Below are 144,179 nucleotides of genomic sequence, written 5' to 3'. Positions count from 1 at the left end.
AGATGGGTATCCTTGCCTTAGGGTGGCTATGGGTAAGGCCCGAACCCTAGGGCCTTAGGGTTCCCACGGGAAGGCCACTTGCACGGAGGCTTACGTTTCCTGTGGTCGAGGAAACACTAGGATCGGGATTCCTACCCGTATGAACCCTAACCCTAGCGCTGAGAACACTAACCGCGGGCTGGGAGCTCTGCCCTTCCCTAACTCTAACTGCATGTGGCCTGCACACAGGAACCACACTTGGTCAGGAATAACCCTGAGGACGTGGCGTCCTACCCACAGCTTAACTCCAACTGTCTTGTGCCACTAGAAGACGTGGGCTCGTAAAAAGTACAAAGAAAGGAAAACTCAGCCCTAATCAAGGCTGGGCACAAAATTCTCATGGAATCTTAATTTTCAAGCTGTTCGGATCCTGTCCTGAGCTTTTGGGCTTGATCGGTTGGAGAAAATTAGAAACAAAGGGAAGGGAATTATTACTGAATGCTTATGACAAATTTCTCATGGAATCGTCACCTTACAGCCCTTGAGAGTCTGTCCTCATCGTTAAGAAGAGATCGGCTGGTGAGAATGACAGAGAAAGCAAAACTCTTTTCTCATCCTCAAATGTTTCATGCAGCCTTCATCTTAAAGCCATCATACTACTATCCTGATTCTTCGGCATAGAAAGCTGCAAAGAAAGAGAACCTGATTACTTATCCTTGCTGGAGGAAAAGTTATCTGTGACTCTTCATTTAAAAGGCGTTACGAGAGGGTCCTGAAGAGATGGGCTTTATCGGTCAGTGAAAGTGATAAACCAAGAGAAAGTCAGTAGTGACCAGTGCTTTGTGAAATTTCTCACGGAATCCAAGTCTTCAAGCCATTATGAGTCTATCCAGATCATCTGGAAGGGAGCGCATGGTGACATTGAAAAGAAAGCGAAGCTCTTTACTGATCGGTGCTTGTGACACATTTCTTATGGACTCTTCAACTTAAGACAGTTTGGAGTCTGGAGCCTCATTTGGAAGGCTCGCTCCGTGCAGATGAATAACAAAGCAAAACGCTTCGCTCACCATAGCGGGGGATAAATTTGTCGCGGAATCTTCACATTACAGCTTTTAGGATCCTGTCCTAAAGAAAGGTTAAACTCATTCTTGACCACGAGGGGTTTGGCAAATACTTCTGAAAGCCTCCTTTTTTGAAGCATTTAGGAGTCTGTCCTTACTGTCATTTGCAGTAGAGCGGTTAGGGAAAATTAGAACTAGAGAGAAAGTCATTATTGACCAGCACTTGAGACAAACTTTGTCACGGACTCGTCATCTAAAAGCCACTAGGTTTCCCTTGGTCATTTGGAAGAGAGGGCATCATGAACGTTACAAACAAAACAAAACTCGTTAGTGATCCCCGCGGGTGACTCGTTTCTCGGAGCATTTTCATTTTAAAACAGTTAGGATACGGTCCTGAGCATTAGGGAAAGATCGGTTCCGTGGAACTTACAAAGAAAGAGAAAATCGTTAGTGACCCGTGCTTGTGACAAATTGTCATGGACTCTTCATATGAGCGCCATTGGGCTACTATCCTGATTATTTAGAAGTGGTCGGTCCTCGAACTAGATTAAGCAAGCGAAACTCTTTACTGCTCTGCCAAATGGCAAGCAGTGCATCCGAACGGCATTTGGAGACTGATTCCGGGAGAAATTGGTGGCTAGCAGTGATGTGAAGTGAATGTCTCATGTTTAGCAATTTTCAGGAAGGGTCTCTGCCAAATACCAGCAATGCCTCCGATTTGCACTTGGAGGTCGATTCTAGGACAAAGTCGTCCCTAGCAGGGACATGGAATGCTTTTCTACATGAATAATATTTTTCAGGAATGGATAGCTGCCAGATGCCCAGCAGCGTATCCGACTGGCTCTTGGAGGACGATGCCAGGGCATATTCGTGTCTAGCTGTGACCTGGACTGAATATTTCATTTTTAGGAATTGTCCTGGCTGGATCTCTGGAAACGGTACGCAGTGCATCGTAACGACATTTGGAGGACGGTTCCATGAGAAATTCCTGCCAAGCAGTGATCTGGACGGAATAGCTCATGTTTAGCAACGTTCAAGAAGGGTTCGCTGCCAACTTCCCAGCACTGCATCCGAACGGCATTTGGAGGACGATTCCAGGAGAAATTAGTCCTAGCTGAGCTCCAGAATGATTGTCTCATGTTTAGCTATTTTCACGAACGGATCTCTGCCAAATGGCCCGTGGTGCACCCGAAAGCCATTTGGAGTACGATTCCAGAAGAAATATGTGCCAAGTAGGGATCTGGAGTTAGTGGCTCATGTTTAGCAATTGTCATGAATGGATCTCTCCCAAATGCGCAGCAAGGCGTCCGAGTTGCCTTGGGCAAAGTCATCCCGAGCAGGGACATGGAATGCTTTTCGACATGATATTTTCACGAACGGATCGCTGCCAAATGACCTGCAGGGCTTCCGAATGACATTTGGGGGACGATTCCTGGAGACATTGGTGCCAAGCTTTGCTCTGGAATGTTTCATCTTGAGCTATTTTCACGAACGGATCTCTGCCAAATGACCAGCAGAGCCGCCGAATGACATTTGGAGGATGATTGCAGGAGAAATTTGCACCTAGCTGTGATCTGGAATGCATTTTTCATTTGTAGCAATTTTCTTAAAGGGCTCTCTGCCAGGTAGCCGGCAGTGCATCCCTACGACTTCTTGAGGAAGATTCCCGAGAATTTCGTCCCTAGCAGTAACCTGGAAGGAATGTCAAATGAACAGCATTTTTCATTAACGGTAATGCCAGGCTTTCATCCGAATGCATTTTGAAAGATGATTTGAGGAGCAATGAGTAGCTAGCTGTGATCTGGAGTGAATGTCTCAAGCCTAGGACTTGTCAGGAACGGATCTCTGCCAAATCACCAGCGGTGCATCGTGATAGCATTTAGAGAACGATCCCTGGAGACATTCGTGCCTTGCTGTTATCTGGAACTAATGTCTCATGGAGAGCATTTTTCAAGAAGGGATCTCTCCCAAATGGCCAGCAGTGCATCGGAATTACATTTGGAGGATGATTGCAGGAGAAATTTGCTAATTTTGGGGAGCGTTAGGCTTGCAAAAGGTAGGGCTCCCCGCCAATTGGGTTAAAGTTCCTCTGAGTAGGTCAGTTGGAGTTAGGGATAGGCGTTAGGGCTCCTTAGCCCACTTGGCGTCAGCGTTAGTTGGGTTTCCCTAGCTAGGCCCTTTGGACTAAGGGGTAGGGTTCCCATTGCTAGACCAAGGGGAGTTGGGTTATGGGTCCTATGGGTTAGCCACGCTGAAATAGGCTTGCTCTGGGAAGGGATTCCCACCCTAGCATTAGGATTCTTACGGGTAGGCCACTTGGCGTTAGGGTTAGGGTTCTATGCATAGGCCGGTTGAAGTAAGGGTTCCAATGGTTAGGCCAGCTCAGTTTAGGCATAGAGGTCCTGCAGATGGGTATCCTTGCCTTAGGGTGGCTATGGGTAAGGCCCGAACCCTAGGGCCTTAGGGTTCCCACGGGAAGGCCACTTGCACGGAGGCTTACGTTTCCTGTGGTCGAGGAAACACTAGGATCGGGATTCCTACCCGTATGAACCCTAACCCTAGCGCTGAGAACACTAACCGCGGGCTGGGAGCTCTGCCCTTCCCTAACTCTAACTGCATGTGGCCTGCACACAGGAACCACACTTGGTCAGGAATAACCCTGAGGACGTGGCGTCCTACCCACAGCTTAACTCCAACTGTCTTGTGCCACTAGAAGACGTGGGCTCGTAAAAAGTACAAAGAAAGGAAAACTCAGCCCTAATCAAGGCTGGGCACAAAATTCTCATGGAATCTTAATTTTCAAGCTGTTCGGATCCTGTCCTGAGCTTTTGGGCTTGATCGGTTGGAGAAAATTAGAAACAAAGGGAAGGGAATTATTACTGAATGCTTATGACAAATTTCTCATGGAATCGTCACCTTACAGCCCTTGAGAGTCTGTCCTCATCGTTAAGAAGAGATCGGCTGGTGAGAATGACAGAGAAAGCAAAACTCTTTTCTCATCCTCAAATGTTTCATGCAGCCTTCATCTTAAAGCCATCATACTACTATCCTGATTCTTCGGCATAGAAAGCTGCAAAGAAAGAGAACCTGATTACTTATCCTTGCTGGAGGAAAAGTTATCTGTGACTCTTCATTTAAAAGGCGTTACGAGAGGGTCCTGAAGAGATGGGCTTTATCGGTCAGTGAAAGTGATAAACCAAGAGAAAGTCAGTAGTGACCAGTGCTTTGTGAAATTTCTCACGGAATCCAAGTCTTCAAGCCATTATGAGTCTATCCAGATCATCTGGAAGGGAGCGCATGGTGACATTGAAAAGAAAGCGAAGCTCTTTACTGATCGGTGCTTGTGACACATTTCTTATGGACTCTTCAACTTAAGACAGTTTGGAGTCTGGAGCCTCATTTGGAAGGCTCGCTCCGTGCAGATGAATAACAAAGCAAAACGCTTCGCTCACCATAGCGGGGGATAAATTTGTCGCGGAATCTTCACATTACAGCTTTTAGGATCCTGTCCTAAAGAAAGGTTAAACTCATTCTTGACCACGAGGGGTTTGGCAAATACTTCTGAAAGCCTCCTTTTTTGAAGCATTTAGGAGTCTGTCCTTACTGTCATTTGCAGTAGAGCGGTTAGGGAAAATTAGAACTAGAGAGAAAGTCATTATTGACCAGCACTTGAGACAAACTTTGTCACGGACTCGTCATCTAAAAGCCACTAGGTTTCCCTTGGTCATTTGGAAGAGAGGGCATCATGAACGTTACAAACAAAACAAAACTCGTTAGTGATCCCCGCGGGTGACTCGTTTCTCGGAGCATTTTCATTTTAAAACAGTTAGGATACGGTCCTGAGCATTAGGGAAAGATCGGTTCCGTGGAACTTACAAAGAAAGAGAAAATCGTTAGTGACCCGTGCTTGTGACAAATTGTCATGGACTCTTCATATGAGCGCCATTGGGCTACTATCCTGATTATTTAGAAGTGGTCGGTCCTCGAACTAGATTAAGCAAGCGAAACTCTTTACTGCTCTGCCAAATGGCAAGCAGTGCATCCGAACGGCATTTGGAGAATGATTCCAGGAGAAATTGGTGGCTAGCAGTGATGTGAAGTGAATGTCTCATGTTTAGCAATTTTCAGGAAGGGTCTCTGCCAAATACCAGCAATGCCTCCGATTTGCACTTGGAGGTCGATTCTAGGACAAAGTCGTCCCTAGCAGGGACATGGAATGCTTTTCTACATGAATAATATTTTTCAGGAATGGATAGCTGCCAGATGCCCAGCAGCGTATCCGACTGGCTCTTGGAGGACGATGCCAGGGCATATTCGTGTCTAGCTGTGACCTGGACTGAATATTTCATTTTTAGGAATTGTCCTGGCTGGATCTCTGGAAAGGGTACGCAGTGCATCGTAACGACATTTGGAGGACGGTTCCATGAGAAATTCCTGCCAAGCAGTGATCTGGACGGAATAGCTCATGTTTAGCAATGTTCAAGAAGGGTTCGCTGCCAACTTCCCAGCACTGCATCCGAACGGCATTTGGAGGACGATTCCAGGAGAAATTAGTCCTAGCTGAGCTCCAGAATGATTGTCTCATGTTTAGCTATTTTCACGAACGGATCTCTGCCAAATGGCCCGTGGTGCACCCGAAAGCCATTTGGAGTACGATTCCAGAAGAAATATGTGCCAAGTAGGGATCTGGAGTTAGTGGCTCATGTTTAGCAATTGTCATGAATGGATCTCTCCCAAATGCGCAGCAAGGCGTCCGAGTTGCCTTGGGCAAAGTCATCCCTAGCAGGGACATGGAATGCTTTTCGACATGATATTTTCACGAACGGATCGCTGCCAAATGACCTGCAGGGCTTCCGAATGACATTTGGGGGACGATTCCTGGAGACATTGGTGCCAAGCTTTGCTCTGGAATGTTTCATCTTGAGCTATTTTCACGAACGGATCTCTGCCAAATGACCAGCAGAGCCGCCGAATGACATTTGGAGGATGATTGCAGGAGAAATTTGCACCTAGCTGTGATCTGGAATGCATTTTTCATTTGTAGCAATTTTCTTAAAGGGCTCTCTGCCAGGTAGCCGGCAGTGCATCCCTACGACTTCTTGAGGAAGATTCCCGAGAATTTCGTCCCTAGCAGTAACCTGGAAGGAATGTCAAATGAACAGCATTTTTCATTAACGGTAATGCCAGGCTTTCATCCGAATGCATTTTGAAAGATGATTTGAGGAGCAATGAGTAGCTAGCTGTGATCTGGAGTGAATGTCTCAAGCCTAGGACTTGTCAGGAACGGATCTCTGCCAAATCACCAGCGGTGCATCGTGATAGCATTTAGAGAACGATCCCTGGAGACATTCGTGCCTTGCTGTTATCTGGAACTAATGTCTCATGGAGAGCATTTTTCAAGAAGGGATCTCTTCCAAATGGCCAGCAGCGCATCGGAATTACATTTGGAGGATGATTGCAGGAGAAATTTGCTAATTTTGGGGAGCGTTAGGCTTGCAAAAGGTAGGGCTCCCCGCCAATTGGGTTAAAGTTCCTCTGAGTAGGTCAGTTGGAGTTAGGGATAGGCGTTAGGGCTCCTTAGCCCACTTGGCGTCAGCGTTAGTTGGGTTTCCCTAGCTAGGCCCTTTGGACTAAGGGGTAGGGTTCCCATTGCTAGACCAAGGGGAGTTGGGTTATGGGTCCTATGGGTTAGCCACACTGAAATAGGCTTGCTCTGGGAAGGGATTCCCACCCTAGCATTAGGATTCTTACGGGTAGGCCACTTGGCGTTAGGGTTAGGGTTCTATGCATAGGCCGGTTGAAGTAAGGGTTCCAATGGTTAGGCCAGCTCAGTTTAGGCATAGAGGTCCTGCAGATGGGTATCCTTGCCTTAGGGTGGCTATGGGTAAGGCCCGAACCCTAGGGCCTTAGGGTTCCCACGGGAAGGCCACTTGCACGGAGGCTTACGTTTCCTGTGGTCGAGGAAACACTAGGATCGGGATTCCTACCCGTATGAACCCTAACCCTAGCGCTGAGAACACTAACCGCGGGCTGGGAGCTCTGCCCTTCCCTAACTCTAACTGCATGTGGCCTGCACACAGGAACCACACTTGGTCAGGAATAACCCTGAGGACGTGGCGTCCTACCCACAGCTTAACTCCAACTGTCTTGTGCCACTAGAAGACGTGGGCTCGTAAAAAGTACAAAGAAAGGAAAACTCAGCCCTAATCAAGGCTGGGCACAAAATTCTCATGGAATCTTAATTTTCAAGCTGTTCGGATCCTGTCCTGAGCTTTTGGGCTTGATCGGTTGGAGAAAATTAGAAACAAAGGGAAGGGAATTATTACTGAATGCTTATGACAAATTTCTCATGGAATCGTCACCTTACAGCCCTTGAGAGTCTGTCCTCATCGTTAAGAAGAGATCGGCTGGTGAGAATGACAGAGAAAGTAAAACTCTTTTCTCATCCTCAAATGTTTCATGCAGCCTTCATCTTAAAGCCATCATACTACTATCCTGATTCTTCGGCATAGAAAGCTGCAAAGAAAGAGAACCTGATTACTTATCCTTGCTGGAGGAAAAGTTATCTGTGACTCTTCATTTAAAAGGCGTTACGAGAGGGTCCTGAAGAGATGGGCTTTATCGGTCAGTGAAAGTGATAAACCAAGAGAAAGTCAGTAGTGACCAGTGCTTTGTGAAATTTCTCACGGAATCCAAGTCTTCAAGCCATTATGAGTCTATCCAGATCATCTGGAAGGGAGCGCATGGTGACATTGAAAAGAAAGCGAAGCTCTTTACTGATCGGTGCTTGTGACACATTTCTTATGGACTCTTCAACTTAAGACAGTTTGGAGTCTGGAGCCTCATTTGGAAGGCTCGCTCCGTGCAGATGAATAACAAAGCAAAACGCTTCGCTCACCATAGCGGGGGATAAATTTGTCGCGGAATCTTCACATTACAGCTTTTAGGATCCTGTCCTAAAGAAAGGTTAAACTCATTCTTGACCACGAGGGGTTTGGCAAATACTTCTGAAAGCCTCCTTTTTTGAAGCATTTAGGAGTCTGTCCTTACTGTCATTTGCAGTAGAGCGGTTAGGGAAAATTAGAACTAGAGAGAAAGTCATTATTGACCAGCACTTGAGACAAACTTTGTCACGGACTCGTCATCTAAAAGCCACTAGGTTTCCCTTGGTCATTTGGAAGAGAGGGCATCATGAACGTTACAAACAAAACAAAACTCGTTAGTGATCCCCGCGGGTGACTCGTTTCTCGGAGCATTTTCATTTTAAAACAGTTAGGATACGGTCCTGAGCATTAGGGAAAGATCGGTTCCGTGGAACTTACAAAGAAAGAGAAAATCGTTAGTGACCCGTGCTTGTGACAAATTGTCATGGACTCTTCATATGAGCGCCATTGGGCTACTATCCTGATTATTTAGAAGTGGTCGGTCCTCGAACTAGATTAAGCAAGCGAAACTCTTTACTGCTCTGCCAAATGGCAAGCAGTGCATCCGAACGGCATTTGGAGAATGATTCCAGGAGAAATTGGTGGCTAGCAGTGATGTGAAGTGAATGTCTCATGTTTAGCAATTTTCAGGAAGGGTCTCTGCCAAATACCAGCAATGCCTCCGATTTGCACTTGGAGGTCGATTCTAGGACAAAGTCGTCCCTAGCAGGGACATGGAATGCTTTTCTACATGAATAATATTTTTCAGGAATGGATAGCTGCCAGATGCCCAGCAGCGTATCCGACTGGCTCTTGGAGGACGATGCCAGGGCATATTCGTGTCTAGCTGTGACCTGGACTGAATATTTCATTTTTAGGAATTGTCCTGGCTGGATCTCTGGAAACGGTACGCAGTGCATCGTAACGACATTTGGAGGACGGTTCCATGAGAAATTCCTGCCAAGCAGTGATCTGGACGGAATAGCTCATGTTTAGCAACGTTCAAGAAGGGTTCGCTGCCAACTTCCCAGCACTGCATCCGAACGGCATTTGGAGGACGATTCCAGGAGAAATTAGTCCTAGCTGAGCTCCAGAATGATTGTCTCATGTTTAGCTATTTTCACGAACGGATCTCTGCCAAATGGCCCGTGGTGCACCCGAAAGCCATTTGGAGTACGATTCCAGAAGAAATATGTGCCAAGTAGGGATCTGGAGTTAGTGGCTCATGTTTAGCAATTGTCATGAATGGATCTCTCCCAAATGCGCAGCAAGGCGTCCGAGTTGCCTTGGGCAAAGTCATCCCTAGCAGGGACATGGAATGCTTTTCGACATGATATTTTCACGAACGGATCGCTGCCAAATGACCTGCAGGGCTTCCGAATGACATTTGGGGGACGATTCCTGGAGACATTGGTGCCAAGCTTTGCTCTGGAATGTTTCATCTTGAGCTATTTTCACGAACGGATCTCTGCCAAATGACCAGCAGAGCCGCCGAATGACATTTGGAGGATGATTGCAGGAGAAATTTGCACCTAGCTGTGATCTGGAATGCATTTTTCATTTGTAGCAATTTTCTTAAAGGGCTCTCTGCCAGGTAGCCGGCAGTGCATCCCTACGACTTCTTGAGGAAGATTCCCGAGAATTTCGTCCCTAGCAGTAACCTGGAAGGAATGTCAAATGAACAGCATTTTTCATTAACGGTAATGCCAGGCTTTCATCCGAATGCATTTTGAAAGATGATTTGAGGAGCAATGAGTAGCTAGCTGTGATCTGGAGTGAATGTCTCAAGCCTAGGACTTGTCAGGAACGGATCTCTGCCAAATCACCAGCGGTGCATCGTGATAGCATTTAGAGAACGATCCCTGGAGACATTCGTGCCTTGCTGTTATCTGGAACTAATGTCTCATGGAGAGCATTTTTCAAGAAGGGATCTCTCCCAAATGGCCAGCAGTGCATCGGAATTACATTTGGAGGATGATTGCAGGAGAAATTTGCTAATTTTGGGGAGCGTTAGGCTTGCAAAAGGTAGGGCTCCCCGCCAATTGGGTTAAAGTTCCTCTGAGTAGGTCAGTTGGAGTTAGGGATAGGCGTTAGGGCTCCTTAGCCCACTTGGCGTCAGCGTTAGTTGGGTTTCCCTAGCTAGGCCCTTTGGACTAAGGGGTAGGGTTCCCATTGCTAGACCAAGGGGAGTTGGGTTATGGGTCCTATGGGTTAGCCACGCTGAAATAGGCTTGCTCTGGGAAGGGATTCCCACCCTAGCATTAGGATTCTTACGGGTAGGCCACTTGGCGTTAGGGTTAGGGTTCTATGCATAGGCCGGTTGAAGTAAGGGTTCCAATGGTTAGGCCAGCTCAGTTTAGGCATAGAGGTCCTGCAGATGGGTATCCTTGCCTTAGGGTGGCTATGGGTAAGGCCCGAACCCTAGGGCCTTAGGGTTCCCACGGGAAGGCCACTTGCACGGAGGCTTACGTTTCCTGTGGTCGAGGAAACACTAGGATCGGGATTCCTACCCGTATGAACCCTAACCCTAGCGCTGAGAACACTAACCGCGGGCTGGGAGCTCTGCCCTTCCCTAACTCTAACTGCATGTGGCCTGCACACAGGAACCACACTTGGTCAGGAATAACCCTGAGGACGTGGCGTCCTACCCACAGCTTAACTCCAACTGTCTTGTGCCACTAGAAGACGTGGGCTCGTAAAAAGTACAAAGAAAGGAAAACTCAGCCCTAATCAAGGCTGGGCACAAAATTCTCATGGAATCTTAATTTTCAAGCTGTTCGGATCCTGTCCTGAGCTTTTGGGCTTGATCGGTTGGAGAAAATTAGAAACAAAGGGAAGGGAATTATTACTGAATGCTTATGACAAATTTCTCATGGAATCGTCACCTTACAGCCCTTGAGAGTCTGTCCTCATCGTTAAGAAGAGATCGGCTGGTGAGAATGACAGAGAAAGCAAAACTCTTTTCTCATCCTCAAATGTTTCATGCAGCCTTCATCTTAAAGCCATCATACTACTATCCTGATTCTTCGGCATAGAAAGCTGCAAAGAAAGGGAACCTGATTACTTATCCTTGCTGGAGGAAAAGTTATCTGTGACTCTTCCTTTAAAAGGCGTTACGAGAGGGTCCTGAAGAGATGGGCTTTATCGGTCAGTGAAAGTGATAAACCAAGAGAAAGTCAGTAGTGACCAGTGCTTTGTGAAATTTCTCACGGAATCCAAGTCTTCAAGCCATTATGAGTCTATCCAGATCATCTGGAAGGGAGCGCATGGTGACATTGAAAAGAAAGCGAAGCTCTTTACTGATCGGTGCTTGTGACACATTTCTTATGGACTCTTCAACTTAAGACAGTTTGGAGTCTGGAGCCTCATTTGGAAGGCTCGCTCCGTGCAGATGAATAACAAAGCAAAACGCTTCGCTCACCATAGCGGGGGATAAATTTGTCGCGGAATCTTCACATTACAGCTTTTAGGATCCTGTCCTAAAGAAAGGTTAAACTCATTCTTGACCACGAGGGGTTTGGCAAATACTTCTGAAAGCCTCCTTTTTTGAAGCATTTAGGAGTCTGTCCTTACTGTCATTTGCAGTAGAGCGGTTAGGGAAAATTAGAACTAGAGAGAAAGTCATTATTGACCAGCACTTGAGACAAACTTTGTCACGGACTCGTCATCTAAAAGCCACTAGGTTTCCCTTGGTCATTTGGAAGAGAGGGCATCATGAACGTTACAAACAAAACAAAACTCGTTAGTGATCCCCGCGGGTGACTCGTTTCTCGGAGCATTTTCATTTTAAAACAGTTAGGATACGGTCCTGAGCATTAGGGAAAGATCGGTTCCGTGGAACTTACAAAGAAAGAGAAAATCGTTAGTGACCCGTGCTTGTGACAAATTGTCATGGACTCTTCATATGAGCGCCATTGGGCTACTATCCTGATTATTTAGAAGTGGTCGGTCCTCGAACTAGATTAAGCAAGCGAAACTCTTTACTGCTCTGCCAAATGGCAAGCAGTGCATCCGAACGGCATTTGGAGAATGATTCCAGGAGAAATTGGTGGCTAGCAGTGATGTGAAGTGAATGTCTCATGTTTAGCAATTTTCAGGAAGGGTCTCTGCCAAATACCAGCAATGCCTCCGATTTGCACTTGGAGGTCGATTCTAGGACAAAGTCGTCCCTAGCAGGGACATGGAATGCTTTTCTACATGAATAATATTTTTCAGGAATGGATAGCTGCCAGATGCCCAGCAGCGTATCCGACTGGCTCTTGGAGGACGATGCCAGGGCATATTCGTGTCTAGCTGTGACCTGGACTGAATATTTCATTTTTAGGAATTGTCCTGGCTGGATCTCTGGAAACGGTACGCAGTGCATCGTAACGACATTTGGAGGACGGTTCCATGAGAAATTCCTGCCAAGCAGTGATCTGGACGGAATAGCTCATGTTTAGCAACGTTCAAGAAGGGTTCGCTGCCAACTTCCCAGCACTGCATCCGAACGGCATTTGGAGGACGATTCCAGGAGAAATTAGTCCTAGCTGAGCTCCAGAATGATTGTCTCATGTTTAGCTATTTTCACGAACGGATCTCTGCCAAATGGCCCGTGGTGCACCCGAAAGCCATTTGGAGTACGATTCCAGAAGAAATATGTGCCAAGTAGGGATCTGGAGTTAGTGGCTCATGTTTAGCAATTGTCATGAATGGATCTCTCCCAAATGCGCAGCAAGGCGTCCGAGTTGCCTTGGGCAAAGTCATCCCTAGCAGGGACATGGAATGCTTTTCGACATGATATTTTCACGAACGGATCGCTGCCAAATGACCTGCAGGGCTTCCGAATGACATTTGGGGGACGATTCCTGGAGACATTGGTGCCAAGCTTTGCTCTGGAATGTTTCATCTTGAGCTATTTTCACGAACGGATCTCTGCCAAATGACCAGCAGAGCCGCCGAATGACATTTGGAGGATGATTGCAGGAGAAATTTGCACCTAGCTGTGATCTGGAATGCATTTTTCATTTGTAGCAATTTTCTTAAAGGGCTCTCTGCCAGGTAGCCGGCAGTGCATCCCTACGACTTCTTGAGGAAGATTCCCGAGAATTTCGTCCCTAGCAGTAACCTGGAAGGAATGTCAAATGAACAGCATTTTTCATTAACGGTAATGCCAGGCTTTCATCCGAATGCATTTTGAAAGATGATTTGAGGAGCAATGAGTAGCTAGCTGTGATCTGGAGTGAATGTCTCAAGCCTAGGACTTGTCAGGAACGGATCTCTGCCAAATCACCAGCGGTGCATCGTGATAGCATTTAGAGAACGATCCCTGGAGACATTCGTGCCTTGCTGTTATCTGGAACTAATGTCTCATGGAGAGCATTTTTCAAGAAGGGATCTCTTCCAAATGGCCAGCAGCGCATCGGAATTACATTTGGAGGATGATTGCAGGAGAAATTTGCTAATTTTGGGGAGCGTTAGGCTTGCAAAAGGTAGGGCTCCCCGCCAATTGGGTTAAAGTTCCTCTGAGTAGGTCAGTTGGAGTTAGGGATAGGCGTTAGGGCTCCTTAGCCCACTTGGCGTCAGCGTTAGTTGGGTTTCCCTAGCTAGGCCCTTTGGACTAAGGGGTAGGGTTCCCATTGCTAGACCAAGGGGAGTTGGGTTATGGGTCCTATGGGTTAGCCACGCTGAAATAGGCTTGCTCTGGGAAGGGATTCCCACCCTAGCATTAGGATTCTTACGGGTAGGCCACTTGGCGTTAGGGTTAGGGTTCTATGCATAGGCCGGTTGAAGTAAGGGTTCCAATGGTTAGGCCAGCTCAGTTTAGGCATAGAGGTCCTGCAGATGGGTATCCTTGCCTTAGGGTGGCTATGGGTAAGGCCCGAACCCTAGGGCCTTAGGGTTCCCACGGGAAGGCCACTTGCACGGAGGCTTACGTTTCCTGTGGTCGAGGAAACACTAGGATCGGGATTCCTACCCGTATGAACCCTAACCCTAGCGCTGAGAACACTAACCGCGGGCTGGGAGCTCTGCCCTTCCCTAACTCTAACTGCATGTGGCCTGCACACAGGAACCACACTTGGTCAGGAATAACCCTGAGGACGTGGCGTCCTACCCACAGCTTAACTCCAACTGTCTTGTGCCACTAGAAGACGTGGGCTCGTAAAAAGTACAAAGAAAGGAAAACTCAGCCCTAATCAAGGCTGGGCACAAAATTCTCATGGAATCTTAATTTTCAAGCTGTTCGGATCCTGTCCTGAGCTTTTGGGCTTGATCGGTTGGAGAAAATTAGAAACAAAGGGAAGGGAATTATTACTGAATGCTTATGACAAATTTCTCATGGAATCGTCACCTTACAGCCCTTGAGAGTCTGTCCTCATCGTTAAGAAGAGATCGGCTGGTGAGAATGACAGAGAAAGCAAAACTCTTTTCTCATCCTCAAATGTTTCATGCAGCCTTCATCTTAAAGCCATCATACTACTATCCTGATTCTTCGGCATAGAAAGCTGCAAAGAAAGGGAACCTGATTACTTATCCTTGCTGGAGGAAAAGTTATCTGTGACTCTTCCTTTAAAAGGCGTTACGAGAGGGTCCTGAAGAGATGGGCTTTATCGGTCAGTGAAAGTGATAAACCAAGAGAAAGTCAGTAGTGACCAGTGCTTTGTGAAATTTCTCACGGAATCCAAGTCTTCAAGCCATTATGAGTCTATCCAGATCATCTGGAAGGGAGCGCATGGTGACATTGAAAAGAAAGCGAAGCTCTTTACTGATCGGTGCTTGTGACACATTTCTTATGGACTCTTCAACTTAAGACAGTTTGGAGTCTGGAGCCTCATTTGGAAGGCTCGCTCCGTGCAGATGAATAACAAAGCAAAACGCTTCGCTCACCATAGCGGGGGATAAATTTGTCGCGGAATCTTCACATTACAGCTTTTAGGATCCTGTCCTAAAGAAAGGTTAAACTCATTCTTGACCACGAGGGGTTTGGCAAATACTTCTGAAAGCCTCCTTTTTTGAAGCATTTAGGAGTCTGTCCTTACTGTCATTTGCAGTAGAGCGGTTAGGGAAAATTAGAACTAGAGAGAAAGTCATTATTGACCAGCACTTGAGACAAACTTTGTCACGGACTCGTCCTCTAAAAGCCACTAGGTTTCCCTTGGTCATTTGGAAGAGAGGGCATCATGAACGTTACAAACAAAACAAAACTCGTTAGTGATCCCCGCGGGTGACTCGTTTCTCGGAGCATTTTCATTTTAAAACAGTTAGGATACGGTCCTGAGCATTAGGGAAAGATCGGTTCCGTGGAACTTACAAAGAAAGAGAAAATCGTTAGTGACCCGTGCTTGTGACAAATTGTCATGGACTCTTCATATGAGCGCCATTGGGCTACTATCCTGATTATTTAGAAGTGGTCGGTCCTCGAACTAGATTAAGCAAGCGAAACTCTTTACTGCTCTGCCAAATGGCAAGCAGTGCATCCGAACGGCATTTGGAGAATGATTCCAGGAGAAATTGGTGGCTAGCAGTGATGTGAAGTGAATGTCTCATGTTTAGCAATTTTCAGGAAGGGTCTCTGCCAAATACCAGCAATGCCTCCGATTTGCACTTGGAGGTCGATTCTAGGACAAAGTCGTCCCTAGCAGGGACATGGAATGCTTTTCTACATGAATAATATTTTTCAGGAATGGATAGCTGCCAGATGCCCAGCAGCGTATCCGACTGGCTCTTGGAGGACGATGCCAGGGCATATTCGTGTCTAGCTGTGACCTGGACTGAATATTTCATTTTTAGGAATTGTCCTGGCTGGATCTCTGGAAACGGTACGCAGTGCATCGTAACGACATTTGGAGGACGGTTCCATGAGAAATTCCTGCCAAGCAGTGATCTGGACGGAATAGCTCATGTTTAGCAACGTTCAAGAAGGGTTCGCTGCCAACTTCCCAGCACTGCATCCGAACGGCATTTGGAGGACGATTCCAGGAGAAATTAGTCCTAGCTGAGCTCCAGAATGATTGTCTCATGTTTAGCTATTTTCACGAACGGATCTCTGCCAAATGGCCCGTGGTGCACCCGAAAGCCATTTGGAGTACGATTCCAGAAGAAATATGTGCCAAGTAGGGATCTGGAGTTAGTGGCTCATGTTTAGCAATTGTCATGAATGGATCTCTCCCAAATGCGCAGCAAGGCGTCCGAGTTGCCTTGGGCAAAGTCATCCCTAGCAGGGACATGGAATGCTTTTCGACATGATATTTTCACGAACGGATCGCTGCCAAATGACCTGCAGGGCTTCCGAATGACATTTGGGGGACGATTCCTGGAGACATTGGTGCCAAGCTTTGCTCTGGAATGTTTCATCTTGAGCTATTTTCACGAACGGATCTCTGCCAAATGACCAGCAGAGCCGCCGAATGACATTTGGAGGATGATTGCAGGAGAAATTTGCACCTAGCTGTGATCTGGAATGCATTTTTCATTTGTAGCAATTTTCTTAAAGGGCTCTCTGCCAGGTAGCCGGCAGTGCATCCCTACGACTTCTTGAGGAAGATTCCCGAGAATTTCGTCCCTAGCAGTAACCTGGAAGGAATGTCAAATGAACAGCATTTTTCATTAACGGTAATGCCAGGCTTTCATCCGAATGCATTTTGAAAGATGATTTGAGGAGCAATGAGTAGCTAGCTGTGATCTGGAGTGAATGTCTCAAGCCTAGGACTTGTCAGGAACGGATCTCTGCCAAATCACCAGCGGTGCATCGTGATAGCATTTAGAGAACGATCCCTGGAGACATTCGTGCCTTGCTGTTATCTGGAACTAATGTCTCATGGAGAGCATTTTTCAAGAAGGGATCTCTCCCAAATGGCCAGCAGTGCATCGGAATTACATTTGGAGGATGATTGCAGGAGAAATTTGCTAATTTTGGGGAGCGTTAGGCTTGCAAAAGGTAGGGCTCCCCGCCAATTGGGTTAAAGTTCCTCTGAGTAGGTCAGTTGGAGTTAGGGATAGGCGTTAGGGCTCCTTAGCCCACTTGGCGTCAGCGTTAGTTGGGTTTCCCTAGCTAGGCCCTTTGGACTAAGGGGTAGGGTTCCCATTGCTAGACCAAGGGGAGTTGGGTTATGGGTCCTATGGGTTAGCCACGCTGAAATAGGCTTGCTCTGGGAAGGGATTCCCACCCTAGCATTAGGATTCTTACGGGTAGGCCACTTGGCGTTAGGGTTAGGGTTCTATGCATAGGCCGGTTGAAGTAAGGGTTCCAATGGTTAGGCCAGCTCAGTTTAGGCATAGAGGTCCTGCAGATGGGTATCCTTGCCTTAGGGTGGCTATGGGTAAGGCCCGAACCCTAGGGCCTTAGGGTTCCCACGGGAAGGCCACTTGCACGGAGGCTTACGTTTCCTGTGGTCGAGGAAACACTAGGATCGGGATTCCTACCCGTATGAACCCTAACCCTAGCGCTGAGAACACTAACCGCGGGCTGGGAGCTCTGCCCTTCCCTAACTCTAACTGCATGTGGCCTGCACACAGGAACCACACTTGGTCAGGAATAACCCTGAGGACGTGGCGTCCTACCCACAGCTTAACTCCAACTGTCTTGTGCCACTAGAAGACGTGGGCTCGTAAAAAGTACAAAGAAAGGAAAACTCAGCCCTAATCAAGGCTGGGCACAAAATTCTCATGGAATCTTAATTTTCAAGCTGTTCGGATCCTGTCCTGAGCTTTTGGGCTTGATCGGTTGGAGAAAATTAGAAACAAAGGGAAGGGAATTATTACTGAATGCTTATGACAAATTTCTCATGGAATCGTCACCTTACAGCCCTTGAGAGTCTGTCCTCATCGTTAAGAAGAGATCGGCTGGTGAGAATGACAGAGAAAGCAAAACTCTTTTCTCATCCTCAAATGTTTCATGCAGCCTTCATCTTAAAGCCATCATACTACTATCCTGATTCTTCGGCATAGAAAGCTGCAAAGAAAGAGAACCTGATTACTTATCCTTGCTGGAGGAAAAGTTATCTGTGACTCTTCATTTAAAAGGCGTTACGAGAGGGTCCTGAAGAGATGGGCTTTATCGGTCAGTGAAAGTGATAAACCAAGAGAAAGTCAGTAGTGACCAGTGCTTTGTGAAATTTCTCACGGAATCCAAGTCTTCAAGCCATTATGAGTCTATCCAGATCATCTGGAAGGGAGCGCATGGTGACATTGAAAAGAAAGCGAAGCTCTTTACTGATCGGTGCTTGTGACACATTTCTTATGGACTCTTCAACTTAAGACAGTTTGGAGTCTGGAGCCTCATTTGGAAGGCTCGCTCCGTGCAGATGAATAACAAAGCAAAACGCTTCGCTCACCATAGCGGGGGATAAATTTGTCGCGGAATCTTCACATTACAGCTTTTAGGATCCTGTCCTAAAGAAAGGTTAAACTCATTCTTGACCACGAGGGGTTTGGCAAATACTTCTGAAAGCCTCCTTTTTTGAAGCATTTAGGAGTCTGTCCTTACTGTCATTTGCAGTAGAGCGGTTAGGGAAAATTAGAACTAGAGAGAAAGTCATTATTGACCAGCACTTGAGACAAACTTTGTCACGGACTCGTCATCTAAAAGCCACTAGGTTTCCCTTGGTCATTTGGAAGAGAGGGCATCATGAACGTTACAAACAAAACAAAACTCGTTAGTGATCCCCGCGGGTGACTCGTTTCTCGGAGCATTTTCATTTTAAAACAGTTAGGATACGGTCCTGAGCATTAGGGAAAGATCGGTTCCGTGGAACTTACAAAGAAAGAGAAAATCGTTAGTGACCCGTGCTTGTGACAAATTGTCATGGACTCTTCATATGAGCGCCATTGGGCTACTATCCTGATTATTTAGAAGTGGTCGGTCCTCGAACTAGATTAAGCAAGCGAAACTCTTTACTGCTCTGCCAAATGGCAAGCAGTGCATCCGAACGGCATTTGGAGAATGATTCCAGGAGAAATTGGTGGCTAGCAGTGATGTGAAGTGAATGTCTCATGTTTAGCAATTTTCAGGAAGGGTCTCTGCCAAATACCAGCAATGCCTCCGATTTGCACTTGGAGGTCGATTCTAGGACAAAGTCGTCCCTAGCAGGGACATGGAATGCTTTTCTACATGAATAATATTTTTCAGGAATGGATAGCTGCCAGATGCCCAGCAGCGTATCCGACTGGCTCTTGGAGGACGATGCCAGGGCATATTCGTGTCTAGCTGTGACCTGGACTGAATATTTCATTTTTAGGAATTGTCCTGGCTGGATCTCTGGAAAGGGTACGCAGTGCATCGTAACGACATTTGGAGGACGGTTCCATGAGAAATTCCTGCCAAGCAGTGATCTGGACGGAATAGCTCATGTTTAGCAACGTTCAAGAAGGGTTCGCTGCCAACTTCCCAGCACTGCATCCGAACGGCATTTGGAGGACGATTCCAGGAGAAATTAGTCCTAGCTGAGCTCCAGAATGATTGTCTCATGTTTAGCTATTTTCACGAACGGATCTCTGCCAAATGGCCCGTGGTGCACCCGAAAGCCATTTGGAGTACGATTCCAGAAGAAATATGTGCCAAGTAGGGATCTGGAGTTAGTGGCTCATGTTTAGCAATTGTCATGAATGGATCTCTCCCAAATGCGCAGCAAGGCGTCCGAGTTGCCTTGGGCAAAGTCATCCCGAGCAGGGACATGGAATGCTTTTCGACATGATATTTTCACGAACGGATCGCTGCCAAATGACCTGCAGGGCTTCCGAATGACATTTGGGGGACGATTCCTGGAGACATTGGTGCCAAGCTTTGCTCTGGAATGTTTCATCTTGAGCTATTTTCACGAACGGATCTCTGCCAAATGACCAGCAGAGCCGCCGAATGACATTTGGAGGATGATTGCAGGAGAAATTTGCACCTAGCTGTGATCTGGAATGCATTTTTCATTTGTAGCAATTTTCTTAAAGGGCTCTCTGCCAGGTAGCCGGCAGTGCATCCCTACGACTTCTTGAGGAAGATTCCCGAGAATTTCGTCCCTAGCAGTAACCTGGAAGGAATGTCAAATGAACAGCATTTTTCATTAACGGTAATGCCAGGCTTTCATCCGAATGCATTTTGAAAGATGATTTGAGGAGCAATGAGTAGCTAGCTGTGATCTGGAGTGAATGTCTCAAGCCTAGGACTTGTCAGGAACGGATCTCTGCCAAATCACCAGCGGTGCATCGTGATAGCATTTAGAGAACGATCCCTGGAGACATTCGTGCCTTGCTGTTATCTGGAACTAATGTCTCATGGAGAGCATTTTTCAAGAAGGGATCTCTCCCAAATGGCCAGCAGTGCATCGGAATTACATTTGGAGGATGATTGCAGGAGAAATTTGCTAATTTTGGGGAGCGTTAGGCTTGCAAAAGGTAGGGCTCCCCGCCAATTGGGTTAAAGTTCCTCTGAGTAGGTCAGTTGGAGTTAGGGATAGGCGTTAGGGCTCCTTAGCCCACTTGGCGTCAGCGTTAGTTGGGTTTCCCTAGCTAGGCCCTTTGGACTAAGGGGTAGGGTTCCCATTGCTAGACCAAGGGGAGTTGGGTTATGGGTCCTATGGGTTAGCCACGCTGAAATAGGCTTGCTCTGGGAAGGGATTCCCACCCTAGCATTAGGATTCTTACGGGTAGGCCACTTGGCGTTAGGGTTAGGGTTCTATGCATAGGCCGGTTGAAGTAAGGGTTCCAATGGTTAGGCCAGCTCAGTTTAGGCATAGAGGTCCTGCAGATGGGTATCCTTGCCTTAGGGTGGCTATGGGTAAGGCCCGAACCCTAGGGCCTTAGGGTTCCCACGGGAAGGCCACTTGCACGGAGGCTTACGTTTCCTGTGGTCAAGGAAACACTAGGATCGGGATTCCTACCCGTATGAACCCTAACCCTAGCGCTGAGAACACTAACCGCGGGCTGGGAGCTCTGCCCTTCCCTAACTCTAACTGCATGTGGCCTGCACACAGGAACCACACTTGGTCAGGAATAACCCTGAGGACGTGGCGTCCTACCCACAGCTTAACTCCAACTGTCTTGTGCCACTAGAAGACGTGGGCTCGTAAAAAGTACAAAGAAAGGAAAACTCAGCCCTAATCAAGGCTGGGCACAAAATTCTCATGGAATCTTAATTTTCAAGCTGTTCGGATCCTGTCCTGAGCTTTTGGGCTTGATCGGTTGGAGAAAATTAGAAACAAAGGGAAGGGAATTATTACTGAATGCTTATGACAAATTTCTCATGGAATCGTCACCTTACAGCCCTTGAGAGTCTGTCCTCATCGTTAAGAAGAGATCGGCTGGTGAGAATGACAGAGAAAGCAAAACTCTTTTCTCATCCTCAAATGTTTCATGCAGCCTTCATCTTAAAGCCATCATACTACTATCCTGATTCTTCGGCATAGAAAGCTGCAAAGAAAGAGAACCTGATTACTTATCCTTGCTGGAGGAAAAGTTATCTGTGACTCTTCATTTAAAAGGCGTTACGAGAGGGTCCTGAAGAGATGGGCTTTATCGGTCAGTGAAAGTGATAAACCAAGAGAAAGTCAGTAGTGACCAGTGCTTTGTGAAATTTCTCACGGAATCCAAGTCTTCAAGCCATTATGAGTCTATCCAGATCATCTGGAAGGGAGCGCATGGTGACATTGAAAAGAAAGCGAAGCTCTTTACTGATCGGTGCTTGTGACACATTTCTTATGGACTCTTCAACTTAAGACAGTTTGGAGTCTGGAGCCTCATTTGGAAGGCTCGCTCCGTGCAGATGAATAACAAAGCAAAACGCTTCGCTCACCATAGCGGGGGATAAATTTGTCGCGGAATCTTCACATTACAGCTTTTAGGATCCTGTCCTAAAGAAAGGTTAAACTCATTCTTGACCACGAGGGGTTTGGCAAATACTTCTGAAAGCCTCCTTTTTTGAAGCATTTAGGAGTCTGTCCTTACTGTCATTTGCAGTAGAGCGGTTAGGGAAAATTAGAACTAGAGAGAAAGTCATTATTGACCAGCACTTGAGACAAACTTTGTCACGGACTCGTCATCTAAAAGCCACTAGGTTTCCCTTGGTCATTTGGAAGAGAGGGCATCATGAACGTTACAAACAAAACAAAACTCGTTAGTGATCCCCGCGGGTGACTCGTTTCTCGGAGCATTTTCATTTTAAAACAGTTAGGATACGGTCCTGAGCATTAGGGAAAGATCGGTTCCGTGGAACTTACAAAGAAAGAGAAAATCGTTAGTGACCCGTGCTTGTGACAAATTGTCATGGACTCTTCATATGAGCGCCATTGGGCTACTATCCTGATTATTTAGAAGTGGTCGGTCCTCGAACTAGATTAAGCAAGCGAAACTCTTTACTGCTCTGCCAAATGGCAAGCAGTGCATCCGAACGGCATTTGGAGAATGATTCCAGGAGAAATTGGTGGCTAGCAGTGATGTGAAGTGAATGTCTCATGTTTAGCAATTTTCAGGAAGGGTCTCTGCCAAATACCAGCAATGCCTCCGATTTGCACTTGGAGGTCGATTCTAGGACAAAGTCGTCCCTAGCAGGGACATGGAATGCTTTTCTACATGAATAATATTTTTCAGGAATGGATAGCTGCCAGATGCCCAGCAGCGTATCCGACTGGCTCTTGGAGGACGATGCCAGGGCATATTCGTGTCTAGCTGTGACCTGGACTGAATATTTCATTTTTAGGAATTGTCCTGGCTGGATCTCTGGAAACGGTACGCAGTGCATCGTAACGACATTTGGAGGACGGTTCCATGAGAAATTCCTGCCAAGCAGTGATCTGGACGGAATAGCTCATGTTTAGCAACGTTCAAGAAGGGTTCGCTGCCAACTTCCCAGCACTGCATCCGAACGGCATTTGGAGGACGATTCCAGGAGAAATTAGTCCTAGCTGAGCTCCAGAATGATTGTCTCATGTTTAGCTATTTTCACGAACGGATCTCTGCCAAATGGCCCGTGGTGCACCCGAAAGCCATTTGGAGTACGATTCCAGAAGAAATATGTGCCAAGTAGGGATCTGGAGTTAGTGGCTCATGTTTAGCAATTGTCATGAATGGATCTCTCCCAAATGCGCAGCAAGGCGTCCGAGTTGCCTTGGGCAAAGTCATCCCGAGCAGGGACATGGAATGCTTTTCGACATGATATTTTCACGAACGGATCGCTGCCAAATGACCTGCAGGGCTTCCGAATGACATTTGGGGGACGATTCCTGGAGACATTGGTGCCAAGCTTTGCTCTGGAATGTTTCATCTTGAGCTATTTTCACGAACGGATCTCTGCCAAATGACCAGCAGAGCCGCCGAATGACATTTGGAGGATGATTGCAGGAGAAATTTGCACCTAGCTGTGATCTGGAATGCATTTTTCATTTGTAGCAATTTTCTTAAAGGGCTCTCTGCCAGGTAGCCGGCAGTGCATCCCTACGACTTCTTGAGGAAGATTCCCGAGAATTTCGTCCCTAGCAGTAACCTGGAAGGAATGTCAAATGAACAGCATTTTTCATTAACGGTAATGCCAGGCTTTCATCCGAATGCATTTTGAAAGATGATTTGAGGAGCAATGAGTAGCTAGCTGTGATCTGGAGTGAATGTCTCAAGCCTAGGACTTGTCAGGAACGGATCTCTGCCAAATCACCAGCGGTGCATCGTGATAGCATTTAGAGAACGATCCCTGGAGACATTCGTGCCTTGCTGTTATCTGGAACTAATGTCTCATGGAGAGCATTTTTCAAGAAGGGATCTCTCCCAAATGGCCAGCAGTGCATCGGAATTACATTTGGAGGATGATTGCAGGAGAAATTTGCTAATTTTGGGGAGCGTTAGGCTTGCAAAAGGTAGGGCTCCCCGCCAATTGGGTTAAAGTTCCTCTGAGTAGGTCAGTTGGAGTTAGGGATAGGCGTTAGGGCTCCTTAGCCCACTTGGCGTCAGCGTTAGTTGGGTTTCCCTAGCTAGGCCCTTTGGACTAAGGGGTAGGGTTCCCATTGCTAGACCAAGGGGAGTTGGGTTATGGGTCCTATGGGTTAGCCACGCTGAAATAGGCTTGCTCTGGGAAGGGATTCCCACCCTAGCATTAGGATTCTTACGGGTAGGCCACTTGGCATTAGGGTTAGGGTTCTATGCATAGGCCGGTTGAAGTAAGGGTTCCAATGGTTAGGCCAGCTCAGTTTAGGCATAGAGGTCCTGCAGATGGGTATCCTTGCCTTAGGGTGGCTATGGGTAAGGCCCGAACCCTAGGGCCTTAGGGTTCCCACGGGAAGGCCACTTGCACGGAGGCTTACGTTTCCTGTGGTCAAGGAAACACTAGGATCGGGATTCCTACCCGTATGAACCCTAACCCTAGCGCTGAGAACACTAACCGCGGGCTGGGAGCTCTGCCCTTCCCTAACTCTAACTGCATGTGGCCTGCACACAGGAACCACACTTGGTCAGGAATAACCCTGAGGACGTGGCGTCCTACCCACAGCTTAACTCCAACTGTCTTGTGCCACTAGAAGACGTGGGCTCGTAAAAAGTACAAAGAAAGGAAAACTCAGCCCTAATCAAGGCTGGGCACAAAATTCTCATGGAATCTTAATTTTCAAGCTGTTCGGATCCTGTCCTGAGCTTTTGGGCTTGATCGGTTGGAGAAAATTAGAAACAAAGGGAAGGGAATTATTACTGAATGCTTATGACAAATTTCTCATGGAATCGTCACCTTACAGCCCTTGAGAGTCTGTCCTCATCGTTAAGAAGAGATCGGCTGGTGAGAATGACAGAGAAAGCAAAACTCTTTTCTCATCCTCAAATGTTTCATGCAGCCTTCATCTTAAAGCCATCATACTACTATCCTGATTCTTCGGCATAGAAAGCTGCAAAGAAAGAGAACCTGATTACTTATCATTGCTGGAGGAAAAGTTATCTGTGACTCTTCATTTAAAAGGCGTTACGAGAGGGTCCTGAAGAGATGGGCTTTATCGGTCAGTGAAAGTGATAAACCAAGAGAAAGTCAGTAGTGACCAGTGCTTTGTGAAATTTCTCACGGAATCCAAGTCTTCAAGCCATTATGAGTCTATCCAGATCATCTGGAAGGGAGCGCATGGTGACATTGAAAAGAAAGCGAAGCTCTTTACTGATCGGTGCTTTGACACATCTCTTATGGACTCTTCAACTTAAGACAGTTTGGAGTCTGGAGCCTCATTTGGAAGGCTCGCTCCGTGCAGATGAATAACAAAGCAAAACGCTTCGCTCACCATAGCGGGGGATAAATTTGTCGCGGAATCTTCACATTACAGCTTTTAGGATCCTGTCCTAAAGAAAGGTTAAACTCATTCTTGACCACGAGGGGTTTGGCAAATACTTCTGAAAGCCTCCTTTTTTGAAGCATTTAGGAGTCTGTCCTTACTGTCATTTGCAGTAGAGCGGTTAGGGAAAATTAGAACTAGAGAGAAAGTCATTATTGACCAGCACTTGAGACAAACTTTGTCACGGACTCGTCATCTAAAAGCCACTAGGTTTCCCTTGGTCATTTGGAAGAGAGGGCATCATGAACGTTACAAACAAAACAAAACTCGTTAGTGATCCCCGCGGGTGACTCGTTTCTCGGAGCATTTTCATTTTAAAACAGTTAGGATACGGTCCTGAGCATTAGGGAAAGATCGGTTCCGTGGAACTTACAAAGAAAGAGAAAATCGTTAGTGACCCGTGCTTGTGACAAATTGTCATGGACTCTTCATATGAGCTCCATTGGGCTACTATCCTGATTATTTAGAAGTGGTCGGTCCTCGAACTAGATTAAGCAAGCGAAACTCTTTACTGCTCTGCCAAATGGCAAGCAGTGCATCCGAACGGCATTTGGAGACTGATTCCGGGAGAAATTGGTGGCTAGCAGTGATGTGAAGTGAATGTCTCATGTTTAGCAATTTTCAGGAAGGGTCTCTGCCAAATACCAGCAATGCCTCCGATTTGCACTTGGAGGTCGATTCTAGGACAAAGTCGTCCCTAGCAGGGACATGGAATGCTTTTCTACATGAATAATATTTTTCAGGAATGGATAGCTGCCAGATGCCCAGCAGCGTATCCGACTGGCTCTTGGAGGACGATGCCAGGGCATATTCGTGTCTAGCTGTGACCTGGACTGAATATTTCATTTTTAGGAATTGTCCTGGCTGGATCTCTGGAAAGGGTACGCAGTGCATCGTAACGACATTTGGAGGACGGTTCCATGAGAAATTCCTGCCAAGCAGTGATCTGGACGGAATAGCTCATGTTTAGCAACGTTCAAGAAGGGTTCGCTGCCAACTTCCCAGCACTGCATCCGAACGGCATTTGGAGGACGATTCCAGGAGAAATTAGTCCTAGCTGAGCTCCAGAATGATTGTCTCATGTTTAGCTATTTTCACGAACGGATCTCTGCCAAATGGCCCGTGGTGCACCCGAAAGCCATTTGGAGTACGATTCCAGAAGAAATATGTGCCAAGTAGGGATCTGGAGTTAGTGGCTCATGTTTAGCAATTGTCATGAATGGATCTCTCCCAAATGCGCAGCAAGGCGTCCGAGTTGCCTTGGGCAAAGTCATCCCTAGCAGGGACATGGAATGCTTTTCGACATGATATTTTCACGAACGGATCGCTGCCAAATGACCTGCAGGGCTTCCGAATGACATTTGGGGGACGATTCCTGGAGACATTGGTGCCAAGCTTTGCTCTGGAATGTTTCATCTTGAGCTATTTTCACGAACGGATCTCTGCCAAATGACCAGCAGAGCCGCCGAATGACATTTGGAGGATGATTGCAGGAGAAATTTGCACCTAGCTGTGATCTGGAATGCATTTTTCATTTGTAGCAATTTTCTTAAAGGGCTCTCTGCCAGGTAGCCGGCAGTGCATCCCTACGACTTCTTGAGGAAGATTCCCGAGAATTTCGTCCCTAGCAGTAACCTGGAAGGAATGTCAAATGAACAGCATTTTTCATTAACGGTAATGCCAGGCTTTCATCCGAATGCATTTTGAAAGATGATTTGAGGAGCAATGAGTAGCTAGCTGTGATCTGGAGTGAATGTCTCAAGCCTAGGACTTGTCAGGAACGGATCTCTGCCAAATCACCAGCGGTGCATCGTGATAGCATTTAGAGAACGATCCCTGGAGACATTCGTGCCTTGCTGTTATCTGGAACTAATGTCTCATGGAGAGCATTTTTCAAGAAGGGATCTCTCCCAAATGGCCAGCAGTGCATCGGAATTACATTTGGAGGATGATTGCAGGAGAAATTTGCTAATTTTGGGGAGCGTTAGGCTTGCAAAAGGTAGGGCTCCCCGCCAATTGGGTTAAAGTTCCTCTGAGTAGGTCAGTTGGAGTTAGGGATAGGCGTTAGGGCTCCTTAGCCCACTTGGCGTCAGCGTTAGTTGGGTTTCCCTAGCTAGGCCCTTTGGACTAAGGGGTAGGGTTCCCATTGCTAGACCAAGGGGAGTTGGGTTATGGGTCCTATGGGTTAGCCACGCTGAAATAGGCTTGCTCTGGGAAGGGATTCCCACCCTAGCATTAGGATTCTTACGGGTAGGCCACTTGGCGTTAGGGTTAGGGTTCTATGCATAGGCCGGTTGAAGTAAGGGTTCCAATGGTTAGGCCAGCTCAGTTTAGGCATAGAGGTCCTGCAGATGGGTATCCTTGCCTTAGGGTGGCTATGGGTAAGGCCCGAACCCTAGGGCCTTAGGGTTCCCACGGGAAGGCCACTTGCACGGAGGCTTACGTTTCCTGTGGTCGAGGAAACACTAGGATCGGGATTCCTACCCGTATGAACCCTAACCCTAGCGCTGAGAACACTAACCGCGGGCTGGGAGCTCTGCCCTTCCCTAACTCTAACTGCATGTGGCCTGCACACAGGAACCACACTTGGTCAGGAATAACCCTGAGGACGTGGCGTCCTACCCACAGCTTAACTCCAACTGTCTTGTGCCACTAGAAGACGTGGGCTCGTAAAAAGTACAAAGAAAGGAAAACTCAGCCCTAATCAAGGCTGGGCACAAAATTCTCATGGAATCTTAATTTTCAAGCTGTTCGGATCCTGTCCTGAGCTTTTGGGCTTGATCGGTTGGAGAAAATTAGAAACAAAGGGAAGGGAATTATTACTGAATGCTTATGACAAATTTCTCATGGAATCGTCACCTTACAGCCCTTGAGAGTCTGTCCTCATCGTTAAGAAGAGATCGGCTGGTGAGAATGACAGAGAAAGCAAAACTCTTTTCTCATCCTCAAATGTTTCATGCAGCCTTCATCTTAAAGCCATCATACTACTATCCTGATTCTTCGGCATAGAAAGCTGCAAAGAAAGAGAACCTGATTACTTATCATTGCTGGAGGAAAAGTTATCTGTGACTCTTCATTTAAAAGGCGTTACGAGAGGGTCCTGAAGAGATGGGCTTTATCGGTCAGTGAAAGTGATAAACCAAGAGAAAGTCAGTAGTGACCAGTGCTTTGTGAAATTTCTCACGGAATCCAAGTCTTCAAGCCATTATGAGTCTATCCAGATCATCTGGAAGGGAGCGCATGGTGACATTGAAAAGAAAGCGAAGCTCTTTACTGATCGGTGCTTGTGACACATTTCTTATGGACTCTTCAACTTAAGACAGTTTGGAGTCTGGAGCCTCATTTGGAAGGCTCGCTCCGTGCAGATGAATAACAAAGCAAAACGCTTCGCTCACCATAGCGGGGGATAAATTTGTCGCGGAATCTTCACATTACAGCTTTTAGGATCCTGTCCTAAAGAAAGGTTAAACTCATTCTTGACCACGAGGGGTTTGGCAAATACTTCTGAAAGCCTCCTTTTTTGAAGCATTTAGGAGTCTGTCCTTACTGTCATTTGCAGTAGAGCGGTTAGGGAAAATTAGAACTAGAGAGAAAGTCATTATTGACCAGCACTTGAGACAAACTTTGTCACGGACTCGTCATCTAAAAGCCACTAGGTTTCCCTTGGTCATTTGGAAGAGAGGGCATCATGAACGTTACAAACAAAACAAAACTCGTTAGTGATCCCCGCGGGTGACTCGTTTCTCGGAGCATTTTCATTTTAAAACAGTTAGGATACGGTCCTGAGCATTAGGGAAAGATCGGTTCCGTGGAACTTACAAAGAAAGAGAAAATCGTTAGTGACCCGTGCTTGTGACAAATTGTCATGGACTCTTCATATGAGCGCCATTGGGCTACTATCCTGATTATTTAGAAGTGGTCGGTCCTCGAACTAGATTAAGCAAGCGAAACTCTTTACTGCTCTGCCAAATGGCAAGCAGTGCATCCGAACGGCATTTGGAGAATGATTCCAGGAGAAATTGGTGGCTAGCAGTGATGTGAAGTGAATGTCTCATGTTTAGCAATTTTCAGGAAGGGTCTCTGCCAAATACCAGCAATGCCTCCGATTTGCACTTGGAGGTCGATTCTAGGACAAAGTCGTCCCTAGCAGGGACATGGAATGCTTTTCTACATGAATAATATTTTTCAGGAATGGATAGCTGCCAGATGCCCAGCAGCGTATCCGACTGGCTCTTGGAGGACGATGCCAGGGCATATTCGTGTCTAGCTGTGACCTGGACTGAATATTTCATTTTTAGGAATTGTCCTGGCTGGATCTCTGGAAAGGGTACGCAGTGCATCGTAACGACATTTGGAGGACGGTTCCATGAGAAATTCCTGCCAAGCAGTGATCTGGACGGAATAGCTCATGTTTAGCAACGTTCAAGAAGGGTTCGCTGCCAACTTCCCAGCACTGCATCCGAACGGCATTTGGAGGACGATTCCAGGAGAAATTAGTCCTAGCTGAGCTCCAGAATGATTGTCTCATGTTTAGCTATTTTCACGAACGGATCTCTGCCAAATGGCCCGTGGTGCACCCGAAAGCCATTTGGAGTACGATTCCAGAAGAAATATGTGCCAAGTAGGGATCTGGAGTTAGTGGCTCATGTTTAGCAATTGTCATGAATGGATCTCTCCCAAATGCGCAGCAAGGCGTCCGAGTTGCCTTGGGCAAAGTCATCCCTAGCAGGGACATGGAATGCTTTTCGACATGATATTTTCACGAACGGATCGCTGCCAAATGACCTGCAGGGCTTCCGAATGACATTTGGGGGACGATTCCTGGAGACATTGGTGCCAAGCTTTGCTCTGGAATGTTTCATCTTGAGCTATTTTCACGAACGGATCTCTGCCAAATGACCAGCAGAGCCGCCGAATGACATTTGGAGGATGATTGCAGGAGAAATTTGCACCTAGCTGTGATCTGGAATGCATTTTTCATTTGTAGCAATTTTCTTAAAGGGCTCTCTGCCAGGTAGCCGGCAGTGCATCCCTACGACTTCTTGAGGAAGATTCCCGAGAATTTCGTCCCTAGCAGTAACCTGGAAGGAATGTCAAATGAACAGCATTTTTCATTAACGGTAATGCCAGGCTTTCATCCGAATGCATTTTGAAAGATGATTTGAGGAGCAATGAGTAGCTAGCTGTGATCTGGAGTGAATGTCTCAAGCCTAGGACTTGTCAGGAACGGATCTCTGCCAAATCACCAGCGGTGCATCGTGATAGCATTTAGAGAACGATCCCTGGAGACATTCGTGCCTTGCTGTTATCTGGAACTAATGTCTCATGGAGAGCATTTTTCAAGAAGGGATCTCTCCCAAATGGCCAGCAGTGCATCGGAATTACATTTGGAGGATGATTGCAGGAGAAATTTGCTAATTTTGGGGAGCGTTAGGCTTGCAAAAGGTAGGGCTCCCCGCCAATTGGGTTAAAGTTCCTCTGAGTAGGTCAGTTGGAGTTAGGGATAGGCGTTAGGGCTCCTTAGCCCACTTGGCGTCAGCGTTAGTTGGGTTTCCCTAGCTAGGCCCTTTGGACTAAGGGGTAGGGTTCCCATTGCTAGACCAAGGGGAGTTGGGTTATGGGTCCTATGGGTTAGCCACGCTGAAATAGGCTTGCTCTGAGAAGGGATTCCCACCCTAGCATTAGGATTCTTACGGGTAGGCCACTTGGCGTTAGGGTTAGGGTTCTATGCATAGGCCGGTTGAAGTAAGGGTTCCAATGGTTAGGCCAGCTCAGTTTAGGCATAGAGGTCCTGCAGATGGGTATCCTTGCCTTAGGGTGGCTATGGGTAAGGCCCGAACCCTAGGGCCTTAGGGTTCCCACGGGAAGGCCACTTGCACGGAGGCTTACGTTTCCTGTGGTCGAGGAAACACTAGGATCGGGATTCCTACCCGTATGAACCCTAACCCTAGCGCTGAGAACACTAACCGCGGGCTGGGAGCTCTGCCCTTCCCTAACTCTAACTGCATGTGGCCTGCACACAGGAACCACACTTGGTCAGGAATAACCCTGAGGACGTGGCGTCCTACCCACAGCTTAACTCCAACTGTCTTGTGCCACTAGAAGACGTGGGCTCGTAAAAAGTACAAAGAAAGGAAAACTCAGCCCTAATCAAGGCTGGGCACAAAATTCTCATGGAATCTTAATTTTCAAGCTGTTCGGATCCTGTCCTGAGCTTTTGGGCTTGATCGGTTGGAGAAAATTAGAAACAAAGGGAAGGGAATTATTACTGAATGCTTATGACAAATTTCTCATGGAATCGTCACCTTACAGCCCTTGAGAGTCTGTCCTCATCGTTAAGAAGAGATCGGCTGGTGAGAATGACAGAGAAAGCAAAACTCTTTTCTCATCCTCAAATGTTTCATGCAGCCTTCATCTTAAAGCCATCATACTACTATCCTGATTCTTCGGCATAGAAAGCTGCAAAGAAAGAGAACCTGATTACTTATCCTTGCTGGAGGAAAAGTTATCTGTGACTCTTCATTTAAAAGGCGTTACGAGAGGGTCCTGAAGAGATGGGCTTTATCGGTCAGTGAAAGTGATAAACCAAGAGAAAGTCAGTAGTGACCAGTGCTTTGTGAAATTTCTCACGGAATCCAAGTCTTCAAGCCATTATGAGTCTATCCAGATCATCTGGAAGGGAGCGCATGGTGACATTGAAAAGAAAGCGAAGCTCTTTACTGATCGGTGCTTGTGACACATTTCTTATGGACTCTTCAACTTAAGACAGTTTGGAGTCTGGAGCCTCATTTGGAAGGCTCGCTCCGTGCAGATGAATAACAAAGCAAAACGCTTCGCTCACCATAGCGGGGGATAAATTTGTCGCGGAATCTTCACATTACAGCTTTTAGGATCCTGTCCTAAAGAAAGGTTAAACTCATTCTTGACCACGAGGGGTTTGGCAAATACTTCTGAAAGCCTCCTTTTTTGAAGCATTTAGGAGTCTGTCCTTACTGTCATTTGCAGTAGAGCGGTTAGGGAAAATTAGAACTAGAGAGAAAGTCATTATTGACCAGCACTTGAGACAAACTTTGTCACGGACTCGTCATCTAAAAGCCACTAGGTTTCCCTTGGTCATTTGGAAGAGAGGGCATCATGAACGTTACAAACAAAACAAAACTCGTTAGTGATCCCCGCGGGTGACTCGTTTCTCGGAGCATTTTCATTTTAAAACAGTTAGGATACGGTCCTGAGCATTAGGGAAAGATCGGTTCCGTGGAACTTACAAAGAAAGAGAAAATCGTTAGTGACCCGTGCTTGTGACAAATTGTCATGGACTCTTCATATGAGCGCCATTGGGCTACTATCCTGATTATTTAGAAGTGGTCGGTCCTCGAACTAGATTAAGCAAGCGAAACTCTTTACTGCTCTGCCAAATGGCAAGCAGTGCATCCGAACGGCATTTGGAGACTGATTCCGGGAGAAATTGGTGGCTAGCAGTGATGTGAAGTGAATGTCTCATGTTTAGCAATTTTCAGGAAGGGTCTCTGCCAAATACCAGCAATGCCTCCGATTTGCACTTGGAGGTCGATTCTAGGACAAAGTCGTCCCTAGCAGGGACATGGAATGCTTTTCTACATGAATAATATTTTTCAGGAATGGATAGCTGCCAGATGCCCAGCAGCGTATCCGACTGGCTCTTGGAGGACGATGCCAGGGCATATTCGTGTCTAGCTGTGACCTGGACTGAATATTTCATTTTTAGGAATTGTCCTGGCTGGATCTCTGGAAAGGGTACGCAGTGCATCGTAACGACATTTGGAGGACGGTTCCATGAGAAATTCCTGCCAAGCAGTGATCTGGACGGAATAGCTCATGTTTAGCAACGTTCAAGAAGGGTTCGCTGCCAACTTCCCAGCACTGCATCCGAACGGCATTTGGAGGACGATTCCAGGAGAAATTAGTCCTAGCTGAGCTCCAGAATGATTGTCTCATGTTTAGCTATTTTCACGAACGGATCTCTGCCAAATGGCCCGTGGTGCACCCGAAAGCCATTTGGAGTACGATTCCAGAAGAAATATGTGCCAAGTAGGGATCTGGAGTTAGTGGCTCATGTTTAGCAATTGTCATGAATGGATCTCTCCCAAATGCGCAGCAAGGCGTCCGAGTTGCCTTGGGCAAAGTCATCCCGAGCAGGGACATGGAATGCTTTTCGACATGATATTTTCACGAACGGATCGCTGCCAAATGACCTGCAGGGCTTCCGAATGACATTTGGGGGACGATTCCTGGAGACATTGGTGCCAAGCTTTGCTCTGGAATGTTTCATCTTGAGCTATTTTCACGAACGGATCTCTGCCAAATGACCAGCAGAGCCGCCGAATGACATTTGGAGGATGATTGCAGGAGAAATTTGCACCTAGCTGTGATCTGGAATGCATTTTTCATTTGTAGCAATTTTCTTAAAGGGCTCTCTGCCAGGTAGCCGGCAGTGCATCCCTACGACTTCTTGAGGAAGATTCCCGAGAATTTCGTCCCTAGCAGTAACCTGGAAGGAATGTCAAATGAACAGCATTTTTCATTAACGGTAATGCCAGGCTTTCATCCGAATGCATTTTGAAAGATGATTTGAGGAGCAATGAGTAGCTAGCTGTGATCTGGAGTGAATGTCTCAAGCCTAGGACTTGTCAGGAACGGATCTCTGCCAAATCACCAGCGGTGCATCGTGATAGCATTTAGAGAACGATCCCTGGAGACATTCGTGCCTTGCTGTTATCTGGAACTAATGTCTCATGGAGAGCATTTTTCAAGAAGGGATCTCTCCCAAATGGCCAGCAGTGCATCGGAATTACATTTGGAGGATGATTGCAGGAGAAATTTGCTAATTTTGGGGAGCGTTAGGCTTGCAAAAGGTAGGGCTCCCCGCCAATTGGGTTAAAGTTCCTCTGAGTAGGTCAGTTGGAGTTAGGGATAGGCGTTAGGGCTCCTTAGCCCACTTGGCGTCAGCGTTAGTTGGGTTTCCCTAGCTAGGCCCTTTGGACTAAGGGGTAGGGTTCCCATTGCTAGACCAAGGGGAGTTGGGTTATGGGTCCTATGGGTTAGCCACGCTGAAATAGGCTTGCTCTGGGAAGGGATTCCCACCCTAGCATTAGGATTCTTACGGGTAGGCCACTTGGCGTTAGGGTTAGGGTTCTATGCATAGGCCGGTTGAAGTAAGGGTTCCAATGGTTAGGCCAGCTCAGTTTAGGCATAGAGGTCCTGCAGATGGGTATCCTTGCCTTAGGGTGGCTATGGGTAAGGCCCGAACCCTAGGGCCTTAGGGTTCCCACGGGAAGGCCACTTGCACGGAGGCTTACGTTTCCTGTGGTCGAGGAAACACTAGGATCGGGATTCCTACCCGTATGAACCCTAACCCTAGCGCTGAGAACACTAACCGCGGGCTGGGAGCTCTGCCCTTCCCTAACTCTAACTGCATGTGGCCTGCACACAGGAACCACACTTGGTCAGGAATAACCCTGAGGACGTGGCGTCCTACCCACAGCTTAACTCCAACTGTCTTGTGCCACTAGAAGACGTGGGCTCGTAAAAAGTACAAAGAAAGGAAAACTCAGCCCTAATCAAGGCTGGGCACAAAATTCTCATGGAATCTTAATTTTCAAGCTGTTCGGATCCTGTCCTGAGCTTTTGGGCTTGATCGGTTGGAGAAAATTAGAAACAAAGGGAAGGGAATTATTACTGAATGCTTATGACAAATTTCTCATGGAATCGTCACCTTACAGCCCTTGAGAGTCTGTCCTCATCGTTAAGAAGAGATCGGCTGGTGAGAATGACAGAGAAAGCAAAACTCTTTTCTCATCCTCAAATGTTTCATGCAGCCTTCATCTTAAAGCCATCATACTACTATCCTGATTCTTCGGCATAGAAAGCTGCAAAGAAAGAGAACCTGATTACTTATCCTTGCTGGAGGAAAAGTTATCTGTGACTCTTCATTTAAAAGGCGTTACGAGAGGGTCCTGAAGAGATGGGCTTTATCGGTCAGTGAAAGTGATAAACCAAGAGAAAGTCAGTAGTGACCAGTGCTTTGTGAAATTTCTCACGGAATCCAAGTCTTCAAGCCATTATGAGTCTATCCAGATCATCTGGAAGGGAGCGCATGGTGACATTGAAAAGAAAGCGAAGCTCTTTACTGATCGGTGCTTGTGACACATTTCTTATGGACTCTTCAACTTAAGACAGTTTGGAGTCTGGAGCCTCATTTGGAAGGCTCGCTCCGTGCAGATGAATAACAAAGCAAAACGCTTCGCTCACCATAGCGGGGGATAAATTTGTCGCGGAATCTTCACATTACAGCTTTTAGGATCCTGTCCTAAAGAAAGGTTAAACTCATTCTTGACCACGAGGGGTTTGGCAAATACTTCTGAAAGCCTCCTTTTTTGAAGCATTTAGGAGTCTGTCCTTACTGTCATTTGCAGTAGAGCGGTTAGGGAAAATTAGAACTAGAGAGAAAGTCATTATTGACCAGCACTTGAGACAAACTTTGTCACGGACTCGTCATCTAAAAGCCACTAGGTTTCCCTTGGTCATTTGGAAGAGAGGGCATCATGAACGTTACAAACAAAACAAAACTCGATAGTGATCCCCGCGGGTGACTCGTTTCTCGGAGCATTTTCATTTTAAAACAGTTAGGATACGGTCCTGAGCATTAGGGAAAGATCGGTTCCGTGGAACTTACAAAGAAAGAGAAAATCGTTAGTGACCCGTGCTTGTGACAAATTGTCATGGACTCTTCATATGAGCTCCATTGGGCTACTATCCTGATTATTTAGAAGTGGTCGGTCCTCGAACTAGATTAAGCAAGCGAAACTCTTTACTGCTCTGCCAAATGGCAAGCAGTGCATCCGAACGGCATTTGGAGACTGATTCCGGGAGAAATTGGTGGCTAGCAGTGATGTGAAGTGAATGTCTCATGTTTAGCAATTTTCAGGAAGGGTCTCTGCCAAATACCAGCAATGCCTCCGATTTGCACTTGGAGGTCGATTCTAGGACAAAGTCGTCCCTAGCAGGGACATGGAATGCTTTTCTACATGAATAATATTTTTCAGGAATGGATAGCTGCCAGATGCCCAGCAGCGTATCCGACTGGCTCTTGGAGGACGATGCCAGGGCATATTCGTGTCTAGCTGTGACCTGGACTGAATATTTCATTTTTAGGAATTGTCCTGGCTGGATCTCTGGAAACGGTACGCAGTGCATCGTAACGACATTTGGAGGACGGTTCCATGAGAAATTCCTGCCAAGCAGTGATCTGGACGGAATAGCTCATGTTTAGCAACGTTCAAGAAGGGTTCGCTGCCAACTTCCCAGCACTGCATCCGAACGGCATTTGGAGGACGATTCCAGGAGAAATTAGTCCTAGCTGAGCTCCAGAATGATTGTCTCATGTTTAGCTATTTTCACGAACGGATCTCTGCCAAATGGCCCGTGGTGCACCCGAAAGCCATTTGGAGTACGATTCCAGAAGAAATATGTGCCAAGTAGGGATCTGGAGTTAGTGGCTCATGTTTAGCAATTGTCATGAATGGATCTCTCCCAAATGCGCAGCAAGGCGTCCGAGTTGCCTTGGGCAAAGTCATCCCGAGCAGGGACATGGAATGCTTTTCGACATGATATTTTCACGAACGGATCGCTGCCAAATGACCTGCAGGGCTTCCGAATGACATTTGGGGGACGATTCCTGGAGACATTGGTGCCAAGCTTTGCTCTGGAATGTTTCATCTTGAGCTATTTTCACGAACGGATCTCTGCCAAATGACCAGCAGAGCCGCCGAATGACATTTGGAGGATGATTGCAGGAGAAATTTGCACCTAGCTGTGATCTGGAATGCATTTTTCATTTGTAGCAATTTTCTTAAAGGGCTCTCTGCCAGGTAGCCGGCAGTGCATCCCTACGACTTCTTGAGGAAGATTCCCGAGAATTTCGTCCCTAGCAGTAACCTGGAAGGAATGTCAAATGAACAGCATTTTTCATTAACGGTAATGCCAGGCTTTCATCCGAATGCATTTTGAAAGATGATTTGAGGAGCAATGAGTAGCTAGCTGTGATCTGGAGTGAATGTCTCAAGCCTAGGACTTGTCAGGAACGGATCTCTGCCAAATCACCAGCGGTGCATCGTGATAGCATTTAGAGAACGATCCCTGGAGACATTCGTGCCTTGCTGTTATCTGGAACTAATGTCTCATGGAGAGCATTTTTCAAGAAGGGATCTCTCCCAAATGGCCAGCAGTGCATCGGAATTACATTTGGAGGATGATTGCAGGAGAAATTTGCTAATTTTGGGGAGCGTTAGGCTTGCAAAAGGTAGGGCTCCCCGCCAATTGGGTTAAAGTTCCTCTGAGTAGGTCAGTTGGAGTTAGGGATAGGCGTTAGGGCTCCTTAGCCCACTTGGCGTCAGCGTTAGTTGGGTTTCCCTAGCTAGGCCCTTTGGACTAAGGGGTAGGGTTCCCATTGCTAGACCAAGGGGAGTTGGGTTATGGGTCCTATGGGTTAGCCACGCTGAAATAGGCTTGCTCTGGGAAGGGATTCCCACCCTAGCATTAGGATTCTTACGGGTAGGCCACTTGGCGTTAGGGTTAGGGTTCTATGCATAGGCCGGTTGAAGTAAGGGTTCCAATGGTTAGGCCAGCTCAGTTTAGGCATAGAGGTCCTGCAGATGGGTATCCTTGCCTTAGGGTGGCTATGGGTAAGGCCCGAACCCTAGGGCCTTAGGGTTCCCACGGGAAGGCCACTTGCACGGAGGCTTACGTTTCCTGTGGTCGAGGAAACACTAGGATCGGGATTCCTACCCGTATGAACCCTAACCCTAGCGCTGAGAACACTAACCGCGGGCTGGGAGCTCTGCCCTTCCCTAACTCTAACTGCATGTGGCCTGCACACAGGAACCACACTTGGTCAGGAATAACCCTGAGGACGTGGCGTCCTACCCACAGCTTAACTCCAACTGTCTTGTGCCACTAGAAGACGTGGGCTCGTAAAAAGTACAAAGAAAGGAAAACTCAGCCCTAATCAAGGCTGGGCACAAAATTCTCATGGAATCTTAATTTTCAAGCTGTTCGGATCCTGTCCTGAGCTTTTGGGCTTGATCGGTTGGAGAAAATTAGAAACAAAGGGAAGGGAATTATTACTGAATGCTTATGACAAATTTCTCATGGAATCGTCACCTTACAGCCCTTGAGAGTCTGTCCTCATCGTTAAGAAGAGATCGGCTGGTGAGAATGACAGAGAAAGCAAAACTCTTTTCTCATCCTCAAATGTTTCATGCAGCCTTCATCTTAAAGCCATCATACTACTATCCTGATTCTTCGGCATAGAAAGCTGCAAAGAAAGAGAACCTGATTACTTATCCTTGCTGGAGGAAAAGTTATCTGTGACTCTTCATTTAAAAGGCGTTACGAGAGGGTCCTGAAGAGATGGGCTTTATCGGTCAGTGAAAGTGATAAACCAAGAGAAAGTCAGTAGTGACCAGTGCTTTGTGAAATTTCTCACGGAATCCAAGTCTTCAAGCCATTATGAGTCTATCCAGATCATCTGGAAGGGAGCGCATGGTGACATTGAAAAGAAAGCGAAGCTCTTTACTGATCGGTGCTTGTGACACATTTCTTATGGACTCTTCAACTTAAGACAGTTTGGAGTCTGGAGCCTCATTTGGAAGGCTCGCTCCGTGCAGATGAATAACAAAGCAAAACGCTTCGCTCACCATAGCGGGGGATAAATTTGTCGCGGAATCTTCACATTACAGCTTTTAGGATCCTGTCCTAAAGAAAGGTTAAACTCATTCTTGACCACGAGGGGTTTGGCAAATACTTCTGAAAGCCTCCTTTTTTGAAGCATTTAGGAGTCTGTCCTTACTGTCATTTGCAGTAGAGCGGTTAGGGAAAATTAGAACTAGAGAGAAAGTCATTATTGACCAGCACTTGAGACAAACTTTGTCACGGACTCGTCATCTAAAAGCCACTAGGTTTCCCTTGGTCATTTGGAAGAGAGGGCATCATGAACGTTACAAACAAAACAAAACTCGATAGTGATCCCCGCGGGTGACTCGTTTCTCGGAGCATTTTCATTTTAAAACAGTTAGGATACGGTCCTGAGCATTAGGGAAAGATCGGTTCCGTGGAACTTACAAAGAAAGAGAAAATCGTTAGTGACCCGTGCTTGTGACAAATTGTCATGGACTCTTCATATGAGCTCCATTGGGCTACTATCCTGATTATTTAGAAGTGGTCGGTCCTCGAACTAGATTAAGCAAGCGAAACTCTTTACTGCTCTGCCAAATGGCAAGCAGTGCATCCGAACGGCATTTGGAGACTGATTCCGGGAGAAATTGGTGGCTAGCAGTGATGTGAAGTGAATGTCTCATGTTTAGCAATTTTCAGGAAGGGTCTCTGCCAAATACCAGCAATGCCTCCGATTTGCACTTGGAGGTCGATTCTAGGACAAAGTCGTCCCTAGCAGGGACATGGAATGCTTTTCTACATGAATAATATTTTTCAGGAATGGATAGCTGCCAGATGCCCAGCAGCGTATCCGACTGGCTCTTGGAGGACGATGCCAGGGCATATTCGTGTCTAGCTGTGACCTGGACTGAATATTTCATTTTTAGGAATTGTCCTGGCTGGATCTCTGGAAAGGGTACGCAGTGCATCGTAACGACATTTGGAGGACGGTTCCATGAGAAATTCCTGCCAAGCAGTGATCTGGACGGAATAGCTCATGTTTAGCAACGTTCAAGAAGGGTTCGCTGCCAACTTCCCAGCACTGCATCCGAACGGCATTTGGAGGACGATTCCAGGAGAAATTAGTCCTAGCTGAGCTCCAGAATGATTGTCTCATGTTTAGCTATTTTCACGAACGGATCTCTGCCAAATGGCCCGTGGTGCACCCGAAAGCCATTTGGAGTACGATTCCAGAAGAAATATGTGCCAAGTAGGGATCTGGAGTTAGTGGCTCATGTTTAGCAATTGTCATGAATGGATCTCTCCCAAATGCGCAGCAAGGCGTCCGAGTTGCCTTGGGCAAAGTCATCCCGAGCAGGGACATGGAATGCTTTTCGACATGATATTTTCACGAACGGATCGCTGCCAAATGACCTGCAGGGCTTCCGAATGACATTTGGGGGACGATTCCTGGAGACATTGGTGCCAAGCTTTGCTCTGGAATGTTTCATCTTGAGCTATTTTCACGAACGGATCTCTGCCAAATGACCAGCAGAGCCGCCGAATGACATTTGGAGGATGATTGCAGGAGAAATTTGCACCTAGCTGTGATCTGGAATGCATTTTTCATTTGTAGCAATTTTCTTAAAGGGCTCTCTGCCAGGTAGCCGGCAGTGCATCCCTACGACTTCTTGAGGAAGATTCCCGAGAATTTCGTCCCTAGCAGTAACCTGGAAGGAATGTCAAATGAACAGCATTTTTCATTAACGGTAATGCCAGGCTTTCATCCGAATGCATTTTGAAAGATGATTTGAGGAGCAATGAGTAGCTAGCTGTGATCTGGAGTGAATGTCTCAAGCCTAGGACTTGTCAGGAACGGATCTCTGCCAAATCACCAGCGGTGCATCGTGATAGCATTTAGAGAACGATCCCTGGAGACATTCGTGCCTTGCTGTTATCTGGAACTAATGTCTCATGGAGAGCATTTTTCAAGAAGGGATCTCTCCCAAATGGCCAGCAGTGCATCGGAATTACATTTGGAGGATGATTGCAGGAGAAATTTGCTAATTTTGGGGAGCGTTAGGCTTGCAAAAGGTAGGGCTCCCCGCCAATTGGGTTAAAGTTCCTCTGAGTAGGTCAGTTGGAGTTAGGGATAGGCGTTAGGGCTCCTTAGCCCACTTGGCGTCAGCGTTAGTTGGGTTTCCCTAGCTAGGCCCTTTGGACTAAGGGGTAGGGTTCCCATTGCTAGACCAAGGGGAGTTGGGTTATGGGTCCTATGGGTTAGCCACGCTGAAATAGGCTTGCTCTGGGAAGGGATTCCCACCCTAGCATTAGGATTCTTACGGGTAGGCCACTTGGCGTTAGGGTTAGGGTTCTATGCATAGGCCGGTTGAAGTAAGGGTTCCAATGGTTAGGCCAGCTCAGTTTAGGCATAGAGGTCCTGCAGATGGGTATCCTTGCCTTAGGGTGGCTATGGGTAAGGCCCGAACCCTAGGGCCTTAGGGTTCCCACGGGAAGGCCACTTGCACGGAGGCTTACGTTTCCTGTGGTCGAGGAAACACTAGGATCGGGATTCCTACCCGTATGAACCCTAACCCTAGCGCTGAGAACACTAACCGCGGGCTGGGAGCTCTGCCCTTCCCTAACTCTAACTGCATGTGGCCTGCACACAGGAACCACACTTGGTCAGGAATAACCCTGAGGACGTGGCGTCCTACCCACAGCTTAACTCCAACTGTCTTGTGCCACTAGAAGACGTGGGCTCGTAAAAAGTACAAAGAAAGGAAAACTCAGCCCTAATCAAGGCTGGGCACAAAATTCTCATGGAATCTTAATTTTCAAGCTGTTCGGATCCTGTCCTGAGCTTTTGGGCTTGATCGGTTGGAGAAAATTAGAAACAAAGGGAAGGGAATTATTACTGAATGCTTATGACAAATTTCTCATGGAATCGTCACCTTACAGCCCTTGAGAGTCTGTCCTCATCGTTAAGAAGAGATCGGCTGGTGAGAATGACAGAGAAAGCAAAACTCTTTTCTCATCCTCAAATGTTTCATGCAGCCTTCATCTTAAAGCCATCATACTACTATCCTGATTCTTCGGCATAGAAAGCTGCAAAGAAAGAGAACCTGATTACTTATCATTGCTGGAGGAAAAGTTATCTGTGACTCTTCATTTAAAAGGCGTTACGAGAGGGTCCTGAAGAGATGGGCTTTATCGGTCAGTGAAAGTGATAAACCAAGAGAAAGTCAGTAGTGACCAGTGCTTTGTGAAATTTCTCACGGAATCCAAGTCTTCAAGCCATTATGAGTCTATCCAGATCATCTGGAAGGGAGCGCATGGTGACATTGAAAAGAAAGCGAAGCTCTTTACTGATCGGTGCTTGTGACACATCTCTTATGGACTCTTCAACTTAAGACAGTTTGGAGTCTGGAGCCTCATTTGGAAGGCTCGCTCCGTGCAGATGAATAACAAAGCAAAACGCTTCGCTCACCATAGCGGGGGATAAATTTGTCGCGGAATCTTCACATTACAGCTTTTAGGATCCTGTCCTAAAGAAAGGTTAAACTCATTCTTGACCACGAGGGGTTTGGCAAATACTTCTGAAAGCCTCCTTTTTTGAAGCATTTAGGAGTCTGTCCTTACTGTCATTTGCAGTAGAGCGGTTAGGGAAAATTAGAACTAGAGAGAAAGTCATTATTGACCAGCACTTGAGACAAACTTTGTCACGGACTCGTCATCTAAAAGCCACTAGGTTTCCCTTGGTCATTTGGAAGAGAGGGCATCATGAACGTTACAAACAAAACAAAACTCGTTAGTGATCCCCGCGGGTGACTCGTTTCTCGGAGCATTTTCATTTTAAAACAGTTAGGATACGGTCCTGAGCATTAGGGAAAGATCGGTTCCGTGGAACTTACAAAGAAAGAGAAAATCGTTAGTGACCCGTGCTTGTGACAAATTGTCATGGACTCTTCATATGAGCGCCATTGGGCTACTATCCTGATTATTTAGAAGTGGTCGGTCCTCGAACTAGATTAAGCAAGCGAAACTCTTTACTGCTCTGCCAAATGGCAAGCAGTGCATCCGAACGGCATTTGGAGAATGATTCCGGGAGAAATTGGTGGCTAGCAGTGATGTGAAGTGAATGTCTCATGTTTAGCAATTTTCAGGAAGGGTCTCTGCCAAATACCAGCAATGCCTCCGATTTGCACTTGGAGGTCAATTCTAGGACAAAGTCGTCCCTAGCAGGGACATGGAATGCTTTTCTACATGAATAATATTTTTCAGGAATGGATAGCTGCCAGATGCCCAGCAGCGTATCCGACTGGCTCTTGGAGGACGATGCCAGGGCATATTCGTGTCTAGCTGTGACCTGGACTGAATATTTCATTTTTAGGAATTGTCCTGGCTGGATCTCTGGAAACGGTACGCAGTGCATCGTAACGACATTTGGAGGACGGTTCCATGAGAAATTCCTGCCAAGCAGTGATCTGGACGGAATAGCTCATGTTTAGCAACGTTCAAGAAGGGTTCGCTGCCAACTTCCCAGCACTGCATCCGAACGGCATTTGGAGGACGATTCCAGGAGAAATTAGTCCTAGCTGAGCTGCAGAATGTTTAGCTATTTTCACGAACGGATCTCTGCCAAATGGCCCGTGGTGCACCCGAAAGCCATTTGGAGTACGATTCCAGAAGAAATATGTGCCAAGTAGGGATCTGGAGTTAGTGGCTCATGTTTAGCAATTGTCATGAATGGATCTCTCCCAAATGCGCAGCAAGGCGTCCGAGTTGCCTTGGGCAAAGTCATCCCGAGCAGGGACATGGAATGCTTTTCGACATGATATTTTCACGAACGGATCGCTGCCAAATGACCTGCAGGGCTTCCGAATGACATTTGGGGGACGATTCCTGGAGACATTGGTGCCAAGCTTTGCTCTGGAATGTTTCATCTTGAGCTATTTTCACGAACGGATCTCTGCCAAATGACCAGCAGAGCCGCCGAATGACATTTGGAGGATGATTGCAGGAGAAATTTGCACCTAGCTGTGATCTGGAATGCATTTTTCATTTGTAGCAATTTTCTTAAAGGGCTCTCTGCCAGGTAGCCGGCAGTGCATCCCTACGACTTCTTGAGGAAGATTCCCGAGAATTTCGTCCCTAGCAGTAACCTGGAAGGAATGTCAAATGAACAGCATTTTTCATTAACGGTAATGCCAGGCTTTCATCCGAATGCATTTTGAAAGATGATTTGAGGAGCAATGAGTAGCTAGCTGTGATCTGGAGTGAATGTCTCAAGCCTAGGACTTGTCAGGAACGGATCTCTGCCAAATCACCAGCGGTGCATCGTGATAGCATTTAGAGAACGATCCCTGGAGACATTCGTGCCTTGCTGTTATCTGGAACTAATGTCTCATGGAGAGCATTTTTCAAGAAGGGATCTCTCCCAAATGGCCAGCAGTGCATCGGAATTACATTTGGAGGATGATTGCAGGAGAAATTTGCTAATTTTGGGGAGCGTTAGGCTTGCAAAAGGTAGGGCTCCCCGCCAATTGGGTTAAAGTTCCTCTGAGTAGGTCAGTTGGAGTTAGGGATAGGCGTTAGGGCTCCTTAGCCCACTTGGCGTCAGCGTTAGTTGGGTTTCCCTAGCTAGGCCCTTTGGACTAAGGGGTAGGGTTCCCATTGCTAGACCAAGGGGAGTTGGGTTATGGGTCCTATGGGTTAGCCACGCTGAAATAGGCTTGCTCTGGGAAGGGATTCCCACCCTAGCATTAGGATTCTTACGGGTAGGCCACTTGGCGTTAGGGTTAGGGTTCTATGCATAGGCCGGTTGAAGTAAGGGTTCCAATGGTTAGGCCAGCTCAGTTTAGGCATAGAGGTCCTGCAGATGGGTATCCTTGCCTTAGGGTGGCTATGGGTAAGGCCCGAACCCTAGGCTTAGGGTTCCCACGGGGAGGCCACTTGCACGGAGGCTTACGTTTCCTGTGGTCGAGGAAACACTAGGATCGGGATTCCTACCCGTATGAACCCTAACCCTAGCGCTGAGAACACTAACCGCGGGCTGGGAGCTCTGCCCTTCCCTAACTCTAACTGCATGTGGCCTGCACACAGGAACCACACTTGGTCAGGAATAACCCTGAGGACGTGGCGTCCTACCCACAGCTTAACTCCAACTGTCTTGTGCCACTAGAAGACGTGGGCTCGTAAAAAGTACAAAGAAAGGAAAACTCAGCCCTAATCAAGGCTGGGCACAAAATTCTCATGGAATCTTAATTTTCAAGCTGTTCGGATCCTGTCCTGAGCTTTTGGGCTTGATCGGTTGGAGAAAATTAGAAACAAAGGGAAGGGAATTATTACTGAATGCTTATGACAAATTTCTCATGGAATCGTCACCTTACAGCCCTTGAGAGTCTGTCCTCATCGTTAAGAAGAGATCGGCTGGTGAGAATGACAGAGAAAGCAAAACTCTTTTCTCATCCTCAAATGTTTCATGCAGCCTTCATCTTAAAGCCATCATACTACTATCCTGATTCTTCGGCATAGAAAGCTGCAAAGAAAGAGAACCTGATTACTTATCATTGCTGGAGGAAAAGTTATCTGTGACTCTTCATTTAAAAGGCGTTACAAGAGGGTCCTGAAGAGATGGGCTTTATCGGTCAGTGAAAGTGATAAACCAAGAGAAAGTCAGTAGTGACCAGTGCTTTGTGAAATTTCTCACGGAATCCAAGTCTTCAAGCCATTATGAGTCTATCCAGATCATCTGGAAGGGAGCGCATGGTGACATTGAAAAGAAAGCGAAGCTCTTTACTGATCGGTGCTTGTGACACATTTCTTATGGACTCTTCAACTTAAGACAGTTTGGAGTCTGGAGCCTCATTTGGAAGGCTCGCTCCGTGCAGATGAATAACAAAGCAAAACGCTTCGCTCACCATAGCGGGGGATAAATTTGTCGCGGAATCTTCACATTACAGCTTTTAGGATCCTGTCCTAAAGAAAGGTTAAACTCATTCTTGACCACGAGGGGTTTGGCAAATACTTCTGAAAGCCTCCTTTTTTGAAGCATTTAGGAGTCTGTCCTTACTGTCATTTGCAGTAGAGCGGTTAGGGAAAATTAGAACTAGAGAGAAAGTCATTATTGACCAGCACTTGAGACAAACTTTGTCACGGACTCGTCATCTAAAAGCCACTAGGTTTCCCTTGGTCATTTGGAAGAGAGGGCATCATGAACGTTACAAACAAAACAAAACTCGTTAGTGATCCCCGCGGGTGACTCGTTTCTCGGAGCATTTTCATTTTAAAACAGTTAGGATACGGTCCTGAGCATTAGGGAAAGATCGGTTCCGTGGAACTTACAAAGAAAGAGAAAATCGTTAGTGACCCGTGCTTGTGACAAATTGTCATGGACTCTTCATATGAGCGCCATTGGGCTACTATCCTGATTATTTAGAAGTGGTCGGTCCTCGAACTAGATTAAGCAAGCGAAACTCTTTACTGCTCTGCCAAATGGCAAGCAGTGCATCCGAACGGCATTTGGAGAATGATTCCAGGAGAAATTGGTGGCTAGCAGTGATGTGAAGTGAATGTCTCATGTTTAGCAATTTTCAGGAAGGGTCTCTGCCAAATACCAGCAATGCCTCCGATTTGCACTTGGAGGTCGATTCTAGGACAAAGTCGTCCCTAGCAGGGACATGGAATGCTTTTCTACATGAATAATATTTTTCAGGAATGGATAGCTGCCAGATGCCCAGCAGCGTATCCGACTGGCTCTTGGAGGACGATGCCAGGGCATATTCGTGTCTAGCTGTGACCTGGACTGAATATTTCATTTTTAGGAATTGTCCTGGCTGGATCTCTGGAAAGGGTACGCAGTGCATCGTAACGACATTTGGAGGACGGTTCCATGAGAAATTCCTGCCAAGCAGTGATCTGGACGGAATAGCTCATGTTTAGCAACGTTCAAGAAGGGTTCGCTGCCAACTTCCCAGCACTGCATCCGAACGGCATTTGGAGGACGATTCCAGGAGAAATTAGTCCTAGCTGAGCTCCAGAATGATTGTCTCATGTTTAGCTATTTTCACGAACGGATCTCTGCCAAATGGCCCGTGGTGCACCCGAAAGCCATTTGGAGTACGATTCCAGAAGAAATATGTGCCAAGTAGGGATCTGGAGTTAGTGGCTCATGTTTAGCAATTGTCATGAATGGATCTCTCCCAAATGCGCAGCAAGGCGTCCGAGTTGCCTTGGGCAAAGTCATCCCTAGCAGGGACATGGAATGCTTTTCGACATGATATTTTCACGAACGGATCGCTGCCAAATGACCTGCAGGGCTTCCGAATGACATTTGGGGGACGATTCCTGGAGACATTGGTGCCAAGCTTTGCTCTGGAATGTTTCATCTTGAGCTATTTTCACGAACGGATCTCTGCCAAATGACCAGCAGAGCCGCCGAATGACATTTGGAGGATGATTGCAGGAGAAATTTGCACCTAGCTGTGATCTGGAATGCATTTTTCATTTGTAGCAATTTTCTTAAAGGGCTCTCTGCCAGGTAGCCGGCAGTGCATCCCTACGACTTCTTGAGGAAGATTCCCGAGAATTTCGTCCCTAGCAGTAACCTGGAAGGAATGTCAAATGAACAGCATTTTTCATTAACGGTAATGCCAGGCTTTCATCCGAATGCATTTTGAAAGATGATTTGAGGAGCAATGAGTAGCTAGCTGGGATCTGGAGTGAATGTCTCAAGCCTAGGACTTGTCAGGAACGGATCTCTGCCAAATCACCAGCGGTGCATCGTGATAGCATTTAGAGAACGATCCCTGGAGACATTCGTGCCTTGCTGTTATCTGGAACTAATGTCTCATGGAGAGCATTTTTCAAGAAGGGATCTCTCCCAAATGGCCAGCAGTGCATCGGAATTACATTTGGAGGATGATTGCAGGAGAAATTTGCTAATTTTGGGGAGCGTTAGGCTTGCAAAAGGTAGGGCTCCCCGCCAATTGGGTTAAAGTTCCTCTGAGTAGGTCAGTTGGAGTTAGGGATAGGCGTTAGGGCTCCTTAGCCCACTTGGCGTCAGCGTTAGTTGGGTTTCCCTAGCTAGGCCCTTTGGACTAAGGGGTAGGGTTCCCATTGCTAGACCAAGGGGAGTTGGGTTATGGGTCCTATGGGTTAGCCACGCTGAAATAGGCTTGCTCTGGGAAGGGATTCCCACCCTAGCATTAGGATTCTTACGGGTAGGCCACTTGGCGTTAGGGTTAGGGTTCTATGCATAGGCCGGTTGAAGTAAGGGTTCCAATGGTTAGGCCAGCTCAGTTTAGGCATAGAGGTCCTGCAGATGGGTATCCTTGCCTTAGGGTGGCTATGGGTAAGGCCCGAACCCTAGGGCCTTAGGGTTCCCACGGGAAGGCCACTTGCACGGAGGCTTACGTTTCCTGTGGTCGAGGAAACACTAGGATCGGGATTCCTACCCGTATGAACCCTAACCCTAGCGCTGAGAACACTAACCGCGGGCTGGGAGCTCTGCCCTTCCCTAACTCTAACTGCATGTGGCCTGCACACAGGAACCACACTTGGTCAGGAATAACCCTGAGGACGTGGCGTCCTACCCACAGCTTAACTCCAACTGTCTTGTGCCACTAGAAGACGTGGGCTCGTAAAAAGTACAAAGAAAGGAAAACTCAGCCCTAATCAAGGCTGGGCACAAAATTCTCATGGAATCTTAATTTTCAAGCTGTTCGGATCCTGTCCTGAGCTTTTGGGCTTGATCGGTTGGAGAAAATTAGAAACAAAGGGAAGGGAATTATTACTGAATGCTTATGACAAATTTCTCATGGAATCGTCACCTTACAGCCCTTGAGAGTCTGTCCTCATCGTTAAGAAGAGATCGGCTGGTGAGAATGACAGAGAAAGCAAAACTCTTTTCTCATCCTCAAATGTTTCATGCAGCCTTCATCTTAAAGCCATCATACTACTATCCTGATTCTTCGGCATAGAAAGCTGCAAAGAAAGAGAACCTGATTACTTATCCTTGCTGGAGGAAAAGTTATCTGTGACTCTTCATTTAAAAGGCGTTACGAGAGGGTCCTGAAGAGATGGGCTTTATCGGTCAGTGAAAGTGATAAACCAAGAGAAAGTCAGTAGTGACCAGTGCTTTGTGAAATTTCTCACGGAATCCAAGTCTTCAAGCCATTATGAGTCTATCCAGATCATCTGGAAGGGAGCGCATGGTGACATTGAAAAGAAAGCGAAGCTCTTTACTGATCGGTGCTTGTGACACATTTCTTATGGACTCTTCAACTTAAGACAGTTTGGAGTCTGGAGCCTCATTTGGAAGGCTCGCTCCGTGCAGATGAATAACAAAGCAAAACGCTTCGCTCACCATAGCGGGGGATAAATTTGTCGCGGAATCTTCACATTACAGCTTTTAGGATCCTGTCCTAAAGAAAGGTTAAACTCATTCTTGACCACGAGGGGTTTGGCAAATACTTCTGAAAGCCTCCTTTTTTGAAGCATTTAGGAGTCTGTCCTTACTGTCATTTGCAGTAGAGCGGTTAGGGAAAATTAGAACTAGAGAGAAAGTCATTATTGACCAGCACTTGAGACAAACTTTGTCACGGACTCGTCATCTAAAAGCCACTAGGTTTCCCTTGGTCATTTGGAAGAGAGGGCATCATGAACGTTACAAACAAAACAAAACTCGTTAGTGATCCCCGCGGGTGACTCGTTTCTCGGAGCATTTTCATTTTAAAACAGTTAGGATACGGTCCTGAGCATTAGGGAAAGATCGGTTCCGTGGAACTTACAAAGAAAGAGAAAATCGTTAGTGACCCGTGCTTGTGACAAATTGTCATGGACTCTTCATATGAGCTCCATTGGGCTACTATCCTGATTATTTAGAAGTGGTCGGTCCTCGAACTAGATTAAGCAAGCGAAACTCTTTACTGCTCTGCCAAATGGCAAGCAGTGCATCCGAACGGCATTTGGAGACTGATTCCGGGAGAAATTGGTGGCTAGCAGTGATGTGAAGTGAATGTCTCATGTTTAGCAATTTTCAGGAAGGGTCTCTGCCAAATACCAGCAATGCCTCCGATTTGCACTTGGAGGTCGATTCTAGGACAAAGTCGTCCCTAGCAGGGACATGGAATGCTTTTCTACATGAATAATATTTTTCAGGAATGGATAGCTGCCAGATGCCCAGCAGCGTATCCGACTGGCTCTTGGAGGACGATGCCAGGGCATATTCGTGTCTAGCTGTGACCTGGACTGAATATTTCATTTTTAGGAATTGTCCTGGCTGGATCTCTGGAAAGGGTACGCAGTGCATCGTAACGACATTTGGAGGACGGTTCCATGAGAAATTCCTGCCAAGCAGTGATCTGGACGGAATAGCTCATGTTTAGCAACGTTCAAGAAGGGTTCGCTGCCAACTTCCCAGCACTGCATCCGAACGGCATTTGGAGGACGATTCCAGGAGAAATTAGTCCTAGCTGAGCTCCAGAATGATTGTCTCATGTTTAGCTATTTTCACGAACGGATCTCTGCCAAATGGCCCGTGGTGCACCCGAAAGCCATTTGGAGTACGATTCCAGAAGAAATATGTGCCAAGTAGGGATCTGGAGTTAGTGGCTCATGTTTAGCAATTGTCATGAATGGATCTCTCCCAAATGCGCAGCAAGGCGTCCGAGTTGCCTTGGGCAAAGTCATCCCGAGCAGGGACATGGAATGCTTTTCGACATGATATTTTCACGAACGGATCGCTGCCAAATGACCTGCAGGGCTTCCGAATGACATTTGGGGGACGATTCCTGGAGACATTGGTGCCAAGCTTTGCTCTGGAATGTTTCATCTTGAGCTATTTTCACGAACGGATCTCTGCCAAATGACCAGCAGAGCCGCCGAATGACATTTGGAGGATGATTGCAGGAGAAATTTGCACCTAGCTGTGATCTGGAATGCATTTTTCATTTGTAGCAATTTTCTTAAAGGGCTCTCTGCCAGGTAGCCGGCAGTGCATCCCTACGACTTCTTGAGGAAGATTCCCGAGAATTTCGTCCCTAGCAGTAACCTGGAAGGAATGTCAAATGAACAGCATTTTTCATTAACGGTAATGCCAGGCTTTCATCCGAATGCATTTTGAAAGATGATTTGAGGAGCAATGAGTAGCTAGCTGGGATCTGGAGTGAATGTCTCAAGCCTAGGACTTGTCAGGAACGGATCTCTGCCAAATCACCAGCGGTGCATCGTGATAGCATTTAGAGAACGATCCCTGGAGACATTCGTGCCTTGCTGTTATCTGGAACTAATGTCTCATGGAGAGCATTTTTCAAGAAGGGATCTCTCCCAAATGGCCAGCAGTGCATCGGAATTACATTTGGAGGATGATTGCAGGAGAAATTTGCTAATTTTGGGGAGCGTTAGGCTTGCAAAAGGTAGGGCTCCCCGCCAATTGGGTTAAAGTTCCTCTGAGTAGGTCAGTTGGAGTTAGGGATAGGCGTTAGGGCTCCTTAGCCCACTTGGCGTCAGCGTTAGTTGGGTTTCCCTAGCTAGGCCCTTTGGACTAAGGGGTAGGGTTCCCATTGCTAGACCAAGGGGAGTTGGGTTATGGGTCCTATGGGTTAGCCACGCTGAAATAGGCTTGCTCTGGGAAGGGATTCCCACCCTAGCATTAGGATTCTTACGGGTAGGCCACTTGGCGTTAGGGTTAGGGTTCTATGCATAGGCCGGTTGAAGTAAGGGTTCCAATGGTTAGGCCAGCTCAGTTTAGGCATAGAGGTCCTGCAGATGGGTATCCTTGCCTTAGGGTGGCTATGGGTAAGGCCCGAACCCTAGGGCCTTAGGGTTCCCACGGGAAGGCCACTTGCACGGAGGCTTACGTTTCCTGTGGTCGAGGAAACACTAGGATCGGGATTCCTACCCGTATGAACCCTAACCCTAGCGCTGAGAACACTAACCGCGGGCTGGGAGCTCTGCCCTTCCCTAACTCTAACTGCATGTGGCCTGCACACAGGAACCACACTTGGTCAGGAATAACCCTGAGGACGTGGCGTCCTACCCACAGCTTAACTCCAACTGTCTTGTGCCACTAGAAGACGTGGGCTCGTAAAAAGTACAAAGAAAGGAAAACTCAGCCCTAATCAAGGCTGGGCACAAAATTCTCATGGAATCTTAATTTTCAAGCTGTTCGGATCCTGTCCTGAGCTTTTGGGCTTGATCGGTTGGAGAAAATTAGAAACAAAGGGAAGGGAATTATTACTGAATGCTTATGACAAATTTCTCATGGAATCGTCACCTTACAGCCCTTGAGAGTCTGTCCTCATCGTTAAGAAGAGATCGGCTGGTGAGAAAGACAGAGAAAGCAAAACTCTTTTCTCATCCTCAAATGTTTCATGCAGCCTTCATCTTAAAGCCATCATACTACTATCCTGATTCTTCGGCATAGAAAGCTGCAAAGAAAGAGAACCTGATTACTTATCATTGCTGGAGGAAAAGTTATCTGTGACTCTTCATTTAAAAGGCGTTACGAGAGGGTCCTGAAGAGATGGGCTTTATCGGTCAGTGAAAGTGATAAACCAAGAGAAAGTCAGTAGTGACCAGTGCTTTGTGAAATTTCTCACGGAATCCAAGTCTTCAAGCCATTATGAGTCTATCCAGATCATCTGGAAGGGAGCGCATGGTGACATTGAAAAGAAAGCGAAGCTCTTTACTGATCGGTGCTTGTGACACATCTCTTATGGACTCTTCAACTTAAGACAGTTTGGAGTCTGGAGCCTCATTTGGAAGGCTCGCTCCGTGCAGATGAATAACAAAGCAAAACGCTTCGCTCACCATAGCGGGGGATAAATTTGTCGCGGAATCTTCACATTACAGCTTTTAGGATCCTGTCCTAAAGAAAGGTTAAACTCATTCTTGACCACGAGGGGTTTGGCAAATACTTCTGAAAGCCTCCTTTTTTGAAGCATTTAGGAGTCTGTCCTTACTGTCATTTGCAGTAGAGCGGTTAGGGAAAATTAGAACTAGAGAGAAAGTCATTATTGACCAGCACTTGAGACAAACTTTGTCACGGACTCGTCATCTAAAAGCCACTAGGTTTCCCTTGGTCATTTGGAAGAGAGGGCATCATGAACGTTACAAACAAAACAAAACTCGTTAGTGATCCCCGCGGGTGACTCGTTTCTCGGAGCATTTTCATTTTAAAACAGTTAGGATACGGTCCTGAGCATTAGGGAAAGATCGGTTCCGTGGAACTTACAAAGAAAGAGAAAATCGTTAGTGACCCGTGCTTGTGACAAATTGTCATGGACTCTTCATATGAGCTCCATTGGGCTACTATCCTGATTATTTAGAAGTGGTCGGTCCTCGAACTAGATTAAGCAAGCGAAACTCTTTACTGCTCTGCCAAATGGCAAGCAGTGCATCCGAACGGCATTTGGAGACTGATTCCGGGAGAAATTGGTGGCTAGCAGTGATGTGAAGTGAATGTCTCATGTTTAGCAATTTTCAGGAAGGGTCTCTGCCAAATACCAGCAATGCCTCCGATTTGCACTTGGAGGTCGATTCTAGGACAAAGTCGTCCCTAGCAGGGACATGGAATGCTTTTCTACATGAATAATATTTTTCAGGAATGGATAGCTGCCAGATGCCCAGCAGCGTATCCGACTGGCTCTTGGAGGACGATGCCAGGGCATATTCGTGTCTAGCTGTGACCTGGACTGAATATTTCATTTTTAGGAATTGTCCTGGCTGGATCTCTGGAAAGGGTACGCAGTGCATCGTAACGACATTTGGAGGACGGTTCCATGAGAAATTCCTGCCAAGCAGTGATCTGGACGGAATAGCTCATGTTTAGCAACGTTCAAGAAGGGTTCGCTGCCAACTTCCCAGCACTGCATCCGAACGGCATTTGGAGGACGATTCCAGGAGAAATTAGTCCTAGCTGAGCTCCAGAATGATTGTCTCATGTTTAGCTATTTTCACGAACGGATCTCTGCCAAATGGCCCGTGGTGCACCCGAAAGCCATTTGGAGTACGATTCCAGAAGAAATATGTGCCAAGTAGGGATCTGGAGTTAGTGGCTCATGTTTAGCAATTGTCATGAATGGATCTCTCCCAAATGCGCAGCAAGGCGTCCGAGTTGCCTTGGGCAAAGTCATCCCGAGCAGGGACATGGAATGCTTTTCGACATGATATTTTCACGAACGGATCGCTGCCAAATGACCTGCAGGGCTTCCGAATGACATTTGGGGGACGATTCCTGGAGACATTGGTGCCAAGCTTTGCTCTGGAATGTTTCATCTTGAGCTATTTTCACGAACGGATCTCTGCCAAATGACCAGCAGAGCCGCCGAATGACATTTGGAGGATGATTGCAGGAGAAATTTGCACCTAGCTGTGATCTGGAATGCATTTTTCATTTGTAGCAATTTTCTTAAAGGGCTCTCTGCCAGGTAGCCGGCAGTGCATCCCTACGACTTCTTGAGGAAGATTCCCGAGAATTTCGTCCCTAGCAGTAACCTGGAAGGAATGTCAAATGAACAGCATTTTTCATTAACGGTAATGCCAGGCTTTCATCCGAATGCATTTTGAAAGATGATTTGAGGAGCAATGAGTAGCTAGCTGGGATCTGGAGTGAATGTCTCAAGCCTAGGACTTGTCAGGAACGGATCTCTGCCAAATCACCAGCGGTGCATCGTGATAGCATTTAGAGAACGATCCCTGGAGACATTCGTGCCTTGCTGTTATCTGGAACTAATGTCTCATGGAGAGCATTTTTCAAGAAGGGATCTCTTCCAAATGGCCAGCAGCGCATCGGAATTACATTTGGAGGATGATTGCAGGAGAAATTTGCTAATTTTGGGGAGCGTTAGGCTTGCAAAAGGTAGGGCTCCCCGCCAATTGGGTTAAAGTTCCTCTGAGTAGGTCAGTTGGAGTTAGGGATAGGCGTTAGGGCTCCTTAGCCCACTTGGCGTCAGCGTTAGTTGGGTTTCCCTAGCTAGGCCCTTTGGACTAAGGGGTAGGGTTCCCATTGCTAGACCAAGGGGAGTTGGGTTATGGGTCCTATGGGTTAGCCACGCTGAAATAGGCTTGCTCTGGGAAGGGATTCCCACCCTAGCATTAGGATTCTTACGGGTAGGCCACTTGGCGTTAGGGTTAGGGTTCTATGCATAGGCCGGTTGAAGTAAGGGTTCCAATGGTTAGGCCAGCTCAGTTTAGGCATAGAGGTCCTGCAGATGGGTATCCTTGCCTTAGGGTGGCTATGGGTAAGGCCCGAACCCTAGGGCCTTAGGGTTCCCACGGGAAGGCCACTTGCACGGAGGCTTACGTTTCCTGTGGTCGAGGAAACACTAGGATCGGGATTCCTACCCGTATGAACCCTAACCCTAGCGCTGAGAACACTAACCGCGGGCTGGGAGCTCTGCCCTTCCCTAACTCTAACTGCATGTGGCCTGCACACAGGAACCACACTTGGTCAGGAATAACCCTGAGGACGTGGCGTCCTACCCACAGCTTAACTCCAACTGTCTTGTGCCACTAGAAGACGTGGGCTCGTAAAAAGTACAAAGAAAGGAAAACTCAGCCCTAATCAAGGCTGGGCACAAAATTCTCATGGAATCTTAATTTTCAAGCTGTTCGGATCCTGTCCTGAGCTTTTGGGCTTGATCGGTTGGAGAAAATTAGAAACAAAGGGAAGGGAATTATTACTGAATGCTTATGACAAATTTCTCATGGAATCGTCACCTTACAGCCCTTGAGAGTCTGTCCTCATCGTTAAGAAGAGATCGGCTGGTGAGAATGACAGAGAAAGCAAAACTCTTTTCTCATCCTCAAATGTTTCATGCAGCCTTCATCTTAAAGCCATCATACTACTATCCTGATTCTTCGGCATAGAAAGCTGCAAAGAAAGAGAACCTGATTACTTATCCTTGCTGGAGGAAAAGTTATCTGTGACTCTTCCTTTAAAAGGCGTTACGAGAGGGTCCTGAAGAGATGGGCTTTATCGGTCAGTGAAAGTGATAAACCAAGAGAAAGTCAGTAGTGACCAGTGCTTTGTGAAATTTCTCACGGAATCCAAGTCTTCAAGCCATTATGAGTCTATCCAGATCATCTGGAAGGGAGCGCATGGTGACATTGAAAAGAAAGCGAAGCTCTTTACTGATCGGTGCTTGTGACACATTTCTTATGGACTCTTCAACTTAAGACAGTTTGGAGTCTGGAGCCTCATTTGGAAGGCTCGCTCCGTGCAGATGAATAACAAAGCAAAACGCTTCGCTCACCATAGCGGGGGATAAATTTGTCGCGGAATCTTCACATTACAGCTTTTAGGATCCTGTCCTAAAGAAAGGTTAAACTCATTCTTGACCACGAGGGGTTTGGCAAATACTTCTGAAAGCCTCCTTTTTTGAAGCATTTAGGAGTCTGTCCTTACTGTCATTTGCAGTAGAGCGGTTAGGGAAAATTAGAACTAGAGAGAAAGTCATTATTGACCAGCACTTGAGACAAACTTTGTCACGGACTCGTCATCTAAAAGCCACTAGGTTTCCCTTGGTCATTTGGAAGAGAGGGCATCATGAACGTTACAAACAAAACAAAACTCGTTAGTGATCCCCGCGGGTGACTCGTTTCTCGGAGCATTTTCATTTTAAAACAGTTAGGATACGGTCCTGAGCATTAGGGAAAGATCGGTTCCGTGGAACTTACAAAGAAAGAGAAAATCGTTAGTGACCCGTGCTTGTGACAAATTGTCATGGACTCTTCATATGAGCGCCATTGGGCTACTATCCTGATTATTTAGAAGTGGTCGGTCCTCGAACTAGATTAAGCAAGCGAAACTCTTTACTGCTCTGCCAAATGGCAAGCAGTGCATCCGAACGGCATTTGGAGAATGATTCCGGGAGAAATTGGTGGCTAGCAGTGATGTGAAGTGAATGTCTCATGTTTAGCAATTTTCAGGAAGGGTCTCTGCCAAATACCAGCAATGCCTCCGATTTGCACTTGGAGGTCGATTCTAGGACAAAGTCGTCCCTAGCAGGGACATGGAATGCTTTTCTACATGAATAATATTTTTCAGGAATGGATAGCTGCCAGATGCCCAGCAGCGTATCCGACTGGCTCTTGGAGGACGATGCCAGGGCATATTCGTGTCTAGCTGTGACCTGGACTGAATATTTCATTTTTAGGAATTGTCCTGGCTGGATCTCTGGAAAGGGTACGCAGTGCATCGTAACGACATTTGGAGGACGGTTCCATGAGAAATTCCTGCCAAGCAGTGATCTGGACGGAATAGCTCATGTTTAGCAACGTTCAAGAAGGGTTCGCTGCCAACTTCCCAGCACTGCATCCGAACGGCATTTGGAGGACGATTCCAGGAGAAATTAGTCCTAGCTGAGCTCCAGAATGATTGTCTCATGTTTAGCTATTTTCACGAACGGATCTCTGCCAAATGGCCCGTGGTGCACCCGAAAGCCATTTGGAGTACGATTCCAGAAGAAATATGTGCCAAGTAGGGATCTGGAGTTAGTGGCTCATGTTTAGCAATTGTCATGAATGGATCTCTCCCAAATGCGCAGCAAGGCGTCCGAGTTGCCTTGGGCAAAGTCATCCCGAGCAGGGACATGGAATGCTTTTCGACATGATATTTTCACGAACGGATCGCTGCCAAATGACCTGCAGGGCTTCCGAATGACATTTGGGGGACGATTCCTGGAGACATTGGTGCCAAGCTTTGCTCTGGAATGTTTCATCTTGAGCTATTTTCACGAACGGATCTCTGCCAAATGACCAGCAGAGCCGCCGAATGACATTTGGAGGATGATTGCAGGAGAAATTTGCACCTAGCTGTGATCTGGAATGCATTTTTCATTTGTAGCAATTTTCTTAAAGGGCTCTCTGCCAGGTAGCCGGCAGTGCATCCCTACGACTTCTTGAGGAAGATTCCCGAGAATTTCGTCCCTAGCAGTAACCTGGAAGGAATGTCAAATGAACAGCATTTTTCATTAACGGTAATGCCAGGCTTTCATCCGAATGCATTTTGAAAGATGATTTGAGGAGCAATGAGTAGCTAGCTGGGATCTGGAGTGAATGTCTCAAGCCTAGGACTTGTCAGGAACGGATCTCTGCCAAATCACCAGCGGTGCATCGTGATAGCATTTAGAGAACGATCCCTGGAGACATTCGTGCCTTGCTGTTATCTGGAACTAATGTCTCATGGAGAGCATTTTTCAAGAAGGGATCTCTCCCAAATGGCCAGCAGTGCATCGGAATTACATTTGGAGGATGATTGCAGGAGAAATTTGCTAATTTTGGGGAGCGTTAGGCTTGCAAAAGGTAGGGCTCCCCGCCAATTGGGTTAAAGTTCCTCTGAGTAGGTCAGTTGGAGTTAGGGATAGGCGTTAGGGCTCCTTAGCCCACTTGGCGTCAGCGTTAGTTGGGTTTCCCTAGCTAGGCCCTTTGGACTAAGGGGTAGGGTTCCCATTGCTAGACCAAGGGGAGTTGGGTTATGGGTCCTATGGGTTAGCCACGCTGAAATAGGCTTGCTCTGGGAAGGGATTCCCACCCTAGCATTAGGATTCTTACGGGTAGGCCACTTGGCGTTAGGGTTAGGGTTCTATGCATAGGCCGGTTGAAGTAAGGGTTCCAATGGTTAGGCCAGCTCAGTTTAGGCATAGAGGTCCTGCAGATGGGTATCCTTGCCTTAGGGTGGCTATGGGTAAGGCCCGAACCCTAGGGCCTTAGGGTTCCCACGGGAAGGCCACTTGCACGGAGGCTTACGTTTCCTGTGGTCGAGGAAACACTAGGATCGGGATTCCTACCCGTATGAACCCTAACCCTAGCGCTGAGAACACTAACCGCGGGCTGGGAGCTCTGCCCTTCCCTAACTCTAACTGCATGTGGCCTGCACACAGGAACCACACTTGGTCAGGAATAACCCTGAGGACGTGGCGTCCTACCCACAGCTTAACTCCAACTGTCTTGTGCCACTAGAAGACGTGGGCTCGTAAAAAGTACAAAGAAAGGAAAACTCAGCCCTAATCAAGGCTGGGCACAAAATTCTCATGGAATCTTAATTTTCAAGCTGTTCGGATCCTGTCCTGAGCTTTTGGGCTTGATCGGTTGGAGAAAATTAGAAACAAAGGGAAGGGAATTATTACTGAATGCTTATGACAAATTTCTCATGGAATCGTCACCTTACAGCCCTTGAGAGTCTGTCCTCATCGTTAAGAAGAGATCGGCTGGTGAGAATGACAGAGAAAGCAAAACTCTTTTCTCATCCTCAAATGTTTCATGCAGCCTTCATCTTAAAGCCATCATACTACTATCCTGATTCTTCGGCATAGAAAGCTGCAAAGAAAGAGAACCTGATTACTTATCCTTGCTGGAGGAAAAGTTATCTGTGACTCTTCATTTAAAAGGCGTTACGAGAGGGTCCTGAAGAGATGGGCTTTATCGGTCAGTGAAAGTGATAAACCAAGAGAAAGTCAGTAGTGACCAGTGCTTTGTGAAATTTCTCACGGAATCCAAGTCTTCAAGCCATTATGAGTCTATCCAGATCATCTGGAAGGGAGCGCATGGTGACATTGAAAAGAAAGCGAAGCTCTTTACTGATCGGTGCTTGTGACACATTTCTTATGGACTCTTCAACTTAAGACAGTTTGGAGTCTGGAGCCTCATTTGGAAGGCTCGCTCCGTGCAGATGAATAACAAAGCAAAACGCTTCGCTCACCATAGCGGGGGATAAATTTGTCGCGGAATCTTCACATTACAGCTTTTAGGATCCTGTCCTAAAGAAAGGTTAAACTCATTCTTGACCACGAGGGGTTTGGCAAATACTTCTGAAAGCCTCCTTTTTTGAAGCATTTAGGAGTCTGTCCTTACTGTCATTTGCAGTAGAGCGGTTAGGGAAAATTAGAACTAGAGAGAAAGTCATTATTGACCAGCACTTGAGACAAACTTTGTCACGGACTCGTCATCTAAAAGCCACTAGGTTTCCCTTGGTCATTTGGAAGAGAGGGCATCATGAACGTTACAAACAAAACAAAACTCGTTAGTGATCCCCGCGGGTGACTCGTTTCTCGGAGCATTTTCATTTTAAAACAGTTAGGATACGGTCCTGAGCATTAGGGAAAGATCGGTTCCGTGGAACTTACAAAGAAAGAGAAAATCGTTAGTGACCCGTGCTTGTGACAAATTGTCATGGACTCTTCATATGAGCTCCATTGGGCTACTATCCTGATTATTTAGAAGTGGTCGGTCCTCGAACTAGATTAAGCAAGCGAAACTCTTTACTGCTCTGCCAAATGGCAAGCAGTGCATCCGAACGGCATTTGGAGACTGATTCCGGGAGAAATTGGTGGCTAGCAGTGATGTGAAGTGAATGTCTCATGTTTAGCAATTTTCAGGAAGGGTCTCTGCCAAATACCAGCAATGCCTCCGATTTGCACTTGGAGGTCGATTCTAGGACAAAGTCGTCCCTAGCAGGGACATGGAATGCTTTTCTACATGAATAATATTTTTCAGGAATGGATAGCTGCCAGATGCCCAGCAGCGTATCCGACTGGCTCTTGGAGGACGATGCCAGGGCATATTCGTGTCTAGCTGTGACCTGGACTGAATATTTCATTTTTAGGAATTGTCCTGGCTGGATCTCTGGAAAGGGTACGCAGTGCATCGTAACGACATTTGGAGGACGGTTCCATGAGAAATTCCTGCCAAGCAGTGATCTGGACGGAATAGCTCATGTTTAGCAACGTTCAAGAAGGGTTCGCTGCCAACTTCCCAGCACTGCATCCGAACGGCATTTGGAGGACGATTCCAGGAGAAATTAGTCCTAGCTGAGCTCCAGAATGATTGTCTCATGTTTAGCTATTTTCACGAACGGATCTCTGCCAAATGGCCCGTGGTGCACCCGAAAGCCATTTGGAGTACGATTCCAGAAGAAATATGTGCCAAGTAGGGATCTGGAGTTAGTGGCTCATGTTTAGCAATTGTCATGAATGGATCTCTCCCAAATGCGCAGCAAGGCGTCCGAGTTGCCTTGGGCAAAGTCATCCCGAGCAGGGACATGGAATGCTTTTCGACATGATATTTTCACGAACGGATCGCTGCCAAATGACCTGCAGGGCTTCCGAATGACATTTGGGGGACGATTCCTGGAGACATTGGTGCCAAGCTTTGCTCTGGAATGTTTCATCTTGAGCTATTTTCACGAACGGATCTCTGCCAAATGACCAGCAGAGCCGCCGAATGACATTTGGAGGATGATTGCAGGAGAAATTTGCACCTAGCTGTGATCTGGAATGCATTTTTCATTTGTAGCAATTTTCTTAAAGGGCTCTCTGCCAGGTAGCCGGCAGTGCATCCCTACGACTTCTTGAGGAAGATTCCCGAGAATTTCGTCCCTAGCAGTAACCTGGAAGGAATGTCAAATGAACAGCATTTTTCATTAACGGTAATGCCAGGCTTTCATCCGAATGCATTTTGAAAGATGATTTGAGGAGCAATGAGTAGCTAGCTGTGATCTGGAGTGAATGTCTCAAGCCTAGGACTTGTCAGGAACGGATCTCTGCCAAATCACCAGCGGTGCATCGTGATAGCATTTAGAGAACGATCCCTGGAGACATTCGTGCCTTGCTGTTATCTGGAACTAATGTCTCATGGAGAGCATTTTTCAAGAAGGGATCTCTCCCAAATGGCCAGCAGTGCATCGGAATTACATTTGGAGGATGATTGCAGGAGAAATTTGCTAATTTTGGGGAGCGTTAGGCTTGCAAAAGGTAGGGCTCCCCGCCAATTGGGTTAAAGTTCCTCTGAGTAGGTCAGTTGGAGTTAGGGATAGGCGTTAGGGCTCCTTAGCCCACTTGGCGTCAGCGTTAGTTGGGTTTCCCTAGCTAGGCCCTTTGGACTAAGGGGTAGGGTTCCCATTGCTAGACCAAGGGGAGTTGGGTTATGGGTCCTATGGGTTAGCCACGCTGAAATAGGCTTGCTCTGGGAAGGGATTCCCACCCTAGCATTAGGATTCTTACGGGTAGGCCACTTGGCGTTAGGGTTAGGGTTCTATGCATAGGCCGGTTGAAGTAAGGGTTCCAATGGTTAGGCCAGCTCAGTTTAGGCATAGAGGTCCTGCAGATGGGTATCCTTGCCTTAGGGTGGCTATGGGTAAGGCCCGAACCCTAGGGCCTTAGGGTTCCCACGGGGAGGCCACTTGCACAGAGGCTTACGTTTCCTGTGGTCGAGGAAACACTAGGATCGGGATTCCTACCCGTATGAACCCTAACCCTAGCGCTGAGAACACTAACCGCGGGCTGGGAGCTCTGCCCTTCCCTAACTCTAACTGCATGTGGCCTGCACACAGGAACCACACTTGGTCAGGAATAACCCTGAGGACGTGGCGTCCTACCCACAGCTTAACTCCAACTGTCTTGTGCCACTAGAAGACGTGGGCTCGTAAAAAGTACAAAGAAAGGAAAACTCAGCCCTAATCAAGGCTGGGCACAAAATTCTCATGGAATCTTAATTTTCAAGCTGTTCGGATCCTGTCCTGAGCTTTTGGGCTTGATCGGTTGGAGAAAATTAGAAACAAAGGGAAGGGAATTATTACTGAATGCTTATGACAAATTTCTCATGGAATCGTCACCTTACAGCCCTTGAGAGTCTGTCCTCATCGTTAAGAAGAGATCGGCTGGTGAGAATGACAGAGAAAGCAAAACTCTTTTCTCATCCTCAAATGTTTCATGCAGCCTTCATCTTAAAGCCATCATACTACTATCCTGATTCTTCGGCATAGAAAGCTGCAAAGAAAGAGAACCTGATTACTTATCCTTGCTGGAGGAAAAGTTATCTGTGACTCTTCATTTAAAAGGCGTTACGAGAGGGTCCTGAAGAGATGGGCTTTATCGGTCAGTGAAAGTGATAAACCAAGAGAAAGTCAGTAGTGACCAGTGCTTTGTGAAATTTCTCACGGAATCCAAGTCTTCAAGCCATTATGAGTCTATCCAGATCATCTGGAAGGGAGCGCATGGTGACATTGAAAAGAAAGCGAAGCTCTTTACTGATCGGTGCTTGTGACACATTTCTTATGGACTCTTCAACTTAAGACAGTTTGGAGTCTGGAGCCTCATTTGGAAGGCTCGCTCCGTGCAGATGAATAACAAAGCAAAACGCTTCGCTCACCATAGCGGGGGATAAATTTGTCGCGGAATCTTCACATTACAGCTTTTAGGATCCTGTCCTAAAGAAAGGTTAAACTCATTCTTGACCACGAGGGGTTTGGCAAATACTTCTGAAAGCCTCCTTTTTTGAAGCATTTAGGAGTCTGTCCTTACTGTCATTTGCAGTAGAGCGGTTAGGGAAAATTAGAACTAGAGAGAAAGTCATTATTGACCAGCACTTGAGACAAACTTTGTCACGGACTCGTCATCTAAAAGCCACTAGGTTTCCCTTGGTCATTTGGAAGAGAGGGCATCATGAACGTTACAAACAAAACAAAACTCGTTAGTGATCCCCGCGGGTGACTCGTTTCTCGGAGCATTTTCATTTTAAAACAGTTAGGATACGGTCCTGAGCATTAGGGAAAGATCGGTTCCGTGGAACTTACAAAGAAAGAGAAAATCGTTAGTGACCCGTGCTTGTGACAAATTGTCATGGACTCTTCATATGAGCGCCATTGGGCTACTATCCTGATTATTTAGAAGTGGTCGGTCCTCGAACTAGATTAAGCAAGCGAAACTCTTTACTGCTCTGCCAAATGGCAAGCAGTGCATCCGAACGGCATTTGGAGAATGATTCCGGGAGAAATTGGTGGCTAGCAGTGATGTGAAGTGAATGTCTCATGTTTAGCAATTTTCAGGAAGGGTCTCTGCCAAATACCAGCAATGCCTCCGATTTGCACTTGGAGGTCGATTCTAGGACAAAGTCATCCCTAGCAGGGACATGGAATGCTTTTCTACATGAATAATATTTTTCAGGAATGGATAGCTGCCAGATGCCCAGCAGCGTATCCGACTGGCTCTTGGAGGACGATGCCAGGGCATATTCGTGTCTAGCTGTGACCTGGACTGAATATTTCATTTTTAGGAATTGTCCTGGCTGGATCTCTGGAAACGGTACGCAGTGCATCGTAACGACATTTGGAGGACGGTTCCATGAGAAATTCCTGCCAAGCAGTGATCTGGACGGAATAGCTCATGTTTAGCAACGTTCAAGAAGGGTTCGCTGCCAACTTCCCAGCACTGCATCCGAACGGCATTTGGAGGACGATTCCAGGAGAAATTAGTCCTAGCTGAGCTCCAGAATGATTGTCTCATGTTTAGCTATTTTCACGAACGGATCTCTGCCAAATGGCCCGTGGTGCACCCGAAAGCCATTTGGAGTACGATTCCAGAAGAAATATGTGCCAAGTAGGGATCTGGAGTTAGTGGCTCATGTTTAGCAATTGTCATGAATGGATCTCTCCCAAATGCGCAGCAAGGCGTCCGAGTTGCCTTGGGCAAAGTCATCCCTAGCAGGGACATGGAATGCTTTTCGACATGATATTTTCACGAACGGATCGCTGCCAAATGACCTGCAGGGCTTCCGAATGACATTTGGGGGACGATTCCTGGAGACATTGGTGCCAAGCTTTGCTCTGGAATGTTTCATCTTGAGCTATTTTCACGAACGGATCTCTGCCAAATGACCAGCAGAGCCGCCGAATGACATTTGGAGGATGATTGCAGGAGAAATTTGCACCTAGCTGTGATCTGGAATGCATTTTTCATTTGTAGCAATTTTCTTAAAGGGCTCTCTGCCAGGTAGCCGGCAGTGCATCCCTACGACTTCTTGAGGAAGATTCCCGAGAATTTCGTCCCTAGCAGTAACCTGGAAGGAATGTCAAATGAACAGCATTTTTCATTAACGGTAATGCCAGGCTTTCATCCGAATGCATTTTGAAAGATGATTTGAGGAGCAATGAGTAGCTAGCTGGGATCTGGAGTGAATGTCTCAAGCCTAGGACTTGTCAGGAACGGATCTCTGCCAAATCACCAGCGGTGCATCGTGATAGCATTTAGAGAACGATCCCTGGAGACATTCGTGCCTTGCTGTTATCTGGAACTAATGTCTCATGGAGAGCATTTTTCAAGAAGGGATCTCTCCCAAATGGCCAGCAGTGCATCGGAATTACATTTGGAGGATGATTGCAGGAGAAATTTGCTAATTTTGGGGAGCGTTAGGCTTGCAAAAGGTAGGGCTCCCCGCCAATTGGGTTAAAGTTCCTCTGAGTAGGTCAGTTGGAGTTAGGGATAGGCGTTAGGGCTCCTTAGCCCACTTGGCGTCAGCGTTAGTTGGGTTTCCCTAGCTAGGCCCTTTGGACTAAGGGGTAGGGTTCCCATTGCTAGACCAAGGGGAGTTGGGTTATGGGTCCTATGGGTTAGCCACGCTGAAATAGGCTTGCTCTGGGAAGGGATTCCCACCCTAGCATTAGGATTCTTACGGGTAGGCCACTTGGCGTTAGGGTTAGGGTTCTATGCATAGGCCGGTTGAAGTAAGGGTTCCAATGGTTAGGCCAGCTCAGTTTAGGCATAGAGGTCCTGCAGATGGGTATCCTTGCCTTAGGGTGGCTATGGGTAAGGCCCGAACCCTAGGGCCTTAGGGTTCCCACGGGAAGGCCACTTGCACGGAGGCTTACGTTTCCTGTGGTCGAGGAAACACTAGGATCGGGATTCCTACCCGTATGAACCCTAACCCTAGCGCTGAGAACACTAACCGCGGGCTGGGAGCTCTGCCCTTCCCTAACTCTAACTGCATGTGGCCTGCACACAGGAACCACACTTGGTCAGGAATAACCCTGAGGACGTGGCGTCCTACCCACAGCTTAACTCCAACTGTCTTGTGCCACTAGAAGACGTGGGCTCGTAAAAAGTACAAAGAAAGGAAAACTCAGCCCTAATCAAGGCTGGGCACAAAATTCTCATGGAATCTTAATTTTCAAGCTGTTCGGATCCTGTCCTGAGCTTTTGGGCTTGATCGGTTGGAGAAAATTAGAAACAAAGGGAAGGGAATTATTACTGAATGCTTATGACAAATTTCTCATGGAATCGTCACCTTACAGCCCTTGAGAGTCTGTCCTCATCGTTAAGAAGAGATCGGCTGGTGAGAATGACAGAGAAAGCAAAACTCTTTTCTCATCCTCAAATGTTTCATGCAGCCTTCATCTTAAAGCCATCATACTACTATCCTGATTCTTCGGCATAGAAAGCTGCAAAGAAAGAGAACCTGATTACTTATCCTTGCTGGAGGAAAAGTTATCTGTGACTCTTCATTTAAAAGGCGTTACGAGAGGGTCCTGAAGAGATGGGCTTTATCGGTCAGTGAAAGTGATAAACCAAGAGAAAGTCAGTAGTGACCAGTGCTTTGTGAAATTTCTCACGGAATCCAAGTCTTCAAGCCATTATGAGTCTATCCAGATCATCTGGAAGGGAGCGCATGGTGACATTGAAAAGAAAGCGAAGCTCTTTACTGATCGGTGCTTGTGACACATTTCTTATGGACTCTTCAACTTAAGACAGTTTGGAGTCTGGAGCCTCATTTGGAAGGCTCGCTCCGTGCAGATGAATAACAAAGCAAAACGCTTCGCTCACCATAGCGGGGGATAAATTTGTCGCGGAATCTTCACATTACAGCTTTTAGGATCCTGTCCTAAAGAAAGGTTAAACTCATTCTTGACCACGAGGGGTTTGGCAAATACTTCTGAAAGCCTCCTTTTTTGAAGCATTTAGGAGTCTGTCCTTACTGTCATTTGCAGTAGAGCGGTTAGGGAAAATTAGAACTAGAGAGAAAGTCATTATTGACCAGCACTTGAGACAAACTTTGTCACGGACTCGTCATCTAAAAGCCACTAGGTTTCCCTTGGTCATTTGGAAGAGAGGGCATCATGAACGTTACAAACAAAACAAAACTCGTTAGTGATCCCCGCGGGTGACTCGTTTCTCGGAGCATTTTCATTTTAAAACAGTTAGGATACGGTCCTGAGCATTAGGGAAAGATCGGTTCCGTGGAACTTACAAAGAAAGAGAAAATCGTTAGTGACCCGTGCTTGTGACAAATTGTCATGGACTCTTCATATGAGCTCCATTGGGCTACTATCCTGATTATTTAGAAGTGGTCGGTCCTCGAACTAGATTAAGCAAGCGAAACTCTTTACTGCTCTGCCAAATGGCAAGCAGTGCATCCGAACGGCATTTGGAGACTGATTCCGGGAGAAATTGGTGGCTAGCAGTGATGTGAAGTGAATGTCTCATGTTTAGCAATTTTCAGGAAGGGTCTCTGCCAAATACCAGCAATGCCTCCGATTTGCACTTGGAGGTCGATTCTAGGACAAAGTCGTCCCTAGCAGGGACATGGAATGCTTTTCTACATGAATAATATTTTTCAGGAATGGATAGCTGCCAGATGCCCAGCAGCGTATCCGACTGGCTCTTGGAGGACGATGCCAGGGCATATTCGTGTCTAGCTGTGACCTGGACTGAATATTTCATTTTTAGGAATTGTCCTGGCTGGATCTCTGGAAAGGGTACGCAGTGCATCGTAACGACATTTGGAGGACGGTTCCATGAGAAATTCCTGCCAAGCAGTGATCTGGACGGAATAGCTCATGTTTAGCAACGTTCAAGAAGGGTTCGCTGCCAACTTCCCAGCACTGCATCCGAACGGCATTTGGAGGACGATTCCAGGAGAAATTAGTCCTAGCTGAGCTCCAGAATGATTGTCTCATGTTTAGCTATTTTCACGAACGGATCTCTGCCAAATGGCCCGTGGTGCACCCGAAAGCCATTTGGAGTACGATTCCAGAAGAAATATGTGCCAAGTAGGGATCTGGAGTTAGTGGCTCATGTTTAGCAATTGTCATGAATGGATCTCTCCCAAATGCGCAGCAAGGCGTCCGAGTTGCCTTGGGCAAAGTCATCCCGAGCAGGGACATGGAATGCTTTTCGACATGATATTTTCACGAACGGATCGCTGCCAAATGACCTGCAGGGCTTCCGAATGACATTTGGGGGACGATTCCTGGAGACATTGGTGCCAAGCTTTGCTCTGGAATGTTTCATCTTGAGCTATTTTCACGAACGGATCTCTGCCAAATGACCAGCAGAGCCGCCGAATGACATTTGGAGGATGATTGCAGGAGAAATTTGCACCTAGCTGTGATCTGGAATGCATTTTTCATTTGTAGCAATTTTCTTAAAGGGCTCTCTGCCAGGTAGCCGGCAGTGCATCCCTACGACTTCTTGAGGAAGATTCCCGAGAATTTCGTCCCTAGCAGTAACCTGGAAGGAATGTCAAATGAACAGCATTTTTCATTAACGGTAATGCCAGGCTTTCATCCGAATGCATTTTGAAAGATGATTTGAGGAGCAATGAGTAGCTAGCTGGGATCTGGAGTGAATGTCTCAAGCCTAGGACTTGTCAGGAACGGATCTCTGCCAAATCACCAGCGGTGCATCGTGATAGCATTTAGAGAACGATCCCTGGAGACATTCGTGCCTTGCTGTTATCTGGAACTAATGTCTCATGGAGAGCATTTTTCAAGAAGGGATCTCTCCCAAATGGCCAGCAGTGCATCGGAATTACATTTGGAGGATGATTGCAGGAGAAATTTGCTAATTTTGGGGAGCGTTAGGCTTGCAAAAGGTAGGGCTCCCCGCCAATTGGGTTAAAGTTCCTCTGAGTAGGTCAGTTGGAGTTAGGGATAGGCGTTAGGGCTCCTTAGCCCACTTGGCGTCAGCGTTAGTTGGGTTTCCCTAGCTAGGCCCTTTGGACTAAGGGGTAGGGTTCCCATTGCTAGACCAAGGGGAGTTGGGTTATGGGTCCTATGGGTTAGCCACGCTGAAATAGGCTTGCTCTGGGAAGGGATTCCCACCCTAGCATTAGGATTCTTACGGGTAGGCCACTTGGCGTTAGGGTTAGGGTTCTATGCATAGGCCGGTTGAAGTAAGGGTTCCAATGGTTAGGCCAGCTCAGTTTAGGCATAGAGGTCCTGCAGATGGGTATCCTTGCCTTAGGGTGGCTATGGGTAAGGCCCGAACCCTAGGGCCTTAGGGTTCCCACGGGAAGGCCACTTGCACGGAGGCTTACGTTTCCTGTGGTCGAGGAAACACTAGGATCGGGATTCCTACCCGTATGAACCCTAACCCTAGCGCTGAGAACACTAACCGCGGGCTGGGAGCTCTGCCCTTCCCTAACTCTAACTGCATGTGGCCTGCACACAGGAACCACACTTGGTCAGGAATAACCCTGAGGACGTGGCGTCCTACCCACAGCTTAACTCCAACTGTCTTGTGCCACTAGAAGACGTGGGCTCGTAAAAAGTACAAAGAAAGGAAAACTCAGCCCTAATCAAGGCTGGGCACAAAATTCTCATGGAATCTTAATTTTCAAGCTGTTCGGATCCTGTCCTGAGCTTTTGGGCTTGATCGGTTGGAGAAAATTAGAAACAAAGGGAAGGGAATTATTACTGAATGCTTATGACAAATTTCTCATGGAATCGTCACCTTACAGCCCTTGAGAGTCTGTCCTCATCGTTAAGAAGAGATCGGCTGGTGAGAAAGACAGAGAAAGCAAAACTCTTTTCTCATCCTCAAATGTTTCATGCAGCCTTCATCTTAAAGCCATCATACTACTATCCTGATTCTTCGGCATAGAAAGCTGCAAAGAAAGAGAACCTGATTACTTATCATTGCTGGAGGAAAAGTTATCTGTGACTCTTCATTTAAAAGGCGTTACGAGAGGGTCCTGAAGAGATGGGCTTTATCGGTCAGTGAAAGTGATAAACCAAGAGAAAGTCAGTAGTGACCAGTGCTTTGTGAAATTTCTCACGGAATCCAAGTCTTCAAGCCATTATGAGTCTATCCAGATCATCTGGAAGGGAGCGCATGGTGACATTGAAAAGAAAGCGAAGCTCTTTACTGATCGGTGCTTGTGACACATCTCTTATGGACTCTTCAACTTAAGACAGTTTGGAGTCTGGAGCCTCATTTGGAAGGCTCGCTCCGTGCAGATGAATAACAAAGCAAAACGCTTCGCTCACCATAGCGGGGGATAAATTTGTCGCGGAATCTTCACATTACAGCTTTTAGGATCCTGTCCTAAAGAAAGGTTAAACTCATTCTTGACCACGAGGGGTTTGGCAAATACTTCTGAAAGCCTCCTTTTTTGAAGCATTTAGGAGTCTGTCCTTACTGTCATTTGCAGTAGAGCGGTTAGGGAAAATTAGAACTAGAGAGAAAGTCATTATTGACCAGCACTTGAGACAAACTTTGTCACGGACTCGTCATCTAAAAGCCACTAGGTTTCCCTTGGTCATTTGGAAGAGAGGGCATCATGAACGTTACAAACAAAACAAAACTCGTTAGTGATCCCCGCGGGTGACTCGTTTCTCGGAGCATTTTCATTTTAAAACAGTTAGGATACGGTCCTGAGCATTAGGGAAAGATCGGTTCCGTGGAACTTACAAAGAAAGAGAAAATCGTTAGTGACCCGTGCTTGTGACAAATTGTCATGGACTCTTCATATGAGCTCCATTGGGCTACTATCCTGATTATTTAGAAGTGGTCGGTCCTCGAACTAGATTAAGCAAGCGAAACTCTTTACTGCTCTGCCAAATGGCAAGCAGTGCATCCGAACGGCATTTGGAGACTGATTCCGGGAGAAATTGGTGGCTAGCAGTGATGTGAAGTGAATGTCTCATGTTTAGCAATTTTCAGGAAGGGTCTCTGCCAAATACCAGCAATGCCTCCGATTTGCACTTGGAGGTCGATTCTAGGACAAAGTCGTCCCTAGCAGGGACATGGAATGCTTTTCTACATGAATAATATTTTTCAGGAATGGATAGCTGCCAGATGCCCAGCAGCGTATCCGACTGGCTCTTGGAGGACGATGCCAGGGCATATTCGTGTCTAGCTGTGACCTGGACTGAATATTTCATTTTTAGGAATTGTCCTGGCTGGATCTCTGGAAAGGGTACGCAGTGCATCGTAACGACATTTGGAGGACGGTTCCATGAGAAATTCCTGCCAAGCAGTGATCTGGACGGAATAGCTCATGTTTAGCAACGTTCAAGAAGGGTTCGCTGCCAACTTCCCAGCACTGCATCCGAACGGCATTTGGAGGACGATTCCAGGAGAAATTAGTCCTAGCTGAGCTCCAGAATGATTGTCTCATGTTTAGCTATTTTCACGAACGGATCTCTGCCAAATGGCCCGTGGTGCACCCGAAAGCCATTTGGAGTACGATTCCAGAAGAAATATGTGCCAAGTAGGGATCTGGAGTTAGTGGCTCATGTTTAGCAATTGTCATGAATGGATCTCTCCCAAATGCGCAGCAAGGCGTCCGAGTTGCCTTGGGCAAAGTCATCCCGAGCAGGGACATGGAATGCTTTTCGACATGATATTTTCACGAACGGATCGCTGCCAAATGACCTGCAGGGCTTCCGAATGACATTTGGGGGACGATTCCTGGAGACATTGGTGCCAAGCTTTGCTCTGGAATGTTTCATCTTGAGCTATTTTCACGAACGGATCTCTGCCAAATGACCAGCAGAGCCGCCGAATGACATTTGGAGGATGATTGCAGGAGAAATTTGCACCTAGCTGTGATCTGGAATGCATTTTTCATTTGTAGCAATTTTCTTAAAGGGCTCTCTGCCAGGTAGCCGGCAGTGCATCCCTACGACTTCTTGAGGAAGATTCCCGAGAATTTCGTCCCTAGCAGTAACCTGGAAGGAATGTCAAATGAACAGCATTTTTCATTAACGGTAATGCCAGGCTTTCATCCGAATGCATTTTGAAAGATGATTTGAGGAGCAATGAGTAGCTAGCTGGGATCTGGAGTGAATGTCTCAAGCCTAGGACTTGTCAGGAACGGATCTCTGCCAAATCACCAGCGGTGCATCGTGATAGCATTTAGAGAACGATCCCTGGAGACATTCGTGCCTTGCTGTTATCTGGAACTAATGTCTCATGGAGAGCATTTTTCAAGAAGGGATCTCTTCCAAATGGCCAGCAGCGCATCGGAATTACATTTGGAGGATGATTGCAGGAGAAATTTGCTAATTTTGGGGAGCGTTAGGCTTGCAAAAGGTAGGGCTCCCCGCCAATTGGGTTAAAGTTCCTCTGAGTAGGTCAGTTGGAGTTAGGGATAGGCGTTAGGGCTCCTTAGCCCACTTGGCGTCAGCGTTAGTTGGGTTTCCCTAGCTAGGCCCTTTGGACTAAGGGGTAGGGTTCCCATTGCTAGACCAAGGGGAGTTGGGTTATGGGTCCTATGGGTTAGCCACGCTGAAATAGGCTTGCTCTGGGAAGGGATTCCCACCCTAGCATTAGGATTCTTACGGGTAGGCCACTTGGCGTTAGGGTTAGGGTTCTATGCATAGGCCGGTTGAAGTAAGGGTTCCAATGGTTAGGCCAGCTCAGTTTAGGCATAGAGGTCCTGCAGATGGGTATCCTTGCCTTAGGGTGGCTATGGGTAAGGCCCGAACCCTAGGGCCTTAGGGTTCCCACGGGAAGGCCACTTGCACGGAGGCTTACGTTTCCTGTGGTCGAGGAAACACTAGGATCGGGATTCCTACCCGTATGAACCCTAACCCTAGCGCTGAGAACACTAACCGCGGGCTGGGAGCTCTGCCCTTCCCTAACTCTAACTGCATGTGGCCTGCACACAGGAACCACACTTGGTCAGGAATAACCCTGAGGACGTGGCGTCCTACCCACAGCTTAACTCCAACTGTCTTGTGCCACTAGAAGACGTGGGCTCGTAAAAAGTACAAAGAAAGGAAAACTCAGCCCTAATCAAGGCTGGGCACAAAATTCTCATGGAATCTTAATTTTCAAGCTGTTCGGATCCTGTCCTGAGCTTTTGGGCTTGATCGGTTGGAGAAAATTAGAAACAAAGGGAAGGGAATTATTACTGAATGCTTATGACAAATTTCTCATGGAATCGTCACCTTACAGCCCTTGAGAGTCTGTCCTCATCGTTAAGAAGAGATCGGCTGGTGAGAATGACAGAGAAAGCAAAACTCTTTTCTCATCCTCAAATGTTTCATGCAGCCTTCATCTTAAAGCCATCATACTACTATCCTGATTCTTCGGCATAGAAAGCTGCAAAGAAAGAGAACCTGATTACTTATCCTTGCTGGAGGAAAAGTTATCTGTGACTCTTCCTTTAAAAGGCGTTACGAGAGGGTCCTGAAGAGATGGGCTTTATCGGTCAGTGAAAGTGATAAACCAAGAGAAAGTCAGTAGTGACCAGTGCTTTGTGAAATTTCTCACGGAATCCAAGTCTTCAAGCCATTATGAGTCTATCCAGATCATCTGGAAGGGAGCGCATGGTGACATTGAAAAGAAAGCGAAGCTCTTTACTGATCGGTGCTTGTGACACATTTCTTATGGACTCTTCAACTTAAGACAGTTTGGAGTCTGGAGCCTCATTTGGAAGGCTCGCTCCGTGCAGATGAATAACAAAGCAAAACGCTTCGCTCACCATAGCGGGGGATAAATTTGTCGCGGAATCTTCACATTACAGCTTTTAGGATCCTGTCCTAAAGAAAGGTTAAACTCATTCTTGACCACGAGGGGTTTGGCAAATACTTCTGAAAGCCTCCTTTTTTGAAGCATTTAGGAGTCTGTCCTTACTGTCATTTGCAGTAGAGCGGTTAGGGAAAATTAGAACTAGAGAGAAAGTCATTATTGACCAGCACTTGAGACAAACTTTGTCACGGACTCGTCATCTAAAAGCCACTAGGTTTCCCTTGGTCATTTGGAAGAGAGGGCATCATGAACGTTACAAACAAAACAAAACTCGTTAGTGATCCCCGCGGGTGACTCGTTTCTCGGAGCATTTTCATTTTAAAACAGTTAGGATACGGTCCTGAGCATTAGGGAAAGATCGGTTCCGTGGAACTTACAAAGAAAGAGAAAATCGTTAGTGACCCGTGCTTGTGACAAATTGTCATGGACTCTTCATATGAGCGCCATTGGGCTACTATCCTGATTATTTAGAAGTGGTCGGTCCTCGAACTAGATTAAGCAAGCGAAACTCTTTACTGCTCTGCCAAATGGCAAGCAGTGCATCCGAACGGCATTTGGAGAATGATTCCGGGAGAAATTGGTGGCTAGCAGTGATGTGAAGTGAATGTCTCATGTTTAGCAATTTTCAGGAAGGGTCTCTGCCAAATACCAGCAATGCCTCCGATTTGCACTTGGAGGTCGATTCTAGGACAAAGTCGTCCCTAGCAGGGACATGGAATGCTTTTCTACATGAATAATATTTTTCAGGAATGGATAGCTGCCAGATGCCCAGCAGCGTATCCGACTGGCTCTTGGAGGACGATGCCAGGGCATATTCGTGTCTAGCTGTGACCTGGACTGAATATTTCATTTTTAGGAATTGTCCTGGCTGGATCTCTGGAAAGGGTACGCAGTGCATCGTAACGACATTTGGAGGACGGTTCCATGAGAAATTCCTGCCAAGCAGTGATCTGGACGGAATAGCTCATGTTTAGCAACGTTCAAGAAGGGTTCGCTGCCAACTTCCCAGCACTGCATCCGAACGGCATTTGGAGGACGATTCCAGGAGAAATTAGTCCTAGCTGAGCTCCAGAATGATTGTCTCATGTTTAGCTATTTTCACGAACGGATCTCTGCCAAATGGCCCGTGGTGCACCCGAAAGCCATTTGGAGTACGATTCCAGAAGAAATATGTGCCAAGTAGGGATCTGGAGTTAGTGGCTCATGTTTAGCAATTGTCATGAATGGATCTCTCCCAAATGCGCAGCAAGGCGTCCGAGTTGCCTTGGGCAAAGTCATCCCGAGCAGGGACATGGAATGCTTTTCGACATGATATTTTCACGAACGGATCGCTGCCAAATGACCTGCAGGGCTTCCGAATGACATTTGGGGGACGATTCCTGGAGACATTGGTGCCAAGCTTTGCTCTGGAATGTTTCATCTTGAGCTATTTTCACGAACGGATCTCTGCCAAATGACCAGCAGAGCCGCCGAATGACATTTGGAGGATGATTGCAGGAGAAATTTGCACCTAGCTGTGATCTGGAATGCATTTTTCATTTGTAGCAATTTTCTTAAAGGGCTCTCTGCCAGGTAGCCGGCAGTGCATCCCTACGACTTCTTGAGGAAGATTCCCGAGAATTTCGTCCCTAGCAGTAACCTGGAAGGAATGTCAAATGAACAGCATTTTTCATTAACGGTAATGCCAGGCTTTCATCCGAATGCATTTTGAAAGATGATTTGAGGAGCAATGAGTAGCTAGCTGGGATCTGGAGTGAATGTCTCAAGCCTAGGACTTGTCAGGAACGGATCTCTGCCAAATCACCAGCGGTGCATCGTGATAGCATTTAGAGAACGATCCCTGGAGACATTCGTGCCTTGCTGTTATCTGGAACTAATGTCTCATGGAGAGCATTTTTCAAGAAGGGATCTCTCCCAAATGGCCAGCAGTGCATCGGAATTACATTTGGAGGATGATTGCAGGAGAAATTTGCTAATTTTGGGGAGCGTTAGGCTTGCAAAAGGTAGGGCTCCCCGCCAATTGGGTTAAAGTTCCTCTGAGTAGGTCAGTTGGAGTTAGGGATAGGCGTTAGGGCTCCTTAGCCCACTTGGCGTCAGCGTTAGTTGGGTTTCCCTAGCTAGGCCCTTTGGACTAAGGGGTAGGGTTCCCATTGCTAGACCAAGGGGAGTTGGGTTATGGGTCCTATGGGTTAGCCACGCTGAAATAGGCTTGCTCTGGGAAGGGATTCCCACCCTAGCATTAGGATTCTTACGGGTAGGCCACTTGGCGTTAGGGTTAGGGTTCTATGCATAGGCCGGTTGAAGTAAGGGTTCCAATGGTTAGGCCAGCTCAGTTTAGGCATAGAGGTCCTGCAGATGGGTATCCTTGCCTTAGGGTGGCTATGGGTAAGGCCCGAACCCTAGGGCCTTAGGGTTCCCACGGGAAGGCCACTTGCACGGAGGCTTACGTTTCCTGTGGTCGAGGAAACACTAGGATCGGGATTCCTACCCGTATGAACCCTAACCCTAGCGCTGAGAACACTAACCGCGGGCTGGGAGCTCTGCCCTTCCCTAACTCTAACTGCATGTGGCCTGCACACAGGAACCACACTTGGTCAGGAATAACCCTGAGGACGTGGCGTCCTACCCACAGCTTAACTCCAACTGTCTTGTGCCACTAGAAGACGTGGGCTCGTAAAAAGTACAAAGAAAGGAAAACTCAGCCCTAATCAAGGCTGGGCACAAAATTCTCATGGAATCTTAATTTTCAAGCTGTTCGGATCCTGTCCTGAGCTTTTGGGCTTGATCGGTTGGAGAAAATTAGAAACAAAGGGAAGGGAATTATTACTGAATGCTTATGACAAATTTCTCATGGAATCGTCACCTTACAGCCCTTGAGAGTCTGTCCTCATCGTTAAGAAGAGATCGGCTGGTGAGAATGACAGAGAAAGCAAAACTCTTTTCTCATCCTCAAATGTTTCATGCAGCCTTCATCTTAAAGCCATCATACTACTATCCTGATTCTTCGGCATAGAAAGCTGCAAAGAAAGAGAACCTGATTACTTATCCTTGCTGGAGGAAAAGTTATCTGTGACTCTTCATTTAAAAGGCGTTACGAGAGGGTCCTGAAGAGATGGGCTTTATCGGTCAGTGAAAGTGATAAACCAAGAGAAAGTCAGTAGTGACCAGTGCTTTGTGAAATTTCTCACGGAATCCAAGTCTTCAAGCCATTATGAGTCTATCCAGATCATCTGGAAGGGAGCGCATGGTGACATTGAAAAGAAAGCGAAGCTCTTTACTGATCGGTGCTTGTGACACATTTCTTATGGACTCTTCAACTTAAGACAGTTTGGAGTCTGGAGCCTCATTTGGAAGGCTCGCTCCGTGCAGATGAATAACAAAGCAAAACGCTTCGCTCACCATAGCGGGGGATAAATTTGTCGCGGAATCTTCACATTACAGCTTTTAGGATCCTGTCCTAAAGAAAGGTTAAACTCATTCTTGACCACGAGGGGTTTGGCAAATACTTCTGAAAGCCTCCTTTTTTGAAGCATTTAGGAGTCTGTCCTTACTGTCATTTGCAGTAGAGCGGTTAGGGAAAATTAGAACTAGAGAGAAAGTCATTATTGACCAGCACTTGAGACAAACTTTGTCACGGACTCGTCATCTAAAAGCCACTAGGTTTCCCTTGGTCATTTGGAAGAGAGGGCATCATGAACGTTACAAACAAAACAAAACTCGTTAGTGATCCCCGCGGGTGACTCGTTTCTCGGAGCATTTTCATTTTAAAACAGTTAGGATACGGTCCTGAGCATTAGGGAAAGATCGGTTCCGTGGAACTTACAAAGAAAGAGAAAATCGTTAGTGACCCGTGCTTGTGACAAATTGTCATGGACTCTTCATATGAGCTCCATTGGGCTACTATCCTGATTATTTAGAAGTGGTCGGTCCTCGAACTAGATTAAGCAAGCGAAACTCTTTACTGCTCTGCCAAATGGCAAGCAGTGCATCCGAACGGCATTTGGAGACTGATTCCGGGAGAAATTGGTGGCTAGCAGTGATGTGAAGTGAATGTCTCATGTTTAGCAATTTTCAGGAAGGGTCTCTGCCAAATACCAGCAATGCCTCCGATTTGCACTTGGAGGTCGATTCTAGGACAAAGTCGTCCCTAGCAGGGACATGGAATGCTTTTCTACATGAATAATATTTTTCAGGAATGGATAGCTGCCAGATGCCCAGCAGCGTATCCGACTGGCTCTTGGAGGACGATGCCAGGGCATATTCGTGTCTAGCTGTGACCTGGACTGAATATTTCATTTTTAGGAATTGTCCTGGCTGGATCTCTGGAAAGGGTACGCAGTGCATCGTAACGACATTTGGAGGACGGTTCCATGAGAAATTCCTGCCAAGCAGTGATCTGGACGGAATAGCTCATGTTTAGCAACGTTCAAGAAGGGTTCGCTGCCAACTTCCCAGCACTGCATCCGAACGGCATTTGGAGGACGATTCCAGGAGAAATTAGTCCTAGCTGAGCTCCAGAATGATTGTCTCATGTTTAGCTATTTTCACGAACGGATCTCTGCCAAATGGCCCGTGGTGCACCCGAAAGCCATTTGGAGTACGATTCCAGAAGAAATATGTGCCAAGTAGGGATCTGGAGTTAGTGGCTCATGTTTAGCAATTGTCATGAATGGATCTCTCCCAAATGCGCAGCAAGGCGTCCGAGTTGCCTTGGGCAAAGTCATCCCGAGCAGGGACATGGAATGCTTTTCGACATGATATTTTCACGAACGGATCGCTGCCAAATGACCTGCAGGGCTTCCGAATGACATTTGGGGGACGATTCCTGGAGACATTGGTGCCAAGCTTTGCTCTGGAATGTTTCATCTTGAGCTATTTTCACGAACGGATCTCTGCCAAATGACCAGCAGAGCCGCCGAATGACATTTGGAGGATGATTGCAGGAGAAATTTGCACCTAGCTGTGATCTGGAATGCATTTTTCATTTGTAGCAATTTTCTTAAAGGGCTCTCTGCCAGGTAGCCGGCAGTGCATCCCTACGACTTCTTGAGGAAGATTCCCGAGAATTTCGTCCCTAGCAGTAACCTGGAAGGAATGTCAAATGAACAGCATTTTTCATTAACGGTAATGCCAGGCTTTCATCCGAATGCATTTTGAAAGATGATTTGAGGAGCAATGAGTAGCTAGCTGTGATCTGGAGTGAATGTCTCAAGCCTAGGACTTGTCAGGAACGGATCTCTGCCAAATCACCAGCGGTGCATCGTGATAGCATTTAGAGAACGATCCCTGGAGACATTCGTGCCTTGCTGTTATCTGGAACTAATGTCTCATGGAGAGCATTTTTCAAGAAGGGATCTCTCCCAAATGGCCAGCAGTGCATCGGAATTACATTTGGAGGATGATTGCAGGAGAAATTTGCTAATTTTGGGGAGCGTTAGGCTTGCAAAAGGTAGGGCTCCCCGCCAATTGGGTTAAAGTTCCTCTGAGTAGGTCAGTTGGAGTTAGGGATAGGCGTTAGGGCTCCTTAGCCCACTTGGCGTCAGCGTTAGTTGGGTTTCCCTAGCTAGGCCCTTTGGACTAAGGGGTAGGGTTCCCATTGCTAGACCAAGGGGAGTTGGGTTATGGGTCCTATGGGTTAGCCACGCTGAAATAGGCTTGCTCTGGGAAGGGATTCCCACCCTAGCATTAGGATTCTTACGGGTAGGCCACTTGGCGTTAGGGTTAGGGTTCTATGCATAGGCCGGTTGAAGTAAGGGTTCCAATGGTTAGGCCAGCTCAGTTTAGGCATAGAGGTCCTGCAGATGGGTATCCTTGCCTTAGGGTGGCTATGGGTAAGGCCCGAACCCTAGGGCCTTAGGGTTCCCACGGGGAGGCCACTTGCACAGAGGCTTACGTTTCCTGTGGTCGAGGAAACACTAGGATCGGGATTCCTACCCGTATGAACCCTAACCCTAGCGCTGAGAACACTAACCGCGGGCTGGGAGCTCTGCCCTTCCCTAACTCTAACTGCATGTGGCCTGCACACAGGAACCACACTTGGTCAGGAATAACCCTGAGGACGTGGCGTCCTACCCACAGCTTAACTCCAACTGTCTTGTGCCACTAGAAGACGTGGGCTCGTAAAAAGTACAAAGAAAGGAAAACTCAGCCCTAATCAAGGCTGGGCACAAAATTCTCATGGAATCTTAATTTTCAAGCTGTTCGGATCCTGTCCTGAGCTTTTGGGCTTGATCGGTTGGAGAAAATTAGAAACAAAGGGAAGGGAATTATTACTGAATGCTTATGACAAATTTCTCATGGAATCGTCACCTTACAGCCCTTGAGAGTCTGTCCTCATCGTTAAGAAGAGATCGGCTGGTGAGAATGACAGAGAAAGCAAAACTCTTTTCTCATCCTCAAATGTTTCATGCAGCCTTCATCTTAAAGCCATCATACTACTATCCTGATTCTTCGGCATAGAAAGCTGCAAAGAAAGAGAACCTGATTACTTATCCTTGCTGGAGGAAAAGTTATCTGTGACTCTTCATTTAAAAGGCGTTACGAGAGGGTCCTGAAGAGATGGGCTTTATCGGTCAGTGAAAGTGATAAACCAAGAGAAAGTCAGTAGTGACCAGTGCTTTGTGAAATTTCTCACGGAATCCAAGTCTTCAAGCCATTATGAGTCTATCCAGATCATCTGGAAGGGAGCGCATGGTGACATTGAAAAGAAAGCGAAGCTCTTTACTGATCGGTGCTTGTGACACATTTCTTATGGACTCTTCAACTTAAGACAGTTTGGAGTCTGGAGCCTCATTTGGAAGGCTCGCTCCGTGCAGATGAATAACAAAGCAAAACGCTTCGCTCACCATAGCGGGGGATAAATTTGTCGCGGAATCTTCACATTACAGCTTTTAGGATCCTGTCCTAAAGAAAGGTTAAACTCATTCTTGACCACGAGGGGTTTGGCAAATACTTCTGAAAGCCTCCTTTTTTGAAGCATTTAGGAGTCTGTCCTTACTGTCATTTGCAGTAGAGCGGTTAGGGAAAATTAGAACTAGAGAGAAAGTCATTATTGACCAGCACTTGAGACAAACTTTGTCACGGACTCGTCATCTAAAAGCCACTAGGTTTCCCTTGGTCATTTGGAAGAGAGGGCATCATGAACGTTACAAACAAAACAAAACTCGTTAGTGATCCCCGCGGGTGACTCGTTTCTCGGAGCATTTTCATTTTAAAACAGTTAGGATACGGTCCTGAGCATTAGGGAAAGATCGGTTCCGTGGAACTTACAAAGAAAGAGAAAATCGTTAGTGACCCGTGCTTGTGACAAATTGTCATGGACTCTTCATATGAGCGCCATTGGGCTACTATCCTGATTATTTAGAAGTGGTCGGTCCTCGAACTAGATTAAGCAAGCGAAACTCTTTACTGCTCTGCCAAATGGCAAGCAGTGCATCCGAACGGCATTTGGAGAATGATTCCGGGAGAAATTGGTGGCTAGCAGTGATGTGAAGTGAATGTCTCATGTTTAGCAATTTTCAGGAAGGGTCTCTGCCAAATACCAGCAATGCCTCCGATTTGCACTTGGAGGTCGATTCTAGGACAAAGTCGTCCCTAGCAGGGACATGGAATGCTTTTCTACATGAATAATATTTTTCAGGAATGGATAGCTGCCAGATGCCCAGCAGCGTATCCGACTGGCTCTTGGAGGACGATGCCAGGGCATATTCGTGTCTAGCTGTGACCTGGACTGAATATTTCATTTTTAGGAATTGTCCTGGCTGGATCTCTGGAAACGGTACGCAGTGCATCGTAACGACATTTGGAGGACGGTTCCATGAGAAATTCCTGCCAAGCAGTGATCTGGACGGAATAGCTCATGTTTAGCAACGTTCAAGAAGGGTTCGCTGCCAACTTCCCAGCACTGCATCCGAACGGCATTTGGAGGACGATTCCAGGAGAAATTAGTCCTAGCTGAGCTCCAGAATGATTGTCTCATGTTTAGCTATTTTCACGAACGGATCTCTGCCAAATGGCCCGTGGTGCACCCGAAAGCCATTTGGAGTACGATTCCAGAAGAAATATGTGCCAAGTAGGGATCTGGAGTTAGTGGCTCATGTTTAGCAATTGTCATGAATGGATCTCTCCCAAATGCGCAGCAAGGCGTCCGAGTTGCCTTGGGCAAAGTCATCCCTAGCAGGGACATGGAATGCTTTTCGACATGATATTTTCACGAACGGATCGCTGCCAAATGACCTGCAGGGCTTCCGAATGACATTTGGGGGACGATTCCTGGAGACATTGGTGCCAAGCTTTGCTCTGGAATGTTTCATCTTGAGCTATTTTCACGAACGGATCTCTGCCAAATGACCAGCAGAGCCGCCGAATGACATTTGGAGGATGATTGCAGGAGAAATTTGCACCTAGCTGTGATCTGGAATGCATTTTTCATTTGTAGCAATTTTCTTAAAGGGCTCTCTGCCAGGTAGCCGGCAGTGCATCCCTACGACTTCTTGAGGAAGATTCCCGAGAATTTCGTCCCTAGCAGTAACCTGGAAGGAATGTCAAATGAACAGCATTTTTCATTAACGGTAATGCCAGGCTTTCATCCGAATGCATTTTGAAAGATGATTTGAGGAGCAATGAGTAGCTAGCTGGGATCTGGAGTGAATGTCTCAAGCCTAGGACTTGTCAGGAACGGATCTCTGCCAAATCACCAGCGGTGCATCGTGATAGCATTTAGAGAACGATCCCTGGAGACATTCGTGCCTTGCTGTTATCTGGAACTAATGTCTCATGGAGAGCATTTTTCAAGAAGGGATCTCTTCCAAATGGCCAGCAGTGCATCGGAATTACATTTGGAGGATGATTGCAGGAGAAATTTGCTAATTTTGGGGAGCGTTAGGCTTGCAAAAGGTAGGGCTCCCCGCCAATTGGGTTAAAGTTCCTCTGAGTAGGTCAGTTGGAGTTAGGGATAGGCGTTAGGGCTCCTTAGCCCACTTGGCGTCAGCGTTAGTTGGGTTTCCCTAGCTAGGCCCTTTGGACTAAGGGGTAGGGTTCCCATTGCTAGACCAAGGGGAGTTGGGTTATGGGTCCTATGGGTTAGCCACGCTGAAATAGGCTTGCTCTGGGAAGGGATTCCCACCCTAGCATTAGGATTCTTACGGGTAGGCCACTTGGCGTTAGGGTTAGGGTTCTATGCATAGGCCGGTTGAAGTAAGGGTTCCAATGGTTAGGCCAGCTCAGTTTAGGCATAGAGGTCCTGCAGATGGGTATCCTTGCCTTAGGGTGGCTATGGGTAAGGCCCGAACCCTAGGGCCTTAGGGTTCCCACGGGAAGGCCACTTGCACGGAGGCTTACGTTTCCTGTGGTCGAGGAAACACTAGGATCGGGATTCCTACCCGTATGAACCCTAACCCTAGCGCTGAGAACACTAACCGCGGGCTGGGAGCTCTGCCCTTCCCTAACTCTAACTGCATGTGGCCTGCACACAGGAACCACACTTGGTCAGGAATAACCCTGAGGACGTGGCGTCCTACCCACAGCTTAACTCCAACTGTCTTGTGCCACTAGAAGACGTGGGCTCGTAAAAAGTACAAAGAAAGGAAAACTCAGCCCTAATCAAGGCTGGGCACAAAATTCTCATGGAATCTTAATTTTCAAGCTGTTCGGATCCTGTCCTGAGCTTTTGGGCTTGATCGGTTGGAGAAAATTAGAAACAAAGGGAAGGGAATTATTACTGAATGCTTATGACAAATTTCTCATGGAATCGTCACCTTACAGCCCTTGAGAGTCTGTCCTCATCGTTAAGAAGAGATCGGCTGGTGAGAATGACAGAGAAAGCAAAACTCTTTTCTCATCCTCAAATGTTTCATGCAGCCTTCATCTTAAAGCCATCATACTACTATCCTGATTCTTCGGCATAGAAAGCTGCAAAGAAAGAGAACCTGATTACTTATCATTGCTGGAGGAAAAGTTATCTGTGACTCTTCATTTAAAAGGCGTTACGAGAGGGTCCTGAAGAGATGGGCTTTATCGGTCAGTGAAAGTGATAAACCAAGAGAAAGTCAGTAGTGACCAGTGCTTTGTGAAATTTCTCACGGAATCCAAGTCTTCAAGCCATTATGAGTCTATCCAGATCATCTGGAAGGGAGCGCATGGTGACATTGAAAAGAAAGCGAAGCTCTTTACTGATCGGTGCTTGTGACACATTTCTTATGGACTCTTCAACTTAAGACAGTTTGGAGTCTGGAGCCTCATTTGGAAGGCTCGCTCCGTGCAGATGAATAACAAAGCAAAACGCTTCGCTCACCATAGCGGGGGATAAATTTGTCGCGGAATCTTCACATTACAGCTTTTAGGATCCTGTCCTAAAGAAAGGTTAAACTCATTCTTGACCACGAGGGGTTTGGCAAATACTTCTGAAAGCCTCCTTTTTTGAAGCATTTAGGAGTCTGTCCTTACTGTCATTTGCAGTAGAGCGGTTAGGGAAAATTAGAACTAGAGAGAAAGTCATTATTGACCAGCACTTGAGACAAACTTTGTCACGGACTCGTCATCTAAAAGCCACTAGGTTTCCCTTGGTCATTTGGAAGAGAGGGCATCATGAACGTTACAAACAAAACAAAACTCGTTAGTGATCCCCGCGGGTGACTCGTTTCTCGGAGCATTTTCATTTTAAAACAGTTAGGATACGGTCCTGAGCATTAGGGAAAGATCGGTTCCGTGGAACTTACAAAGAAAGAGAAAATCGTTAGTGACCCGTGCTTGTGACAAATTGTCATGGACTCTTCATATGAGCGCCATTGGGCTACTATCCTGATTATTTAGAAGTGGTCGGTCCTCGAACTAGATTAAGCAAGCGAAACTCTTTACTGCTCTGCCAAATGGCAAGCAGTGCATCCGAACGGCATTTGGAGACTGATTCCGGGAGAAATTGGTGGCTAGCAGTGATGTGAAGTGAATGTCTCATGTTTAGCAATTTTCAGGAAGGGTCTCTGCCAAATACCAGCAATGCCTCCGATTTGCACTTGGAGGTCGATTCTAGGACAAAGTCGTCCCTAGCAGGGACATGGAATGCTTTTCTACATGAATAATATTTTTCAGGAATGGATAGCTGCCAGATGCCCAGCAGCGTATCCGACTGGCTCTTGGAGGACGATGCCAGGGCATATTCGTGTCTAGCTGTGACCTGGACTGAATATTTCATTTTTAGGAATTGTCCTGGCTGGATCTCTGGAAACGGTACGCAGTGCATCGTAACGACATTTGGAGGACGGTTCCATGAGAAATTCCTGCCAAGCAGTGATCTGGACGGAATAGCTCATGTTTAGCAACGTTCAAGAAGGGTTCGCTGCCAACTTCCCAGCACTGCATCCGAACGGCATTTGGAGGACGATTCCAGGAGAAATTAGTCCTAGCTGAGCTCCAGAATGATTGTCTCATGTTTAGCTATTTTCACGAACGGATCTCTGCCAAATGGCCCGTGGTGCACCCGAAAGCCATTTGGAGTACGATTCCAGAAGAAATATGTGCCAAGTAGGGATCTGGAGTTAGTGGCTCATGTTTAGCTATTGTCATGAATGGATCTCTCCCAAATGCGCAGCAAGGCGTCCGAGTTGCCTTGGGCAAAGTCATCCCTAGCAGGGACATGGAATGCTTTTCGACATGATATTTTCACGAACGGATCGCTGCCAAATGACCTGCAGGGCTTCCGAATGACATTTGGGGGACGATTCCTGGAGACATTGGTGCCAAGCTTTGCTCTGGAATGTTTCATCTTGAGCTATTTTCACGAACGGATCTCTGCCAAATGACCAGCAGAGCCGCCGAATGACATTTGGAGGATGATTGCAGGAGAAATTTGCACCTAGCTGTGATCTGGAATGCATTTTTCATTTGTAGCAATTTTCTTAAAGGGCTCTCTGCCAGGTAGCCGGCAGTGCATCCCTACGACTTCTTGAGGAAGATTCCCGAGAATTTCGTCCCTAGCAGTAACCTGGAAGGAATGTCAAATGAACAGCATTTTTCATTAACGGTAATGCCAGGCTTTCATCCGAATGCATTTTGAAAGATGATTTGAGGAGCAATGAGTAGCTAGCTGTGATCTGGAGTGAATGTCTCAAGCCTAGGACTTGTCAGGAACGGATCTCTGCCAAATCACCAGCGGTGCATCGTGATAGCATTTAGAGAACGATCCCTGGAGACATTCGTGCCTTGCTGTTATCTGGAACTAATGTCTCATGGAGAGCATTTTTCAAGAAGGGATCTCTCCCAAATGGCCAGCAGTGCATCGGAATTACATTTGGAGGATGATTGCAGGAGAAATTTGCTAATTTTGGGGAGCGTTAGGCTTGCAAAAGGTAGGGCTCCCCGCCAATTGGGTTAAAGTTCCTCTGAGTAGGTCAGTTGGAGTTAGGGATAGGCGTTAGGGCTCCTTAGCCCACTTGGCGTCAGCGTTAGTTGGGTTTCCCTAGCTAGGCCCTTTGGACTAAGGGGTAGGGTTCCCATTGCTAGACCAAGGGGAGTTGGGTTATGGGTCCTATGGGTTAGCCACGCTGAAATAGGCTTGCTCTGGGAAGGGATTCCCACCCTAGCATTAGGATTCTTACGGGTAGGCCACTTGGCGTTAGGGTTAGGGTTCTATGCATAGGCCGGTTGAAGTAAGGGTTCCAATGGTTAGGCCAGCTCAGTTTAGGCATAGAGGTCCTGCAGATGGGTATCCTTGCCTTAGGGTGGCTATGGGTAAGGCCCGAACCCTAGGGCCTTAGGGTTCCCACGGGAAGGCCACTTGCACGGAGGCTTACGTTTCCTGTGGTCGAGGAAACACTAGGATCGGGATTCCTACCCGTATGAACCCTAACCCTAGCGCTGAGAACACTAACCGCGGGCTGGGAGCTCTGCCCTTCCCTAACTCTAACTGCATGTGGCCTGCACACAGGAACCACACTTGGTCAGGAATAACCCTGAGGACGTGGCGTCCTACCCACAGCTTAACTCCAACTGTCTTGTGCCACTAGAAGACGTGGGCTCGTAAAAAGTACAAAGAAAGGAAAACTCAGCCCTAATCAAGGCTGGGCACAAAATTCTCATGGAATCTTAATTTTCAAGCTGTTCGGATCCTGTCCTGAGCTTTTGGGCTTGATCGGTTGGAGAAAATTAGAAACAAAGGGAAGGGAATTATTACTGAATGCTTATGACAAATTTCTCATGGAATCGTCACCTTACAGCCCTTGAGAGTCTGTCCTCATCGTTAAGAAGAGATCGGCTGGTGAGAATGACAGAGAAAGCAAAACTCTTTTCTCATCCTCAAATGTTTCATGCAGCCTTCATCTTAAAGCCATCATACTACTATCCTGATTCTTCGGCATAGAAAGCTGCAAAGAAAGAGAACCTGATTACTTATCATTGCTGGAGGAAAAGTTATCTGTGACTCTTCATTTAAAAGGCGTTACGAGAGGGTCCTGAAGAGATGGGCTTTATCGGTCAGTGAAAGTGATAAACCAAGAGAAAGTCAGTAGTGACCAGTGCTTTGTGAAATTTCTCACGGAATCCAAGTCTTCAAGCCATTATGAGTCTATCCAGATCATCTGGAAGGGAGCGCATGGTGACATTGAAAAGAAAGCGAAGCTCTTTACTGATCGGTGCTTGTGACACATCTCTTATGGACTCTTCAACTTAAGACAGTTTGGAGTCTGGAGCCTCATTTCGAAGGCTCGCTCCGTGCAGATGAATAACAAAGCAAAACGCTTCGCTCACCATAGCGGGGGATAAATTTGTCGCGGAATCTTCACATTACAGCTTTTAGGATCCTGTCCTAAAGAAAGGTTAAACTCATTCTTGACCACGAGGGGTTTGGCAAATACTTCTGAAAGCCTCCTTTTTTGAAGCATTTAGGAGTCTGTCCTTACTGTCATTTGCAGTAGAGCGGTTAGGGAAAATTAGAACTAGAGAGAAAGTCATTATTGACCAGCACTTGAGACAAACTTTGTCACGGACTCGTCATCTAAAAGCCACTAGGTTTCCCTTGGTCATTTGGAAGAGAGGGCATCATGAACGTTACAAACAAAACAAAACTCGTTAGTGATCCCCGCGGGTGACTCGTTTCTCGGAGCATTTTCATTTTAAAACAGTTAGGATACGGTCCTGAGCATTAGGGAAAGATCGGTTCCGTGGAACTTACAAAGAAAGAGAAAATCGTTAGTGACCCGTGCTTGTGACAAATTGTCATGGACTCTTCATATGAGCGCCATTGGGCTACTATCCTGATTATTTAGAAGTGGTCGGTCCTCGAACTAGATTAAGCAAGCGAAACTCTTTACTGCTCTGCCAAATGGCAAGCAGTGCATCCGAACGGCATTTGGAGACTGATTCCGGGAGAAATTGGTGGCTAGCAGTGATGTGAAGTGAATGTCTCATGTTTAGCAATTTTCAGGAAGGGTCTCTGCCAAATACCAGCAATGCCTCCGATTTGCACTTGGAGGTCGATTCTAGGACAAAGTCGTCCCTAGCAGGGACATGGAATGCTTTTCTACATGAATAATATTTTTCAGGAATGGATAGCTGCCAGATGCCCAGCAGCGTATCCGACTGGCTCTTGGAGGACGATGCCAGGGCATATTCGTGTCTAGCTGTGACCTGGACTGAATATTTCATTTTTAGGAATTGTCCTGGCTGGATCTCTGGAAAGGGTACGCAGTGCATCGTAACGACATTTGGAGGACGGTTCCATGAGAAATTCCTGCCAAGCAGTGATCTGGACGGAATAGCTCATGTTTAGCAACGTTCAAGAAGGGTTCGCTGCCAACTTCCCAGCACTGCATCCGAACGGCATTTGGAGGACGATTCCAGGAGAAATTAGTCCTAGCTGAGCTCCAGAATGATTGTCTCATGTTTAGCTATTTTCACGAACGGATCTCTGCCAAATGGCCCGTGGTGCACCCGAAAGCCATTTGGAGTACGATTCCAGAAGAAATATGTGCCAAGTAGGGATCTGGAGTTAGTGGCTCATGTTTAGCTATTGTCATGAATGGATCTCTCCCAAATGCGCAGCAAGGCGTCCGAGTTGCCTTGGGCAAAGTCATCCCTAGCAGGGACATGGAATGCTTTTCGACATGATATTTTCACGAACGGATCGCTGCCAAATGACCTGCAGGGCTTCCGAATGACATTTGGGGGACGATTCCTGGAGACATTGGTGCCAAGCTTTGCTCTGGAATGTTTCATCTTGAGCTATTTTCACGAACGGATCTCTGCCAAATGACCAGCAGAGCCGCCGAATGACATTTGGAGGATGATTGCAGGAGAAATTTGCACCTAGCTGTGATCTGGAATGCATTTTTCATTTGTAGCAATTTTCTTAAAGGGCTCTCTGCCAGGTAGCCGGCAGTGCATCCCTACGACTTCTTGAGGAAGATTCCCGAGAATTTCGTCCCTAGCAGTAACCTGGAAGGAATGTCAAATGAACAGCATTTTTCATTAACGGTAATGCCAGGCTTTCATCCGAATGCATTTTGAAAGATGATTTGAGGAGCAATGAGTAGCTAGCTGGGATCTGGAGTGAATGTCTCAAGCCTAGGACTTGTCAGGAACGGATCTCTGCCAAATCACCAGCGGTGCATCGTGATAGCATTTAGAGAACGATCCCTGGAGACATTCGTGCCTTGCTGTTATCTGGAACTAATGTCTCATGGAGAGCATTTTTCAAGAAGGGATCTCTCCCAAATGGCCAGCAGTGCATCGGAATTACATTTGGAGGATGATTGCAGGAGAAATTTGCTAATTTTGGGGAGCGTTAGGCTTGCAAAAGGTAGGGCTCCCCGCCAATTGGGTTAAAGTTCCTCTGAGTAGGTCAGTTGGAGTTAGGGATAGGCGTTAGGGCTCCTTAGCCCACTTGGCGTCAGCGTTAGTTGGGTTTCCCTAGCTAGGCCCTTTGGACTAAGGGGTAGGGTTCCCATTGCTAGACCAAGGGGAGTTGGGTTATGGGTCCTATGGGTTAGCCACGCTGAAATAGGCTTGCTCTGGGAAGGGATTCCCACCCTAGCATTAGGATTCTTACGGGTAGGCCACTTGGCGTTAGGGTTAGGGTTCTATGCATAGGCCGGTTGAAGTAAGGGTTCCAATGGTTAGGCCAGCTCAGTTTAGGCATAGAGGTCCTGCAGATGGGTATCCTTGCCTTAGGGTGGCTATGGGTAAGGCCCGAACCCTAGGGCCTTAGGGTTCCCACGGGAAGGCCACTTGCACGGAGGCTTACGTTTCCTGTGGTCGAGGAAACACTAGGATCGGGATTCCTACCCGTATGAACCCTAACCCTAGCGCTGAGAACACTAACCGCGGGCTGGGAGCTCTGCCCTTCCCTAACTCTAACTGCATGTGGCCTGCACACAGGAACCACACTTGGTCAGGAATAACCCTGAGGACGTGGCGTCCTACCCACAGCTTAACTCCAACTGTCTTGTGCCACTAGAAGACGTGGGCTCGTAAAAAGTACAAAGAAAGGAAAACTCAGCCCTAATCAAGGCTGGGCACAAAATTCTCATGGAATCTTAATTTTCAAGCTGTTCGGATCCTGTCCTGAGCTTTTGGGCTTGATCGGTTGGAGAAAATTAGAAACAAAGGGAAGGGAATTATTACTGAATGCTTATGACAAATTTCTCATGGAATCGTCACCTTACAGCCCTTGAGAGTCTGTCCTCATCGTTAAGAAGAGATCGGCTGGTGAGAATGACAGAGAAAGCAAAACTCTTTTCTCATCCTCAAATGTTTCATGCAGCCTTCATCTTAAAGCCATCATACTACTATCCTGATTCTTCGGCATAGAAAGCTGCAAAGAAAGAGAACCTGATTACTTATCATTGCTGGAGGAAAAGTTATCTGTGACTCTTCATTTAAAAGGCGTTACGAGAGGGTCCTGAAGAGATGGGCTTTATCGGTCAGTGAAAGTGATAAACCAAGAGAAAGTCAGTAGTGACCAGTGCTTTGTGAAATTTCTCACGGAATCCAAGTCTTCAAGCCATTATGAGTCTATCCAGATCATCTGGAAGGGAGCGCATGGTGACATTGAAAAGAAAGCGAAGCTCTTTACTGATCGGTGCTTGTGACACATCTCTTATGGACTCTTCAACTTAAGACAGTTTGGAGTCTGGAGCCTCATTTGGAAGGCTCGCTCCGTGCAGATGAATAACAAAGCAAAACGCTTCGCTCACCATAGCGGGGGATAAATTTGTCGCGGAATCTTCACATTACAGCTTTTAGGATCCTGTCCTAAAGAAAGGTTAAACTCATTCTTGACCACGAGGGGTTTGGCAAATACTTCTGAAAGCCTCCTTTTTTGAAGCATTTAGGAGTCTGTCCTTACTGTCATTTGCAGTAGAGCGGTTAGGGAAAATTAGAACTAGAGAGAAAGTCATTATTGACCAGCACTTGAGACAAACTTTGTCACGGACTCGTCATCTAAAAGCCACTAGGTTTCCCTTGGTCATTTGGAAGAGAGGGCATCATGAACGTTACAAACAAAACAAAACTCGTTAGTGATCCCCGCGGGTGACTCGTTTCTCGGAGCATTTTCATTTTAAAACAGTTAGGATACGGTCCTGAGCATTAGGGAAAGATCGGTTCCGTGGAACTTACAAAGAAAGAGAAAATCGTTAGTGACCCGTGCTTGTGACAAATTGTCATGGACTCTTCATATGAGCGCCATTGGGCTACTATCCTGATTATTTAGAAGTGGTCGGTCCTCGAACTAGATTAAGCAAGCGAAACTCTTTACTGCTCTGCCAAATGGCAAGCAGTGCATCCGAACGGCATTTGGAGACTGATTCCGGGAGAAATTGGTGGCTAGCAGTGATGTGAAGTGAATGTCTCATGTTTAGCAATTTTCAGGAAGGGTCTCTGCCAAATACCAGCAATGCCTCCGATTTGCACTTGGAGGTCGATTCTAGGACAAAGTCGTCCCTAGCAGGGACATGGAATGCTTTTCTACATGAATAATATTTTTCAGGAATGGATAGCTGCCAGATGCCCAGCAGCGTATCCGACTGGCTCTTGGAGGACGATGCCAGGGCATATTCGTGTCTAGCTGTGACCTGGACTGAATATTTCATTTTTAGGAATTGTCCTGGCTGGATCTCTGGAAACGGTACGCAGTGCATCGTAACGACATTTGGAGGACGGTTCCATGAGAAATTCCTGCCAAGCAGTGATCTGGACGGAATAGCTCATGTTTAGCAACGTTCAAGAAGGGTTCGCTGCCAACTTCCCAGCACTGCATCCGAACGGCATTTGGAGGACGATTCCAGGAGAAATTAGTCCTAGCTGAGCTCCAGAATGATTGTCTCATGTTTAGCTATTTTCACGAACGGATCTCTGCCAAATGGCCCGTGGTGCACCCGAAAGCCATTTGGAGTACGATTCCAGAAGAAATATGTGCCAAGTAGGGATCTGGAGTTAGTGGCTCATGTTTAGCTATTGTCATGAATGGATCTCTCCCAAATGCGCAGCAAGGCGTCCGAGTTGCCTTGGGCAAAGTCATCCCTAGCAGGGACATGGAATGCTTTTCGACATGATATTTTCACGAACGGATCGCTGCCAAATGACCTGCAGGGCTTCCGAATGACATTTGGGGGACGATTCCTGGAGACATTGGTGCCAAGCTTTGCTCTGGAATGTTTCATCTTGAGCTATTTTCACGAACGGATCTCTGCCAAATGACCAGCAGAGCCGCCGAATGACATTTGGAGGATGATTGCAGGAGAAATTTGCACCTAGCTGTGATCTGGAATGCATTTTTCATTTGTAGCAATTTTCTTAAAGGGCTCTCTGCCAGGTAGCCGGCAGTGCATCCCTACGACTTCTTGAGGAAGATTCCCGAGAATTTCGTCCCTAGCAGTAACCTGGAAGGAATGTCAAATGAACAGCATTTTTCATTAACGGTAATGCCAGGCTTTCATCCGAATGCATTTTGAAAGATGATTTGAGGAGCAATGAGTAGCTAGCTGTGATCTGGAGTGAATGTCTCAAGCCTAGGACTTGTCAGGAACGGATCTCTGCCAAATCACCAGCGGTGCATCGTGATAGCATTTAGAGAACGATCCCTGGAGACATTCGTGCCTTGCTGTTATCTGGAACTAATGTCTCATGGAGAGCATTTTTCAAGAAGGGATCTCTCCCAAATGGCCAGCAGTGCATCGGAATTACATTTGGAGGATGATTGCAGGAGAAATTTGCTAATTTTGGGGAGCGTTAGGCTTGCAAAAGGTAGGGCTCCCCGCCAATTGGGTTAAAGTTCCTCTGAGTAGGTCAGTTGGAGTTAGGGATAGGCGTTAGGGCTCCTTAGCCCACTTGGCGTCAGCGTTAGTTGGGTTTCCCTAGCTAGGCCCTTTGGACTAAGGGGTAGGGTTCCCATTGCTAGACCAAGGGGAGTTGGGTTATGGGTCCTATGGGTTAGCCACGCTGAAATAGGCTTGCTCTGGGAAGGGATTCCCACCCTAGCATTAGGATTCTTACGGGTAGGCCACTTGGCGTTAGGGTTAGGGTTCTATGCATAGGCCGGTTGAAGTAAGGGTTCCAATGGTTAGGCCAGCTCAGTTTAGGCATAGAGGTCCTGCAGATGGGTATCCTTGCCTTAGGGTGGCTATGGGTAAGGCCCGAACCCTAGGGCCTTAGGGTTCCCACGGGAAGGCCACTTGCACGGAGGCTTACGTTTCCTGTGGTCGAGGAAACACTAGGATCGGGATTCCTACCCGTATGAACCCTAACCCTAGCGCTGAGAACACTAACCGCGGGCTGGGAGCTCTGCCCTTCCCTAACTCTAACTGCATGTGGCCTGCACACAGGAACCACACTTGGTCAGGAATAACCCTGAGGACGTGGCGTCCTACCCACAGCTTAACTCCAACTGTCTTGTGCCACTAGAAGACGTGGGCTCGTAAAAAGTACAAAGAAAGGAAAACTCAGCCCTAATCAAGGCTGGGCACAAAATTCTCATGGAATCTTAATTTTCAAGCTGTTCGGATCCTGTCCTGAGCTTTTGGGCTTGATCGGTTGGAGAAAATTAGAAACAAAGGGAAGGGAATTATTACTGAATGCTTATGACAAATTTCTCATGGAATCGTCACCTTACAGCCCTTGAGAGTCTGTCCTCATCGTTAAGAAGAGATCGGCTGGTGAGAATGACAGAGAAAGCAAAACTCTTTTCTCATCCTCAAATGTTTCATGCAGCCTTCATCTTAAAGCCATCATACTACTATCCTGATTCTTCGGCATAGAAAGCTGCAAAGAAAGAGAACCTGATTACTTATCATTGCTGGAGGAAAAGTTATCTGTGACTCTTCATTTAAAAGGCGTTACGAGAGGGTCCTGAAGAGATGGGCTTTATCGGTCAGTGAAAGTGATAAACCAAGAGAAAGTCAGTAGTGACCAGTGCTTTGTGAAATTTCTCACGGAATCCAAGTCTTCAAGCCATTATGAGTCTATCCAGATCATCTGGAAGGGAGCGCATGGTGACATTGAAAAGAAAGCGAAGCTCTTTACTGATCGGTGCTTGTGACACATCTCTTATGGACTCTTCAACTTAAGACAGTTTGGAGTCTGGAGCCTCATTTCGAAGGCTCGCTCCGTGCAGATGAATAACAAAGCAAAACGCTTCGCTCACCATAGCGGGGGATAAATTTGTCGCGGAATCTTCACATTACAGCTTTTAGGATCCTGTCCTAAAGAAAGGTTAAACTCATTCTTGACCACGAGGGGTTTGGCAAATACTTCTGAAAGCCTCCTTTTTTGAAGCATTTAGGAGTCTGTCCTTACTGTCATTTGCAGTAGAGCGGTTAGGGAAAATTAGAACTAGAGAGAAAGTCATTATTGACCAGCACTTGAGACAAACTTTGTCACGGACTCGTCATCTAAAAGCCACTAGGTTTCCCTTGGTCATTTGGAAGAGAGGGCATCATGAACGTTACAAACAAAACAAAACTCGTTAGTGATCCCCGCGGGTGACTCGTTTCTCGGAGCATTTTCATTTTAAAACAGTTAGGATACGGTCCTGAGCATTAGGGAAAGATCGGTTCCGTGGAACTTACAAAGAAAGAGAAAATCGTTAGTGACCCGTGCTTGTGACAAATTGTCATGGACTCTTCATATGAGCGCCATTGGGCTACTATCCTGATTATTTAGAAGTGGTCGGTCCTCGAACTAGATTAAGCAAGCGAAACTCTTTACTGCTCTGCCAAATGGCAAGCAGTGCATCCGAACGGCATTTGGAGACTGATTCCGGGAGAAATTGGTGGCTAGCAGTGATGTGAAGTGAATGTCTCATGTTTAGCAATTTTCAGGAAGGGTCTCTGCCAAATACCAGCAATGCCTCCGATTTGCACTTGGAGGTCGATTCTAGGACAAAGTCGTCCCTAGCAGGGACATGGAATGCTTTTCTACATGAATAATATTTTTCAGGAATGGATAGCTGCCAGATGCCCAGCAGCGTATCCGACTGGCTCTTGGAGGACGATGCCAGGGCATATTCGTGTCTAGCTGTGACCTGGACTGAATATTTCATTTTTAGGAATTGTCCTGGCTGGATCTCTGGAAAGGGTACGCAGTGCATCGTAACGACATTTGGAGGACGGTTCCATGAGAAATTCCTGCCAAGCAGTGATCTGGACGGAATAGCTCATGTTTAGCAACGTTCAAGAAGGGTTCGCTGCCAACTTCCCAGCACTGCATCCGAACGGCATTTGGAGGACGATTCCAGGAGAAATTAGTCCTAGCTGAGCTCCAGAATGATTGTCTCATGTTTAGCTATTTTCACGAACGGATCTCTGCCAAATGGCCCGTGGTGCACCCGAAAGCCATTTGGAGTACGATTCCAGAAGAAATATGTGCCAAGTAGGGATCTGGAGTTAGTGGCTCATGTTTAGCTATTGTCATGAATGGATCTCTCCCAAATGCGCAGCAAGGCGTCCGAGTTGCCTTGGGCAAAGTCATCCCTAGCAGGGACATGGAATGCTTTTCGACATGATATTTTCACGAACGGATCGCTGCCAAATGACCTGCAGGGCTTCCGAATGACATTTGGGGGACGATTCCTGGAGACATTGGTGCCAAGCTTTGCTCTGGAATGTTTCATCTTGAGCTATTTTCACGAACGGATCTCTGCCAAATGACCAGCAGAGCCGCCGAATGACATTTGGAGGATGATTGCAGGAGAAATTTGCACCTAGCTGTGATCTGGAATGCATTTTTCATTTGTAGCAATTTTCTTAAAGGGCTCTCTGCCAGGTAGCCGGCAGTGCATCCCTACGACTTCTTGAGGAAGATTCCCGAGAATTTCGTCCCTAGCAGTAACCTGGAAGGAATGTCAAATGAACAGCATTTTTCATTAACGGTAATGCCAGGCTTTCATCCGAATGCATTTTGAAAGATGATTTGAGGAGCAATGAGTAGCTAGCTGGGATCTGGAGTGAATGTCTCAAGCCTAGGACTTGTCAGGAACGGATCTCTGCCAAATCACCAGCGGTGCATCGTGATAGCATTTAGAGAACGATCCCTGGAGACATTCGTGCCTTGCTGTTATCTGGAACTAATGTCTCATGGAGAGCATTTTTCAAGAAGGGATCTCTCCCAAATGGCCAGCAGTGCATCGGAATTACATTTGGAGGATGATTGCAGGAGAAATTTGCTAATTTTGGGGAGCGTTAGGCTTGCAAAAGGTAGGGCTCCCCGCCAATTGGGTTAAAGTTCCTCTGAGTAGGTCAGTTGGAGTTAGGGATAGGCGTTAGGGCTCCTTAGCCCACTTGGCGTCAGCGTTAGTTGGGTTTCCCTAGCTAGGCCCTTTGGACTAAGGGGTAGGGTTCCCATTGCTAGACCAAGGGGAGTTGGGTTATGGGTCCTATGGGTTAGCCACGCTGAAATAGGCTTGCTCTGGGAAGGGATTCCCACCCTAGCATTAGGATTCTTACGGGTAGGCCACTTGGCGTTAGGGTTAGGGTTCTATGCATAGGCCGGTTGAAGTAAGGGTTCCAATGGTTAGGCCAGCTCAGTTTAGGCATAGAGGTCCTGCAGATGGGTATCCTTGCCTTAGGGTGGCTATGGGTAAGGCCCGAACCCTAGGGCCTTAGGGTTCCCACGGGAAGGCCACTTGCACGGAGGCTTACGTTTCCTGTGGTCGAGGAAACACTAGGATCGGGATTCCTACCCGTATGAACCCTAACCCTAGCGCTGAGAACACTAACCGCGGGCTGGGAGCTCTGCCCTTCCCTAACTCTAACTGCATGTGGCCTGCACACAGGAACCACACTTGGTCAGGAATAACCCTGAGGACGTGGCGTCCTACCCACAGCTTAACTCCAACTGTCTTGTGCCACTAGAAGACGTGGGCTCGTAAAAAGTACAAAGAAAGGAAAACTCAGCCCTAATCAAGGCTGGGCACAAAATTCTCATGGAATCTTAATTTTCAAGCTGTTCGGATCCTGTCCTGAGCTTTTGGGCTTGATCGGTTGGAGAAAATTAGAAACAAAGGGAAGGGAATTATTACTGAATGCTTATGACAAATTTCTCATGGAATCGTCACCTTACAGCCCTTGAGAGTCTGTCCTCATCGTTAAGAAGAGATCGGCTGGTGAGAATGACAGAGAAAGCAAAACTCTTTTCTCATCCTCAAATGTTTCATGCAGCCTTCATCTTAAAGCCATCATACTACTATCCTGATTCTTCGGCATAGAAAGCTGCAAAGAAAGAGAACCTGATTACTTATCATTGCTGGAGGAAAAGTTATCTGTGACTCTTCATTTAAAAGGCGTTACGAGAGGGTCCTGAAGAGATGGGCTTTATCGGTCAGTGAAAGTGATAAACCAAGAGAAAGTCAGTAGTGACCAGTGCTTTGTGAAATTTCTCACGGAATCCAAGTCTTCAAGCCATTATGAGTCTATCCAGATCATCTGGAAGGGAGCGCATGGTGACATTGAAAAGAAAGCGAAGCTCTTTACTGATCGGTGCTTGTGACACATCTCTTATGGACTCTTCAACTTAAGACAGTTTGGAGTCTGGAGCCTCATTTGGAAGGCTCGCTCCGTGCAGATGAATAACAAAGCAAAACGCTTCGCTCACCATAGCGGGGGATAAATTTGTCGCGGAATCTTCACATTACAGCTTTTAGGATCCTGTCCTAAAGAAAGGTTAAACTCATTCTTGACCACGAGGGGTTTGGCAAATACTTCTGAAAGCCTCCTTTTTTGAAGCATTTAGGAGTCTGTCCTTACTGTCATTTGCAGTAGAGCGGTTAGGGAAAATTAGAACTAGAGAGAAAGTCATTATTGACCAGCACTTGAGACAAACTTTGTCACGGACTCGTCATCTAAAAGCCACTAGGTTTCCCTTGGTCATTTGGAAGAGAGGGCATCATGAACGTTACAAACAAAACAAAACTCGTTAGTGATCCCCGCGGGTGACTCGTTTCTCGGAGCATTTTCATTTTAAAACAGTTAGGATACGGTCCTGAGCATTAGGGAAAGATCGGTTCCGTGGAACTTACAAAGAAAGAGAAAATCGTTAGTGACCCGTGCTTGTGACAAATTGTCATGGACTCTTCATATGAGCGCCATTGGGCTACTATCCTGATTATTTAGAAGTGGTCGGTCCTCGAACTAGATTAAGCAAGCGAAACTCTTTACTGCTCTGCCAAATGGCAAGCAGTGCATCCGAACGGCATTTGGAGACTGATTCCGGGAGAAATTGGTGGCTAGCAGTGATGTGAAGTGAATGTCTCATGTTTAGCAATTTTCAGGAAGGGTCTCTGCCAAATACCAGCAATGCCTCCGATTTGCACTTGGAGGTCGATTCTAGGACAAAGTCGTCCCTAGCAGGGACATGGAATGCTTTTCTACATGAATAATATTTTTCAGGAATGGATAGCTGCCAGATGCCCAGCAGCGTATCCGACTGGCTCTTGGAGGACGATGCCAGGGCATATTCGTGTCTAGCTGTGACCTGGACTGAATATTTCATTTTTAGGAATTGTCCTGGCTGGATCTCTGGAAACGGTACGCAGTGCATCGTAACGACATTTGGAGGACGGTTCCATGAGAAATTCCTGCCAAGCAGTGATCTGGACGGAATAGCTCATGTTTAGCAACGTTCAAGAAGGGTTCGCTGCCAACTTCCCAGCACTGCATCCGAACGGCATTTGGAGGACGATTCCAGGAGAAATTAGTCCTAGCTGAGCTCCAGAATGATTGTCTCATGTTTAGCTATTTTCACGAACGGATCTCTGCCAAATGGCCCGTGGTGCACCCGAAAGCCATTTGGAGTACGATTCCAGAAGAAATATGTGCCAAGTAGGGATCTGGAGTTAGTGGCTCATGTTTAGCTATTGTCATGAATGGATCTCTCCCAAATGCGCAGCAAGGCGTCCGAGTTGCCTTGGGCAAAGTCATCCCTAGCAGGGACATGGAATGCTTTTCGACATGATATTTTCACGAACGGATCGCTGCCAAATGACCTGCAGGGCTTCCGAATGACATTTGGGGGACGATTCCTGGAGACATTGGTGCCAAGCTTTGCTCTGGAATGTTTCATCTTGAGCTATTTTCACGAACGGATCTCTGCCAAATGACCAGCAGAGCCGCCGAATGACATTTGGAGGATGATTGCAGGAGAAATTTGCACCTAGCTGTGATCTGGAATGCATTTTTCATTTGTAGCAATTTTCTTAAAGGGCTCTCTGCCAGGTAGCCGGCAGTGCATCCCTACGACTTCTTGAGGAAGATTCCCGAGAATTTCGTCCCTAGCAGTAACCTGGAAGGAATGTCAAATGAACAGCATTTTTCATTAACGGTAATGCCAGGCTTTCATCCGAATGCATTTTGAAAGATGATTTGAGGAGCAATGAGTAGCTAGCTGTGATCTGGAGTGAATGTCTCAAGCCTAGGACTTGTCAGGAACGGATCTCTGCCAAATCACCAGCGGTGCATCGTGATAGCATTTAGAGAACGATCCCTGGAGACATTCGTGCCTTGCTGTTATCTGGAACTAATGTCTCATGGAGAGCATTTTTCAAGAAGGGATCTCTCCCAAATGGCCAGCAGTGCATCGGAATTACATTTGGAGGATGATTGCAGGAGAAATTTGCTAATTTTGGGGAGCGTTAGGCTTGCAAAAGGTAGGGCTCCCCGCCAATTGGGTTAAAGTTCCTCTGAGTAGGTCAGTTGGAGTTAGGGATAGGCGTTAGGGCTCCTTAGCCCACTTGGCGTCAGCGTTAGTTGGGTTTCCCTAGCTAGGCCCTTTGGACTAAGGGGTAGGGTTCCCATTGCTAGACCAAGGGGAGTTGGGTTATGGGTCCTATGGGTTAGCCACGCTGAAATAGGCTTGCTCTGGGAAGGGATTCCCACCCTAGCATTAGGATTCTTACGGGTAGGCCACTTGGCGTTAGGGTTAGGGTTCTATGCATAGGCCGGTTGAAGTAAGGGTTCCAATGGTTAGGCCAGCTCAGTTTAGGCATAGAGGTCCTGCAGATGGGTATCCTTGCCTTAGGGTGGCTATGGGTAAGGCCCGAACCCTAGGGCCTTAGGGTTCCCACGGGAAGGCCACTTGCACGGAGGCTTACGTTTCCTGTGGTCGAGGAAACACTAGGATCGGGATTCCTACCCGTATGAACCCTAACCCTAGCGCTGAGAACACTAACCGCGGGCTGGGAGCTCTGCCCTTCCCTAACTCTAACTGCATGTGGCCTGCACACAGGAACCACACTTGGTCAGGAATAACCCTGAGGACGTGGCGTCCTACCCACAGCTTAACTCCAACTGTCTTGTGCCACTAGAAGACGTGGGCTCGTAAAAAGTACAAAGAAAGGAAAACTCAGCCCTAATCAAGGCTGGGCACAAAATTCTCATGGAATCTTAATTTTCAAGCTGTTCGGATCCTGTCCTGAGCTTTTGGGCTTGATCGGTTGGAGAAAATTAGAAACAAAGGGAAGGGAATTATTACTGAATGCTTATGACAAATTTCTCATGGAATCGTCACCTTACAGCCCTTGAGAGTCTGTCCTCATCGTTAAGAAGAGATCGGCTGGTGAGAATGACAGAGAAAGCAAAACTCTTTTCTCATCCTCAAATGTTTCATGCAGCCTTCATCTTAAAGCCATCATACTACTATCCTGATTCTTCGGCATAGAAAGCTGCAAAGAAAGAGAACCTGATTACTTATCATTGCTGGAGGAAAAGTTATCTGTGACTCTTCATTTAAAAGGCGTTACGAGAGGGTCCTGAAGAGATGGGCTTTATCGGTCAGTGAAAGTGATAAACCAAGAGAAAGTCAGTAGTGACCAGTGCTTTGTGAAATTTCTCACGGAATCCAAGTCTTCAAGCCATTATGAGTCTATCCAGATCATCTGGAAGGGAGCGCATGGTGACATTGAAAAGAAAGCGAAGCTCTTTACTGATCGGTGCTTGTGACACATCTCTTATGGACTCTTCAACTTAAGACAGTTTGGAGTCTGGAGCCTCATTTCGAAGGCTCGCTCCGTGCAGATGAATAACAAAGCAAAACGCTTCGCTCACCATAGCGGGGGATAAATTTGTCGCGGAATCTTCACATTACAGCTTTTAGGATCCTGTCCTAAAGAAAGGTTAAACTCATTCTTGACCACGAGGGGTTTGGCAAATACTTCTGAAAGCCTCCTTTTTTGAAGCATTTAGGAGTCTGTCCTTACTGTCATTTGCAGTAGAGCGGTTAGGGAAAATTAGAACTAGAGAGAAAGTCATTATTGACCAGCACTTGAGACAAACTTTGTCACGGACTCGTCATCTAAAAGCCACTAGGTTTCCCTTGGTCATTTGGAAGAGAGGGCATCATGAACGTTACAAACAAAACAAAACTCGTTAGTGATCCCCGCGGGTGACTCGTTTCTCGGAGCATTTTCATTTTAAAACAGTTAGGATACGGTCCTGAGCATTAGGGAAAGATCGGTTCCGTGGAACTTACAAAGAAAGAGAAAATCGTTAGTGACCCGTGCTTGTGACAAATTGTCATGGACTCTTCATATGAGCGCCATTGGGCTACTATCCTGATTATTTAGAAGTGGTCGGTCCTCGAACTAGATTAAGCAAGCGAAACTCTTTACTGCTCTGCCAAATGGCAAGCAGTGCATCCGAACGGCATTTGGAGACTGATTCCGGGAGAAATTGGTGGCTAGCAGTGATGTGAAGTGAATGTCTCATGTTTAGCAATTTTCAGGAAGGGTCTCTGCCAAATACCAGCAATGCCTCCGATTTGCACTTGGAGGTCGATTCTAGGACAAAGTCGTCCCTAGCAGGGACATGGAATGCTTTTCTACATGAATAATATTTTTCAGGAATGGATAGCTGCCAGATGCCCAGCAGCGTATCCGACTGGCTCTTGGAGGACGATGCCAGGGCATATTCGTGTCTAGCTGTGACCTGGACTGAATATTTCATTTTTAGGAATTGTCCTGGCTGGATCTCTGGAAAGGGTACGCAGTGCATCGTAACGACATTTGGAGGACGGTTCCATGAGAAATTCCTGCCAAGCAGTGATCTGGACGGAATAGCTCATGTTTAGCAACGTTCAAGAAGGGTTCGCTGCCAACTTCCCAGCACTGCATCCGAACGGCATTTGGAGGACGATTCCAGGAGAAATTAGTCCTAGCTGAGCTCCAGAATGATTGTCTCATGTTTAGCTATTTTCACGAACGGATCTCTGCCAAATGGCCCGTGGTGCACCCGAAAGCCATTTGGAGTACGATTCCAGAAGAAATATGTGCCAAGTAGGGATCTGGAGTTAGTGGCTCATGTTTAGCTATTGTCATGAATGGATCTCTCCCAAATGCGCAGCAAGGCGTCCGAGTTGCCTTGGGCAAAGTCATCCCTAGCAGGGACATGGAATGCTTTTCGACATGATATTTTCACGAACGGATCGCTGCCAAATGACCTGCAGGGCTTCCGAATGACATTTGGGGGACGATTCCTGGAGACATTGGTGCCAAGCTTTGCTCTGGAATGTTTCATCTTGAGCTATTTTCACGAACGGATCTCTGCCAAATGACCAGCAGAGCCGCCGAATGACATTTGGAGGATGATTGCAGGAGAAATTTGCACCTAGCTGTGATCTGGAATGCATTTTTCATTTGTAGCAATTTTCTTAAAGGGCTCTCTGCCAGGTAGCCGGCAGTGCATCCCTACGACTTCTTGAGGAAGATTCCCGAGAATTTCGTCCCTAGCAGTAACCTGGAAGGAATGTCAAATGAACAGCATTTTTCATTAACGGTAATGCCAGGCTTTCATCCGAATGCATTTTGAAAGATGATTTGAGGAGCAATGAGTAGCTAGCTGGGATCTGGAGTGAATGTCTCAAGCCTAGGACTTGTCAGGAACGGATCTCTGCCAAATCACCAGCGGTGCATCGTGATAGCATTTAGAGAACGATCCCTGGAGACATTCGTGCCTTGCTGTTATCTGGAACTAATGTCTCATGGAGAGCATTTTTCAAGAAGGGATCTCTCCCAAATGGCCAGCAGTGCATCGGAATTACATTTGGAGGATGATTGCAGGAGAAATTTGCTAATTTTGGGGAGCGTTAGGCTTGCAAAAGGTAGGGCTCCCCGCCAATTGGGTTAAAGTTCCTCTGAGTAGGTCAGTTGGAGTTAGGGATAGGCGTTAGGGCTCCTTAGCCCACTTGGCGTCAGCGTTAGTTGGGTTTCCCTAGCTAGGCCCTTTGGACTAAGGGGTAGGGTTCCCATTGCTAGACCAAGGGGAGTTGGGTTATGGGTCCTATGGGTTAGCCACGCTGAAATAGGCTTGCTCTGGGAAGGGATTCCCACCCTAGCATTAGGATTCTTACGGGTAGGCCACTTGGCGTTAGGGTTAGGGTTCTATGCATAGGCCGGTTGAAGTAAGGGTTCCAATGGTTAGGCCAGCTCAGTTTAGGCATAGAGGTGCTGCAGATGGGTATCCTTGCCTTAGGGTGGCTATGGGTAAGGCCCGAACCCTAGGGCCTTAGGGTTCCCACGGGAAGGCCACTTGCACGGAGGCTTACGTTTCCTGTGGTCGAGGAAACACTAGGATCGGGATTCCTACCCGTATGAACCCTAACCCTAGCGCTGAGAACACTAACCGCGGGCTGGGAGCTCTGCCCTTCCCTAACTCTAACTGCATGTGGCCTGCACACAGGAACCACACTTGGTCAGGAATAACCCTGAGGATGTGGCGTCCTACCCACAGCTTAACTCCAACTGTCTTGTGCCACTAGAAGACGTGGGCTCGTAAAAAGTACAAAGAAAGGAAAACTCAGCCCTAATCAAGGCTGGGCACAAAATTCTCATGGAATCTTAATTTTCAAGCTGTTCGGATCCTGTCCTGAGCTTTTGGGCTTGATCGGTTGGAGAAAATTAGAAACAAAGGGAAGGGAATTATTACTGAATGCTTATGACAAATTTCTCATGGAATCGTCACCTTACAGCCCTTGAGAGTCTGTCCTCATCGTTAAGAAGAGATCGGCTGGTGAGAATGACAGAGAAAGCAAAACTCTTTTCTCATCCTCAAATGTTTCATGCAGCCTTCATCTTAAAGCCATCATACTACTATCCTGATTCTTCGGCATAGAAAGCTGCAAAGAAAGAGAACCTGATTACTTATCATTGCTGGAGGAAAAGTTATCTGTGACTCTTCATTTAAAAGGCGTTACGAGAGGGTCCTGAAGAGATGGGCTTTATCGGTCAGTGAAAGTGATAAACCAAGAGAAAGTCAGTAGTGATCAGTGCTTTGTGAAATTTCTCACGGAATCCAAGTCTTCAAGCCATTATGAGTCTATCCAGATCATCTGGAAGGGAGCGCATGGTGACATTGAAAAGAAAGCGAAGCTCTTTACTGATCGGTGCTTGTGACACATTTCTTATGGACTCTTCAACTTAAGACAGTTTGGAGTCTGGAGCCTCATTTGGAAGGCTCGCTCCGTGCAGATGAATAACAAAGCAAAACGCTTCGCTCACCATAGCGGGGGATAAATTTGTCGCGGAATCTTCACATTACAGCTTTTAGGATCCTGTCCTAAAGAAAGGTTAAACTCATTCTTGACCACGAGGGGTTTGGCAAATACTTCTGAAAGCCTCCTTTTTTGAAGCATTTAGGAGTCTGTCCTTACTGTCATTTGCAGTAGAGTGGTTAGGGAAAATTAGAACTAGAGAGAAAGTCATTATTGACCAGCACTTGAGACAAACTTTGTCACGGACTCGTCATCTAAAAGCCACTAGGTTTCCCTTGGTCATTTGGAAGAGAGGGCATCATGAACGTTACAAACAAAACAAAACTCGTTAGTGATCCCCGCGGGTGACTCGTTTCTCGGAGCATTTTCATTTTAAAACAGTTAGGATACGGTCCTGAGCATTAGGGAAAGATCGGTTCCGTGGAACTTACAAAGAAAGAGAAAATCGTTAGTGACCCGTGCTTGTGACAAATTGTCATGGACTCTTCATATGAGCGCCATTGGGCTACTATCCTGATTATTTAGAAGTGGTCGGTCCTCGAACTAGATTAAGCAAGCGAAACTCTTTACTGCTCTGCCAAATGGCAAGCAGTGCATCCGAACGGCATTTGGAGACTGATTCCGGGAGAAATTGGTGGCTAGCAGTGATGTGAAGTGAATGTCTCATGTTTAGCAATTTTCAGGAAGGGTCTCTGCCAAATACCAGCAATGCCTCCGATTTGCACTTGGAGGTCGATTCTAGGACAAAGTCGTCCCTAGCAGGGACATGGAATGCTTTTCTACATGAATAATATTTTTCAGGAATGGATAGCTGCCAGATGCCCAGCAGCGTATCCGACTGGCTCTTGGAGGACGATGCCAGGGCATATTCGTGTCTAGCTGTGACCTGGACTGAATATTTCATTTTTAGGAATTGTCCTGGCTGGATCTCTGGAAAGGGTACGCAGTGCATCGTAACGACATTTGGAGGACGGTTCCATGAGAAATTCCTGCCAAGCAGTGATCTGGACGGAATAGCTCATGTTTAGCAACGTTCAAGAAGGGTTCGCTGCCAACTTCCCAGCACTGCATCCGAACGGCATTTGGAGGACGATTCCAGGAGAAATTAGTCCTAGCTGAGCTCCAGAATGATTGTCTCATGTTTAGCTATTTTCACGAACGGATCTCTGCCAAATGGCCCGTGGTGCACCCGAAAGCCATTTGGAGTACGATTCCAGAAGAAATATGTGCCAAGTAGGGATCTGGAGTTAGTGGCTCATGTTTAGCTATTGTCATGAATGGATCTCTCCCAAATGCGCAGCAAGGCGTCCGAGTTGCCTTGGGCAAAGTCATCCCGAGCAGGGACATGGAATGCTTTTCGACATGATATTTTCACGAATGGATCGCTGCCAAATGACCTGCAGGGCTTCCGAATGACATTTGGGGGACGATTCCTGGAGACATTGGTGCCAAGCTTTGCTCTGGAATGTTTCATCTTGAGCTATTTTCACGAACGGATCTCTGCCAAATGACCAGCAGAGCCGCCGAATGACATTTGGAGGATGATTGCAGGAGAAATTTGCACCTAGCTGTGATCTGGAATGCATTTTTCATTTGTAGCAATTTTCTTAAAGGGCTCTCTGCCAGGTAGCCGGCAGTGCATCCCTACGACTTCTTGAGGAAGATTCCCGAGAATTTCGTCCCTAGCAGTAACCTGGAAGGAATGTCAAATGAACAGCATTTTTCATTAACGGTAATGCCAGGCTTTCATCCGAATGCATTTTGAAAGATGATTTGAGGAGCAATGAGTAGCTAGCTGGGATCTGGAGTGAATGTCTCAAGCCTAGGACTTGTCAGGAACGGATCTCTGCCAAATCACCAGCGGTGCATCGTGATAGCATTTAGAGAACGATCCCTGGAGACATTCGTGCCTTGCTGTTATCTGGAACTAATGTCTCATGGAGAGCATTTTTCAAGAAGGGATCTCTCCCAAATGGCCAGCAGTGCATCGGAATTACATTTGGAGGATGATTGCAGGAGAAATTTGCTAATTTTGGGGAGCGTTAGGCTTGCAAAAGGTAGGGCTCCCCGCCAATTGGGTTAAAGTTCCTCTGAGTAGGTCAGTTGGAGTTAGGGATAGGCGTTAGGGCTCCTTAGCCCACTTGGCGTCAGCGTTAGTTGGGTTTCCCTAGCTAGGCCCTTTGGACTAAGGGGTAGGGTTCCCATTGCTAGACCAAGGGGAGTTGGGTTATGGGTCCTATGGGTTAGCCACGCTGAAATAGGCTTGCTCTGGGAAGGGATTCCCACCCTAGCATTAGGATTCTTACGGGTAGGCCACTTGGCGTTAGGGTTAGGGTTCTATGCATAGGCCGGTTGAAGTAAGGGTTCCAATGGTTAGGCCAGCTCAGTTTAGGCATAGAGGTCCTGCAGATGGGTATCCTTGCCTTAGGGTGGCTATGGGTAAGGCCCGAACCCTAGGGCCTTAGGGTTCCCACGGGAAGGCCACTTGCACGGAGGCTTACGTTTCCTGTGGTCGAGGAAACACTAGGATCGGGATTCCTACCCGTATGAACCCTAACCCTAGCGCTGAGAACACTAACCGCGGGCTGGGAGCTCTGCCCTTCCCTAACTCTAACTGCATGTGGCCTGCACACAGGAACCACACTTGGTCAGGAATAACCCTGAGGACGTGGCGTCCTACCCACAGCTTAACTCCAACTGTCTTGTGCCACTAGAAGACGTGGGCTCGTAAAAAGTACAAAGAAAGGAAAACTCAGCCCTAATCAAGGCTGGGCACAAAATTCTCATGGAATCTTAATTTTCAAGCTGTTCGGATCCTGTCCTGAGCTTTTGGGCTTGATCGGTTGGAGAAAATTAGAAACAAAGGGAAGGGAATTATTACTGAATGCTTATGACAAATTTCTCATGGAATCGTCACCTTACAGCCCTTGAGAGTCTGTCCTCATCGTTAAGAAGAGATCGGCTGGTGAGAATGACAGAGAAAGCAAAACTCTTTTCTCATCCTCAAATGTTTCATGCAGCCTTCATCTTAAAGCCATCATACTACTATCCTGATTCTTCGGCATAGAAAGCTGCAAAGAAAGAGAACCTGATTACTTATCCTTGCTGGAGGAAAAGTTATCTGTGACTCTTCATTTAAAAGGCGTTACGAGAGGGTCCTGAAGAGATGGGCTTTATCGGTCAGTGAAAGTGATAAACCAAGAGAAAGTCAGTAGTGACCAGTGCTTTGTGAAATTTCTCACGGAATCCAAGTCTTCAAGCCATTATGAGTCTATCCAGATCATCTGGAAGGGAGCGCATGGTGACATTGAAAAGAAAGCGAAGCTCTTTACTGATCGGTGCTTGTGACACATTTCTTATGGACTCTTCAACTTAAGACAGTTTGGAGTCTGGAGCCTCATTTGGAAGGCTCGCTCCGTGCAGATGAATAACAAAGCAAAACGCTTCGCTCACCATAGCGGGGGATAAATTTGTCGCGGAATCTTCACATTACAGCTTTTAGGATCCTGTCCTAAAGAAAGGTTAAACTCATTCTTGACCACGAGGGGTTTGGCAAATACTTCTGAAAGCCTCCTTTTTTGAAGCATTTAGGAGTCTGTCCTTACTGTCATTTGCAGTAGAGCGGTTAGGGAAAATTAGAACTAGAGAGAAAGTCATTATTGACCAGCACTTGAGACAAACTTTGTCACGGACTCGTCATCTAAAAGCCACTAGGTTTCCCTTGGTCATTTGGAAGAGAGGGCATCATGAACGTTACAAACAAAACAAAACTCGTTAGTGATCCCCGCGGGTGACTCGTTTCTCGGAGCATTTTCATTTTAAAACAGTTAGGATACGGTCCTGAGCATTAGGGAAAGATCGGTTCCGTGGAACTTACAAAGAAAGAGAAAATCGTTAGTGACCCGTGCTTGTGACAAATTGTCATGGACTCTTCATATGAGCGCCATTGGGCTACTATCCTGATTATTTAGAAGTGGTCGGTCCTCGAACTAGATTAAGCAAGCGAAACTCTTTACTGCTCTGCCAAATGGCAAGCAGTGCATCCGAACGGCATTTGGAGACTGATTCCGGGAGAAATTGGTGGCTAGCAGTGATGTGAAGTGAATGTCTCATGTTTAGCAATTTTCAGGAAGGGTCTCTGCCAAATACCAGCAATGCCTCCGATTTGCACTTGGAGGTCGATTCTAGGACAAAGTCGTCCCTAGCAGGGACATGGAATGCTTTTCTACATGAATAATATTTTTCAGGAATGGATAGCTGCCAGATGCCCAGCAGCGTATCCGACTGGCTCTTGGAGGACGATGCCAGGGCATATTCGTGTCTAGCTGTGACCTGGACTGAATATTTCATTTTTAGGAATTGTCCTGGCTGGATCTCTGGAAACGGTACGCAGTGCATCGTAACGACATTTGGAGGACGGTTCCATGAGAAATTCCTGCCAAGCAGTGATCTGGACGGAATAGCTCATGTTTAGCAACGTTCAAGAAGGGTTCGCTGCCAACTTCCCAGCACTGCATCCGAACGGCATTTGGAGGACGATTCCAGGAGAAATTAGTCCTAGCTGAGCTCCAGAATGATTGTCTCATGTTTAGCTATTTTCACGAACGGATCTCTGCCAAATGGCCCGTGGTGCACCCGAAAGCCATTTGGAGTACGATTCCAGAAGAAATATGTGCCAAGTAGGGATCTGGAGTTAGTGGCTCATGTTTAGCTATTGTCATGAATGGATCTCTCCCAAATGCGCAGCAAGGCGTCCGAGTTGCCTTGGGCAAAGTCATCCCGAGCAGGGACATGGAATGCTTTTCGACATGATATTTTCACGAACGGATCGCTGCCAAATGACCTGCAGGGCTTCCGAATGACATTTGGGGGACGATTCCTGGAGACATTGGTGCCAAGCTTTGCTCTGGAATGTTTCATCTTGAGCTATTTTCACGAACGGATCTCTGCCAAATGACCAGCAGAGCCGCCGAATGACATTTGTAGGATGATTGCAGGAGAAATTTGCACCTAGCTGTGATCTGGAATGCATTTTTCATTTGTAGCAATTTTCTTAAAGGGCTCTCTGCCAGGTAGCCGGCAGTGCATCCCTACGACTTCTTGAGGAAGATTCCCGAGAATTTCGTCCCTAGCAGTAACCTGGAAGGAATGTCAAATGAACAGCATTTTTCATTAACGGTAATGCCAGGCTTTCATCCGAATGCATTTTGAAAGATGATTTGAGGAGCAATGAGTAGCTAGCTGGGATCTGGAGTGAATGTCTCAAGCCTAGGACTTGTCAGGAACGGATCTCTGCCAAATCACCAGCGGTGCATCGTGATAGCATTTAGAGAACGATCCCTGGAGACATTCGTGCCTTGCTGTTATCTGGAACTAATGTCTCATGGAGAGCATTTTTCAAGAAGGGATCTCTCCCAAATGGCCAGCAGTGCATCGGAATTACATTTGGAGGATGATTGCAGGAGAAATTTGCTAATTTTGGGGAGCGTTAGGCTTGCAAAAGGTAGGGCTCCCCGCCAATTGGGTTAAAGTTCCTCTGAGTAGGTCAGTTGGAGTTAGGGATAGGCGTTAGGGCTCCTTAGCCCACTTGGCGTCAGCGTTAGTTGGGTTTCCCTAGCTAGGCCCTTTGGACTAAGGGGTAGGGTTCCCATTGCTAGACCAAGGGGAGTTGGGTTATGGGTCCTATGGGTTAGCCACGCTGAAATAGGCTTGCTCTGGGAAGGGATTCCCACCCTAGCATTAGGATTCTTACGGGTAGGCCACTTGGCGTTAGGGTTAGGGTTCTATGCATAGGCCGGTTGAAGTAAGGGTTCCAATGGTTAGGCCAGCTCAGTTTAGGCATAGAGGTCCTGCAGATGGGTATCCTTGCCTTAGGGTGGCTATGGGTAAGGCCCGAACCCTAGGGCCTTAGGGTTCCCACGGGAAGGCCACTTGCACGGAGGCTTACGTTTCCTGTGGTCGAGGAAACACTAGGATCGGGATTCCTACCCGTATGAACCCTAACCCTAGCGCTGAGAACACTAACCGCGGGCTGGGAGCTCTGCCCTTCCCTAACTCTAACTGCATGTGGCCTGCACACAGGAACCACACTTGGTCAGGAATAACCCTGAGGACGTGGCGTCCTACCCACAGCTTAACTCCAACTGTCTTGTGCCACTAGAAGACGTGGGCTCGTAAAAAGTACAAAGAAAGGAAAACTCAGCCCTAATCAAGGCTGGGCACAAAATTCTCATGGAATCTTAATTTTCAAGCTGTTCGGATCCTGTCCTGAGCTTTTGGGCTTGATCGGTTGGAGAAAATTAGAAACAAAGGGAAGGGAATTATTACTGAATGCTTATGACAAATTTCTCATGGAATCGTCACCTTACAGCCCTTGAGAGTCTGTCCTCATCGTTAAGAAGAGATCGGCTGGTGAGAATGACAGAGAAAGCAAAACTCTTTTCTCATCCTCAAATGTTTCATGCAGCCTTCATCTTAAAGCCATCATACTACTATCCTGATTCTTCGGCATAGAAAGCTGCAAAGAAAGAGAACCTGATTACTTATCCTTGCTGGAGGAAAAGTTATCTGTGACTCTTCATTTAAAAGGCGTTACGAGAGGGTCCTGAAGAGATGGGCTTTATCGGTCAGTGAAAGTGATAAACCAAGAGAAAGTCAGTAGTGACCAGTGCTTTGTGAAATTTCTCACGGAATCCAAGTCTTCAAGCCATTATGAGTCTATCCAGATCATCTGGAAGGGAGCGCATGGTGACATTGAAAAGAAAGCGAAGCTCTTTACTGATCGGTGCTTGTGACACATTTCTTATGGACTCTTCAACTTAAGACAGTTTGGAGTCTGGAGCCTCATTTGGAAGGCTCGCTCCGTGCAGATGAATAACAAAGCAAAACGCTTCGCTCACCATAGCGGGGGATAAATTTGTCGCGGAATCTTCACATTACAGCTTTTAGGATCCTGTCCTAAAGAAAGGTTAAACTCATTCTTGACCACGAGGGGTTTGGCAAATACTTCTGAAAGCCTCCTTTTTTGAAGCATTTAGGAGTCTGTCCTTACTGTCATTTGCAGTAGAGCGGTTAGGGAAAATTAGAACTAGAGAGAAAGTCATTATTGACCAGCACTTGAGACAAACTTTGTCACGGACTCGTCATCTAAAAGCCACTAGGTTTCCCTTGGTCATTTGGAAGAGAGGGCATCATGAACGTTACAAACAAAACAAAACTCGTTAGTGATCCCCGCGGGTGACTCGTTTCTCGGAGCATTTTCATTTTAAAACAGTTAGGATACGGTCCTGAGCATTAGGGAAAGATCGGTTCCGTGGAACTTACAAAGAAAGAGAAAATCGTTAGTGACCCGTGCTTGTGACAAATTGTCATGGACTCTTCATATGAGCGCCATTGGGCTACTATCCTGATTATTTAGAAGTGGTCGGTCCTCGAACTAGATTAAGCAAGCGAAACTCTTTACTGCTCTGCCAAATGGCAAGCAGTGCATCCGAACGGCATTTGGAGACTGATTCCGGGAGAAATTGGTGGCTAGCAGTGATGTGAAGTGAATGTCTCATGTTTAGCAATTTTCAGGAAGGGTCTCTGCCAAATACCAGCAATGCCTCCGATTTGCACTTGGAGGTCGATTCTAGGACAAAGTCGTCCCTAGCAGGGACATGGAATGCTTTTCTACATGAATAATATTTTTCAGGAATGGATAGCTGCCAGATGCCCAGCAGCGTATCCGACTGGCTCTTGGAGGACGATGCCAGGGCATATTCGTGTCTAGCTGTGACCTGGACTGAATATTTCATTTTTAGGAATTGTCCTGGCTGGATCTCTGGAAACGGTACGCAGTGCATCGTAACGACATTTGGAGGACGGTTCCATGAGAAATTCCTGCCAAGCAGTGATCTGGACGGAATAGCTCATGTTTAGCAACGTTCAAGAAGGGTTCGCTGCCAACTTCCCAGCACTGCATCCGAACGGCATTTGGAGGACGATTCCAGGAGAAATTAGTCCTAGCTGAGCTCCAGAATGATTGTCTCATGTTTAGCTATTTTCACGAACGGATCTCTGCCAAATGGCCCGTGGTGCACCCGAAAGCCATTTGGAGTACGATTCCAGAAGAAATATGTGCCAAGTAGGGATCTGGAGTTAGTGGCTCATGTTTAGCAATTGTCATGAATGGATCTCTCCCAAATGCGCAGCAAGGCGTCCGAGTTGCCTTGGGCAAAGTCATCCCGAGCAGGGACATGGAATGCTTTTCGACATGATATTTTCACGAACGGATCGCTGCCAAATGACCTGCAGGGCTTCCGAATGACATTTGGGGGACGATTCCTGGAGACATTGGTGCCAAGCTTTGCTCTGGAATGTTTCATCTTGAGCTATTTTCACGAACGGATCTCTGCCAAATGACCAGCAGAGCCGCCGAATGACATTTGGAGGATGATTGCAGGAGAAATTTGCACCTAGCTGTGATCTGGAATGCATTTTTCATTTGTAGCAATTTTCTTAAAGGGCTCTCTGCCAGGTAGCCGGCAGTGCATCCCTACGACTTCTTGAGGAAGATTCCCGAGAATTTCGTCCCTAGCAGTAACCTGGAAGGAATGTCAAATGAACAGCATTTTTCATTAACGGTAATGCCAGGCTTTCATCCGAATGCATTTTGAAAGATGATTTGAGGAGCAATGAGTAGCTAGCTGGGATCTGGAGTGAATGTCTCAAGCCTAGGACTTGTCAGGAACGGATCTCTGCCAAATCACCAGCGGTGCATCGTGATAGCATTTAGAGAACGATCCCTGGAGACATTCGTGCCTTGCTGTTATCTGGAACTAATGTCTCATGGAGAGCATTTTTCAAGAAGGGATCTCTCCCAAATGGCCAGCAGTGCATCGGAATTACATTTGGAGGATGATTGCAGGAGAAATTTGCTAATTTTGGGGAGCGTTAGGCTTGCAAAAGGTAGGGCTCCCCGCCAATTGGGTTAAAGTTCCTCTGAGTAGGTCAGTTGGAGTTAGGGATAGGCGTTAGGGCTCCTTAGCCCACTTGGCGTCAGCGTTAGTTGGGTTTCCCTAGCTAGGCCCTTTGGACTAAGGGGTAGGGTTCCCATTGCTAGACCAAGGGGAGTTGGGTTATGGGTCCTATGGGTTAGCCACGCTGAAATAGGCTTGCTCTGGGAAGGGATTCCCACCCTAGCATTAGGATTCTTACGGGTAGGCCACTTGGCGTTAGGGTTAGGGTTCTATGCATAGGCCGGTTGAAGTAAGGGTTCCAATGGTTAGGCCAGCTCAGTTTAGGCATAGAGGTCCTGCAGATGGGTATCCTTGCCTTAGGGTGGCTATGGGTAAGGCCCGAACCCTAGGGCCTTAGGGTTCCCACGGGAAGGCCACTTGCACGGAGGCTTACGTTTCCTGTGGTCGAGGAAACACTAGGATCGGGATTCCTACCCGTATGAACCCTAACCCTAGCGCTGAGAACACTAACCGCGGGCTGGGAGCTCTGCCCTTCCCTAACTCTAACTGCATGTGGCCTGCACACAGGAACCACACTTGGTCAGGAATAACCCTGAGGACGTGGCGTCCTACCCACAGCTTAACTCCAACTGTCTTGTGCCACTAGAAGACGTGGGCTCGTAAAAAGTACAAAGAAAGGAAAACTCAGCCCTAATCAAGGCTGGGCACAAAATTCTCATGGAATCTTAATTTTCAAGCTGTTCGGATCCTGTCCTGAGCTTTTGGGCTTGATCGGTTGGAGAAAATTAGAAACAAAGGGAAGGGAATTATTACTGAATGCTTATGACAAATTTCTCATGGAATCGTCACCTTACAGCCCTTGAGAGTCTGTCCTCATCGTTAAGAAGAGATCGGCTGGTGAGAATGACAGAGAAAGCAAAACTCTTTTCTCATCCTCAAATGTTTCATGCAGCCTTCATCTTAAAGCCATCATACTACTATCCTGATTCTTCGGCATAGAAAGCTGCAAAGAAAGAGAACCTGATTACTTATCCTTGCTGGAGGAAAAGTTATCTGTGACTCTTCATTTAAAAGGCGTTACGAGAGGGTCCTGAAGAGATGGGCTTTATCGGTCAGTGAAAGTGATAAACCAAGAGAAAGTCAGTAGTGACCAGTGCTTTGTGAAATTTCTCACGGAATCCAAGTCTTCAAGCCATTATGAGTCTATCCAGATCATCTGGAAGGGAGCGCATGGTGACATTGAAAAGAAAGCGAAGCTCTTTACTGATCGGTGCTTGTGACACATTTCTTATGGACTCTTCAACTTAAGACAGTTTGGAGTCTGGAGCCTCATTTGGAAGGCTCGCTCCGTGCAGATGAATAACAAAGCAAAACGCTTCGCTCACCATAGCGGGGGATAAATTTGTCGCGGAATCTTCACATTACAGCTTTTAGGATCCTGTCCTAAAGAAAGGTTAAACTCATTCTTGACCACGAGGGGTTTGGCAAATACTTCTGAAAGCCTCCTTTTTTGAAGCATTTAGGAGTCTGTCCTTACTGTCATTTGCAGTAGAGCGGTTAGGGAAAATTAGAACTAGAGAGAAAGTCATTATTGACCAGCACTTGAGACAAACTTTGTCACGGACTCGTCATCTAAAAGCCACTAGGTTTCCCTTGGTCATTTGGAAGAGAGGGCATCATGAACGTTACAAACAAAACAAAACTCGTTAGTGATCCCCGCGGGTGACTCGTTTCTCGGAGCATTTTCATTTTAAAACAGTTAGGATACGGTCCTGAGCATTAGGGAAAGATCGGTTCCGTGGAACTTACAAAGAAAGAGAAAATCGTTAGTGACCCGTGCTTGTGACAAATTGTCATGGACTCTTCATATGAGCGCCATTGGGCTACTATCCTGATTATTTAGAAGTGGTCGGTCCTCGAACTAGATTAAGCAAGCGAAACTCTTTACTGCTCTGCCAAATGGCAAGCAGTGCATCCGAACGGCATTTGGAGACTGATTCCGGGAGAAATTGGTGGCTAGCAGTGATGTGAAGTGAATGTCTCATGTTTAGCAATTTTCAGGAAGGGTCTCTGCCAAATACCAGCAATGCCTCCGATTTGCACTTGGAGGTCGATTCTAGGACAAAGTCGTCCCTAGCAGGGACATGGAATGCTTTTCTACATGAATAATATTTTTCAGGAATGGATAGCTGCCAGATGCCCAGCAGCGTATCCGACTGGCTCTTGGAGGACGATGCCAGGGCATATTCGTGTCTAGCTGTGACCTGGACTGAATATTTCATTTTTAGGAATTGTCCTGGCTGGATCTCTGGAAACGGTACGCAGTGCATCGTAACGACATTTGGAGGACGGTTCCATGAGAAATTCCTGCCAAGCAGTGATCTGGACGGAATAGCTCATGTTTAGCAACGTTCAAGAAGGGTTCGCTGCCAACTTCCCAGCACTGCATCCGAACGGCATTTGGAGGACGATTCCAGGAGAAATTAGTCCTAGCTGAGCTCCAGAATGATTGTCTCATGTTTAGCTATTTTCACGAACGGATCTCTGCCAAATGGCCCGTGGTGCACCCGAAAGCCATTTGGAGTACGATTCCAGAAGAAATATGTGCCAAGTAGGGATCTGGAGTTAGTGGCTCATGTTTAGCAATTGTCATGAATGGATCTCTCCCAAATGCGCAGCAAGGCGTCCGAGTTGCCTTGGGCAAAGTCATCCCGAGCAGGGACATGGAATGCTTTTCGACATGATATTTTCACGAACGGATCGCTGCCAAATGACCTGCAGGGCTTCCGAATGACATTTGGGGGACGATTCCTGGAGACATTGGTGCCAAGCTTTGCTCTGGAATGTTTCATCTTGAGCTATTTTCACGAACGGATCTCTGCCAAATGACCAGCAGAGCCGCCGAATGACATTTGGAGGATGATTGCAGGAGAAATTTGCACCTAGCTGTGATCTGGAATGCATTTTTCATTTGTAGCAATTTTCTTAAAGGGCTCTCTGCCAGGTAGCCGGCAGTGCATCCCTACGACTTCTTGAGGAAGATTCCCGAGAATTTCGTCCCTAGCAGTAACCTGGAAGGAATGTCAAATGAACAGCATTTTTCATTAACGGTAATGCCAGGCTTTCATCCGAATGCATTTTGAAAGATGATTTGAGGAGCAATGAGTAGCTAGCTGGGATCTGGAGTGAATGTCTCAAGCCTAGGACTTGTCAGGAACGGATCTCTGCCAAATCACCAGCGGTGCATCGTGATAGCATTTAGAGAACGATCCCTGGAGACATTCGTGCCTTGCTGTTATCTGGAACTAATGTCTCATGGAGAGCATTTTTCAAGAAGGGATCTCTCCCAAATGGCCAGCAGCGCATCGGAATTACATTTGGAGGATGATTGCAGGAGAAATTTGCTAATTTTGGGGAGCGTTAGGCTTGCAAAAGGTAGGGCTCCCCGCCAATTGGGTTAAAGTTCCTCTGAGTAGGTCAGTTGGAGTTAGGGATAGGCGTTAGGGCTCCTTAGCCCACTTGGCGTCAGCGTTAGTTGGGTTTCCCTAGCTAGGCCCTTTGGACTAAGGGGTAGGGTTCCCATTGCTAGACCAAGGGGAGTTGGGTTATGGGTCCTATGGGTTAGCCACGCTGAAATAGGCTTGCTCTGGGAAGGGATTCCCACCCTAGCATTAGGATTCTTACGGGTAGGCCACTTGGCGTTAGGGTTAGGGTTCTATGCATAGGCCGGTTGAAGTAAGGGTTCCAATGGTTAGGCCAGCTCAGTTTAGGCATAGAGGTCCTGCAGATGGGTATCCTTGCCTTAGGGTGGCTATGGGTAAGGCCCGAACCCTAGGGCCTTAGGGTTCCCACGGGAAGGCCACTTGCACGGAGGCTTACGTTTCCTGTGGTCGAGGAAACACTAGGATCGGGATTCCTACCCGTATGAACCCTAACCCTAGCGCTGAGAACACTAACCGCGGGCTGGGAGCTCTGCCCTTCCCTAACTCTAACTGCATGTGGCCTGCACACAGGAACCACACTTGGTCAGGAATAACCCTGAGGACGTGGCGTCCTACCCACAGCTTAACTCCAACTGTCTTGTGCCACTAGAAGACGTGGGCTCGTAAAAAGTACAAAGAAAGGAAAACTCAGCCCTAATCAAGGCTGGGCACAAAATTCTCATGGAATCTTAATTTTCAAGCTGTTCGGATCCTGTCCTGAGCTTTTGGGCTTGATCGGTTGGAGAAAATTAGAAACAAAGGGAAGGGAATTATTACTGAATGCTTATGACAAATTTCTCATGGAATCGTCACCTTACAGCCCTTGAGAGTCTGTCCTCATCGTTAAGAAGAGATCGGCTGGTGAGAATGACAGAGAAAGCAAAACTCTTTTCTCATCCTCAAATGTTTCATGCAGCCTTCATCTTAAAGCCATCATACTACTATCCTGATTCTTCGGCATAGAAAGCTGCAAAGAAAGAGAACCTGATTACTTATCCTTGCTGGAGGAAAAGTTATCTGTGACTCTTCATTTAAAAGGCGTTACGAGAGGGTCCTGAAGAGATGGGCTTTATCGGTCAGTGAAAGTGATAAACCAAGAGAAAGTCAGTAGTGACCAGTGCTTTGTGAAATTTCTCACGGAATCCAAGTCTTCAAGCCATTATGAGTCTATCCAGATCATCTGGAAGGGAGCGCATGGTGACATTGAAAAGAAAGCGAAGCTCTTTACTGATCGGTGCTTGTGACACATTTCTTATGGACTCTTCAACTTAAGACAGTTTGGAGTCTGGAGCCTCATTTCGAAGGCTCGCTCCGTGCAGATGAATAACAAAGCAAAACGCTTCGCTCACCATAGCGGGGGATAAATTTGTCGCGGAATCTTCACATTACAGCTTTTAGGATCCTGTCCTAAAGAAAGGTTAAACTCATTCTTGACCACGAGGGGTTTGGCAAATACTTCTGAAAGCCTCCTTTTTTGAAGCATTTAGGAGTCTGTCCTTACTGTCATTTGCAGTAGAGCGGTTAGGGAAAATTAGAACTAGAGAGAAAGTCATTATTGACCAGCACTTGAGACAAACTTTGTCACGGACTCGTCATCTAAAAGCCACTAGGTTTCCCTTGGTCATTTGGAAGAGAGGGCATCATGAACGTTACAAACAAAACAAAACTCGTTAGTGATCCCCGCGGGTGACTCGTTTCTCGGAGCATTTTCATTTTAAAACAGTTAGGATACGGTCCTGAGCATTAGGGAAAGATCGGTTCCGTGGAACTTACAAAGAAAGAGAAAATCGTTAGTGACCCGTGCTTGTGACAAATTGTCATGGACTCTTCATATGAGCGCCATTGGGCTACTATCCTGATTATTTAGAAGTGGTCGGTCCTCGAACTAGATTAAGCAAGCGAAACTCTTTACTGCTCTGCCAAATGGCAAGCAGTGCATCCGAACGGCATTTGGAGACTGATTCCGGGAGAAATTGGTGGCTAGCAGTGATGTGAAGTGAATGTCTCATGTTTAGCAATTTTCAGGAAGGGTCTCTGCCAAATACCAGCAATGCCTCCGATTTGCACTTGGAGGTCGATTCTAGGACAAAGTCGTCCCTAGCAGGGACATGGAATGCTTTTCTACATGAATAATATTTTTCAGGAATGGATAGCTGCCAGATGCCCAGCAGCGTATCCGACTGGCTCTTGGAGGACGATGCCAGGGCATATTCGTGTCTAGCTGTGACCTGGACTGAATATTTCATTTTTAGGAATTGTCCTGTCTGGATCTCTGGAAACGGTACGCAGTGCATCGTAACGACATTTGGAGGACGGTTCCATGAGAAATTCCTGCCAAGCAGTGATCTGGACGGAATAGCTCATGTTTAGCAACGTTCAAGAAGGGTTCGCTGCCAACTTCCCAGCACTGCATCCGAACGGCATTTGGAGGACGATTCCAGGAGAAATTAGTCCTAGCTGAGCTCCAGAATGATTGTCTCATGTTTAGCTATTTTCACGAACGGATCTCTGCCAAATGGCCCGTGGTGCACCCGAAAGCCATTTGGAGTACGATTCCAGAAGAAATATGTGCCAAGTAGGGATCTGGAGTTAGTGGCTCATGTTTAGCAATTGTCATGAATGGATCTCTCCCAAATGCGCAGCAAGGCGTCCGAGTTGCCTTGGGCAAAGTCATCCCGAGCAGGGACATGGAATGCTTTTCGACATGATATTTTCACGAACGGATCGCTGCCAAATGACCTGCAGGGCTTCCGAATGACATTTGGGGGACGATTCCTGGAGACATTGGTGCCAAGCTTTGCTCTGGAATGTTTCATCTTGAGCTATTTTCACGAACGGATCTCTGCCAAATGACCAGCAGAGCCGCCGAATGACATTTGGAGGATGATTGCAGGATAAATTTGCACCTAGCTGTGATCTGGAATGCATTTTTCATTTGTAGCAATTTTCTTAAAGGGCTCTCTGCCAGGTAGCCGGCAGTGCATCCCTACGACTTCTTGAGGAAGATTCCCGAGAATTTCGTCCCTAGCAGTAACCTGGAAGGAATGTCAAATGAACAGCATTTTTCATTAACGGTAATGCCAGGCTTTCATCCGAATGCATTTTGAAAGATGATTTGAGGAGCAATGAGTAGCTAGCTGGGATCTGGAGTGAATGTCTCAAGCCTAGGACTTGTCAGGAACGGATCTCTGCCAAATCACCAGCGGTGCATCGTGATAGCATTTAGAGAACGATCCCTGGAGACATTCGTGCCTTGCTGTTATCTGGAACTAATGTCTCATGGAGAGCATTTTTCAAGAAGGGATCTCTCCCAAATGGCCAGCAGTGCATCGGAATTACATTTGGAGGATGATTGCAGGAGAAATTTGCTAATTTTGGGGAGCGTTAGGCTTGCAAAAGGTAGGGCTCCCCGCCAATTGGGTTAAAGTTCCTCTGAGTAGGTCAGTTGGAGTTAGGGATAGGCGTTAGGGCTCCTTAGCCCACTTGGCGTCAGCGTTAGTTGGGTTTCCCTAGCTAGGCCCTTTGGACTAAGGGGTAGGGTTCCCATTGCTAGACCAAGGGGAGTTGGGTTATGGGTCCTATGGGTTAGCCACGCTGAAATAGGCTTGCTCTGGGAAGGGATTCCCACCCTAGCATTAGGATTCTTACGGGTAGGCCACTTGGCGTTAGGGTTAGGGTTCTATGCATAGGCCGGTTGAAGTAAGGGTTCCAATGGTTAGGCCAGCTCAGTTTAGGCATAGAGGTCCTGCAGATGGGTATCCTTGCCTTAGGGTGGCTATGGGTAAGGCCCGAACCCTAGGGCCTTAGGGTTCCCACGGGAAGGCCACTTGCACGGAGGCTTACGTTTCCTGTGGTCGAGGAAACACTAGGATCGGGATTCCTACCCGTATGAACCCTAACCCTAGCGCTGAGAACACTAACCGCGGGCTGGGAGCTCTGCCCTTCCCTAACTCTAACTGCATGTGGCCTGCACACAGGAACCACACTTGGTCAGGAATAACCCTGAGGACGTGGCGTCCTACCCACAGCTTAACTCCAACTGTCTTGTGCCACTAGAAGACGTGGGCTCGTAAAAAGTACAAAGAAAGGAAAACTCAGCCCTAATCAAGGCTGGGCACAAAATTCTCATGGAATCTTAATTTTCAAGCTGTTCGGATCCTGTCCTGAGCTTTTGGGCTTGATCGGTTGGAGAAAATTAGAAACAAAGGGAAGGGAATTATTACTGAATGCTTATGACAAATTTCTCATGGAATCGTCACCTTACAGCCCTTGAGAGTCTGTCCTCATCGTTAAGAAGAGATCGGCTGGTGAGAATGACAGAGAAAGCAAAACTCTTTTCTCATCCTCAAATGTTTCATGCAGCCTTCATCTTAAAGCCATCATACTACTATCCTGATTCTTCGGCATAGAAAGCTGCAAAGAAAGAGAACCTGATTACTTATCCTTGCTGGAGGAAAAGTTATCTGTGACTCTTCATTTAAAAGGCGTTACGAGAGGGTCCTGAAGAGATGGGCTTTATCGGTCAGTGAAAGTGATAAACCAAGAGAAAGTCAGTAGTGACCAGTGCTTTGTGAAATTTCTCACGGAATCCAAGTCTTCAAGCCATTATGAGTCTATCCAGATCATCTGGAAGGGAGCGCATGGTGACATTGAAAAGAAAGCGAAGCTCTTTACTGATCGGTGCTTGTGACACATTTCTTATGGACTCTTCAACTTAAGACAGTTTGGAGTCTGGAGCCTCATTTGGAAGGCTCGCTCCGTGCAGATGAATAACAAAGCAAAACGCTTCGCTCACCATAGCGGGGGATAAATTTGTCGCGGAATCTTCACATTACAGCTTTTAGGATCCTGTCCTAAAGAAAGGTTAAACTCATTCTTGACCACGAGGGGTTTGGCAAATACTTCTGAAAGCCTCCTTTTTTGAAGCATTTAGGAGTCTGTCCTTACTGTCATTTGCAGTAGAGCGGTTAGGGAAAATTAGAACTAGAGAGAAAGTCATTATTGACCAGCACTTGAGACAAACTTTGTCACGGACTCGTCATCTAAAAGCCACTAGGTTTCCCTTGGTCATTTGGAAGAGAGGGCATCATGAACGTTACAAACAAAACAAAACTCGTTAGTGATCCCCGCGGGTGACTCGTTTCTCGGAGCATTTTCATTTTAAAACAGTTAGGATACGGTCCTGAGCATTAGGGAAAGATCGGTTCCGTGGAACTTACAAAGAAAGAGAAAATCGTTAGTGACCCGTGCTTGTGACAAATTGTCATGGACTCTTCATATGAGCGCCATTGGGCTACTATCCTGATTATTTAGAAGTGGTCGGTCCTCGAACTAGATTAAGCAAGCGAAACTCTTTACTGCTCTGCCAAATGGCAAGCAGTGCATCCGAACGGCATTTGGAGACTGATTCCGGGAGAAATTGGTGGCTAGCAGTGATGTGAAGTGAATGTCTCATGTTTAGCAATTTTCAGGAAGGGTCTCTGCCAAATACCAGCAATGCCTCCGATTTGCACTTGGAGGTCGATTCTAGGACAAAGTCGTCCCTAGCAGGGACATGGAATGCTTTTCTACATGAATAATATTTTTCAGGAATGGATAGCTGCCAGATGCCCAGCAGCGTATCCGACTGGCTCTTGGAGGACGATGCCAGGGCATATTCGTGTCTAGCTGTGACCTGGACTGAATATTTCATTTTTAGGAATTGTCCTGGCTGGATCTCTGGAAACGGTACGCAGTGCATCGTAACGACATTTGGAGGACGGTTCCATGAGAAATTCCTGCCAAGCAGTGATCTGGACGGAATAGCTCATGTTTAGCAACGTTCAAGAAGGGTTCGCTGCCAACTTCCCAGCACTGCATCCGAACGGCATTTGGAGGACGATTCCAGGAGAAATTAGTCCTAGCTGAGCTCCAGAATGATTGTCTCATGTTTAGCTATTTTCACGAACGGATCTCTGCCAAATGGCCCGTGGTGCACCCGAAAGCCATTTGGAGTACGATTCCAGAAGAAATATGTGCCAAGTAGGGATCTGGAGTTAGTGGCTCATGTTTAGCAATTGTCATGAATGGATCTCTCCCAAATGCGCAGCAAGGCGTCCGAGTTGCCTTGGGCAAAGTCATCCCGAGCAGGGACATGGAATGCTTTTCGACATGATATTTTCACGAACGGATCGCTGCCAAATGACCTGCAGGGCTTCCGAATGACATTTGGGGGACGATTCCTGGAGACATTGGTGCCAAGCTTTGCTCTGGAATGTTTCATCTTGAGCTATTTTCACGAACGGATCTCTGCCAAATGACCAGCAGAGCCGCCGAATGACATTTGGAGGATGATTGCAGGAGAAATTTGCACCTAGCTGTGATCTGGAATGCATTTTTCATTTGTAGCAATTTTCTTAAAGGGCTCTCTGCCAGGTAGCCGGCAGTGCATCCCTACGACTTCTTGAGGAAGATTCCCGAGAATTTCGTCCCTAGCAGTAACCTGGAAGGAATGTCAAATGAACAGCATTTTTCATTAACGGTAATGCCAGGCTTTCATCCGAATGCATTTTGAAAGATGATTTGAGGAGCAATGAGTAGCTAGCTGGGATCTGGAGTGAATGTCTCAAGCCTAGGACTTGTCAGGAACGGATCTCTGCCAAATCACCAGCGGTGCATCGTGATAGCATTTAGAGAACGATCCCTGGAGACATTCGTGCCTTGCTGTTATCTGGAACTAATGTCTCATGGAGAGCATTTTTCAAGAAGGGATCTCTCCCAAATGGCCAGCAGTGCATCGGAATTACATTTGGAGGATGATTGCAGGAGAAATTTGCTAATTTTGGGGAGCGTTAGGCTTGCAAAAGGTAGGGCTCCCCGCCAATTGGGTTAAAGTTCCTCTGAGTAGGTCAGTTGGAGTTAGGGATAGGCGTTAGGGCTCCTTAGCCCACTTGGCGTCAGCGTTAGTTGGGTTTCCCTAGCTAGGCCCTTTGGACTAAGGGGTAGGGTTCCCATTGCTAGACCAAGGGGAGTTGGGTTATGGGTCCTATGGGTTAGCCACGCTGAAATAGGCTTGCTCTGGGAAGGGATTCCCACCCTAGCATTAGGATTCTTACGGGTAGGCCACTTGGCGTTAGGGTTAGGGTTCTATGCATAGGCCGGTTGAAGTAAGGGTTCCAATGGTTAGGCCAGCTCAGTTTAGGCATAGAGGTCCTGCAGATGGGTATCCTTGCCTTAGGGTGGCTATGGGTAAGGCCCGAACCCTAGGGCCTTAGGGTTCCCACGGGAAGGCCACTTGCACGGAGGCTTACGTTTCCTGTGGTCGAGGAAACACTAGGATCGGGATTCCTACCCGTATGAACCCTAACCCTAGCGCTGAGAACACTAACCGCGGGCTGGGAGCTCTGCCCTTCCCTAACTCTAACTGCATGTGGCCTGCACACAGGAACCACACTTGGTCAGGAATAACCCTGAGGACGTGGCGTCCTACCCACAGCTTAACTCCAACTGTCTTGTGCCACTAGAAGACGTGGGCTCGTAAAAAGTACAAAGAAAGGAAAACTCAGCCCTAATCAAGGCTGGGCACAAAATTCTCATGGAATCTTAATTTTCAAGCTGTTCGGATCCTGTCCTGAGCTTTTGGGCTTGATCGGTTGGAGAAAATTAGAAACAAAGGGAAGGGAATTATTACTGAATGCTTATGACAAATTTCTCATGGAATCGTCACCTTACAGCCCTTGAGAGTCTGTCCTCATCGTTAAGAAGAGATCGGCTGGTGAGAATGACAGAGAAAGCAAAACTCTTTTCTCATCCTCAAATGTTTCATGCAGCCTTCATCTTAAAGCCATCATACTACTATCCTGATTCTTCGGCATAGAAAGCTGCAAAGAAAGAGAACCTGATTACTTATCCTTGCTGGAGGAAAAGTTATCTGTGACTCTTCATTTAAAAGGCGTTACGAGAGGGTCCTGAAGAGATGGGCTTTATCGGTCAGTGAAAGTGATAAACCAAGAGAAAGTCAGTAGTGACCAGTGCTTTGTGAAATTTCTCACGGAATCCAAGTCTTCAAGCCATTATGAGTCTATCCAGATCATCTGGAAGGGAGCGCATGGTGACATTGAAAAGAAAGCGAAGCTCTTTACTGATCGGTGCTTGTGACACATTTCTTATGGACTCTTCAACTTAAGACAGTTTGGAGTCTGGAGCCTCATTTCGAAGGCTCGCTCCGTGCAGATGAATAACAAAGCAAAACGCTTCGCTCACCATAGCGGGGGATAAATTTGTCGCGGAATCTTCACATTACAGCTTTTAGGATCCTGTCCTAAAGAAAGGTTAAACTCATTCTTGACCACGAGGGGTTTGGCAAATACTTCTGAAAGCCTCCTTTTTTGAAGCATTTAGGAGTCTGTCCTTACTGTCATTTGCAGTAGAGCGGTTAGGGAAAATTAGAACTAGAGAGAAAGTCATTATTGACCAGCACTTGAGACAAACTTTGTCACGGACTCGTCATCTAAAAGCCACTAGGTTTCCCTTGGTCATTTGGAAGAGAGGGCATCATGAACGTTACAAACAAAACAAAACTCGTTAGTGATCCCCGCGGGTGACTCGTTTCTCGGAGCATTTTCATTTTAAAACAGTTAGGATACGGTCCTGAGCATTAGGGAAAGATCGGTTCCGTGGAACTTACAAAGAAAGAGAAAATCGTTAGTGACCCGTGCTTGTGACAAATTGTCATGGACTCTTCATATGAGCGCCATTGGGCTACTATCCTGATTATTTAGAAGTGGTCGGTCCTCGAACTAGATTAAGCAAGCGAAACTCTTTACTGCTCTGCCAAATGGCAAGCAGTGCATCCGAACGGCATTTGGAGACTGATTCCGGGAGAAATTGGTGGCTAGCAGTGATGTGAAGTGAATGTCTCATGTTTAGCAATTTTCAGGAAGGGTCTCTGCCAAATACCAGCAATGCCTCCGATTTGCACTTGGAGGTCGATTCTAGGACAAAGTCGTCCCTAGCAGGGACATGGAATGCTTTTCTACATGAATAATATTTTTCAGGAATGGATAGCTGCCAGATGCCCAGCAGCGTATCCGACTGGCTCTTGGAGGACGATGCCAGGGCATATTCGTGTCTAGCTGTGACCTGGACTGAATATTTCATTTTTAGGAATTGTCCTGGCTGGATCTCTGGAAACGGTACGCAGTGCATCGTAACGACATTTGGAGGACGGTTCCATGAGAAATTCCTGCCAAGCAGTGATCTGGACGGAATAGCTCATGTTTAGCAACGTTCAAGAAGGGTTCGCTGCCAACTTCCCAGCACTGCATCCGAACGGCATTTGGAGGACGATTCCAGGAGAAATTAGTCCTAGCTGAGCTCCAGAATGATTGTCTCATGTTTAGCTATTTTCACGAACGGATCTCTGCCAAATGGCCCGTGGTGCACCCGAAAGCCATTTGGAGTACGATTCCAGAAGAAATATGTGCCAAGTAGGGATCTGGAGTTAGTGGCTCATGTTTAGCAATTGTCATGAATGGATCTCTCCCAAATGCGCAGCAAGGCGTCCGAGTTGCCTTGGGCAAAGTCATCCCGAGCAGGGACATGGAATGCTTTTCGACATGATATTTTCACGAACGGATCGCTGCCAAATGACCTGCAGGGCTTCCGAATGACATTTGGGGGACGATTCCTGGAGACATTGGTGCCAAGCTTTGCTCTGGAATGTTTCATCTTGAGCTATTTTCACGAACGGATCTCTGCCAAATGACCAGCAGAGCCGCCGAATGACATTTGGAGGATGATTGCAGGAGAAATTTGCACCTAGCTGTGATCTGGAATGCATTTTTCATTTGTAGCAATTTTCTTAAAGGGCTCTCTGCCAGGTAGCCGGCAGTGCATCCCTACGACTTCTTGAGGAAGATTCCCGAGAATTTCGTCCCTAGCAGTAACCTGGAAGGAATGTCAAATGAACAGCATTTTTCATTAACGGTAATGCCAGGCTTTCATCCGAATGCATTTTGAAAGATGATTTGAGGAGCAATGAGTAGCTAGCTGGGATCTGGAGTGAATGTCTCAAGCCTAGGACTTGTCAGGAACGGATCTCTGCCAAATCACCAGCGGTGCATCGTGATAGCATTTAGAGAACGATCCCTGGAGACATTCGTGCCTTGCTGTTATCTGGAACTAATGTCTCATGGAGAGCATTTTTCAAGAAGGGATCTCTCCCAAATGGCCAGCAGCGCATCGGAATTACATTTGGAGGATGATTGCAGGAGAAATTTGCTAATTTTGGGGAGCGTTAGGCTTGCAAAAGGTAGGGCTCCCCGCCAATTGGGTTAAAGTTCCTCTGAGTAGGTCAGTTGGAGTTAGGGATAGGCGTTAGGGCTCCTTAGCCCACTTGGCGTCAGCGTTAGTTGGGTTTCCCTAGCTAGGCCCTTTGGACTAAGGGGTAGGGTTCCCATTGCTAGACCAAGGGGAGTTGGGTTATGGGTCCTATGGGTTAGCCACGCTGAAATAGGCTTGCTCTGGGAAGGGATTCCCACCCTAGCATTAGGATTCTTACGGGTAGGCCACTTGGCGTTAGGGTTAGGGTTCTATGCATAGGCCGGTTGAAGTAAGGGTTCCAATGGTTAGGCCAGCTCAGTTTAGGCATAGAGGTCCTGCAGATGGGTATCCTTGCCTTAGGGTGGCTATGGGTAAGGCCCGAACCCTAGGGCCTTAGGGTTCCCACGGGAAGGCCACTTGCACGGAGGCTTACGTTTCCTGTGGTCGAGGAAACACTAGGATCGGGATTCCTACCCGTATGAACCCTAACCCTAGCGCTGAGAACACTAACCGCGGGCTGGGAGCTCTGCCCTTCCCTAACTCTAACTGCATGTGGCCTGCACACAGGAACCACACTTGGTCAGGAATAACCCTGAGGACGTGGCGTCCTACCCACAGCTTAACTCCAACTGTCTTGTGCCACTAGAAGACGTGGGCTCGTAAAAAGTACAAAGAAAGGAAAACTCAGCCCTAATCAAGGCTGGGCACAAAATTCTCATGGAATCTTAATTTTCAAGCTGTTCGGATCCTGTCCTGAGCTTTTGGGCTTGATCGGTTGGAGAAAATTAGAAACAAAGGGAAGGGAATTATTACTGAATGCTTATGACAAATTTCTCATGGAATCGTCACCTTACAGCCCTTGAGAGTCTGTCCTCATCGTTAAGAAGAGATCGGCTGGTGAGAATGACAGAGAAAGCAAAACTCTTTTCTCATCCTCAAATGTTTCATGCAGCCTTCATCTTAAAGCCATCATACTACTATCCTGATTCTTCGGCATAGAAAGCTGCAAAGAAAGAGAACCTGATTACTTATCCTTGCTGGAGGAAAAGTTATCTGTGACTCTTCATTTAAAAGGCGTTACGAGAGGGTCCTGAAGAGATGGGCTTTATCGGTCAGTGAAAGTGATAAACCAAGAGAAAGTCAGTAGTGACCAGTGCTTTGTGAAATTTCTCACGGAATCCAAGTCTTCAAGCCATTATGAGTCTATCCAGATCATCTGGAAGGGAGCGCATGGTGACATTGAAAAGAAAGCGAAGCTCTTTACTGATCGGTGCTTGTGACACATTTCTTATGGACTCTTCAACTTAAGACAGTTTGGAGTCTGGAGCCTCATTTGGAAGGCTCGCTCCGTGCAGATGAATAACAAAGCAAAACGCTTCGCTCACCATAGCGGGGGATAAATTTGTCGCGGAATCTTCACATTACAGCTTTTAGGATCCTGTCCTAAAGAAAGGTTAAACTCATTCTTGACCACGAGGGGTTTGGCAAATACTTCTGAAAGCCTCCTTTTTTGAAGCATTTAGGAGTCTGTCCTTACTGTCATTTGCAGTAGAGCGGTTAGGGAAAATTAGAACTAGAGAGAAAGTCATTATTGACCAGCACTTGAGACAAACTTTGTCACGGACTCGTCATCTAAAAGCCACTAGGTTTCCCTTGGTCATTTGGAAGAGAGGGCATCATGAACGTTACAAACAAAACAAAACTCGTTAGTGATCCCCGCGGGTGACTCGTTTCTCGGAGCATTTTCATTTTAAAACAGTTAGGATACGGTCCTGAGCATTAGGGAAAGATCGGTTCCGTGGAACTTACAAAGAAAGAGAAAATCGTTAGTGACCCGTGCTTGTGACAAATTGTCATGGACTCTTCATATGAGCGCCATTGGGCTACTATCCTGATTATTTAGAAGTGGTCGGTCCTCGAACTAGATTAAGCAAGCGAAACTCTTTACTGCTCTGCCAAATGGCAAGCAGTGCATCCGAACGGCATTTGGAGACTGATTCCGGGAGAAATTGGTGGCTAGCAGTGATGTGAAGTGAATGTCTCATGTTTAGCAATTTTCAGGAAGGGTCTCTGCCAAATACCAGCAATGCCTCCGATTTGCACTTGGAGGTCGATTCTAGGACAAAGTCGTCCCTAGCAGGGACATGGAATGCTTTTCTACATGAATAATATTTTTCAGGAATGGATAGCTGCCAGATGCCCAGCAGCGTATCCGACTGGCTCTTGGAGGACGATGCCAGGGCATATTCGTGTCTAGCTGTGACCTGGACTGAATATTTCATTTTTAGGAATTGTCCTGTCTGGATCTCTGGAAACGGTACGCAGTGCATCGTAACGACATTTGGAGGACGGTTCCATGAGAAATTCCTGCCAAGCAGTGATCTGGACGGAATAGCTCATGTTTAGCAACGTTCAAGAAGGGTTCGCTGCCAACTTCCCAGCACTGCATCCGAACGGCATTTGGAGGACGATTCCAGGAGAAATTAGTCCTAGCTGAGCTCCAGAATGATTGTCTCATGTTTAGCTATTTTCACGAACGGATCTCTGCCAAATGGCCCGTGGTGCACCCGAAAGCCATTTGGAGTACGATTCCAGAAGAAATATGTGCCAAGTAGGGATCTGGAGTTAGTGGCTCATGTTTAGCAATTGTCATGAATGGATCTCTCCCAAATGCGCAGCAAGGCGTCCGAGTTGCCTTGGGCAAAGTCATCCCGAGCAGGGACATGGAATGCTTTTCGACATGATATTTTCACGAACGGATCGCTGCCAAATGACCTGCAGGGCTTCCGAATGACATTTGGGGGACGATTCCTGGAGACATTGGTGCCAAGCTTTGCTCTGGAATGTTTCATCTTGAGCTATTTTCACGAACGGATCTCTGCCAAATGACCAGCAGAGCCGCCGAATGACATTTGGAGGATGATTGCAGGAGAAATTTGCACCTAGCTGTGATCTGGAATGCATTTTTCATTTGTAGCAATTTTCTTAAAGGGCTCTCTGCCAGGTAGCCGGCAGTGCATCCCTACGACTTCTTGAGGAAGATTCCCGAGAATTTCGTCCCTAGCAGTAACCTGGAAGGAATGTCAAATGAACAGCATTTTTCATTAACGGTAATGCCAGGCTTTCATCCGAATGCATTTTGAAAGATGATTTGAGGAGCAATGAGTAGCTAGCTGGGATCCGGAGTGAATGTCTCAAGCCTAGGACTTGTCAGGAACGGATCTCTGCCAAATCACCAGCGGTGCATCGTGATAGCATTTAGAGAACGATCCCTGGAGACATTCGTGCCTTGCTGTTATCTGGAACTAATGTCTCATGGAGAGCATTTTTCAAGAAGGGATCTCTCCCAAATGGCCAGCAGTGCATCGGAATTACATTTGGAGGATGATTGCAGGAGAAATTTGCTAATTTTGGGGAGCGTTAGGCTTGCAAAAGGTAGGGCTCCCCGCCAATTGGGTTAAAGTTCCTCTGAGTAGGTCAGTTGGAGTTAGGGATAGGCGTTAGGGCTCCTTAGCCCACTTGGCGTCAGCGTTAGTTGGGTTTCCCTAGCTAGGCCCTTTGGACTAAGGGGTAGGGTTCCCATTGCTAGACCAAGGGGAGTTGGGTTATGGGTCCTATGGGTTAGCCACGCTGAAATAGGCTTGCTCTGGGAAGGGATTCCCACCCTAGCATTAGGATTCTTACGGGTAGGCCACTTGGCGTTAGGGTTAGGGTTCTATGCATAGGCCGGTTGAAGTAAGGGTTCCAATGGTTAGGCCAGCTCAGTTTAGGCATAGAGGTCCTGCAGATGGGTATCCTTGCCTTAGGGTGGCTATGGGTAAGGCCCGAACCCTAGGGCCTTAGGGTTCCCACGGGAAGGCCACTTGCACGGAGGCTTACGTTTCCTGTGGTCGAGGAAACACTAGGATCGGGATTCCTACCCGTATGAACCCTAACCCTAGCGCTGAGAACACTAACCGCGGGCTGGGAGCTCTGCCCTTCCCTAACTCTAACTGCATGTGGCCTGCACACAGGAACCACACTTGGTCAGGAATAACCCTGAGGACGTGGCGTCCTACCCACAGCTTAACTCCAACTGTCTTGTGCCACTAGAAGACGTGGGCTCGTAAAAAGTACAAAGAAAGGAAAACTCAGCCCTAATCAAGGCTGGGCACAAAATTCTCATGGAATCTTAATTTTCAAGCTGTTCGGATCCTGTCCTGAGCTTTTGGGCTTGATCGGTTGGAGAAAATTAGAAACAAAGGGAAGGGAATTATTACTGAATGCTTATGACAAATTTCTCATGGAATCGTCACCTTACAGCCCTTGAGAGTCTGTCCTCATCGTTAAGAAGAGATCGGCTGGTGAGAATGACAGAGAAAGCAAAACTCTTTTCTCATCCTCAAATGTTTCATGCAGCCTTCATCTTAAAGCCATCATACTACTATCCTGATTCTTCGGCATAGAAAGCTGCAAGGAAAGAGAACCTGATTACTTATCATTGCTGGAGGAAAAGTTATCTGTGACTCTTCATTTAAAAGGCGTTACGAGAGGGTCCTGAAGAGATGGGCTTTATCGGTCAGTGAAAGTGATAAACCAAGAGAAAGTCAGTAGTGACCAGTGCTTTGTGAAATTTCTCACGGAATCCAAGTCTTCAAGCCATTATGAGTCTATCCAGATCATCTGGAAGGGAGCGCATGGTGACATTGAAAAGAAAGCGAAGCTCTTTACTGATCGGTGCTTGTGACACATTTCTTATGGACTCTTCAACTTAAGACAGTTTGGAGTCTGGAGCCTCATTTGGAAGGCTCGCTCCGTGCAGATGAATAACAAAGCAAAACGCTTCGCTCACCATAGCGGGGGATAAATTTGTCGCGGAATCTTCACATTACAGCTTTTAGGATCCTGTCCTAAAGAAAGGTTAAACTCATTCTTGACCACGAGGGGTTTGGCAAATACTTCTGAAAGCCTCCTTTTTTGAAGCATTTAGGAGTCTGTCCTTACTGTCATTTGCAGTAGAGCGGTTAGGGAAAATTAGAACTAGAGAGAAAGTCATTATTGACCAGCACTTGAGACAAACTTTGTCACGGACTCGTCATCTAAAAGCCACTAGGTTTCCCTTGGTCATTTGGAAGAGAGGGCATCATGAACGTTACAAACAAAACAAAACTCGTTAGTGATCCCCGCGGGTGACTCGTTTCTCGGAGCATTTTCATTTTAAAACAGTTAGGATACGGTCCTGAGCATTAGGGAAAGATCGGTTCCGTGGAACTTACAAAGAAAGAGAAAATCGTTAGTGACCCGTGCTTGTGACAAATTGTCATGGACTCTTCATATGAGCGCCATTGGGCTACTATCCTGATTATTTAGAAGTGGTCGGTCCTCGAACTAGATTAAGCAAGCGAAACTCTTTACTGCTCTGCCAAATGGCAAGCAGTGCATCCGAACGGCATTTGGAGACTGATTCCGGGAGAAATTGGTGGCTAGCAGTGATGTGAAGTGAATGTCTCATGTTTAGCAATTTTCAGGAAGGGTCTCTGCCAAATACCAGCAATGCCTCCGATTTGCACTTGGAGGTCGATTCTAGGACAAAGTCGTCCCTAGCAGGGACATGGAATGCTTTTCTACATGAATAATATTTTTCAGGAATGGATAGCTGCCAGATGCCCAGCAGCGTATCCGACTGGCTCTTGGAGGACGATGCCAGGGCATATTCGTGTCTAGCTGTGACCTGGACTGAATATTTCATTTTTAGGAATTGTCCTGGCTGGATCTCTGGAAACGGTACGCAGTGCATCGTAACGACATTTGGAGGACGGTTCCATGAGAAATTCCTGCCAAGCAGTGATCTGGACGGAATAGCTCATGTTTAGCAACGTTCAAGAAGGGTTCGCTGCCAACTTCCCAGCACTGCATCCGAACGGCATTTGGAGGACGATTCCAGGAGAAATTAGTCCTAGCTGAGCTCCAGAATGATTGTCTCATGTTTAGCTATTTTCACGAACGGATCTCTGCCAAATGGCCCGTGGTGCACCCGAAAGCCATTTGGAGTACGATTCCAGAAGAAATATGTGCCAAGTAGGGATCTGGAGTTAGTGGCTCATGTTTAGCAATTGTCATGAATGGATCTCTCCCAAATGCGCAGCAAGGCGTCCGAGTTGCCTTGGGCAAAGTCATCCCGAGCAGGGACATGGAATGCTTTTCGACATGATATTTTCACGAACGGATCGCTGCCAAATGACCTGCAGGGCTTCCGAATGACATTTGGGGGACGATTCCTGGAGACATTGGTGCCAAGCTTTGCTCTGGAATGTTTCATCTTGAGCTATTTTCACGAACGGATCTCTGCCAAATGACCAGCAGAGCCGCCGAATGACATTTGGAGGATGATTGCAGGAGAAATTTGCACCTAGCTGTGATCTGGAATGCATTTTTCATTTGTAGCAATTTTCTTAAAGGGCTCTCTGCCAGGTAGCCGGCAGTGCATCCCTACGACTTCTTGAGGAAGATTCCCGAGAATTTCGTCCCTAGCAGTAACCTGGAAGGAATGTCAAATGAACAGCATTTTTCATTAACGGTAATGCCAGGCTTTCATCCGAATGCATTTTGAAAGATGATTTGAGGAGCAATGAGTAGCTAGCTGGGATCCGGAGTGAATGTCTCAAGCCTAGGACTTGTCAGGAACGGATCTCTGCCAAATCACCAGCGGTGCATCGTGATAGCATTTAGAGAACGATCCCTGGAGACATTCGTGCCTTGCTGTTATCTGGAACTAATGTCTCATGGAGAGCATTTTTCAAGAAGGGATCTCTCCCAAATGGCCAGCAGTGCATCGGAATTACATTTGGAGGATGATTGCAGGAGAAATTTGCTAATTTTGGGGAGCGTTAGGCTTGCAAAAGGTAGGGCTCCCCGCCAATTGGGTTAAAGTTCCTCTGAGTAGGTCAGTTGGAGTTAGGGATAGGCGTTAGGGCTCCTTAGCCCACTTGGCGTCAGCGTTAGTTGGGTTTCCCTAGCTAGGCCCTTTGGACTAAGGGGTAGGGTTCCCATTGCTAGACCAAGGGGAGTTGGGTTATGGGTCCTATGGGTTAGCCACGCTGAAATAGGCTTGCTCTGGGAAGGGATTCCCACCCTAGCATTAGGATTCTTACGGGTAGGCCACTTGGCGTTAGGGTTAGGGTTCTATGCATAGGCCGGTTGAAGTAAGGGTTCCAATGGTTAGGCCAGCTCAGTTTAGGCATAGAGGTCCTGCAGATGGGTATCCTTGCCTTAGGGTGGCTATGGGTAAGGCCCGAACCCTAGGGCCTTAGGGTTCCCACGGGAAGGCCACTTGCACGGAGGCTTACGTTTCCTGTGGTCGAGGAAACACTAGGATCGGGATTCCTACCCGTATGAACCCTAACCCTAGCGCTGAGAACACTAACCGCGGGCTGGGAGCTCTGCCCTTCCCTAACTCTAACTGCATGTGGCCTGCACACAGGAACCACACTTGGTCAGGAATAACCCTGAGGACGTGGCGTCCTACCCACAGCTTAACTCCAACTGTCTTGTGCCACTAGAAGACGTGGGCTCGTAAAAAGTACAAAGAAAGGAAAACTCAGCCCTTATCAAGGCTGGGCACAAAATTCTCATGGAATCTTAATTTTCAAGCTGTTCGGATCCTGTCCTGAGCTTTTGGGCTTGATCGGTTGGAGAAAATTAGAAACAAAGGGAAGGGAATTATTACTGAATGCTTATGACAAATTTCTCATGGAATCGTCACCTTACAGCCCTTGAGAGTCTGTCCTCATCGTTAAGAAGAGATCGGCTGGTGAGAATGACAGAGAAAGCAAAACTCTTTTCTCATCCTCAAATGTTTCATGCAGCCTTCATCTTAAAGCCATCATACTACTATCCTGATTCTTCGGCATAGAAAGCTGCAAGGAAAGAGAACCTGATTACTTATCATTGCTGGAGGAAAAGTTATCTGTGACTCTTCATTTAAAAGGCGTTACGAGAGGGTCCTGAAGAGATGGGCTTTATCGGTCAGTGAAAGTGATAAACCAAGAGAAAGTCAGTAGTGACCAGTGCTTTGTGAAATTTCTCACGGAATCCAAGTCTTCAAGCCATTATGAGTCTATCCAGATCATCTGGAAGGGAGCGCATGGTGACATTGAAAAGAAAGCGAAGCTCTTTACTGATCGGTGCTTGTGACACATTTCTTATGGACTCTTCAACTTAAGACAGTTTGGAGTCTGGAGCCTCATTTGGAAGGCTCGCTCCGTGCAGATGAATAACAAAGCAAAACGCTTCGCTCACCATAGCGGGGGATAAATTTGTCGCGGAATCTTCACATTACAGCTTTTAGGATCCTGTCCTAAAGAAAGGTTAAACTCATTCTTGACCACGAGGGGTTTGGCAAATACTTCTGAAAGCCTCCTTTTTTGAAGCATTTAGGAGTCTGTCCTTACTGTCATTTGCAGTAGAGCGGTTAGGGAAAATTAGAACTAGAGAGAAAGTCATTATTGACCAGCACTTGAGACAAACTTTGTCACGGACTCGTCATCTAAAAGCCACTAGGTTTCCCTTGGTCATTTGGAAGAGAGGGCATCATGAACGTTACAAACAAAACAAAACTCGTTAGTGATCCCCGCGGGTGACTCGTTTCTCGGAGCATTTTCATTTTAAAACAGTTAGGATACGGTCCTGAGCATTAGGGAAAGATCGGTTCCGTGGAACTTACAAAGAAAGAGAAAATCGTTAGTGACCCGTGCTTGTGACAAATTGTCATGGACTCTTCATATGAGCGCCATTGGGCTACTATCCTGATTATTTAGAAGTGGTCGGTCCTCGAACTAGATTAAGCAAGCGAAACTCTTTACTGCTCTGCCAAATGGCAAGCAGTGCATCCGAACGGCATTTGGAGACTGATTCCGGGAGAAATTGGTGGCTAGCAGTGATGTGAAGTGAATGTCTCATGTTTAGCAATTTTCAGGAAGGGTCTCTGCCAAATACCAGCAATGCCTCCGATTTGCACTTGGAGGTCGATTCTAGGACAAAGTCGTCCCTAGCAGGGACATGGAATGCTTTTCTACATGAATAATATTTTTCAGGAATGGATAGCTGCCAGATGCCCAGCAGCGTATCCGACTGGCTCTTGGAGGACGATGCCAGGGCATATTCGTGTCTAGCTGTGACCTGGACTGAATATTTCATTTTTAGGAATTGTCCTGGCTGGATCTCTGGAAACGGTACGCAGTGCATCGTAACGACATTTGGAGGACGGTTCCATGAGAAATTCCTGCCAAGCAGTGATCTGGACGGAATAGCTCATGTTTAGCAACGTTCAAGAAGGGTTCGCTGCCAACTTCCCAGCACTGCATCCGAACGGCATTTGGAGGACGATTCCAGGAGAAATTAGTCCTAGCTGAGCTCCAGAATGATTGTCTCATGTTTAGCTATTTTCACGAACGGATCTCTGCCAAATGGCCCGTGGTGCACCCGAAAGCCATTTGGAGTACGATTCCAGAAGAAATATGTGCCAAGTAGGGATCTGGAGTTAGTGGCTCATGTTTAGCAATTGTCATGAATGGATCTCTCCCAAATGCGCAGCAAGGCGTCCGAGTTGCCTTGGGCAAAGTCATCCCGAGCAGGGACATGGAATGCTTTTCGACATGATATTTTCACGAACGGATCGCTGCCAAATGACCTGCAGGGCTTCCGAATGACATTTGGGGGACGATTCCTGGAGACATTGGTGCCAAGCTTTGCTCTGGAATGTTTCATCTTGAGCTATTTTCACGAACGGATCTCTGCCAAATGACCAGCAGAGCCGCCGAATGACATTTGGAGGATGATTGCAGGAGAAATTTGCACCTAGCTGTGATCTGGAATGCATTTTTCATTTGTAGCAATTTTCTTAAAGGGCTCTCTGCCAGGTAGCCGGCAGTGCATCCCTACGACTTCTTGAGGAAGATTCCCGAGAATTTCGTCCCTAGCAGTAACCTGGAAGGAATGTCAAATGAACAGCATTTTTCATTAACGGTAATGCCAGGCTTTCATCCGAATGCATTTTGAAAGATGATTTGAGGAGCAATGAGTAGCTAGCTGGGATCTGGAGTGAATGTCTCAAGCCTAGGACTTGTCAGGAACGGATCTCTGCCAAATCACCAGCGGTGCATCGTGATAGCATTTAGAGAACGATCCCTGGAGACATTCGTGCCTTGCTGTTATCTGGAACTAATGTCTCATGGAGAGCATTTTTCAAGAAGGGATCTCTCCCAAATGGCCAGCAGTGCATCGGAATTACATTTGGAGGATGATTGCAGGAGAAATTTGCTAATTTTGGGGAGCGTTAGGCTTGCAAAAGGTAGGGCTCCCCGCCAATTGGGTTAAAGTTCCTCTGAGTAGGTCAGTTGGAGTTAGGGATAGGCGTTAGGGCTCCTTAGCCCACTTGGCGTCAGCGTTAGTTGGGTTTCCCTAGCTAGGCCCTTTGGACTAAGGGGTAGGGTTCCCATTGCTAGACCAAGGGGAGTTGGGTTATGGGTCCTATGGGTTAGCCACGCTGAAATAGGCTTGCTCTGGGAAGGGATTCCCACCCTAGCATTAGGATTCTTACGGGTAGGCCACTTGGCGTTAGGGTTAGGGTTCTATGCATAGGCCGGTTGAAGTAAGGGTTCCAATGGTTAGGCCAGCTCAGTTTAGGCATAGAGGTCCTGCAGATGGGTATCCTTGCCTTAGGGTGGCTATGGGTAAGGCCCGAACCCTAGGGCCTTAGGGTTCCCACGGGAAGGCCACTTGCACGGAGGCTTACGTTTCCTGTGGTCGAGGAAACACTAGGATCGGGATTCCTACCCGTATGAACCCTAACCCTAGCGCTGAGAACACTAACCGCGGGCTGGGAGCTCTGCCCTTCCCTAACTCTAACTGCATGTGGCCTGCACACAGGAACCACACTTGGTCAGGAATAACCCTGAGGACGTGGCGTCCTACCCACAGCTTAACTCCAACTGTCTTGTGCCACTAGAAGACGTGGGCTCGTAAAAAGTACAAAGAAAGGAAAACTCAGCCCTTATCAAGGCTGGGCACAAAATTCTCATGGAATCTTAATTTTCAAGCTGTTCGGATCCTGTCCTGAGCTTTTGGGCTTGATCGGTTGGAGAAAATTAGAAACAAAGGGAAGGGAATTATTACTGAATGCTTATGACAAATTTCTCATGGAATCGTCACCTTACAGCCCTTGAGAGTCTGTCCTCATCGTTAAGAAGAGATCGGCTGGTGAGAATGACAGAGAAAGCAAAACTCTTTTCTCATCCTCAAATGTTTCATGCAGCCTTCATCTTAAAGCCATCATACTACTATCCTGATTCTTCGGCATAGAAAGCTGCAAAGAAAGAGAACCTGATTACTTATCCTTGCTGGAGGAAAAGTTATCTGTGACTCTTCATTTAAAAGGCGTTACGAGAGGGTCCTGAAGAGATGGGCTTTATCGGTCAGTGAAAGTGATAAACCAAGAGAAAGTCAGTAGTGACCAGTGCTTTGTGAAATTTCTCACGGAATCCAAGTCTTCAAGCCATTATGAGTCTATCCAGATCATCTGGAAGGGAGCGCATGGTGACATTGAAAAGAAAGCGAAGCTCTTTACTGATCGGTGCTTGTGACACATTTCTTATGGACTCTTCAACTTAAGACAGTTTGGAGTCTGGAGCCTCATTTGGAAGGCTCGCTCCGTGCAGATGAATAACAAAGCAAAACGCTTCGCTCACCATAGCGGGGGATAAATTTGTCGCGGAATCTTCACATTACAGCTTTTAGGATCCTGTCCTAAAGAAAGGTTAAACTCATTCTTGACCACGAGGGGTTTGGCAAATACTTCTGAAAGCCTCCTTTTTTGAAGCATTTAGGAGTCTGTCCTTACTGTCATTTGCAGTAGAGCGGTTAGGGAAAATTAGAACTAGAGAGAAAGTCATTATTGACCAGCACTTGAGACAAACTTTGTCACGGACTCGTCATCTAAAAGCCACTAGGTTTCCCTTGGTCATTTGGAAGAGAGGGCATCATGAACGTTACAAACAAAACAAAACTCGTTAGTGATCCCCGCGGGTGACTCGTTTCTCGGAGCATTTTCATTTTAAAACAGTTAGGATACGGTCCTGAGCATTAGGGAAAGATCGGTTCCGTGGAACTTACAAAGAAAGAGAAAATCGTTAGTGACCCGTGCTTGTGACAAATTGTCATGGACTCTTCATATGAGCGCCATTGGGCTACTATCCTGATTATTTAGAAGTGGTCGGTCCTCGAACTAGATTAAGCAAGCGAAACTCTTTACTGCTCTGCCAAATGGCAAGCAGTGCATCCGAACGGCATTTGGAGAATGATTCCGGGAGAAATTGGTGGCTAGCAGTGATGTGAAGTGAATGTCTCATGTTTAGCAATTTTCAGGAAGGGTCTCTGCCAAATACCAGCAATGCCTCCGATTTGCACTTGGAGGTCGATTCTAGGACAAAGTCGTCCCTAGCAGGGACATGGAATGCTTTTCTACATGAATAATATTTTTCAGGAATGGATAGCTGCCAGATGCCCAGCAGCGTATCCGACTGGCTCTTGGAGGACGATGCCAGGGCATATTCGTGTCTAGCTGTGACCTGGACTGAATATTTCATTTTTAGGAATTGTCCTGGCTGGATCTCTGGAAAGGGTACGCAGTGCATCGTAACGACATTTGGAGGACGGTTCCATGAGAAATTCCTGCCAAGCAGTGATCTGGACGGAATAGCTCATGTTTAGCAACGTTCAAGAAGGGTTCGCTGCCAACTTCCCAGCACTGCATCCGAACGGCATTTGGAGGACGATTCCAGGAGAAATTAGTCCTAGCTGAGCTCCAGAATGATTGTCTCATGTTTAGCTATTTTCACGAACGGATCTCTGCCAAATGGCCCGTGGTGCACCCGAAAGCCATTTGGAGTACGATTCCAGAAGAAATATGTGCCAAGTAGGGATCTGGAGTTAGTGGCTCATGTTTAGCAATTGTCATGAATGGATCTCTCCCAAATGCGCAGCAAGGCGTCCGAGTTGCCTTGGGCAAAGTCATCCCGAGCAGGGACATGGAATGCTTTTCGACATGATATTTTCACGAACGGATCGCTGCCAAATGACCTGCAGGGCTTCCGAATGACATTTGGGGGACGATTCCTGGAGACATTGGTGCCAAGCTTTGCTCTGGAATGTTTCATCTTGAGCTATTTTCACGAACGGATCTCTGCCAAATGACCAGCAGAGCCGCCGAATGACATTTGGAGGATGATTGCAGGAGAAATTTGCACCTAGCTGTGATCTGGAATGCATTTTTCATTTGTAGCAATTTTCTTAAAGGGCTCTCTGCCAGGTAGCCGGCAGTGCATCCCTACGACTTCTTGAGGAAGATTCCCGAGAATTTCGTCCCTAGCAGTAACCTGGAAGGAATGTCAAATGAACAGCATTTTTCATTAACGGTAATGCCAGGCTTTCATCCGAATGCATTTTGAAAGATGATTTGAGGAGCAATGAGTAGCTAGCTGTGATCTGGAGTGAATGTCTCAAGCCTAGGACTTGTCAGGAACGGATCTCTGCCAAATCACCAGCGGTGCATCGTGATAGCATTTAGAGAACGATCCCTGGAGACATTCGTGCCTTGCTGTTATCTGGAACTAATGTCTCATGGAGAGCATTTTTCAAGAAGGGATCTCTCCCAAATGGCCAGCAGTGCATCGGAATTACATTTGGAGGATGATTGCAGGAGAAATTTGCTAATTTTGGGGAGCGTTAGGCTTGCAAAAGGTAGGGCTCCCCGCCAATTGGGTTAAAGTTCCTCTGAGTAGGTCAGTTGGAGTTAGGGATAGGCGTTAGGGCTCCTTAGCCCACTTGGCGTCAGCGTTAGTTGGGTTTCCCTAGCTAGGCCCTTTGGACTAAGGGGTAGGGTTCCCATTGCTAGACCAAGGGGAGTTGGGTTATGGGTCCTATGGGTTAGCCATGCTGAAATAGGCTTGCTCTGGGAAGGGATTCCCACCCTAGCATTAGGATTCTTACGGGTAGGCCACTTGGCGTTAGGGTTAGGGTTCTATGCATAGGCCGGTTGAAGTAAGGGTTCCAATGGTTAGGCCAGCTCAGTTTAGGCATAGAGGTCCTGCAGATGGGTATCCTTGCCTTAGGGTGGCTATGGGTAAGGCCCGAACCCTAGGGCCTTAGGGTTCCCACGGGAAGGCCACTTGCACGGAGGCTTACGTTTCCTGTGGTCGAGGAAACACTAGGATCGGGATTCCTACCCGTATGAACCCTAACCCTAGCGCTGAGAACACTAACCGCGGGCTGGGAGCTCTGCCCTTCCCTAACTCTAACTGCATGTGGCCTGCACACAGGAACCACACTTGGTCAGGAATAACCCTGAGGACGTGGCGTCCTACCCACAGCTTAACTCCAACTGTCTTGTGCCACTAGAAGACGTGGGCTCGTAAAAAGTACAAAGAAAGGAAAACTCAGCCCTAATCAAGGCTGGGCACAAAATTCTCATGGAATCTTAATTTTCAAGCTGTTCGGATCCTGTCCTGAGCTTTTGGGCTTGATCGGTTGGAGAAAATTAGAAACAAAGGGAAGGGAATTATTACTGAATGCTTATGACAAATTTCTCATGGAATCGTCACCTTACAGCCCTTGAGAGTCTGTCCTCATCGTTAAGAAGAGATCGGCTGGTGAGAATGACAGAGAAAGCAAAACTCTTTTCTCATCCTCAAATGTTTCATGCAGCCTTCATCTTAAAGCCATCATACTACTATCCTGATTCTTCGGCATAGAAAGCTGCAAGGAAAGAGAACCTGATTACTTATCATTGCTGGAGGAAAAGTTATCTGTGACTCTTCATTTAAAAGGCGTTACGAGAGGGTCCTGAAGAGATGGGCTTTATCGGTCAGTGAAAGTGATAAACCAAGAGAAAGTCAGTAGTGACCAGTGCTTTGTGAAATTTCTCACGGAATCCAAGTCTTCAAGCCATTATGAGTCTATCCAGATCATCTGGAAGGGAGCGCATGGTGACATTGAAAAGAAAGCGAAGCTCTTTACTGATCGGTGCTTGTGACACATTTCTTATGGACTCTTCAACTTAAGACAGTTTGGAGTCTGGAGCCTCATTTGGAAGGCTCGCTCCGTGCAGATGAATAACAAAGCAAAACGCTTCGCTCACCATAGCGGGGGATAAATTTGTCGCGGAATCTTCACATTACAGCTTTTAGGATCCTGTCCTAAAGAAAGGTTAAACTCATTCTTGACCACGAGGGGTTTGGCAAATACTTCTGAAAGCCTCCTTTTTTGAAGCATTTAGGAGTCTGTCCTTACTGTCATTTGCAGTAGAGCGGTTAGGGAAAATTAGAACTAGAGAGAAAGTCATTATTGACCAGCACTTGAGACAAACTTTGTCACGGACTCGTCATCTAAAAGCCACTAGGTTTCCCTTGGTCATTTGGAAGAGAGGGCATCATGAACGTTACAAACAAAACAAAACTCGTTAGTGATCCCCGCGGGTGACTCGTTTCTCGGAGCATTTTCATTTTAAAACAGTTAGGATACGGTCCTGAGCATTAGGGAAAGATCGGTTCCGTGGAACTTACAAAGAAAGAGAAAATCGTTAGTGACCCGTGCTTGTGACAAATTGTCATGGACTCTTCATATGAGCGCCATTGGGCTACTATCCTGATTATTTAGAAGTGGTCGGTCCTCGAACTAGATTAAGCAAGCGAAACTCTTTACTGCTCTGCCAAATGGCAAGCAGTGCATCCGAACGGCATTTGGAGAATGATTCCAGGAGAAATTGGTGGCTAGCAGTGATGTGAAGTGAATGTCTCATGTTTAGCAATTTTCAGGAAGGGTCTCTGCCAAATACCAGCAATGCCTCCGATTTGCACTTGGAGGTCGATTCTAGGACAAAGTCGTCCCTAGCAGGGACATGGAATGCTTTTCTACATGAATAATATTTTTCAGGAATGGATAGCTGCCAGATGCCCAGCAGCGTATCCGACTGGCTCTTGGAGGACGATGCCAGGGCATATTCGTGTCTAGCTGTGACCTGGACTGAATATTTCATTTTTAGGAATTGTCCTGGCTGGATCTCTGGAAACGGTACGCAGTGCATCGTAACGACATTTGGAGGACGGTTCCATGAGAAATTCCTGCCAAGCAGTGATCTGGATGGAATAGCTCATGTTTAGCAACGTTCAAGAAGGGTTCGCTGCCAACTTCCCAGCACTGCATCCGAACGGCATTTGGAGGACGATTCCAGGAGAAATTAGTCCTAGCTGAGCTCCAGAATGATTGTCTCATGTTTAGCTATTTTCACGAACGGATCTCTGCCAAATGGCCCGTGGTGCACCCGAAAGCCATTTGGAGTACGATTCCAGAAGAAATATGTGCCAAGTAGGGATCTGGAGTTAGTGGCTCATGTTTAGCAATTGTCATGAATGGATCTCTCCCAAATGCGCAGCAAGGCGTCCGAGTTGCCTTGGGCAAAGTCATCCCGAGCAGGGACATGGAATGCTTTTCGACATGATATTTTCACGAACGGATCGCTGCCAAATGACCTGCAGGGCTTCCGAATGACATTTGGGGGACGATTCCTGGAGACATTGGTGCCAAGCTTTGCTCTGGAATGTTTCATCTTGAGCTATTTTCACGAACGGATCTCTGCCAAATGACCAGCAGAGCCGCCGAATGACATTTGGAGGATGATTGCAGGAGAAATTTGCACCTAGCTGTGATCTGGAATGCATTTTTCATTTGTAGCAATTTTCTTAAAGGGCTCTCTGCCAGGTAGCCGGCAGTGCATCCCTACGACTTCTTGAGGAAGATTCCCGAGAATTTCGTCCCTAGCAGTAACCTGGAAGGAATGTCAAATGAACAGCATTTTTCATTAACGGTAATGCCAGGCTTTCATCCGAATGCATTTTGAAAGATGATTTGAGGAGCAATGAGTAGCTAGCTGTGATCTGGAGTGAATGTCTCAAGCCTAGGACTTGTCAGGAACGGATCTCTGCCAAATCACCAGCGGTGCA

The sequence above is a fragment of the Caretta caretta genome, chromosome 3, assembly GCF_965140235.1.
Source record: "Caretta caretta isolate rCarCar2 chromosome 3, rCarCar1.hap1, whole genome shotgun sequence".
Lineage (NCBI taxonomy): Eukaryota > Metazoa > Chordata > Testudines > Cheloniidae > Caretta > Caretta caretta.
This window is presented reverse-complemented; position numbering follows the sequence as displayed.